This window comes from Bos indicus, chromosome 3, assembly GCF_029378745.1.
Source record: "Bos indicus isolate NIAB-ARS_2022 breed Sahiwal x Tharparkar chromosome 3, NIAB-ARS_B.indTharparkar_mat_pri_1.0, whole genome shotgun sequence".
In the NCBI taxonomy this organism is placed as follows: Eukaryota; Metazoa; Chordata; class Mammalia; order Artiodactyla; family Bovidae; genus Bos; species Bos indicus.
In genome coordinates, this window is record NC_091762.1 from 99,946,391 (window position 1) to 100,054,997 (window position 108,607).

A 108,607-nucleotide genomic window follows, 5' to 3' on the forward strand; every position below is an offset into this window, starting at 1 on the left:
TAAGGGAAATTTATCGGTCACTCTGGTGGTATAAATATGTTTATAGCAGACCAAGGGGAAATGAGGAAGCCCTAATAAATCACTGTAAAGCCACCAGCCATTAATAGGCGAGTGGCTGCAAGAACCCCTGTATTGGCGCTTGCAGACACCCCCTCTGGCTGCCCGCTAATGGGGTGGCGAGGCTGCAGACTCTTCAGGCAAGAAGCTGGCCCCCACCCCACTACCGTGGTGGGAACAAGACCCTAGGGGCCACCTCTGCCAGACCTGAGCTGACCTGTTCACCTTTCCATGGCCCCCTCAATAGACCTGGGCTCAGTCAGACTGGAAGGGCTGAAGGGACAGGATGGGGGTGGATGGGATGTTCCAAGTCTGGGAGGCCCTGGGGCATGGGGATGAAGGAGGATCTGGAGTCAGACCTGACTTCAAACCTTGACGCTGCCAGTTCCCAATCCCTGCCCTTCTTTGAATTTTCTTGTCTGCAAAGTGACTTCACAACCTCAGAAAGCTGTTGGGAAGAAGAGAAAGATAACTCACTCGTCACAGTGCTTGACACCCGCAAGCCTCAATAGGTGGCAGCTATTCTTAGTCTTACTTTAGGCAGGGTCTTCCCCTCTGAGGCAAAGTGCTATGCACACATGAGAACACCCGTGTAAAAGTGGATTGCACTGTCCCCATTTTATCAGGAAGGAACCTGAGGCTCAGAAGTTAAGAGGCTATCAGAAGCCACACAGCTAGAAAGAAGGGGCTCTGCTTGATTCCCAAGCCTAGACTTTACCCTCTGCCCTTTAAGCTCTACTCCTTCCTCCTTCCTGGGGGTTGCCTGTCCCTACCCACTGCAGAAGAAGGGGCCCTGAAACCCTAAAGGCAAAGCCCTGGGAGCCAGGGCAGCCACTTGCTGGTGCTGGTGATCCAGGCCTAAGCTCCTTGGCCTCCAACCCCTCCCCTCCGTGCACTGCTCCTGCCCTCACCCTTTGCAGAGCAAGTGCTAGACTCAGTAACTGTGAACTCAGCCCAGCACCAGGGTTGCTGGAAGCCTTTCAAGTGATCTGCACAGAGTGGTTTGTACTTGGCTTTTCCCATCCAAACTCTTGGTCTTGGTCACAGCCTCAGACCTGGCCAAGGGCCCCTCTAGCCCAGCTCACTCCTTCATCCATTCAGATGTATGTTGCTCCCTCCACAGGGCATAATACTCACCAAGGCCCTGCCCTTATGGTACTTGACTGAAACCTCATGGAAAAGTCACACCTGGATCATAGAACAGAATGGAGTCTGTGCTTAGGCTAAGGCAGGCAGAGCAGCTGGGGAGGCCCAGAGTCAAAGAATGAGCAGGAGCCCAGTAGGAAAAAACGTTTTCCGAGAGGGGAGCCTGGGAGGCAGACAAGACTTCCTGAGCCCCTGGGGCTGGCTGGTTTCACCTCTCCCCTTTCCGTGCTGAGGCTGCACAGAGACCTCCGCATCAGGCTCTGTCCTCACTTCGTCCCTGATCTTCACCGAGTGCTCCCGGTCACCTGAATGCAAGGCAACCTGCTCCCCAGTTTCCTGCCAGGACAGGCTCCTCTGCAAACTATGCTCCCCACCCTATCGGAGCCCCACATCTACCCCCAGGGCCCCAGCCAGCAGTCCAGCCTTCCTTAGCCCAGGAAGACCGGGTCTCCACCAGGACGTGGGGAGGAGGAGCTGCTCCACCTCTACTGCCCCCACTCTGCGGAGAAGGAATCAAGCCAGCTCTGCCTGTCCGCTTCTCGGCGCGTTTCTCCAGATCTCTGTCTCTCGGTCTCGCCCCCCTGTCTCTGCGGGTCTCTGGCTCTCTTCCTTCCAGCCTCTCTTCCCCGTCGTCGCTCTCTCCCTCCCGGACTCAGGCTGCGTCTCTCCCGCCTCTGCCTCCCGAGGCCGGGCGGGGGGAATCGCTCCGTAAATAGGCGGATGGCCCCGGGCGCTCCGGGCGCAGACACTCGTTTTTAGAGCCGGTAATTGACTCCTTTCAGTTGATAATTCATGGCTTGCATATGCGCTTTAATGCGGGCGCCCGGGGAGGGCGGCGGGCGGAGCGGCCCGTGCGCGGAGCTGCGAGCGGCGGAGCGGCTGGGGAGCCGGCCGGACTCAGGCGCTTGGCGTCCGGCCGTCTGTCCCGCCGTGCGAGGGCGGGGAAGGCCGCCTCCGCCGGGTCCGTCTGTCTGGCCCACGCGAGACCCAGCGCGGGGGGATGAAATCTGAGTGCGGGGAGTGGGGCGCAGAGGCCCAGACAGCGCCCTGGGCAGCGAAGCAAGGCGGACCGTCAGAGCCTTCGAGATGGATGGGGAGGAGAAGGACACCCCTTCCCCTTGCAGCCGAAGGGGAGACTGAGGCCCAGAAAGGATTTAGGTCTTATCTGCCTCCCACAGCGCAGAAACAGGACCGGAATCCCAGGTCCTGCTTCCTAAAGGGTCCTAGTCTGGGGCCTCAGTCCCAACCTCCGTAGAACCAACCACGCCCCTGGGGAGATTTCCTGTCTCTGAGCTCAACCCTTCTCCGTGAGCGAACCACGCTAAAGCTCTCAGAGTGGCCTCCCCAGGAGGAGCTGGGGATTCTGGACACAGACTCGGAGACCTGAACCGACTTCTCGTCCCATAGTGACCCCCAGGATGAAGAGGGGCAGCCCTCGTCCTCTCCCACCTGGCCTTCACCTTCTGTGGAGGTCTTATCCTGAGGCCGTGACTGGGCTTCAGATGCGATCATTATTTCCATCTTACAGAAGAAACTGAGGCTTGAAGAAGCTGGGAGACTTGCCCAAGGCCTTGGAGGAAGCAGAGCCAAACCTGGACCTGTGGGCACCCAGATGAAGCTCCCCACGACTGGAAGTAATAGGAGTGGGAAGAGGAGGGGGAGGCGATGCCAGAGGTGTCTCTGGCACCTCGAAGAAGCCCCTAGGAAGAAAGCCTCTGAGAAAGCCAGTGACGTGCTAAGGTCAGGCAGACCGGGGGTGGGAGCGGGGGGAGTGGCTTCAGCTGAAGACGGTGCTGGCAAGAAGTGAGAGGCTGAAGTCAGCGCTGGAGCTGGAGCTGGGGCTGGGGAGGAAGGCAGTTGTTGACCCCAAACTTCAGCTCAGGAGAAATGAGAGCAGTCCAGCCTGTAGGGAAGTCTGGCTCAGGGCGAGGGTTCCCATTTAACTATGATCCTTGAGCTGGTATCTGCGACTCCCTTTCCCCAAGCTAATTTTAGCCAAAAATAGGATTCTTCCCCCATCTCCTAAAATCTGCAAATACACCTGGTTTATTCCTGGTCCTCCTATCTCACTACATCTCCACCCACTAGTTTTCTTGGCAATGGAGCTAAGACTGGAAAAGACCTGATGACAAGAGAGAAGGCCAGGTAACGTATGGACTATGTGAAGCTCAATGCTGCCCCCTGGTGCCCAGACTTGTGCGGCCAGCGGGGTGTAGGGAAAGGGAAGCAGGAGGCATTTGAGATAGAAAACCTCTCTGCTCCTCCACTTCTCTGAGCCTCTTGACAAGGTGTGTGTGTTGGTGGACAATCGTGTGGTACTCTTTTATGACCCCATGGACTGTAGCCAGCCAGGCTTCTCTGTCCATGGGATTTCCCAGGCAGGAATACTGGAGTGGGTTGCCATCTCCTTCTCCAAGGGATCTTGCCAACCCAGGGATTGAACCTGTGTCTCCTGCATCTCCGGTATTGGCAGATGGGTTCTTTACCAGCTGAGCCACCATGGAAGCCAAAGACTTGAGTGCTTGCTATGCGTGCATCCTCAGCTGCTCAGTCGTGTCCAACTCTTTGCCACCCTTTGGGCTGCAGCCCACCAGGCTCCTCTGTCCATGGGTTTCTTTCAGGCAAGAATACTTGAGTGGGTTGCCATTTCCTTCTCCAGGGGATTTTCCTGACCCAAGCATCAAACCGAGTCTCCTGCTTTGCAGGCAGGTTCCTTACCTGCTGAGCCATCTGGGAAGGCCTGAGCCTCTTAGACCTCCCTCTTATGGGAGAGGAAGGACAGAGAAGGAGCCATACTAACCCTGACTGAGAAGGTACAATGAGGATTCTTCTCCTCCAGAGAACTCAGACTCTGTGCTAGGGCCTGAAGAGAGGTGGAGGCCAAGGTGAGGTCAGCAGTAGCCCTGTCCAGTCTGCACCTGGACACCCCAGATGGTTGTTTCTATTGTAAGTAGAGTCAGGGCAGCCTTTTTGGTATGATTCCTGGGGTCTCCATCTTAGTTCAACTTGGGCCTTTTTCTGCCTAAAATTCCATCATATTTGTTCCTGAGGAGGTACTCAACAAATGTAGAATGAATGAATGGATGGATGAATTCCATTTATTTGCACTGGGATATTATCTCCAGGAGGTCTGGGCTATCAAGCACAGGGAGGAATGAGTTCATAAGTTTGCCTAGTTGATTGGAAGTAGGGCTACAAAGAAGAATGGGATACAGGAAGGGGAAGTTTTGTTGGGGGAGAACCTCAAGAGAGTTTAGGTGCACGTAAAATCATGGAGGAGACTGAGGGCTCAAAGAAGGCTTCCTGGAGGAAGTAACATTTGACATAGGACTTGAAGGGCAGTGAAGACAGTGATGGCGTTTAGTTGAAGAGAACAGTATGAACAGAGGCACAGACACACCTTGTACTGGCAAGAAGGCTCCAGTTTGAGAGAATGGAGGCAGGTTACGCTGTGGTGGAGCCACACCAAAAGAGGCTGTACAGGTCCTCAGGAGGTGCTGGGTGTCAGGTCAAAAAATTTAGCAGCTTGTGGGCAAAGCACTGGACGGTGAGTGGGGGATTAACTCCCAACACAGGCTCTGTTCTGACTTGGTTTCACTCCCATGGCCTTGCTCTATGGAACTTTAGAAAGTGGGAGCCATGGCAAGTTCTCGATCAGAAAAGTGCCTAGGAATCACCTCTCCCATAATAGTCGAGTACTGGCAGGTAGGACAGACTACATCAAATCTAACCCCCTCAATGTGTGGATGATAAGACTGAGGTCCAGAGAGGGGAAATAACTTGCCTAGACCAAACCAGTGGCAGAGCCAGGATTTGGACCAGCTCTCCAAGCTCTCAGTTTGGGGCCCTCTCCCCTCTGCTGCAGTCTAGGATAGCATCTCAGAGACTGAACTGGAGGACAGCAGCTGGAAGTAGAAGGCCATGGGAAGTCTACAGCCCTACCTCCCCATCTAGACCAGAGATCCCGAAGCCAGCCAGTCAAAATGTTTATTGAACACATCACCCTGCTCCCCATGCTGGGATAATCTGGGAAGTCTGTGTACTGAGCAGCCACACAGAGAGACAACAAAGAAAACTTGTGGTGGGCTTCCAGGAGGAGGAGAAATAAGGCGGATCTGGTATTCATGAGAAGGAAGGAACATTGAGAGCAGACTTGGATGAAGATGTAGAAAGACCTCCAGGAGAAGGAGTGTCTTTTCACTTGGGTTCCATCTTGCTCTTGACCAAGGTCTCCACCTCCTTCATGAACCGGAGACACAGTTCCTCTTCCCATGGCAAAGCAATGCACTGCACAGCCACTGGAAGCCCCACAGATCCTCTCACCGCCTGCAGGGAGAGAGGGCCTATGGACTCAGAGCCTGCTTCCTGCTCACAGGCCCCTTGCCCATCCATCCTCACCACCCATAGGTGTGTATTAATCCAAATATCTCACTCCCAGTCTATATTAAAGTAGACATGTCCTGGATCTCAGAGTTCCAGGCTTCCTCAGCTCTCAGCAAAACCTGGAAAAACTGTTCTGCTTTGGCTACAATTCTCCAGGGTTAGGATGGAAAACTTGCTCCCTGTGTAGACAGCTGACTCTAAGGATGAAATATAACACTGAGTATTCACCCCGTGTTCTCAGCAAAGGAAAAGAGAATGTCCAAATCCCTGACCCAGGGCCTGATTGCACTTCTGCAAGGAAAGGGGTGCCTTGACTCCAAAACACAGCTCCAGGAACATGGGAGTTGAGCCTGAGTCCCTGCCATGAAAATCAAACATACTTGTAGGCATTCAAACATGTTTTCATTGCTTCAAGATGATACCATATACGCCCTTACTTGCCTTTGTCTCTGGAGCCAGGTCCCATGGCTTCGAGTCCTGGCTCCTTCAGTTCAGCTGGCTATATGGCTTTGGTCAAGTCCCTTAACCTATCTGTTCTTTCATTTCCTCATTTGGAAAACCTCATGGGACAGTTATGGGATTTAATGATTTAATATATATACAGCACTTTTAAACAGCTCTTGGAACAGAGTAAGAGCTCAAGACACATTAGATAGTATCGTTATTGTTATTTTCACAGAATTCAGGTCAGCAGTTCCACTGGGTAACTCTAGCACTAAAATCAATTTCCAGGAAAAATAAGTTACTTAATGTCTGACTCAGACACATGCATACTTTTCAGAGCCAGTTTCTCTCTTTCCCTCTCTCTCTTCCCCTCTCTCACCCTAGTCAGGGCTGTTATTTTAGACCATGAATTCAATAGGTCCATAGAAATATTTCCTTTGTGAAGCCCTCTTTGAATTAGTAATAGCATTTATTCAACAGTTCCTACATACAGGGCATTATGCTAATTGCTTCACTTTTTTTCGATTTAACCTTTAACACAACCCCACAAAGTAAAAGTAGAATGAAAAGTGAAAGTGAAAGTCGCTCAGTCATGTCAGACTCTTTGCGACCCCATGGACTGTATATAGAGTCCATGGAATTCTCCAGGCCAGAATACTGGAGTGGGTAGTCTTTCCCTTCTTCAGGGGATCTTCCCAATCCAGGGATCGAACCCAGGTCTCCCACATTGCAGGCGGATTCTTTACCAACTGAGCCACCAGGGAAGCCCAAATTCTGTCTTCCTAGAGAAAAAAACTGTGTCCAGTTCAGTTACATAGTGACCTGCTAACAAGTACCTTCACCTTGTAACCTTCACAGTAACCTCCTAGCCTTCACCTTTCTTCACCACCCCTGTCTCTGGGATCGACCTTCCCTACAGAAGTGTCGAGGAAGCCACTGCTTTTGCACAGTGGTTCTCCCCTCACGAGGACAGAGGCTGACTTGGAGGTCAAAATAGTGTGTCTTCAGTGATGGGGTGAAACTGTAACTGAGGTGGTAAAGAGAAACACTAAGAGGGACCAGCCCCACCCTACCCCAACAGCAGGAGAGGCAGAGAGGGAAACTGACCTCCTGGAAACTTTTGTCGACGTGATCTCTGTAGTAGCCTCTGTAGAAGGCCAGTTCCTTCTCGTCCTGTGGCGTCACGGTGGTGACAGGCACCACGCCGGCAGGGAAGTTCAGGAGGTTGTAAAGGCCCAAGTAGAAACTGCTTGCTGTAGGAAGATCCAGGTAAGCTCAGGAAAATGATCAGCTCAGAAAAGACTCAGGGGACTTCCCTAATGGCCCAGTAGTTAAGAATCCTCCTTGCAATGCAGGGGATGTGGGTTCGATCCCTGGTCAGAGAACTAAGAGCCCCTATCCCTCGGAGCAACTGAGCCCAAGCACTACAACCAGAGAGGCTGTGTGCTGCAACGAAAGATCGCACATGACACATGAGAACTCGGAGTGCTGCAACCAAGACCGGAGGCAGCCAAATAAATAATTGATTAAGACAGGAGGGACAGAATGTGAGTGGGTCCCTCCTTGGGATCTTTCTTGGAACTGCAGCCTTCTGCTTGCAATAGCTGTTTCAATGCAGGGAGTCGGTCTAACAGTTGCCTACTGCTCCCCACAGTGGAGGGAAGGAGAGAGTCAGAATCTGCTCTGTGCAGATGGCCAAAAAGCACATGAAAAGATACTCGACATCACTAATTACTAGGGAAAGGCAAATCAAAACTACAATGAGGTATCACCACACACAGGTCAGAATGGCCATCACCAAAAACTCTACAAAAAATAAATGCTGGAGAGGATACGGAGAAAAGGGGACCCTCCTATCTACACTGTTGGTATGAATGTAAATCAGTGCAACCACAATGGAGAACAGTATGGAGGTTCCTTAAAAAGTTAAAATAGAGCTATTCTATGATCCAGCAATCCCACTCCTGGGCATATATGCAGAGAAATCCATAATTCAAAAAGATGCATGCACCTCAGTGTTCATCACAGCACTATTTAGAGTAGCCAAGATATGGACAAGTCTAAATGTCTATTGACGGAGGAATGGATAAAGAAGATGTGATATGTACATACAATGGAATATTATGCAGCCATAAAAGAACAAAATTATGTCATTTGCTACATGGATGGACCTAGAGATTGTCATACTGAGTGAAGTAAGTCAGACACAGAAGGACAAATACCATATGATATCGCTTATATGTGGATTCTAAAACAAATAATACAAAAGAACTTATTTGTGAAACAGAAATGGAGTCCTGAATATAGAAAACAAACTTATGGTCATCAAAAGGGTGGGGAAGGGATAAATTGGGAGATTTGGATTGACTTATACAGTGGAAGTGACAAATAGATTCACAGGATTAGATCTGAGGAGTGCCTGAAGAACTACGGATGGAGGTTTGTGACACTGTACAGGAGGCAGTGATCAAACCAGCCCCAAGAAAAAGAAATGCAAAAAGGCAAAATGGTTGTCGGAGGAGGCCTTACAAATAGCTGAGAAAAGAGGAAAAGCAAAAGGCAAAGGAGAGAAGGATATATCCATGTGAATGCAGAGTTCCAAAGAATAGCAAAGAGAGATAAGAAAGCCTTCCTCAGAGATCAATGCAAAGAAATAGAGGAAAACAATAGAATGGGAAAGACTAGAGATTTCTTCAAGCAAATTAGATACCAAGGGAACATTTCATGCAAAGATGGGCTCAATAAAGGATAGAAAAGGTATGGACCTAACAGAAGCAGAAGATATTAAGAAGAAGTGGCAAGAATACACAGAAGAACTATACAAAAAAGATCTTAATGATCCAGATAACCACAATGGTGTGATCACTCACCTAGAGCCAAACATCCTGGAATGTGAAGTCAAGTGGGCCTTAGAAAGCATCACTACAAACAAAGCTAGTGGAGGTGATGGAATTTCAGCTGAGCTATTTCAAATCCTGAAAGATGATGCTGTGAAAGTGCTGCACTCAATATGCCAGCAAATTTGGAAAACTCAGCAGTGGCCACAGGCCTGGAAAAGGTCAGTTTTCATCCCAATCCCAAAGAAAGGCAATGCCAAAGAATGCTCAAACTACCACATAATTACACTCATCTCACATGCTAGCAAAGTAATGCTCAAAATTCTCTAAACAAGGCTTCAGCAGTATGTGAACTGAGAACCTCCAGATGTTCACGCTGGATTTAGAAAAGGCAGAAAAGCCAGAGATTAAACTGCAAATATCTGTTGGATCACAGAAAAAGCAAGATAATTCCAAAAAAACTTCTACTTCTGCTTCATTGACTACACCAAAGCCTTTGACTGTGTGGATCACAACAAACTGGACAATTCTTAAAGAGACAGGAATACCAGACCACCTTACCTGCCTCCTGAGAAATCTATGCAGGTCAAAAAGCAATAGTTAGAAACAGTCATGGAACAAAGATATTGTTCCAAATCGGGAAAGGGCTGTATATTGTCACCCTGCTTATTTAACTTATATACAGAGTACATCATGTGAAATACTGGGCTGGATGAAGCACAAGCTGGAATTAAGACTGCCGGGAGAAATATCAATAACTTCACATATGCAGATGACACCACCTTTATGGCAGAGAGCGAAGAGGAACTAAAAAGCTTCTTGATGAACGTGAAAGAGGAGAGTGAAAAAGATGCCTTAAAACTCAACACTCATAAAACTAAGATCATGGCATCTGTTCCCATCACTTCATGGGAAATAGATGGGGAAACAATGGAAACAGTGACAGACTTTATTTTTGGGGCTCCAAAATCACTGCAGATGGTGATTGCAGCCATGAATTAAAAGACGCTTGCTCCTTAGAAGAAAAGCTATGACAAACCTAGACAGCATATTAAAAAGCAGAGGCATTATTTTGCCAACAAAGGTCCATCTAGTCAAAGCTATGGTTTTTCCAGTACTCATGTATGGATGTGAGAATTGGACTATGAAGAAAGCTGAGTGCCAAAGAATTGATGCTTTTAAACTGTGGTGTTGGAGAAGACTCTTGAGAGTCCCTTGGACTGCGAGGAGATCTAACCAGTCAATACAAAGGAAATCAGGCCTGAATATTCATTGGAAGGACTGATGCTGAAGCTGAAGTTCCAATAATTTGGCCACCTGATGTGAAGAACTGGCTCACTGGAAAAGACCCTGATGCTAGGAAAGATTGAAGGCAAGAGAAGGGGATGACAGAGGAAAAGAAGGTTGGGTGGCTTCACCGACTCTGTAGACGTGAGTTTGAGCAAGCTCCGGGAGTTGATGATGGACAGGGAAGCCTGACATGCTGCAGTCCATGGGTCGCAAAGAGTCAGACATGACTTAACCGATGCACACTACTGTATGTAAAATATATAACAAATAAGAACCGGCTGCATAGCACAGGGAACTCTACTCAGTACTCTGTAATGGCCTATGTGGGAAAAGAATCTAAAAAAACAGAGTGGGTATATGTATGTGTGTTAGTTGTTCAGTCGTGTCCATATCTTTGAGACCCCATGGACTGTAGCCGGCTAGGCTCCTCAGTCCATGGGTTTCTCCAGGCAAGAGAACTGGAGTGGGTTGCCACTCTTCTCCAGGGGTCAAACCTGGGTCTCTTGCATTGAAGGCAGATTCTTTACCATCTGTGCCACCAGGGAAGCCCCCCGGCCTCATTACATTGTTTTGGTTTTTTTTTAATTTTTTAAAAATTTGAGTCAGTTGTGGCTCACAGGGTATACATATATATTTACTTTGCTATACACCTGAAACTAAGGCAGCTTTGTAAATCACTATATGCCAATAATTTTTTTTTAATAAAAAGAATCCACACTGCAAAGCCTTACTCAGTGCCAGGCACTGCACTCCCCTCTCTACACTGCTGAGTCCTTGACTCCTCCCCTCCTCTGTGAGATGAGGATTACTAGTCCCCGTGTACAAATGGGAAACCAAGGAGGCAGACAGATACACAGCTAGTGGCTGGCAGAGGATGCAGCCATGCCCTCCAGTACTCAGGGCTCCAAGAGGGCTGGAGTGCAATCCTGAGTTGAAAAGGTAGCTCCTCCCAGCAGCCACCTGTGTGCAGGGAGTGAGAATCAGAGTGTCAGGGAGGTAGACAGAAGACGCTAGAGCAGAGCCAAGTGTGGGTTATGCCTTGGGCAACCACTGTAGGGGGACCCAGAGGAGAGGAGCCCAGGCTTGACGGGGGTTTGCATTCTGCGTGGCATCGCCTCTGAGACCTGCACCTGCGCTACACATGGGTGGCTGCCCTGTGTTGAGGCTTGCTGGCATCTGCAGGTGGGCTGCTGGGCTGAGGGCACCTCTGGAAGTGAGGCTGCAGAAAGCATGTTAAGAGTGAATGGATATGCTAAGAGAAAGAAGTCAGACCCCTGCGCCTCATACCTTTTGATTTTACTTATGTGAAATCCTAGATGAGGCAAAACTATAGTGACAGAAAGCAGACGAGTGGTGGCATGAAACGCAACAAAATATGAGGGAAATTTGGCTAATGATGGAAATAGTCTCTATTGTGATTAGGTGGTGGAGGAGAAAGGGAAGACAGAGGATGAGATTCTTGGATGGCATTACCAACTTGATGGACATGAATTTGAACAAGCTCTGGGAGTTTGATGGACAGGGAAGCCTGGCGTGCTGCAGTCCATGGGGTTGCAGAGTTGGACATGATTGAGCGACTGAACTGATACATGTATACATACATATGTTAAAATTCACCAAGTTACTTAAAACTAGTGAATTTTATCTCATGTAAATTATACTTCAATAAAGTTCATTTAAAATGTGAATGGAGGGACTTCCCTGGTGATCCAGTGGCTAAGACTCTGTGCTCCCAGGGCAAAAGGCCCAGGTTCGATCCCCGGTCAGGAAACTAGGTCCTGCATGATGCGACTAAGATCCAGTGCAGTGAAATAAATTAAAAAAAAATTTTTTTTAAGTGAATGGAGGAAATCCCCTGGTGGTCCAGTGGTTAGGACTCCATGCTTCCACTGCAGGGGGCACAGGTGCGGTCCCTGGTCAGAGATCAGGGATCTCTGATAAGATCCCAGAAACTTCACAATAAAGCCAAAACAAACGTACAAACAAACAAAGGGAATGAAAATTGGTAGGGACTGGTAACAGGTACGGGGTTTCTTTTCAGGATGATTAAAATGTTCTGGAACCAGACAGTGGTGGTGGTTGCATGACATTCTGAATATACTAGAAACCACTGAGTTGTACGCTTTAAATGGCGAATTTATGTTATCTGAATTTTATCTCCATTTAAGACAAAATTTTTAAATAGTAACTAACATCAGAGGTAAAGGCCAGAGGCTGTGGGAGGGCTCAGAAGTCCTGGACATCACAGCCCCACCCCCACCCTGCTCCCTGCCAGGGACCCGGTGTTCGCTCACCTTGCACCTTGGCAGGATAGCCAACATAGAAGGCGGGGTCCAGAGCTGGAGACAGCAGCACATCCAGGTCCAGGGACCTCCACTTGGCTATGAACTCTTGCTGATATTCCTGCAGGAATAGTGGCAGGCGGGAAAGGTGAGACTGGCAGAGGTCACTGTTTGCAGGACAAAATCAGATGCTGCCAGGCTGAGTCAGGTCAAACACCAGAAAGAATTCCCAGGCTGTGAGGTGCAGACTGAGATGGGGGTGGGGCGGGGGGAAGTCAGGGTTTTCCCAGGGGCCAAGGAGGAGGGATGAGAAGGACAGTCTCAAGCCACAGTGATCTGGGGACAATGTATCATCCTGGCCCCAAGGAGACAGACTACATTAACCTCCTGGTCATCACCCGGGTGCAGCTGAGCCTCCCCTGAAGGCCAACACAGAGATCTACCATCTACTGGGCTACTCCTGTTGCCACCCAGGGGTCTGCTGCCCCAGTTCTGGCAGTACCTCAAGGTCTCCCCAGGCATGTATTACCTCCACTGCTGTGTGCTGCTCCCACAGTTTCTTGGGTGTCCTGGGGAATGAGGAAGAAGGAGAAGTCCAAAGGTCAGCATGGGAGGACTGCTTTTTATACAAACGGGGACATGATACCCAGGAGGCAAGTTCTGGACTCTATGCAGGCTGCAAATCAGCTGGTGGACTGGGAATCACCCTGTATCTTGTCCCCTGGCCAATATCCATTACCTGTCCAATGTTCCTAAGAGGACCCATCCCCTGGTCAAAGCCCCAACACCTGTGACAGGGACCCACAGGCTCCCTCGAAACCCCAGGTCCTTTCCCCTAAACTGTGAGGCCCCAAGTCAACCCTCAGGCTGCTCCAGCCCCAGTTCTAACCAGCCCCTTAATTCCAAGCCCACCAGGCCAAGTCCAACAGCAAACCCAAACCAGACTCCTCTCCCAATCATATCCCCACCCCAACTCCAATCTTAACCCCAACCCTGACCCAAAGCTAACTTCAACTCAGGCCCAACTTTTGTCCCAATCTAACTCAGTTCTAGTGTGTACTCAGAGTTCAAGTCCAACTAAAACCCCAGTCCCACCCAAAAGTCTAAATTTAACCCCATGTCGGGCATGATTCTAAAGCCCTAATTAGATTCCAAAACCTTAAACAGCCCTGCTCACAGTGGACAAGGCCCCCAGCCACATGACCCTCACCCAGCTCCCAAGGAAACCCCTTGTGAATTGGACCTGAGGAGGCTTGATCACTTACCCTACTCCACACAACCTTTCTAAACTCTGGCTAGCCCGGGGCTCCTGGAGGTGGGGACAGAGGGGGAGGGCACTTTCAGAAACCATAGGGCAATGCTACCTGCCCGGGACAGAGGTCTGGGAAGAGAAACTCTGCCCCGCTCCCCGCCGAGCCCCTGACCACAGCACCAAACCCTGATCCCCCTCTCTAAATCCCCTTCCCTCTCGCTGAAGCTCCATCTCTTTGAGCTTCTCTGAAGCCCCCCTCCCTCTCTGACAGCATTGCTCTTTTGGCCCCCATCTCCCGTCTTTCAGTTCCTCTCCCATTGAGCCTTTCTCTGAACCACCACATTCTCTGGGCCTCATCTTCCTCTCTGACCTGACCCCCACCCCCACCCCACCCTTCACCCCCAAGGGAGCCCCCTCCCCTTTCTGAGCCCCATGTCCTCTCTGGGCCCCTCCCCCCTCCAGCCCCTCCCACTCTGAACACACACTCACGAAATACTTCCAGATCCAGGCCAAGAAACGTTTGAGTGAGTTTGGCAACCTGAGAGAGGTGACTGTGTTCTTCATGGAGGGGTCCACAATGTCCCCCTTACTGAGGAACCACAGACACACAGCTGGTCAGTTATGGCCTTCAGCTGGCCATCACCCAGCCATCAGCTTCCCCTCCCTAGATAAGCTACAGAGAGAGGTTTGACCCAAAGAAATACTCTGTTCCCAGCAGCACCACCCCAGAACATGTGCATCCTGAAGGCAGGGCTTGGTTGGGTGACTTGCTGCTTACCGTCACACAAGGAGCCAGAGGCACCAAAGGAGCCCAGGCCTGCAGCTCCCCACCTAGGGCTCAGGCTGCCACAGCCCCTTCCTCAACCCCATTTCCATCACACCCCACATCTGAGTCCCAGCAGACATACAGTTTCTCCAGAAGGCTGGCCCCTCCATCAGCCAACAGACTCCCTGTGTACAGGTGAAAGAAGGCATACTCTGTTCGGGGGACAGAGAAGGGGATGACCTGGGGAGAGAGAGGCCGAGTCAGGGCCTGGAGCTCCTCCTGCTCTGCCCCATGTTCTCTCTGCATCTCTCAGGATTTAAAGAGAGAATACCACATTGGGAAGCCTTTGTGCTCTGCCCACTCTCTCACCCCCACACAGTGATGAGGCAGAATTTGAGCTGCTTGCTTAACTGTGATCCAGCCCCTTGCCAAGTGCTTTATTGGGAGCTCATTCAATCATCATGGCCACCCAGTGCGGTAGCAACCTGAGGCTCATAGAGATGAAGAGACTGGCTCAGCAACTCTCAAAGGGGTGGCGGGGCAGGGACAAGCCACTGGGGCATGGGAAGTAGGGGAAGAAGAGGGGCACTCTGAGGACAAGAGGCTCCTTACAGCCATTTGATGGAGACAACAGAAACCCAAGCTCTAGGAATTATAGGAGTGAGTCTCAGAGTTCCCGCTACTGAAGGGGGATGCCTTCCTCACAGGATGGGACCCACCCTGCCCCAACCTCCACTCCATCAGTCTCCAGGAAGCCTAGGGGAAACACAGTGATCTCACTAGCACAAACTCAGATGTAACCTTCCTCTCCAAGAATGGACCAACCCAGCATTCTCACTGATCTGGTCTCCCTCCCAAGGGCCAAGTAAGCCTACCTGGTGTCCTGCATCCCGGAGCAGCCTGGATGTGAGCTTCACAGCCCTGGCCATACTAGGTGATGGCTGGGTGAAGCCATCTGATTCGTAGTAGCCAATTCGAAGGGGACGGTTACTGGAGTACACCTTGGGGAAAGAGGGGCTGGGTTAGGGGAGATTGGCCAGAAGACAAGGTGGCCTCATTCCAAGGGCCCCTTGAAGCCTCCCTATATACTCTCCAGGGTTTAGGTCCTCTGAAGAACTCTCCAGAAGAGGAAGAAATGGATGGGGACATGACTGATTGGGTAGCTGAAGTGGATAGTTAAACAGATTCACGAATGAATGGGTGGGTGTATGAGATAGTGAATGGGTGAGTGGGCAAGGGTTAAACAGATAAATGGGTGGGTGGATAAATGAATGGATGGAGGTGAGTGGGCAGGCAGGCAAGTAAGTACATGAATAGACACAAATATCTTAAAGCCAAAGAAGGGTCAGGAGAAGAGGATGAAGAGACCAATAGAGGCGAATAACAAATAACAGACAGTGACCACAGGCTGATTGTACTATAATATGTGTAGGGAATCAGATGAATAGATACTGGCTGATCAGTAGACAGAGGCTCTCCCTATGCAGCAGATCCTGGAGTCAGATAGGGCTGGGTTCCAAGCCACTATGTGATCATCAGAAAGTCATTTCATTTCCCTTCAGCTTCCTCACTTGTAAATGGGAGGAGTGATGCTCATTCTATAGAGTGAGTGTTAGGATGAACTACAAACAGCCACCACATAGTAGGTACCAATAAATTTTCCTGAGTGAGTTAATGCAAAAATGAAGAGTCAGAGTTAGAAGGGTCTGCAGCAAAATTCTGTTTCTACATCTTCATTGTACCAATGTGGAGGCTGAGGCCTAGAGAAGAGATGTGACTTGGTCAGGGTTACCTAGAGGCCTAACAGCCCAGCTTCCCTTGATACCAGGCTCTCTACACCACACTTGCTGAGTTTACTGCCCCTGTGTGTTGGGCAAATGATGATGGAGTCCCTCTCTGGGGTAATATCATCTATGGCTCCAGGTGGCACAGAAGCCAAAGCAGCTGGCATCTGGTCGGGTTGGGGAATGAACTGACTGAGCATGTGGGCTTCCCGCTCAGTACACTTGGGCTGGAAAAGGAGGGCTTCACAGGGAATGGTCCTAGTGGCTGGCTGTTGAGGACTGAAGGGAGAGGAGAGGGAGCCCTCCAGGCCTGCTCCCTACCCAGCTCACCTCCTCCCTGAAGGGCAGGAAGGGCACGGTGGGGTCCAATCGGTGCATGTGTTCACTCAGCAGCGCTCGCAGGCACAGTGCCAGGCTCTCCACGTCCCAGGCCAAGGGGCCAGCCACTGTGACCACTGTACAGAGGGGGTGGAAAGAGGCAGACATGCTGCATCCTTTCTGCTTTGGGGACCCACACTGCCTGGCCTCAGAGGGTGGGACCCAGGGCCATGATCAGGGCAAAGTGAAGAGGCCCTGGGGCTGTCTTGGGTCAGGGGTTGAGAATGAGTGGAGTTGGCAGACTAGCTCAAACAAACTTCCAGCCTGAAGGGAGATTTTCCTCTGGGGCAGAACACTAGGAGACCAGCAAGTGAGGTGAAAGCTAAAGAACAGGAAGCACCTCTCCAAGGGGCAAGAGTCACTAGACTAGAAAGCCAAGCAGAACCTTCCCCCATATTCCTTGGTCACTGGTGGGGCTGGTCTGTCTGAGATACAGTGAAATGTCCTTGGGAGAAAGGCAAGCAGGTTGCCTTTGAATGGATATGGCCAACACAGACAAGAGCTTACCTGCTTTCCTGCCCTTGACAGCTGAGGCAACTCCGGAGTTGCTGCAAAACCCCACCCACCCAGAGCCCAGCTCAGCACCTGAAGGGAAGGACTTAGGTGCCAAAGAGGCTTGAACACCCAGCCAGTGCACTCCCCCAGGGCCCAGAACACAAGAATAAGAGCTGCCTCAACCCTCCCATGACTCTTTACTGAATAAATATGAGCCCTTTTACTGCCCTTCAAGGCTCTAAATTATCAACTCTTTCCATAATTTCCCTTTCTAGCCCTTCCACACATACTCACACATTGCTCCAGGCAAAATAGGCTGCTTATAGAATTACAGCCTTCTAGATGCTACTTGATGGACATGAGTTTGAGCAAGCTCCAGGAGTTGGTGATGGACAGGGAAGCCTGGCATGCTGCAGTCCATGGGGTAACAAAGAGTCGGACACAGCTGAGCAACTGAACTGAAGATGCTTCTCCAACTCTGCATGTCCATCCTTCAAAACCAAGCTCAAATGCTGCATCTTCCAGGAAGCCTTCCCTGCCTTTGACCTGCTTCTAAAAGTGTAAAATCTTGGCCTTTAATAAATTCTATTGAAGAAAATGTCAACTTCATCCCTCTCTTTGACCCTCTCTTAAGCCTGGATTCAGTTCAGTTCAGTCGCTCAGTCGTGTCCGACTCTGCGACCCCATGGACGGCAGCACACCAGGCCTCCCTGTCCATCAACAACTCCTGGAGTTTACCCAAACTCATGTCCATTGAGTCGGTGATGCCATCCAACCATCTCATCCTCTGTCATCCCCTTCTCTTCCTGCCTTCAATCTTGCCCAGCATCAGGGTCTTTTTAAATGAGTCAGCTCTTTGCACCAGGTATAAGCCAGTTGGATGTTAAAGAGCACAACAGGGCTTGGGGCTGGGTCTGAGAGTGTTCTGTGTCCCTGCATAGGGCCACACAGTGTAGGTAGTCGGAGTGGGGTTGAAATATGGGTGGATGGGTGGATAGATGTATGAGTGAGTGCAAAACAGATGAAAAAATTAATGGAAATATGGATGGATTGGTGGCTGGATGGATGAATGGAGGCAAACGTGGATTGATGGATGGCTAGTTGAGTAGGTGGATGGAGAGATAAATGTCCGACTGAATGAATAAATGAATGGAAGGCAGGATGTAAGTTCTTCAAAGGCTTGGATATTGTCCATTTTGTTCACTGATGCATCCCAAGTTCAGTGTCTGGCACAGAGTAAACACTCAATAAATATTTGTCAAATAAATTAAATGGCAGATGAATGGTGAAATTGTTTGATGGATAGAAACTGGGATGGCGACTGCATGGATGCATGAATGGATGAGAAATTGATATAGATGGATAAATGGATGGATTGATGTATGAGGAAGGAAAAGGGGGGTAGCTGAGCAGATGGATGGATGAATGAATTAGTGAAATAATGAATGAGTGGACAGTCTATCCCACTCCCTCTTGTACCAAACACGGTGTGTTTAGCTGCGGGGCTGAGGCAGGAGTTACTGGAAGCCCTCCTACCTTGTCCACTTCCCCTACTACTGAGCTACTGAGAATCATTATATGGACAAGACCCCTAGTTTCTCCAGGCTGGGCTGAGCCTACACAGGCCCCCCCCCCACCAAGTACCTGAGGCGGTATCCTGTGACCCGGATACCACAGGCACCACAAAAGCTGGCTGGAATACGGATACTGCCTCCGGTGTCGGTACCCATGCCCAGGATGGAACCCCCTTTTGCCAGGAGAGCTCCTTCACCCCCCGAGGAGCCCCCAGATGTCTTCTTTAAGTTCTGAGGGTTCAGAGTCTGTCCATAGATGGGGTTGCTGCAATCAAAGCTGAGGGAAGCAGAAGAAATGGGGCTGGGAGGGGAAGGTATAACTGGAGAAGACTGCTCTGCCCATAGAGAGGCCAACCTCCCTCAGAGTCAGCCCCAGGACTGGTGAGCTCCTGCCACGGGCCAGGAACCTCCTGGTGTCCCTTCAGTTGAGGCGAGAAGCTGCTGTTGCAGGGGAGACCAACCAGGACTCCTAAAAGGAGGATCAAGGAGCCAGCAGTTCTGCTGGATAGTGGGGAACAGGTTACAAGAACAGATAGAAATGGATACCCTACCGGCTGAGTGGGGTGGGAGGAGAATAGGTTATGAGAACAATTAAAGAGCTGGAGTAGAAACAAAGATGTAACTTTTCAGTACATCTGGGCCTGAGGGCCCTTAAAGACCATGGAGTCCACACACATGTTGTCAGATAAGGACACTGAGGCTCAGAGGGCAGAAGAGACTTGCCCAAGAGCCTCCGTCCCAAAGTCTACATGACCAGCCCCCACCTCACCCTCAGCCCTTCAGCGACAGCTTCATCCTGGGCCCAGCCTTGGACCCAACCCCAGTCCCAGCCCCGGCCCCTGCCCCAGCCCGGGTTGGCCTGCCTGTTGCAGAGACCTGAGCAGCGTCTGGGAGATGTTGGTCTTAACAAAGGGAATAGCTCCCTGAGCCTTTAACACTTTCACGATGACTCCATCCTTGGCTGCCGGCTTCTCCAGGAACTGGGCCAGGCCACACGTAGAGTCATGGCCCTGCAGGGAAGTGACACAAGCTCCAGCCCCTGGGGGTCAGAGTGGAACAAGCCACCAAACAGATTATCTCCGGCACTCCACTCCGCTCCCAAGCATTCTCTCTCCTGCTGAGTTGCAGGTGCTACACCCTTAGGATTCATGAGTGACAGGAGAGATCAATGGTGAAGAGATTGGGTTTGGGAGCCTGACTGCTGGTTTGGTTTCCAGCTGGCCACTTTCTAACCATGGGGCCTAGATTGGGCAAGTAACTTGCCCAATGTCACACACTCAGGTGCTCACATGTACACATGCACGTGTATCCCCAGGGCTCACCATGCAGTCATAGACGTCCTTGAGGCTGATGGGGACCCCATAGAGGAGTCCTCGCTCACTCTTCTTGAGTTTCTTCAATGCCTGCAATTGTTCCTCACATTCATCTAGGAAATCTGTCAGGCAATTCACCTCCTGGTGTACCTTCATTGCCTGAGCATCATTGAGGGAAACCAGAGAGGGGCTCAGGGCGTGACCAGGTGCAGGATACTGAGTCACCCCAGCCCCTCTGCCCATCCTGACTCAGAGCAGAAGTGACAGATGACTGTGGCACAAGCTCCCTCCCAAGCTGGCTGCAGTGCCACAGGGTCACACCTGTCCCCCAACTATTCCACCCAGAGCCCCAAGATTGGGCTCTGACCAGAACCGCACCTCCTCTAGGTAACTGCAGAGGACACTCTCCAAACTCAGCTCATCAGCAAGCAGCTTCTGGACCAGCTTCTCCAGCGGCAGCTCCAGAATGGGCTTGGGGTCCAGCTCTGGCTCCTGCAGAGATGGGGGATATCACACTGCTCCACCCAGGGCCCTCCCACCATGAACATCATGCCCAGGTGGGCACAGAGTACCCATCACATGTTCCTGGGCCCATCCTTAGCTTTAAAGACATCTCCCAATCAGTCTCCAGGTTGGCATAAGAGCCCTCCAGGGGCACAAGTGTCCTCCTCTGTGTCAGCCTCCCCAGAGTCCAACCCCAGGGCCCAGTGCAGAGAAGGCCAGCCCCCTCCTCATGCAGCTATCCAACAGGGCCCCCCATGGAGTGGGAGGGACTCTACATGCACATCTTGGGATGCAGGGCTTATGAAAAGTGAGGCTCAGTTCTGTGAGGTTTGCCTTTAGGAGTCACCCCCTCCCCCAGCATCCCACCTTTCCGTCTTCTCCAGTCCTCCCACACCTGCCAATCTGACCTTGTGGAAAGGTCAGGGTGGCAGGAGAGCTGGGAGCCAGCCCTGACCACCTGGTCAGCCTAGCCCTGGTCAGTGGGGTAACGCAGGTGAACCCCTCCCCCTCCCGTGGCCTAGGTCTCCTCAGAGAGGAAAGTATCAGAATACAGTCATGAGTCAGCCATGCAGCGGAGCACAGACAAGCCCCCCAGCTGCCCTGAGCCCAGAAGCCTGAATCACCCTGAGGACTCCTAATCAAGGACCCAGCACACAGTGGGCATTCAAGAAGATGAAGTTGCCTCTTTTTGTCCTCCATGGTCCCAGCTGAGCCCCCGATGCCTTCAAGTTGGAATGTGGGTTGGGTGGGCCTTTCTCAGTCCTGGAGGGGACATAGGGAGACAGAGGGATTTTCCTGGGAGGTTGGGGCTTCAAGGCTTCTTGGATTCTTCCAGTCCTCATCTTATTCTCCTCTGTAGCATCTGACTGTTAAGAAACTTCCCTCTGGAAGTGCTCCATGCCCTCGACTCTCCTGACTTCCCTCTCCCTTCCAGCAATTCCTGCTCCGTCTCTTCTGACCCTCTTCCTCCAGTAAATGTTGGCCACCTCTCTCCCTACCTGTCTATCTTCTCTGGTGAACTCAGTGGCCAGTTCTCCCCATTTCTCCAGTCCAGACCTACTTCCCATCAGGCCTCAGGCCCATTTACCCACCCATGGAACATCATTTTTCTGTCAAACCTGTTCCTCTTCATGAGATTCCCAACCGATGACACTTGTGTCATCAACACAGTGAATCTCAGATCCCCTCACCCAAGTTCTGATCATGGCTAGATAAATACCAACACAATTACACATAAAATGTGTTACAACATTTAAATATATGTCGGGCCACCTTCCAAGAATTTTACAGATAATAATTTATATTATTCCTTGCAACAACTCTAAGAGGTAAGCCATGTGATTTTCTCATTTTACAGCAGAAGAAGGTGCTGAGGCACAGAGAGCTGTTTACCCAAGGATCTGGGTTCACTGGGCAGTGCAGTCCCAGCCACCATTCTCTTATCCACACTCAGTGCTGACAGGTGGCTCTGCCTCCTTCAAATCTCTCACTTCTGACTTCTCAGACTCCTTCCTGCCTAGAACCTTCTCTCTCTCTCAGTCTTCTTACAGCCTCCTCACTGGCCTCCCTGCCTCTAGTCTTCCCTACCAACCCAGCCTCTTCACTACGGCCAGGGTGATACTTGTAGTTGTTGTATTCAGTCCTCAGTCATGTCTGACTCTTTGTTACCCTTTGTATTGCAGTCCACCAGGCTCCTCCATTCATGGAATTTTCCAGGCAAGAATATTGGAGTGAGTTGCCATTTCCTCCGTCAGGGATTTTCCCCACCCAGGAGTGGAACCTGAATCTCTTGCATTTCCCGCTCTGGCAGGTAGATTCTTTATCTGCTGAGCTATTGGGAAAGCTCAAGAATACTGTGTGGATAGCCATTTCTTTGTCCAAGAGATCTTCCTGACCCAGGGATCGAAACTGTGTTTCCTGCATTGCAGGCTAGTTCTTTACCGCCTGAGCCATAACTATTTACATAAAACCCACGACATGTTCCTAGTGCAGTAAGTACTGGGTAACTGAGAATATTGGTGTATCTATATGTGAACACATTAGATGTTTATGGTGACCCTTGTAGAAAGAGAATGTTGTTGCAACTTCATTCTGAGGGCTCCCCTGGTGGCACCATGTGAACAAGTGCCCACCATCCATATAGACCCCTGAAGCCATTGCTCCCTGGCAGTTGTCCTTATGTGGCCACTGGTGAAAATGACAGCCTGCCAGGAACTGGGTAGAGGTGGGGAGAGAAGGCCAGGGTGGTGAGAATGGTGGCCCTGCAGGCCTCTGCTGGTACTGCCCCTATGCCAGCACTCCAGTGACATGGGGTGTGAGGCTTTCAAGGGTCCAAGAAAGCTTTTTACCAACCCTGATGAATGGAACAAATCTACTAGAACAAATTCACTGAAACTCACTAGAAACCCACTCAGCAAGGACAACATTATTGCTGAAATGAGAATATCATTTAGAAAATGCATGCTGTGTACCCAGGCACCACTGTCAAAATTATTAACTTGTGTACTATAATTATAATGATCATTCCATCATAGAGGTGAGTAGGTGCAGGCACAGAGGAATCATTTAAAATGTGAGCGTTAGAGTCAGGATTCGAACACAGTCAGTCCAGCACTGTCTTAACCACCACACTCTTAGCCCACAGGTTACACAGCTTCTCCCAAGGCTTGTAAGATTAGGGTCAATGAAATTTATATGAGATTCTAATAACAATGTTTATTGTTGAAAACAGAGATCCCTGAAGACTATATAAAATCTCAAAAGGTATCAGAAGAGCCAGGAATTCTGAGTGTCACTGCTACTGGTTCAGCAGAAGCTGAACAAAACTCAGCCTAAGAAATGATACATTAGTGTTGAAAGTTTCTACTTAATGAGACTGCAGGTCACCTAATGACCCAGCTTATTGAGAGAGCTTAATAAAGCTTTTAATAAAGCTCGAAAGATAGGGACATCTTCAAAAGATGATCATCACATCAGAAAAGCCCCACAAATTCTCAAAAGATCAACAAATTATTTGGAAATTATTACAATAATTTGATGAAAGAATTGAACTTCAACTTATATCACTTTTAAGCCATTTTAGTATACAGTTTAGAACAAATCACCCCTCCAGCCAAGCCCCACAGCTCCCAGGACAGCCGGCCTTCTGCACACTCCACTAGGGCCGCCTCCATGTGTGGTTTGAAAATCAAAGAAAATATACTTCAAAGTTTTTAGTAAATTGGTTATTAATCTTTCCAAAGTGGTCATTACATATGTTTAATATCAAAAAATCCCTCAACCTTCAGGGTGGTAGTTTCCACCTGAAGTGACCAGAGCCTCCTAGCCAACAGCCGTCAATCAGTAGATCCTACAAATATTATTTTCTAAGTGTTCTATAGCAGCAGTCCCCAGACTTTTTGGCACCAGGGACTGGTTTCATGAAGACAATTTTCCCATGGGTTTGGGTGTTGCAAGCAATGGGCAGAAGCTGTGAATACAGATGAGGCTTCGCTCACTCAGCTGCCACTCACCTCCTGCGCTGAGGTTCCAGGGGTTGGGGACACTCCCCGCCTCCCCACCACTTTGTAGAAACAGTGCCTTACCTCAGGCTTTTCTCTCTCTGGTACTGCCTTTCTTGTTCCCTCCTCCTTTTGAAACAGCTCCTACATATCCTTCAAGGCTTATTTCCAAAACCACTTTCTTGTGAAACCTTCCCCACACAACCGTCTCCGGGTAGCAGATCACCTCTCCTGCCAAGTCCCACAGCTTTGAGGGCATCTGACCTTTGCCACCATCCGCTGGATCATCGAAAAACCAAGAGAGTTCCAGAAAAACATCTATTTCTGCTTTATTGACTATGCCAAAGCCTTTGACTGTGTGGATCACAATAAACTGTGGAAAATTCTGAAAGAGATGGGCATGCCAGACCACCTGACCTGCCTCTTGAGAAATCTGTATGCAGGTCAGGAAGCAACAGTTAGAACTGGACATGGAACAACAGACTGGTTCCAAATAGGAAAAGGAGTACGTCAAGGCTGTATATTGTCACCCTGCTTATTTAACTTATATGCAGAGTACATCATGAGAAGTGCTGGACTGGAAGAAGCACAAGCTGGAATCAAGATTGCCGGGAGAAATATCAATAACCTCAGATATGCAGATGACACCACCCTTATGGCAGAAAGTGAAAAGGAATTAAAAAGCCTCTTGATGAAAGTGAAAGTGGAGAGTGAAAAATTGGCTTAAAGCTCAATATTCAGAAAATGAAGATCATGGCATCCGGTCCCATCACTTCATGGGAAATAGATGGGGAAACAGTGGAAACAGTGTCAGACTTTATTTTGGGGGGCTCCAAAATTACTGCAGATGGTGATTGCAGCCATGCAATTAAAAGACGCTTAGTCCTTGAAAGGAAAGTTATGACCAACCTAGATAGCATATTCAAAAGCAGAGACATTACTTTGCCAGCAAAGGTCCATCTAGTCAAGGCTATGGTTTTTCCTGTGGTCATGTATGGATGTGAGAGTTGGACTGTGAAGAAAGCTGAGCACCGAAGAATTGATGCTTTTGAACTGTGGTGTTGGAGAAGACTCTTGAGAGTCCCTTGGACTGCAAGGAGATCCAACCAGTCCATTCTAAAGGAGATCAGCCCTGGGTGTTCTTTGGAAGGAATGATGCTAAAGCTGAAACTCCAGTACTTTGGCCACCTCATGCGAAGAGTTGACTCATTGGAAAAGACTGATGCTGGGAGGGATTGGGGGCAGGAGGAGAAGGGGACGACAGAGGATGAGATGGCTGGATGGCATCACTGACTCGATGGACGTGAGTCTGAGTGAACTCCGGGAGTTGGTGATGGACAGGGAGGCCTGGCGTGCTGCGATTCATGGGGTCGCAAAGAGTCGGACACGACTGAGCGACTGAAGTGAAGTGAAGTGACCTTTGCCACTCTCAGCTGAACTGCCTGCCTCCCTTCATGGTTCTCGCAGCTCTGCTTCCATCACACCCCACCCAGACTAGGAGCCTCTTTAAGGCAAGCTTGGGTCAGATGTCAAATGTCAGATTACCTGAATAATGAATCTGTCCTCAGGGTCCAGCAGAGAAAGACCCAGGAGAATCCTTTGTAAAATGTTCCTAAATGGAACTGAATTGGATTTGTTTGAATCCTGTGAGGGTTTGACCTATGTTTCAGCCTCCCATCTGCCTGGATCAGAAAGCTGGTCAACTGACCTTGAGGGTAACCCTGGCAGAGGAGTGATCTGATTGGAAAGGTGTCCAGGACAGATCTGTATAACTTTGTTGGGAAGAGAATAAGGTGCTGAGAGCCAAGAGACTTTGGTTGGAGGCACCATGGGTGATCTCACTCCAAACCCTTTACAGTCTTCCAGCCACCCAGATACCCCTTTCCAGGTACCCAGCCTAATAACTACTTATCCCAAATATCCACACGTACACCAACCAGATGCCCAGTGACAGTGAATTCACTCAGTCATGTCCGACTCTTTGCGACTCCATGGACTGTAGCCTACCACGCTCCTCCATCCATGGGATTTTCCAGGCAAGAATACTGGAATGCGTTGCCATTTCCTTCTCCAGAGGATCTTCCTGACCCAGGAATCGAACCTGGGTCTCCCGCATTGTAGGCAGACGCTTTACTGTCTAAGCCACCAGGGAAGTCCAAGACACACCCAAAACCAGACATCCTCAAACACCAGACACAATCACATGGATACATACTCAACCAAACATACAGACCCAAACCAGCTACACATATCCAGATGAATATACCCCAATGAATAACACATGTACACTCAACCAGGCCCACACCAAGGCAAATAACCAAACACAAACAGCTCACAGCCAGATACACACCCAGCCAGCACACAGGAGGGACACACAAGCAGACCCTGGTGTTTGCAGTGAAGGAACCTAAAGCCGCCACTTTGCACAGATGGGGCCTCCCCGCACACACAGGAATCCTCTCCATCACGCGGCATCGCTGCAGCAACCCCATTAGCCCAGATTTCCTCCTCATCAACCAGGGAGGGGCAGCTGCTCTCTGGGGGCAGATTGATTTATCCAACTAATTAGCCCCAATTAATATTAATACACAGTCTCAGAAACTGCAGCAGCTAGGGCAGAGGAACTGTCCACCGGGGCCATCAATCACCATCCGGGGAGATGGCAAAGGACACTCAGGAACTCTGGAGCATGGGGATAGCACCTCAGGCACTACCCCAACCCCCACTCCCAGAAGGAGTCCACCACAGTCACCCAAGATACCACGAGCCCACCTCTCCTTGGGCAGATGGGGAATACAAGGCCCAGGAAAAGGATGGTCACATTGTGCAGGCTACCCAACAAACCACAGTCGCCGTGTAGAGTTGTCTCCATGCCTCTCCCTCCCCACTCTCTGCCGCTCTCGACAGGCTCCGCTCTCGACAGACACACCCACATCTCAACTGCCAGCCACAGTGAGTGCCTCATTGTCTTGCACCATTGGCCGTCAAACTGTCCAAGCCCCTGGGTGAGAAACATAGCTTCCGGGCAGACTCACAGATTTAGAAAACAAACTTAAGGTTGCCAGGGGGAAGGATGCAGGGAAAGGATAGTTAGGGAGTTCGGGATCGACACGTATGCACTGCTATATTTTAAATGGATAACCAACAAGGATCTACTGTATAGCATGGGAAACTCAGCTCAATGTTATACGGCGGGCTGTATGGAAGGGGAGTTGAGCGGAGAATGGACACACGGAGACATGCGTATACATGGCTGAGTCACTCTGAAATCCACCTGAAACTACCATAGCTATACCCCAATGTAAAATTAGGTTTAAAGGACAAAAAAATTAGTAAACTCAGATTCACTTCAGAGCCTGTGCTCTTAACAATTAAAGGAAAGAAACAAAGCTTCCTGTGAAGACCCCACCTTCAGTGATCCCCAGTGTTTTGCATCTGTCGTGTGCTCAGCAAAAATTTGCAGAACCCCCATGTGGGGGATGAAGGGGATGAGAGGCAGAATTTGAAGACCAGGGTCCTGTCCCAGTGGGGTCTAAGGGTGCTCAGGGGCTGAAAGAAGCCTGGCCTCCTACCTCCAGTTGCCTCCATCAGTTTTAGTTCAACAAATAGCCCAGGTAAATACCCACCATGCAGCCGAGCCCTGTGACAGGCACTGGAAGAAAGAGAAAACACACTGCCCCTGACCTCAAGGGGCTCAAAGGACACAGATGAAGGAGGAACTGATGGGGACACAAGAAGCCAGCTTAGGGAGCTGGCGGGGGGTGGGGGGTTGCTGCTCCCTGTCTTCTGAAGGAGATGAGGTCATGGGAGGAGCTCTGTCCTGAGGTGGGACCCACTATTGGGATTGAGGGTCAATGTCCACTCACCTGCTGCCGGAGACGTTCTGCCAGGGCTGCCATCCGCCTCAGAGCCTCCTCCCTACGCTTCTGCGCCCTGGGGATCTTGCTCCATGCTGGAGCCTGCCACCAGAAGAGCATGGTGGCCCCCAGCAAGACAACCCCTAGCAGGGCCACCGGGAGTAACACCACCAGCGAGTGAGATAGCCAGATCACCCCAGGCATTGTGGGACCCGTGCAGATGCACCAGCTGCTTCCTCAGGAAGGCTGCCTTTTTATTTATCAGCTCCACCCTCCCACGCCTGTTTCCCAAAGAGGCGGAGCCCCAGGTGTTGGCAGAACCTAACCTCATCCCATCTAGCCCTTACAGCCATCTGGACATGTCCTTATGCAAATAAAGTCCTCCGTTCCTCGGGCCAGGCAGATGAAGGGGCTGTGGCAGAAACTAGCCTGAAGAGGAGACCAGGACACCAGGTGGGCAGGTGACTAGGCTCTGATCCCACTTTCTTTACATTCTCCTCCCTCATCCCACCCACCCCTCAGACACCCCACCAGCACCCCAACCTGACCCTCTCCAGTTCTCAGTGGGTTGCTCCTATGGTTTCCTGTGGTCTGCAGGATAATCACCAACCCCCTTAACATGACTCTCAGGCCACAGGGAGGTGGACTGAACAGCCCACCTGCCCAGAATTAGCAGCTCACTCTGGGGGTATCTGAGGCCCAGGCAGGGAAGAAAGGAAGGGACACCTGGGGATGCAGGCAAAGTTCAGAAGGCATCCGTCCCAGGAGACATGATGTCAGAAAGTGAGGACCAAGGCAGGCAGGCGTAGTCCTCGCCCCTTCCCCTGCCAGCCCAGATGAACTTCTGTTCCTGATTCCCCAGGCAAGGCCACTGCTGCCCCTGGGACTGCTTCACCCTAGTCGACTGCTTCACCCTTCCAGACCCATCTCCCATTTCCTCACTGGACTAGGGACTCCCTACCACCAAGGAAAGCAGGCATCTTCAGGGTGAGGTGGGATGGGGTAGGGTGAGGAGGTGGACGTGACTTCCTGCAGGAAAGACCAAGAGGATGTGCAGCAGCAGAACAGGAGGAACTTGATCTTGGAGTCCTTCTACGCCAGTCTGTTTGGGCCTGATCCTCTGTATCAGAGAGGGAGAAGGGAGCAGTCGGAAACATCTGAGGCTGCCAGTCACTGGCAACCTGGAAAATGGTGGCTCCATCCTCAATACTGGAAAGTCAGCAGCAGATTTGCCGGGAAAGAGATGAGTTTGTGGTTAGTAATGTTGAGTCTGAGCACCCAGAGTGGATTGGAGTCAGCAGTTGACCTACCTATCATGTCCTAAAGGGTAACCCCAAGGTCATCTCCCTCTACTACTCTTCACCATCTCCAAGAGGCCTCTGGAATTAGCCTTCCTTGACATTTGCAAACTCCCTGTGACTTCCTCCTGTTCTCCCACTGTTCCTTTCCCCACCTCCATGCACTGTCACTGAACCCTGACTTACCCTGACAGCTCAGGTCCCCCAGACATCAATTAGCAGAAATGCCCCTGCTGTGCCCTGGGGCTTGTTACATCACCCTTTACAGAAACACACCCCTCCATTTCATCACCTCATTTTATCTCCGCATCACACTTACCATTCACTGAAATCATTGTTACTTATTTCTTGCCTCCCTCCCTGAAAAATAAGTTTCTTAAAAGCAAGTACCTCATCAATCTTTTGCAAAGTTCCTGGCACATGGCAGTTGCTCAATGATACTTCTTAAATGGAGGAATAACAAATAGGTCGAGCCCTTTATTTCTGCCTTTATTACCTTTATGGCTCCTTTCTAGCAGCATTTAACACCTATGTCTCTCCCATCTTAAAAAAATAATAATAAAAACAAATTCTTGAAGACCTATTCAGATCTGCATCCTACATAGCTACCACATTGACATGTTTCTTCTACTCCCAGTTATCTTCTCCAGTTATCTTCTTCAGTTAAGCTTCTCCAGTTATCTGCACTTGCTGCCTTTATTTGCTCATCTTTCATTCACTCCTCCACCCAATCCAGTCTGATTTATGCCAAGTTATTCTGACAATCTTCCCAAAGTTAACTCAGCAGTATTGGAAGTTTTTCCTCCACCTTCTTCCTTTATTAATTTATTTGTGGTTGCGCTGGGTCTTCATTGCTACATGTGGGCTTTCTCTAGTTGCGGTGAGTAGGGCTACTTTTCCTTGTGATGCAGGGGCTTCTTATTTGGGTGGCTTCTCTTGTTGCAGAGCGTGGGCTCAGTAGTTGTGGCGCACAGGCTTAGTGGCTCTGCAGCATGTGGGATCCTTCTAGACCAAGGATTGAACTAGTGTCCCCTGCATTGGCAAGCAGATTCTTAACCACTGGAACACCAGGGTTATCACTCCATCCTTCTTTTTTTCAATTGTATTTGTTTATTAGCTACACCATGCAGCATGTGAGATGCTAGTTCCTTGACAAGGGATTGAAACTGTGCCCTCATGCCTTGGCAGGTGGAGTCTCAACCACTGGACCTCCAGGGAAGTCCCTCCACCCTTCTTAAAATACATTCATTTCCTGGCTTTTGTGAAGTGCTGTTCCTGGCTTAAATGTCCCTTCCTTCAGGAAATGTTCCCACACACACACACACACACCAGGATGAACCAGGTACCATTTAGTTTACTTTCATAACACACAATAGTGCTTCAGCTTTATGGCACTTCTAACAAGTGTATTTATGTGATAGTGCATTTGGGGTCTGTTTGCTAGAAGAGTGGGGAAAGCTTCCTTCAGGCAGGGACCATTTCTGATGGGTTACCCAGAGGTGATACCTGGGGGAGGAGTTCAATATATTTATTGGATGGATGGTGATGAAGGGGGTATCCTAGAGATGGGGAAGGGGATGGATGAGGACTTGCAGACTAGGAGAAAGTCACAGGTTGAATATAGACTGGGAGGTATTTGTCCTTATGGGCACAAGTCAAGGTCACAGCTGTAGTAGGATAAATGCAAAAAGGGCTGAGGGCCAGGGCTGACCAGGACACTCCTGTTTAGGATGAGAGAAGGAACAGGAGGTGCCGATGGGTTCACTAATAACAAGTCAACCACTCCTCCATTCAACAAGCCTTTTTTGGGTACCCACTGAGTACCAGGCACCTTGCTGGGTGCTGGACCTACAAGGGCAAACCCCACACAATCCTGACACCAGGTCATCTCGTTTGCCTCAGTACTTAGGGACACATGCCACCTGTGCCATCAGATGCCACATATAAAGAGTACCACCACTCCCAGTCTACGTGTGGGGAAACTGGCAGGACCCACCAAGACTGGATGGGATGTTCAGGACATGATGAGACCTGATTATGTGGCTGTCTCTTATGCCTAGGTTATCCAGGGTATAAAGGCTCTTTCTTTGGTTCTGATCTGATTGGTAACTTGAATGAGGTTGGAGAGGTTCAGTGTTCAGATTTGTAGATAGACAAAGCTGGGAGGCTGAACAGAAAGAGTGAGCAACAGAGCCAGGATCCCAAAGGCTCTCAGTGAGCTGGGGTTCTGGGATAACCCTACAAGATGGTGCCTCTTAGGGACAAGTGGCGGGTACAATACTGAAACCCTTCTGTAAACACCTGTAACCAGATACCAGCAGAGGAGCACAGTGCTTGGACACGGCTTCTGTCTCCAGGGTTGTGGGCCCTTAGCACAGAATTTGGCACTCAGAGAGGGTATACTGCCTGTTCTTGGGCTGATTGTTCAAACAAAGAAAGTACACTAAGTTCAGAGTTGGGTATGTAGCAAACTGGCTGATCTACCCAGTGTGTGGGATCTTAGCTCTGACCGGGGATTGAACTCACGCAGCCTGCATTGGAATCACTGGGTCTTAACCATTGGCTTGTCAGTGAAGTCCCTGTTAGTAACCCTTTCTGAACTTCAGTTTTCTCATATACAAAATGGAAGCAATAGTGTCCATTTTTTCCAATGAGATAATGGATTATCAACTCCACAGCCTAATTGATGTTGGATTCTATTATTAAGATGCAGACCCTGCTTTCATGCTTTCAGGCATGGACAGAAGCATCAAGAAGCCCTTTCAACACAGCCTGACTATTGTAAGAGGATGACCACTCTTACCTTGGATTGGTGGGACAGGGGGCTCCTTAGGTAGAAACATGAAGAATTCCAGGCAGAGCAAGTACAATGAGCAAAGGGCATGGAAATGGGAGCTATACAGTGTCCCAAGAATTCCCTCAGGCCCCAAGGAAGGGGAGGAATCCAGATTGGTCAGTTGCACAATCAGGTGAAGCATGGCCTTGTGGGTCAGAGCCAGGAGTCTGGACTGAGTACAAGCCCTTAGGCGTGATGAGATTTGCTTTTAGAGAGGTCACTTAACTGCCATACGAGTCCTGGCCACAGGACTGGAAAAGGTCAGTTTTCATTCCAACCCCAAAGAAGGGCAAATCCAAAGAATGTTCAAACTACCACACAATTGCACTCATTTCACATGCTAGCAAGGTAATGTTCAAAATATTTCAAGCTATACTTCAACAGTATGTGAACCAAGGACTTCCAGATGTACAAGCTGAATTCAGAAAAGGCAGAAGAACCAGAGATCAAATTGCCAACATCTATTGGATCATAGAAAAAGCAAGAGAATTCCAGAAAAACATCTACTTCTGCTTCACTGACTACACTAAGGCCTTTGACTGTGTGGATCACAACAAACTGTGGAAAATTCTGAAAGAGATGGGAATACCAGACCACCTTACCTGCATTCTGAGAAACCTGTATTCAGGTCAATAAGCAACAGTTAGAACCAGACATGAAACAACGGACTGGTTCAAAATTGGGAAAGGAGTATGTCAAGGCTTTATATTGTCACCTTGCTTATTTAACTTACATGCAGAGTACCTCATACAAAATGCTGGGCTGGATGAATCCCAAGCTGGAATCAAGATTGTTGAGAGAAATATCAACAACCTCAGATAGGCAGATGACACCACCCTTATGGCAGAAAGTGAAAAGGAACTGAAGAGCCTCTTGATGAAAATGAAAGAGGAGAGTGAAAAGGCTGGCTTGAAGCTCAACATTCAAAAAAACTAAGATCATGGCATGTGGTCCCATCACTTCATGGTAAATAGATAGGGAAAAAATGGAAACAATGGAAAAAATGGAAACTATTTTCTTGGGCTCCAAAATGACTGGACAGTGACTTCAGCCATGATATTAAAAGACATTTGCTCCTTGAAAGAAAAGCTATGACAAACCTAGACAGCATATTAAAAAGCAGAAACATCACTTTGCCAACAAAGGTCCATATAGTCAAAGCTATGGTTTTTCCTGTAGTCATATATGGATGTGAGAGTTGGACTATAAAGAAGGTTGAGCATTGAAGAACTGATGCCTTAGAAGTGTGGTGTTGCAGAAGACTCTTGAGGGTCCCTTGGACAGCAAGGAGGTCAAACCAGTCAATCTTAAAGTAAATCAACCCTGAATATTCATTGAAAGGACTGATGCTGAAGCTGAAGCTCCAGTCCTTTGGCCACCTGAAGGAAAGAGCCAACTCACTGGAAAAGACCCTGACGTGGGTAAGGATTGAGGGCAGGAGAAGGGAGCAACAGAAGAGGAGGTGGTTGGATGGCATCATCAACTCAATGAACATGAGTTTGAGCAATCTCCAGGAGATAGTGAAGGACGGTTTGACCTGCTGTAGTCCATGGGGTCACAGAGTCAGACACGATTGACCAACTGAACAACAACAACTCAAATGCCAAATGAAAGACAGTTGGAGATGACCAGTCTGGAGTGGGGAGGTCAGGCAAGAAGCTCTTGAAGTGGACTAGGGAGTAAAGGAAAGGCTGAGACCAGGCAGTAGCCACGTGACTTAGAGGGCCTTGAGGCCACAAGACTGGTGGTCAGACAGGAAGAGGCAGTGGCTGGATTATGTTATCACTCCTCTGGGCCTCTGCATCTGGGGACATCAGGCAGAGGTTCTGACATAGAATAAATCAGATCTTGATTCTAATTCCCCACCTCATTTCTATATGTGGAAAACTGGGAGGATCCACCAAGGCAGGCTGGGACATTCAGGACTTGATGAGACATGTATTATGTGGCCTCATCCAAGTCACCAGTAAGTACTCAGTCAGATCAGAGCCAAGGAAAGAGCCCTGGGGTTGTCGTGCCCAGAAAGCCTGGGCATGAGAGATAGCCACATAGTCAAGTCTCATCAAGTCCTGAATGTCCCAACCAGCTTTGGTGGGTCCTCCCAGCTTTTGCACATACAGAAATTATGTGCTTCTAGCTGTGGGGCCTTTCTGCAAAGTGAGAACACAAATACACATAACATGGTTAGTAGGATAAAATGACATGATGACTATGAAGGGCCTAAATATTAGTTGGCTCATATTCAGAATGTCCTTCTCACTTGCCCTGATTAAAAATAATCTTATCACTCCATGTATTAAGTATTAAATATGTGGAGGAGAGTACGGCAACCCACTCCAGAATTCTTGCCTGGAGAATCTCAATGGACAGAGGAGCTTGGCAGGCTACAGTCCATAGCGTCACAAAGAGTCAGATACGACTGAAGAGACTGAGCATGCACATTAAAGATGTAGGTCTTTAATAGCACACCTGCCTGCCTTTCATTCAAAAAATATACTCCAGAATGCAGATCTGAGAGGACAAAACCCTAGTCTGCCCCATATATCACTGCAGTCCCAGCATCAAATACAGCTCCTGGTCCCTAGTAGATGCTCACTTGGTGTTCACTGAATTAACTAAACACCCTATAGGAACCATTCCACATGCTGAGTTCTGTGATGAGCATGACAAAGTGCAGTTCTCAGGAAGCTTACTTGAGTGGAGACAAAAAAAAAAAAAAACAACCCATATGATCCTAGATAGTGACAATGGTATTAAGTCCAAGGGGTGACATGTTAGAAGACGTCAGAGGAAGCTGTTCTCCAAGTAGGTGATCAGGGAGGGTGACATTGGTGTCAAGAGTTCCGAGCAGAGGGACAGCTAACACAAAGGCTCTGGAGCAGGGACCAGCTTGAGATGAGCAAGAGACCATAAGGTGCTCGTGTGGCTGGAGCACAGGGAATGAGAGGAAGAGACATCCAAGATGAGGCAGGGGAGGTGGGCAAGGGCCATGTCACTTAGGACCTCAAAGGACTTGAAGAGACCAGATTTTCATCTCGGTTGATTGGGAAGCCATTGCAAGGTCTTAGGGAGAGAGGTGACTCAACCTGATATACACTTTCATGGGATCACTCTGGCTGCTGTACGGAAAATGGATTGATTGGACAGGTGGGGAAGGAAGCAGGGACCCCAGTTGGGTTATTGGTGTCCAGGTGAGAGGCAGGAGGCTTGGACCAGGGTGTAGCTGTAGGGGTGGAATGCAATGGGCACTTGCTTCCTCACTGACCACCTCCTCTGCCCTTGGCAGCACTTGGCCCCTTTGTCTAACCTTTCCCTCATCCCTGATTATGATCGAGCCAACATGTTTGTACCAAAATCTGCCACCCACACAGGCCCCAGAGCCTCTGAGAGATGACAGACAGGTTTGGAGGAGCTTCAGCACCACTAAAAACAGAGCTGGGCATGGGCATGCTGGGATTCAAGAGGGGAATCAGTAACCCAGTTATTGATTGGAATTATTGACTGGAAAGAATGGAAGTGAGGTCTGAAAGCACAAGGCTATCATTAACCAAAGACAGAAATGGTCAGGAAGCTGAGGCAGATGCTGAGTGATTTCATGGAAATATATGAGCCAAAATGACAGTAGCAGCAGATAAGAAACCAGGGCAAAGTGCAGCAGCTTCTTGGTCATCCCAACCTAGGTGTCTGTGCGGATTAGGCCCTCTAGTCAGCTCCCAGGGAGGCTCATGTCTGCCCTGAGACTTGCCCCAACTGAGGCTGGGTTACTATTGACAGAAAGTATAGGTGCCACTGGGCACGTGATGTGGAGGGGAAGACACCTCTGGAGAAGCAGGAAAATCTGGGCAGAGAAGGAAGCCTTGGGAAAGCAGTTGTCCTGGAAAGAATCTGATGTTAGTCAGGTGGGAGCCAGGGGCCCACCTGAGCTCGAGGGCTCAGGCCAGACACATCTTCAACAGCAAGCAGGAGAGTTAGGGCTGGAGCCAGGGAGGCATGAGGAAGCTCTGCTTGTGGGCCCAAGCAGCCCCCAGAACAGCCCAAATGAGCTACCTGCCGCCCACCAAGCAACACAGGCCCAGACAGCTCACCTGCACCCCAAACCACTGCCCTAGCTCAGGCCTCAGGCCCCCTTCCTCACACTAGGATCATGGAACAGCCTGGTTACGCTCTCCAGGCTCTGCCATTCTAGTCTACTCTCCTCAGCACACCTGGGTGATCTTTCAAGAGCACCCCACTGCCCTGGAGACTGGATTCAAGTACCTGAACTGGCCCCCCAAACCCCCTTGATCTGACCCCCACCTACCTCTCTGCTGCTCCTCCTGGAAGCACAATGCTTCCATCTACCAAACTCGTCCTAGTTTTCGGGCATATTTTTCCCTCTCCCTGGGATGTCCTCGTCCCCTCCCTCAGCCTCTGGGAAACTCAGTCTCTACGCAACACAGGTTCTCCTCCTTCAGGAGGCCTTCCCATAATATCCAGTCCTTGACTGGTCCTGCAAGCACTCTCTGCCAGATCGTCTTGTCTTGGGCTTGCCTCCCCAGGCCTGTGGGCTGCTCTCCCCAACAGCATCCCAGGCTCCCTGCTGCCCTGTACCCAGCCCTGTGCTGCCTGCTGAGGACAAAGATGTAAAAATAGTGCCCCTGCATCAAGGAGAGCCAGTGTGCTGAGGCAACCCACCTGCAGATGCCCACCACACAGGGCTGATTGGACAGAAACAGCCCCCCTACTCCAGGGTTCAGAGGGAGAAAGAGGGATCTGAGCTGGGCCTCAAAGGATTTAATGGTAGAGGAGCAGAAAGGGCCTCCTCAGCAGAGGGAAGGAGCAAAGGGAGAACAGAGAGAGAAGACAATGTCTAACTAAGTAGGGCTTAGTCTGAGGGTTGGGAGGCGGGGACGGGGAGACAGTGGGTGAGGGTGAAGAGCTGGGGCTGCAAGAGCCACCCTGAAAAACCTGTGTCCATGCTGTGAGTGATGGGAACTACAGGAGGTTTGGGAGCAGGAGATGGACATGGCTGAAGTCGGGTTCTAGAAGGGCAGGTGTCCAACCCCGGGGCCCTAACTGTGACCGTCAGAAAGCACACACACACCAGACACCAGTTCTTGACTGTTAGTCATCATGTCATGCCCGCTGGCTGCCACAGCAAGGCGGGTGGTCAGGACAGAGAGCGGACCTGGGGAGGAAGTGAGGTCCAGAGTCCATGGGTCTGGGCTTCTTGTAGGGGGTGACGGAGGGGGGACTCGGAAGCCTCAGCCCAGGCTGAACACTTCCTGGTGGGGCAGCAGCTGTGCCCTGACCAGGCTGGACGCAGCTCCAGGCGGGTCTCGGGTCCTCCAGGGCCGGGTGGGCCACAGTCAGGATAGCTGCTTGTCCGGGTTCATCAGCTGCTCCACCTCCCGCATGAACCGCAGACACAGCTCTTCCTGCCAGGGCAGAGCCACGCACTGCACAGCCACGGGCAGCCCCACGCTCTTCCTTACAACCTGAGGGCACACAAGCATCAGGACCCGAGGTCTCAAGGCAGGGCCCCACCCAGACCCGGGAAGCGCCCCAGCTGGGGAGGAGGGGCAGCACAGCAGGGCCTGCCCGCAGTCTCTAGCGGTCCTGCATTAAGAAAGGCCGACAAGGCCTGTGCCTGGTTATACTGTCCTCTCCACTAGAGGAAGGGGTCCCGGCGGGGAGGCAAGGGGAAGAGACTCGCCTTCTGCAGCGTCTTGTCCCAGATATCCCCAAAGTAGCCCTTGTAAAGCTGCAGCTGGGCCTCGTCCTCAGCGGTCACCATGGTGACGGGTACCACCCCCGCGGGGAAGTCCAGGCAGTTGTAGAGCAGAGTATAGCTGACAGCCCCTGAGACACAGCACAAGGGGCTGGAGCAGGTCAGCCAACCTTCCGTGATGACTGTCTGCTCCGAGCCCCCATCTTCCACCCTAAGAGATGGCACTGGCCTCCACCAGCAGGGAGGGTTCTCTCCTAGGGCTGAGACTTGAGTGGGAGTGACAAAGCCCGGGAACCTGGATTCAGGGCAGGCTGGAGGGCCTGCTAGTGCTTGCCCTGTGCCTCCCCCTCTGCAGCTTCATTGCTGTTTTCTTGGTTTATCTAAATCCCACCTGGACTTCAAACACCACCTCCCAAAACCATAGACTCTGTAACAAGACCTCCAACTTGAATATCGCTGAGGACGAGGAGCTCATTCCCTCCCAAGGCATACCACCTGACTCCCTTCTCTCCAGCCAACCAGACCGTGAGCCTATCAGGAGTGGAGTCCTCCCCCAGGGGTCCTCTCCTCCTACTTCCCAGCAACCTCACCAGGCACAGGGTGGAACTCAGAAGAGAAGAGACAGCTGAGAGGGATGTGATGGGGCTGCCAGCCTCACCTGTGGCCTTGCCTGGGCCGTTCAGGTCCAGAGCAGGGCCCATCATGGGGGTGAGCAGCACATCCAGCTCCAGGGCTCTCCACTGGGCCATCACGGAGTGCCGGTATACCTGTGGAGGACACCCGCACACCCAGTGAAGCTCTCAGACCCAACCCATTACATGGACTCTGCAGCACAGGCACTGAGGCGGGGTGACTGGCCCCATGCCTGCCCCAGATCTGAACTGAGCCACGATAGCATGGAGGACCTTGGGATATTCAGACAGGGATGCTTTCAGGGGGCATCAAATGCTCCACGGAACCACAGAGACCACTCTTCCTGCCAGGGTGGGGCCACGGAGTGTTGGTTACAGGCAGCACCAGAGTGGCAAAGAGGTGTCCAGGGCAGGAGTCCCACCCAGGCTGACCCAGGCCCCTACAATGGGCCTCCGGGCAAGTGAGGGTCACAGAGCAGGCCCCAAATGGTCCAATCCAGGGAGTGCGAGCAGGGGATGATGGGCCACTCCAGGGGACCAGAGGGACCAGTTTCCAAGAGACCCCAAGGCATATGCCCTGTCCGGCCCCACCCCCACCCGCCCTACTCTAGTCCAGGGGCTCTGGCCTCACCTCAGTCTCATGATGTAGTTCCCAGAGCTTTCTGGCTGACCTGGACAGAGGGAGTGGAGTCACCAACCATGATGATCACAGCCATGGGGATTAGCAACATCAGGCCCCTACTCTCAAAATCTCCCAGATTCCCTTCCTTCTCAGACCCTTCTCAATTCCAGGGCACTCTGAGAAGAAAGCAGTGCGGGGCAGAAGTTCTAATCCCTAAGTTCATACCCCATGGAGTCCCCAAGAGGGACTTAGGCCAGACCACCAGCTATTCTTAGGACACAGAGCCACCCAAGGTCCTCAATGCCTGGTAGTGAGAGAGGAATGGGCTTCCCCCATGGCTCAGCGGTAAAGAAGCCACCTGCAATGCAGGAGCCACAGGAGACATAGGTTCAATCACTGGGTGGGGAAGATCCCCTGGAGGAGGGCATGCAACCCACTCCAGTATTCTTGCCTGGAGAAGCCCCTGGACAGAGGAGCCTGGCGGGCTCCAGTCCATTGAGTCAAAAAGAGCTGGACACAACTGAAGCGACTTAGCACACACACATGAAAGAGAAGGCAAGTCCACAAGCTGTAAGGGCCTGAGAATCAGGCAATTTACTCCCATCTTTTCTGGCTTGAGGCCCCGAGGGGCAGGCAGGAGCAGGCGCAGTGCAGTTTGGTCTCTAAAACCAGCACCTCTCACGGGTCCCCAATATCCCCCGCTCCTTGCCACCCACTAGCTCCTTTCTGGGCCTTTCCACCCATGTCCAGGCAGGGCAATCTCCTCCTCTTCATTTTCTCCCAACCTTGCTCTCCTTCAGGACCTTACTCTCCAGCCTTTCCTGTATCTTGCTAAGACATATTCAAGACTGCCCCCCCGCCCAAGGCCACAGAGGTTGCCACCCTGCTTAGACCACTTCCAGCCTCAGAAGCTACTTTTCTCATCGTTTCCCATTGGAAAGCACTTGGACCCAGGTCAGGGGGACAGTTGTGCAGGCATCTAGGCGTGGGAAAAACTCTTACCGAGACTTCATATTGTTGAGAAAGGCTGATAACCTTGGGAACTGCAATAGAACAGACACTGTCAGTGACTAGACTTTAGGCCAGGTGTGGCAATAATCTTCAGGCCAAGCCACCTAGGCCTCCTCCTTCTGTCCCTCCCCGCAGGCCCCAGGTCAGCACTCCTCTCAGCAAGCAGGTTGGCTGAAGATTGAAGAGCATGAGCGGAGGAAAAGAGATAGGGTAGGGGCTGAGAAGAAAAGGAGGCTAAGGGAAGGGGGAAAGAGCCCAGTGGTGCCCACCCTTCCATTCCTTGTGCCCTCACCAGAGGCTTCATCATGAAAGCCAGCAGTCCTTTAAGCCATCCGGGCAGCCTCAGAATTGAGATCAAGTCCCCCAGGCAGGAATCCACGAAATCACCTTTGCTGGGAGACAAAGGGTCCAGTCCAGGCACATCTACCCAAGGCGTCCCTCCTGGCTCACCCCAACCTGCGGCATCCCCCAGCCTCCACTCAGTGACTCTACCTCCCTCCTCACCAGACTCCAGTAACCACAGCCTCCAGCCCCTTCATCCCAGCCTCTGCTTTCCAATATGCGACATGTGTCTGCAGACCCTTTGGGATGCTTAGGCTCTACCCATATCCACTGGAGCTCCCTAAGGCAGGGCTCCCTGTCTCCCTCCATTGCAAACTCAGCTCAGAGCAATAAGAACTGTGGGAAGCATCTCCCTGGCCCAAAGATACTGCCGAGGGCATCCCCCCACAGATGCTGATGCCAGCCTGGAGGCACAAGTGGTTTAATCCCGAGTGGGTACAGTAATCCTTGCCTCTGAGGCTATCTCTGCTCTCAATCTCAGGGAAAGGTCTCAGGCAGCTGATTCTGAAGTCTCACCCTGAGGGCCAAACTGAGGGGTGGCTCTTTCCACTGAAGTGAAAGTTGCTCAGTCGTGTCCAACTCTTTGCAACCCCATGGAATAGTCCATGGAATTCTCCAGGCCAGAATACTGGAGTGGGTAGCCGTTCCGTTCTCCAGGGGATCTTCTCAACCCAGGGATCGAACCCAGGTCTCCTGCATTGCAGGTGGATTCTTTACCAGTTGAGCCACCAGAGAAGCCCAAGAATACTGGAGTGGGTATCCCTTCTCCAGCCGATCTTCCCGACCCAGGAATCGAACCGGGGTCTCCTGCATTGCAGGCATATTCTTTACCAGCTGAGTTACCAGGGAAGCCTCCCAGATCATACTTGGCTACTGGCAGAAGTCCATTCAATCTGGGCATGTCCCCAGGAAGCATCTTCACAGACCTGCCCTGCCCCCATCAGCCTTTAGAACTGAAAACATCCCTGTGGGACCAGCTTCTCAAATATGAGCTCTGCAAGCCTCATAAAGTGGGTGTGGTCCAATCTTCTGACTTTTCAGACAAGAAAACAGATCCTGCTCAAAGGCGGAAGATGTGGCACAAATCCAAGGAGTGTGGAGTAATGGCAGGTCTACACCCTTGCCCTCCTGCTTGATTCCACCCTTATTTCTCAATCTTTCCCCAATAGATAAGCAACGTCCTGCACAACTCAGCCCGGGGCCAGGCCAGGGCTGCTCAATCCTGCCTCTCCCCACACTGGCACCTTTCCAAGGTCTCCCTGACAAGGCAGCTCTAGGCTCAGCTTGAAGCTGGAGGGATGGTAAGGTCCCTGCCCAGGAAGCTCCAGGCCTTCTTCAGGTTCTGCCAAGGCCTGTCCTCCATCTTCCCCAGTGGCCTGTCCCAGGGAGGAACACAGCACTCAGCTGCTCTCCCTGCATCTACCCATGTCCTGATCCCACCACCCACCCCCAAACCCAGTCACTCACAAGTTCTGTAGGAAGGTCGTGCCACCATCACTGAACAGCCCACCCGTGCCCAGGGTCTCCAGAGCATGAGGTATGTTGCTTGGCAGGAAGGGAACCAGCTGCAGAGATGGAGGCATGTAAGGTTCCCAGACCTAGAAACCCTTGGGTCCCACCCCCAAAAACACACTGTCAAGGCAGCCCTCAGCCCTCACGGTGCCCTCACTGGAGCCACAAAGGCACCCTTGTTGGCCTGTGATAACTCCCCATAAGATGTGTATCCTGAGAGGAGTCTGGAACCACACATAAGCCTGTCTCAGGTGAACGGCCCCAAGCCTGCCATCTCAGGGCGCTGAGAACCCCTGGACAGCTGTGCACCACTGTTTGTGGTTGACGAGGAAGGACCACTCCATGCAGCTCCCACATCCCAGCTCAGAGGTGAGGTCACCATCAAGCATGTACCCCAATACTTCTGATCAGCCCCTTTTTACTGGTCCCCCAGGGATCGAATTTGCGACCCCAATCTCAGAACAATCAGGGTGCAAGGGTGCCAGGGATGGGTGGCAGCCATGGGTACCTAGAAGGCTTCCCTGAAGGAGGGGCAATGCCAGAACCTTTGGGTTCCCTCCCCCCGCCCAGCATACCGTGTGGCCAGCAACCTCGAGTCTCTGCTTGGTCTCCAGCAGGGCCCGCTTCATGGCCGGCGTGGGCATGGTATAGTTGTCAGTCTCATAATACCCTACACGCAGGGGCTGAGAGCTCCTGTAGATCTGGGGGCAGCATGCACGAGTCAGAGTCAGGTCAGGAGACGGTGGCCCGAAGCAGGGCTCCCAGAGCTCAGAGCCATTACTCAGCCCCAGACACAGCTTTGAGGCTGCTGCCTAGATCCCCAGAAACTGACCTCCAGGGAGGCCAGCCCCTGTTGTATCTGACCCCTTCACAAAACACCTTCCCAGTGACTCTGCAGGTGGACAGAGCAAGAAGGAGGATTCCACAGGCTTCAGGTCTAGACAGGGAGACAGGCCCTGAGCAGGGCCGGGACTTGCCCCAGGCCACTCGTCAGGGTAGAGTAGCAACATCAGGGCAGAAACCCAGGCGTCCACAGCCTGTTTCAAGGATGTAAGTCCTGGCTCCCATAATAGATTGTTCCAGACCCTGGGACAGGGATCTCATTGCCTCTCCTCCCTCTGGGGAAGGGAGCCCTTGGGTAGAGTTAGAACATCTCCTCAGCTGAGGAGTGGGAGCTTGCCCTCCCTCACCCCAGCCCAGATCTCATGCTGCCCAGGGGCCCTCACCCCTTCCCAGGCAAGAGGTCTGTAGGGAGTAATGCCAGATCGCTGAGAAACGGCACTTACACCACACAGCTTACACAGTCTACATAAACATAGCTTTACTATACCTCCTGGAGGAGGGCATGGCAACTCACTCCAGTATTCTTGCCTGGAGAATTCCCATGGACGGAGGAGCCCCAAGAGCTACAATCCATGGGGTTGCAGAGTCGGACACGATTGAGTGACTAAGCACACACTATAGCACTGCTCACATCTCTAACTTGAGTACTCCTGAAATCTGTTGCTCGTAAAGTACAGATAACTTTATTAGTCATTCTTAAAAGACCCATCAGCTCTTCAATAGGATCACCAAATGACAGTTTATCCTCCAAGACTTCTTGAATTGCTCTCCTCAGAATCCTCACCTCGCTGTACCCACCAGTCCTAACCAATTACAGTATGACTCAATCCTAACCAACCCCCTACACTGACATGAAATGACTCTTTGCGACCCCATAGACTATACACTCCATGGAATTCTCCAGGCCAGAATACCGGAGTGGGTAGCTTTTCCCTTCTCCAGGGGATCGTCCCAACACAGGGATCGAACCCAAGTCTCCCACATTGCGGGCGGATTCTTTACCAACTGAGCTATCATTGACATATCCACCGACAAACTAACGTCAATATTCTAACTTTGTGCTCCTCCCCCATGCTACTAAGGCTCTGTGTGGGCAGCGCCCTCCCTCACCACAGACAGTTAATACACCCAGCCTTATCTGATCTACAGGCTGGTGATACTTGGAGGAAGCCAGTATCTGATAGATCCCTGCCCACAAATCCCAGCTTTCTCTGGGAGAGAGAACGCTCCGCTTTTAACTGTTCTTAACTCACTCAGCCTCCGTGCCAAGCATTCTGCCGGAGGCTGGGGATAGAGAAATGAATGCTGTAAGAAAGGCTCCTGTTTACTGGCTTGTCAAACACGGAAGAGGTTCAGGAGTTCTCCCTCAAGCTGTTCTTAGCCTCAAGTCCCTCCTGTTCCACAGCGACAGCTCCAAGGCTCTGGCTCCCAGCCAGCCAATTTGAAAGACTTGGGATTTCCAAATGCAGGAAAGGGCACCATCTGGTGGCTGTTTGCAGAGGTGCTGCTGTGCTCAGTCACTCAGTCATGTTTGACTCTTTGCAACCCCATGGACTGTAGCCCGCTCGACTCCTCTGTCCATGGGATTATCCTGGCAAGGATACTGGAGTGGGTTGCCATTTCGTTCTCCAGGGAATCTTCCCGACCCAGGGATTGAACCCATGCCTCCTGTATCTCCTGCATTGGCCGGCGGTTTCTTTACCACTGTGCCACCACCAGCAGAGGTGCTAGTGCTGGCCTTAGACCCCCGGGGGCTGGTTTTCAAGAGACAGGGCCTCCCAGGCCTGCCTGCAAGGGCTCAGGAGCACCAGTGAGCCCCGAATCCATCCCCATGCCCACCCCCACCACTGCTCACCTCCTCCCTGAAGGGCAAGGGGGGCACGGTGGGGTCCAAGCGGAACATGTCCTCACACAGCAGCGCTCGCATGCACAGTGCCAGGCTCTCCACGTCCCGGGCCATGGGGCCAACCGAGAGCTGTACTGTGGGGCAGGGAGGGGAGGAGAGAGAGATCACCCAGCCCCGGGGGGTTCCGGGGCTGGGTCCAAACAAGGGTTGGGCTGGAGCCCTGGAGTGTGAGCAGATAGGAGGTAGAAAGGCAGACCTAGAGTGGCCTTGGGGCCCAACACTGCCCCGAGGAGAGGCAGGGGCAAAGGGGCAGACCCCCCTCCTCCAGGGCACAGAGGGAACCACAGACCTCACCTGCTACCTGTCCATAGACACAGCCCTTCAGACCACTCTTGCTGGATAAGAAACACAAGATGTTGGAAATGGGAAATGGCCACCCGCTGCCCGGCCCCACATCCAGTCAGCAGCCCCCAACTCTCTCACCACTTTGGAAACGAGGAACCAGGGGCTGGTGGTACTGTGACATTACCTCCTAGCAAAACCCCAGTCAGGGAATCCCTGCCTGGAGCCCGGAGAGGTGGGAAGCTAGGCCAAGGTCACACAGCAGGACTCAGGGGCTCCCTCCACCCACCACCTACATCCTACCTGAGGCGGTTCCCTGTGGGTTTGAGGCCGCAGATGCCACAGAAGGCTGAGGGAAAGCGGATGCTGCCTCCAATGTCGGTGCCTAAGCCCAGTGGGGAGCCCCCAGCGGCAATGAGGGCCCCCTCGCCCCCTGAGGAGCCACCTGGGCTCTTGGAAGAATTCCATGGGTTCATGGTCGGGCCAAAGAGGGGGTTACTGCAGTCAAAGCTGGAGGAAGTGGGAAGGGGTCAGCCCCTGTCATGTTGGTACCGGTGCCCCTGCCCCCCACCCTGCACCCCTGGGACCCAACCTGAACATGGACTGGGGGACATTGGTGTGCACGAAGGGCAAAGCGCCCTGCAACTTCAGCACCTGCACCACCACACAGTCACCCTCCGCTGGCACCCCCTGGTTCAGGCTCAAGCCCAGTGTCGAGTCCTGGCCCTAGAAGGACGGATGGGTGAGAGGGACATGGTTGATGAGCCAGGGGGGCTTCAACACACAGGGTTTGCTCCCACCACCGCCCCACAGGCCAAGGCAGGACACACCTGCGGTGCCCTCTCAAGGCCTTTGGCCCTAGGACTTCCTCTGAGGGCCCAGGGTGACCCAGGACCCAGAGCTGGCTGGCAGGGACTGGGGCAGGGCGCACCTTATAGCTGAAGCACTCCTTGAGGCTCACGGGGACACCATAGAGCAGGCCCTGTCTTGGGACCTTGCACAGCTGAGTCTCACAGTCTGCCAGGTAGGTGGTCACACAGTTAGTCCCTTTGTTGACTTCCCAGGCCTGGGGTAGGGAGAAATGGACATACGACAGAGTGCGGTGAGGCTGGCTTCTTTTGTTTTTTCAACTGTGGCAAAATCAACATAGCGTAAGATTGGCCTTTTCAAATATACCACCCAGTGACAGGGTAACCATTAACCTGACCCAGGGCCAGGAGCACAGAGGGTAAGCAGGCCCAGCACTGGCCTCATTGCGGACATGCGGCCCAGCCTTACCCAGGCTGTCTCTGACCTTCAACTCCAAGACAGACAGAGGGAGTGCTCCGAGGACCAGGACACTCAAAGGAACAAGATACTGACCTCACGTGTCCTCCAGAGATGAATAGAGAGTATGTGTGTGCTCCGAGGACCATGACACTCAAAGGAACAAGATACTGACTGACCTCAGATGCCCTCCAGAGGCCGACCTAAGGGGAGGGTGACCCTTGGCCACCCCACTCACCTCCTCCTTCAAGCCACACCGGTGCCCAGTGAGGCTAGATCCCCATGTTGAGTCGCACCAGGAGTCAGTGCAGAGCAGGGCTAGACCCAGGCTTCTGCTTCCTGGCATGCAGCACTCTCCTCTGCCCCAGGCCCGGCCCACACCTGCCCAGGTGAAAGGAACACCTGAATCTGAGGAATGGCTGACTGATACCAGCTGTTAAGAACATGACTGTGGCCCTATTGCCAACTCAGGTATGTGAAATCTGTCTGCTGACCAGGGCAGGAAAAGAGGAGGCCAATCTGTAGCCAGAATGCTCTCTGTGGATGCTCCCTCTGAAGGGCTGGAGCTTTTTCAGGGACATGGATTTGAAATAAGCAACCCCATCTGTTCAGACTGTGTCCTTTCAATGCGCCCGACCCAGGGGTGTCCAGTCCTTTCTCCACAGTCCCTCTCTGCCCCTTCTCAGCTGCAGTCACTCACACCACTCTCACATGCCTGGCACTCATGTCCACCTGCTTAGGGGTCACAGTCACTGCCACGTACTCTCTTCCGAGAGATCATATCACATACAAGTCATTTTCATAAAGCACAATTTCTTCCTTCATTTCGTTTCAAACACATTTCTTGAGCACGCACTATCAACATATAAAGGACATCGTGGTAGGCCCTAAGGTACAAAGACAAATAAGACTCTGTCCACCAAAAGCCCACACATGTGCCTTGGGAAAGAGAAAGACAAGACAAGCCCCAAAATGTGATGAGAAATGTGCTGTTAGTAAGTGACCACTGAAGAGGAAACCCTAACCCAGACTGGGAGGGGAGGAGGGTTATGGGAGGCTTCCTGGAAGACGTGACTCCTCTCTGGGCCCTGAAGACTCAGGAGAGCCTGTTGCACTGAGCAGGGCAAGAGAAGGGAGAAGAGCCTTGCAGGTAAAAGCAACCCCAGAGCACAGCAGGCTATGGGGGCCAGGTAACTGCCAGCAGCTGAGCTGCCGATGCCCCAAGCCCCGGAATCCTTGACCAGAGAGGATGCTGGAATGCTGAGCGGGCAGCTGGCCAGGAGACTGGTGCTTGGTCCTGGACAGAGACTGGTGGAAGACCAGGGTAGCGGGGGAGACAAGGGGATGGTCTAGGGGGAGCTCTAAAAGGGAACAGACCAGACTCAGTGACTGATGGGGTGGGGGCGGAATGGGGTGGGAAGTCTGGGCTAAAAGCCAGGTTTCTAGGTAGGACAACATGCTCAGTGTCCCCAGCACATGCACACACACAGAGCCTTCTCTCTCTCTCTCTCTCATACACACACACAGCTCTGGCTCCCTCCCTCTCTCCCTGGCAGCCCTTGGCACTGTGGTCCCACCATGGCCCTCCAGCCAGGTTTTCCCACAGCCTTGTACAGAGAGGGGAGGAAGGAGTGGGGTCACTCCCTGGCCTTACCTTTCCTATGTAGGTGAAGAGCACAGCCTCGGGATACAGGTCCCCACTGTGTAACTTCTGTACCAGTTGAGGCAGGGGCAGGGCCAGCAGCGCCTCTGAGTCCAGGTCAGGGTTCTGGGGAGACACCTCAGATCAGTCCCCTACTCCCCCCAGGCCCCAGGTGCCTGCAGCAGACACCTATGGCCCATGCCCCCACATCCCAACATCTACCAAGCATGTGCTCACTGTCACATGCCAGGCCATAACAGACATGCCCACCCGCGTCTCTGACATCACAAATGTGCTCCAGCTGGGCAGGCCCTTGCCACCTGTGGACAGTACAGATCTATCTCTTCCAGAAGCTCACTTGAGGGGGGCCCAGGGAGAGGCCACGCCCAGGCTGAGTATTAGACCATTATGAAAAAACTTCCCAGGTGGCGCTAGTGGTAAAGAACCCACCTGCCAATGCAGGAGACGTATGAGACAAGGGTTCAGCCCCTGGGTGGGGAAGAGTCTCTGGAGAAGGGTATGGCAACCCACTTCAGTATTCTTGTCTGGGGAATCCCATGGACAGAGGAGCCTGGCGGGCTACAGTCCATAGCATTGCAGAGAGTTGGACAAGACTGAAGCAGCTTAGCACAGTGGTTGCTGAGTGTGGCCACACACCTTGTTGATATGCTCTGTGTTTGGATTAAATGTTACCACCATTCCCATTGCACAGCTTAAAGAAACTGACGTTCACAGAGGGAAAGTGCTTTGATTAGAACTTACAGATAAACTATAGTTCTCTGCCCATTCAGCACAAGCTGCCCACTGGCTGTCCACCTGCACTTAACTACTCAACCCTTTGGCAGGGGAGGGCAGAAAGAAGAAAACCCTGTCTTAGGTGGCTGGGGTTGAAGCTAGAGCCACATCAAAGAGAGAGGTTTTTTCCATTCATTCCATAAATACATATATTAGGCATCTACTCTGTACCAAGGACCATGCTAGACATGGGGATACAGCAGTGAACAAGAAAGTCGCCTCCAGGCTTTGGGGGAGCTTCAACAAGGTGTAGAGTTGGGAGTGAGGAGATAATTTGGTGGCTCGGTGATAAAGAATCTGCCTGTGATGCAGGAGACCCGAGTTTAATCCCTGGGTCAGGAAGATCCCCTGGAGAAGGAAATGGCAACCCACTACAGTACTCTTGCTTGGAGAATCCCATGGACAGAGCCTGGGGGGCTACAGTCCATAGAGTTACAAAGAGTTGGACACAACTGAGCAACTAACACACAGAGATCATTTATAAGTAAACAAATAAGAATTTTAGATAGCCAGAAATAAAGAAAATAACATGCATGTACTGAGTGGGCAGCACACAGGTAGAGGGTGGTCAGGGAAGAGCTCTCCAACGGAGGAGGGACGTTGGTCAGACACTCACTGCCAGGTCTCAGAGGCCTCCAGAGTCTCTGGGATCAGCCCTTGCCTGCATACCTCACTGGCTTCCCCCTCAAGGGCTTTGGGCTAATTAGGAGAGCATCTGAGTTCAGCCACCACATCTCATCTCTACCCTCCTCTGCTCTTGCCAAACTCACCAGGGACTTCCTCGTTGCCCAACACAACAAACACTCAACTCTTCATTCTGCTCCGAGTCTCATGGAGGCGTTCACAGGGCTGACTTCAGACTCCTCCTGGGCACAGGCATACCCCTTTCCCGGGGTTCCCTCCCTCCTCTACGCTGCTTCTGTCATCCACTCGTTCAGCCAGTCAACACACATGTTCTGAGCACCTACTCTGTGTCAAGCACTATGTTAGGGCTATGAATTTAGAGTTAGCCGAGACAGACAAGTCCCTGATCTTAGAGCTTACCTTCAAGAAAACAAAGTAATTGAGAAAAAGAATTTGAAAAAGAAAAGAAATTTTAATAACACAAGGGACATCCCCGGTCCAGTGGTTAAGAATCTGCCTTCCAGTGCAGGAGATGTAGGTTCGATCCCTAGTTGGGGAACTAAGATCCCACATGCGGCAGGGCAACTACTGAGCCTCCAGGCTCTGCAGTAGCAGTCCCCAGCCTATTTGGCACCAGGGACTGGTTTCAAGGAAGACAATTTTTCCACAGGAAGGAGGGGTGGGAAGGAGGTATGGGGGTGGGGGGATGTTCATCAATAATGCGAGCAATGGGGAGTGGCACATGAAGTTTCAGTCACCTGCCCTAGAGCTCACCTCCTGCTGTGCAGCTGGTTCCCAACCCGCCATGGACTGCTACCGGCTGGTAGGGGCTGGGGACCCCTCCTCTAGAACCTGTGCTCCACAACAAGATAAGCCCACACAAAGCAACTAGAGAAAGCTGGCGTGCTGCAACAGAGACCCAGCACAGCCAAAGTTTTTTAAAATAAAATAAATTTTTAAATAAAAAAAAGAAAGAAAGTTAATAAATGATGGCAGATCACGATAAGTGTGAGAAAGGAAGTAAACAGAATCTGTGACAGAAAGAACAGTGGATTGACTCAGATGCGCTGGGCAGGCGGAGACATTGTTTCAGCTATGACCTGAAGCACAAAAAGGAGCCAGACATAGGAAGAGTCAAAGGCTCCCGGAGGTTCCTCTGGGCACCTGCTCTTCCCTCTCTGATGCTAGAAGTCATGCCGCCTCTTGGCTTCCCTCCAGGCCCTACACCTATCACATGGCCTCTAGATGGTCCTTCCGCCTCCAAATCATCCTTCGCCTGACCCAACTGAGCTCAGACCCGCTCGCTGGGCTATTCCTTTTGTTCCCTCTGTTCCTGTGTCCTTCCCCTGAGCTCACTGCCTCCTATCTCCTTTCCACCGGCTCCTCTTCACGCAAGGAAGGACGCTGCCATCTGTCCTCAGCTCCCCCTTCTTCCACCCACATCTAATCGGTCACCACGCCCCTAAGTAGCTCTGGAAAATGGCCACCTCTCTGTCTCCTCTACTGAGACACTTGCCACTGCCGACCCTTTCTCTACTGGGTCACACAGAGGCCACCTAGCTGGCTTCTCTGCCAAAGCTTTGTCACCAGACCACACAGCACAACAACGACCTCACCTTGCCTGTCCCCTTCAGGTTGCCTCCCACCACAAGGTCCAGGAGATGTTTCTAGGCTGAGGTCCTGTCAGAGTCCCCTCTGCCCCCTCAATGTGACACAGCCCACTCACTCCCTCCTCACACCCAAAGCTGAACACCCATCGCACACACCCACCACACAGCCTTTGAAATCCAGCCTCAATATCAGGAATATTCTTCCCCAAATTTGTTAAAGGGATACAACATTTACTTGGGATTTTTTTCTTTTCTTTTTTCTTTTTTTAATGATACAAGGAGCTACAAGGAGAAAAAATGGATCCATGATCTACCCCCAACATACTAGATAACCCCTGTGTGCTAAATTGCTTCAGTCGTGTCTGACTGTGACCCCATGGACTGTAGCCCGCCAGGCTCCTCTGTCCTTGGGATTCTCCAGGCAAGAATACTGGACTGGGTAGTCATGCCCTTCTCTAGGGGATCTTCCCGACCCAGGGATTGAATCCAGGTATCTGCACTGCAGGCAGATTCTTTATAATCTGAGCCATCAGGGAAGCCCAGACAACCCCTGATGACTTTTTTTTTTTTTTTTTTTAAGATATGCGAAATGGAAAGGAAACACTCCCCCCACCTCTAGGACCCCCTTGACAAATTCCTCTTCTGAAAAGGAAACCATAGTTTACAGTTTCTGATGAAACCTCATAGGAGAAAAAAAAAATGTTTGTGAAGAATCCACAATGTATATAGTTGTTTATATATATTCTATTTTTGGACAGAGGGATCATACTATGCACACAGTTCTATGCCTTGCGTTTCTCCCCTCACAATGAAAATAGCAAGATTTTTTTCCAATTATATACATATGTGCTCATTGTAAAAAACGAAAAACTGCCTACCAGTTTGTGGAAGAAAGTAAATATCACCAGAGAGCCCACCACACTGGGGTAATGACCAGCAGGAGCCTGATCACCACCATTCCCCACCTCACCCAGGGTGTCCACAGAGGCCCTGTGCATCTCAGCTAGAAGCTGTCAGTGAGCTCCTCTCAATTCTCAGCACAAATGTTCATTCTTTCCTCTGCTCTTCTGTGTTGACAGTTGATGACACTGTTGTTAACAGCTATTTTTAAGTCTTCAACTAGTTATCAGGCAGCTGAGACATTTTCTCTTTCACAAGACACCAGAGTAAGTCTGCATGTCCAGGAGGCCAATCTAAGAACATGGAGGAAATTAAAATTTATATGGAGAATGCAGGGAAGTATACAAATAAGATCTCACCAAGCATGTGGCCATCTGTATGCCTTTTTTTCCAAGCATAGGATATTACAGCTGTCATTGAATCACTGCCCCTCCTTAACCTGTTTTTCTCCTGAACCACCTACTGTCCTAATTTCAGATACCCTAGATGGTCCTCCAAGTTGTTTTTTTTTTTTTTAATTTTATTCATGGTTTATTGTTGTTATTTTTTTAATCACATCTGTTCTATTTCAAGATATACATTCCATTCTATCATGTGACCATGGACATTGACTGAAACAAAAACCATACTGTTCTCCCATTCATTTACTGACTTGTTTTAAAATCAGCTTCAAGTTGGTCTTGGAGATGCCAGGAGATGGAACTACAGGTCAGATCCAGTTGAAGGGAGAGGCATTTGTAATCCAGTGGGATTTTGACAAAGGGGCTTGGAAGGTCTGTGCGGGAAGGGCATTCTGGTTAAAACCAGAGGTGCAGAGGCACCGAGGTGTGGGCAAGTGGGATGGCTCTCCCAGTCGTCATAGTCTATCAATGGCAGTCCCTCACTTCAGTCTAGAAAGGATATTAAAACTTACTTAGGGGGCTTCCCAGGTGGCTCAGTGGTAAAGAATCCACCTGCCAGTGCAGGAGATAAGTTCAATCCCTGGTCCGGGAAGATCCCACACGCCATGGAGCAACTAAGCCCATGTGCCACAACTACTGAGCCTGTGCTCTAGAGCCCAGGAACCATAACTATAGAAGTCCACGCACCCTAGAGCTTATGTTCGTCAACAAGAGGAGGCACAGCAATGAGAAGCCCGCATGCTGAAAGGAGAGAGTAGCCCCAGCTCACACAACTAAAGAAAAGCCCGCACAGCAATGACAACCCAGCACAGTCAAAAATAAAACAACTCATTCAGGCAGTAAGGTGGAAGCAAATGGGCACACGCATATTTCAAATTAAGCCTCACATGGTCAATAGAGTATATGAAAAGCATGCCTCACTCTAAAGTTGCTTGAGAGTCCCAAAAGAGATAAACCATTTTGTGATGTTCAGGAGGCGCTTGGGACCTCCCCTCCTCCAGCAGCACCTTGGGACACAGGACGTAGCTGGGTCCCAACTCACTTCTCTGCAATCTATCAGGCAGGAGCTGTACCATAGGCTGCTGTATTCACCCAGAGGCCCCCTGACCTCAAGGCCCCCTTCTCAGTGTGGGGCTGGGCTGAGAAAGACCCAGAAGAAAGACTATTGAAACAGCCTCAAAACCCCCAGCAGCTCCAGCACCAAGCAGAAAGAGCCTTAGGGGTGGGATAGAGGAGGGGCTTCTCCCTAAGGTTATGTGTGAGCTCAGCTAAACTGCCCACCTTCCCCAACGGCTCAGTGGGTTAAGAATCTGCCTGCAGTGCAGGAGACGCAGGGTTCGATCCCTGGGTTGGGAAGATGCCCTGGAGGAGGAAATGGTGACCCACTCCAGTGTTCTTGCCTGAAGAATCCACAGAGAGGGGATTCTGGTGGGTATACAGACCATGGGCCAAAAAAGAGTTGGACACGACTGAGCAACTAAGCACACAAACTGCCCACCTCTTACTGATCCCAGAGCTACTGTCTTCAAGACCTCAACCCCTGTGCTGACTGCTCAAAACAAGACTGCTGAACTAGTTATCCCTTTCTTCTGCCAGTCACCAGAAAACCAAAAGGGAATTTCCCTACTTACTCATCTGGAAGAGCCAAGTTTTGGTGTTCTGAGGCCAGGCTCTGACCCACAGAGGGTGTTTAAACACTTTTTGGTATTTCAAGGCCAAAACCTGCGCTGGAAGTTATTGTTGTATTGTTGTTCCATCACTAAGTCATGTCCTGCTCCTTGCAACCTCATAGACTGCAGCACGCCAGGTTCCTGTGTCCTTCACTATCTCCTGGAGTTTGCTTAAATTCATATCCATTGAGTCCATGATGCTGTCTAACCATCTCATCCTCTGATCCCCACCCCATTCTCCTTTTGCCTTCAATCTTTCCCAGCATCAAGGTCTTTTCCAATGAGTCAGCTCTTTGCATTAGGTGGCCAAAGTCCTGGAGCTTCAGCTTCAGCATCAGTCCTTCCAATGAACATTCAGGGTTGATTTCTTTTAGGAAATCTACCATGGAAGTTCAGTTCAGTTCAGTTCAGTCGCTTAGTCGTGTCTGACTCTTTGCAATCCCATGAACCACAGCACGCCAGGCCTCCCTGTCCATCACCAACTCCTGGAGTCCACCCAAACCCATGTCCATAGAGTCAGTGATGCCATCCAGCCATCTCATCCTCTGTCGTCCCCTTCTCCTCCTGCCCTCAATCTTTCCCAGCATCAGGGTCTTTTCAGATGGGTTAGCTCTTCTCATCAGGTGGCCAAAGTATTGGAGTTTCAGCTTCAACATCAGTCCTTCCAGTGAACACCCAGGACTGATCTCCTTTAGGATGGACTGGTTGGGTCTCCTTGCAGTTCAAGGGACTCTCAAGAGTCTTCTCCAACACCACACTTCAAAAGCATCAATTCTTTGGCGCTCAGCCTTCTTCACAGTCCAACTCTCACATCCATACATGACACTGGAAAAACCATAGCCTTGACTAGACAGACCTTTGTTGGCAAAGTAATGTCTCTGCTTTTGAATATGCTGCCTAGGTTGGTCATAACTTTCCTTCCAAGGAGTAAGCATCTTTTAATTTCATGGCTGCACTCACCATCTGCAGTGATTTTGAAGCCCAGAAAAAGAAAGTCAGCCACTGTTTCCACTGTTTCCCCATCTATTTCCCATGAAGTGATAGGACCAGATGCCATGATCTTAGTTTTCTGAATGTTGAGTTTTACACCAACTTTTTCACTCTCTTCTTTCACTTTCATCAAGAGGCTCTTTAGTTCTTCTTCCCTTTCTGCCATAAGGGTGGTGTCATCTGCATATCTGAGGTTATTGATATTTCTCCCAGCAATCTTGATTCCAGCTTGTGCTTCGTCCAGCCCAGCATTTCTCATGATGTACTCTGCATATAAGTTAAATAAGCAGGGTGACAATATACAGCCTTGAAGTACTCCTTTCCCCATTTGGAACCAGTCTGTTGTTCCATGTCCAGTTCTAACTGTTGCTTCCTGACCTGCATACAGGTTTCTCAAGAGGCAGGTCAGGTGGTCTGGCATGCCCATCTCTTTCAGAATTTTCCACAGTTTATTGTGATCCACACAGTAAAAGGCTTTGGCATAGTCAATAAAGCAGAAATAGATGTTTTTCTGGAACTCTCTTGCTTTTTCCATGATCCAGCAGATGTTGGCAATTTGATCTCTGGTTCCTCTGCCTTTTCTAAAACCAGCTTGAACATCTGGAAGTTCATGGTTCACGTATTGCTGAAGCCTGGCTTGGAGAATTTTGAGCATTACTTTACTAGCGTATGAGATGAGTGCAATTGTGCAGTAGTTTGAGCATTCTTTGGCATGGCCTTTCTTTGGGATTGGAATGAAAACTGACCTTTTCAGTCCTGTGGTCACTGCTAGGTTTTCCAAATTTGCTGGCATATTGAGTGCAGCACTTTCACAGCATCATCTTTCAGGATTTGAAATAGCTCAACTGGAATTCCATCACCTCCACTAGTTTTGTTCGTAGTGATGCTTTCTAAGGCCCACTTGACTTCACATTCCAGGATGTCTGGCTCTAGGTCAGTGATCACACCATCGTGATTACCTGGGTCATGAAGATCTTTTTTGTACAGTTCTTCTGTGTATTCTTGCCACCTCTTCTTAATATCTTCTGCTTCTGTTAGGTCCCTACCATTTCTGTCCTTTATCGAGCCCATCTTTGCATGAAATATTCCCTTGATATCTCTACTTTTCTTGAAGAGATCTCTAGTCTTTCCCATTCTGTTGTTTTCCTCTATTTCTTTGCACTGATTGCTGAGGAAGGCTTTCTTATCTCTCCTTGCTATTCTTAGGAACTTTGCATTCAGATGCTTATATCTTTCCTTTTCTCCTTTGCTTTTCGCTTCCCTTCTTTTCACAGCTATTTGTAAGGCCTCCTCAGACAGCCATTTTGTTGTTTTTTTTTTTTTTTTTTTCCGGTTCTTAAAAATAAGGAAAGGCTGTTGCTCCAGAAGGAAACTGGATGCTTGGATCCAGATGCTGATGCTTGGAGCTGAAGTGAGGGAAAACCCACCCTTCTACTACCCCACACCCCTGCCAGCTGGTGGGTTCCTTGCAACCAGGAGGAGAGTTATGTAGGCAGAAACTGTGGGCAGATTCCTGCAGCTGCCCCCACACATTCCTTGGAGCCAGGAGAACTCAGCTAGCTAGCTGCACAGGACTTGGAGTCTCCGGAGCAGCCGAGGGTCTCTAGGTTGGGCCTGGCATCACTGCAAGGATCCCTGAGCAGGGCACCAGGGAGCTCTGCCAGAGAAGAAGGATTAGACAGTGATGAAGCTTTGCTCAACTAGGTAGGGAAAGTGGCCAATTTGGATTGAATACCTAAAAATGAACTGATTGTGTACTTTCGCTGATTGTGTGCCATGTCAGTGAGTGAGGGCTAGAACCAGATATGTTATTATTTCACTAAACAAACAAATAAGACATTTTCCTGGTTCAGGAATGGTATGGTGTAAATTCATACTAGTACATCCAGCGAAAACCGCAAAGCAATCAAGGCCATACCCAGGGCCTGGCATCCAAGGCCTGGGTCTCCCTTCCTGATCTTTCTTCCTTGCTCCTCTCCATTGGAATGAGGCTGGATGGTTCCACCAGGCATCTAGGTTCTAGTTCTAGCTCCTGCCTCATCTTGTCCCATCATCTGGAATGCCTTCCTACCTGTCACATCCAAATTCCATCCAACACCCCTTGGGGCAAGTCTTCTGTCTCACAGCACATAGGAACTGAGCTTGGTATTTCGACTTGGAACTGAGTCCAGTGTGGCATACACCTAGAGGAAAGCCTCCTCTTCCAGGCCGCTTCCCTCACCTCCATACACACACTGAGCTGATCCAGAGGGAAAGAAGCTTGTTGACAGGTCACCCAGGGAAGGGCTGGAACTAAACCTATCCATGAAAGGAACTTATAACCCATCTGACTCCACAGCCAGGTGGCAAGAGTCCACCTCAGCCGGTAACTCCCTGTGGACTTGCTCAAGTCCCTCCCCAGCTTCCTCTGAGCATCCTCAATGAATTTGAACTATAAGCTCTCAGAAGGCCCTTGACCATCACTTTATGATTCCAAAGTCCTAAACCCAAGCATCCTATTGGTTCTCATCTTGCAGTTTAAGCGTCCTAGTAAGTCCATGATCTTGAGATTATCTGGCACACAGCAAAGCTCCTCTTTGACCCAGTGAGGCGACAGCCTTCGACGACCTGTCCTGTCCCTTTCGTTTCCATTCCTCCCCTAGGTCCCACTTGGTTCAGAAAAGAGTACAGAATGCATGATGGCGAGAGGGGTGTCAGAAAGTTACAAAACCTGCGCTGCCCACACACCTGAGCTGCCGGCCGCCCGTCCCTCCCATACACCTGAGCTGCCGGCCGCCCGTCCCTCCGAGCGCCCAGGCGGCTCAAAGCGCTGCTGCCACCCCGAACCCTCCCCTTCCACACCGATTCCAACCCCGGCTGTCACCTGGAGCCGGAAGCGCTGCGCCGCCTTGTCCATGGTGTCCAGGGCCGCTTTCTGCCTCCGTCGCGCCCGGACCGCCGAGGCCCGCGCTGTCCGGCGACTGGACCAGCGCAGGGCCAAGGCCGCCGCCACGAAGCAGCAGGCCAGGGCGGCCCCGGAGACGCCGGAGAGCGCGGCCCATGGTTCGTCCAGCACCATGATCTCCCGCCGCCGACCGCTGCCACGGGCAACCGATGAAGGAGGAAATCAGCGATCTCGGACTCCGCCGCAAAACCCGGCCTGGATCAGCCCGGGATCCAGCGCCCGCCTGCGCCGGAGTGGAGGCAGGGGCGGTAGAGCCGCTCGGCCAAGCGTTGTTGCCTGGCAGCCGGCTGAAGACAGGTGGAGCGCAACGGTCAAGGCGAAGAGCCGCGGTTCCGCTGGGACGGCTCCCCAAGTTCTAAGGCTCTGGGCGGTGCGGAGAGGGAGGAGCACCCGCTTCCCGTGGGCGCCCTCGGAAGCTCGAGCCTAGCAGCCGTTCGGCGCCCCCGTCTGGCCTGGCCTCAGCCCGGTGCACCCAAGACCCTCAACTCACGGAAGATGCTGTCCAGCCCGAGCCACTTCAGGAAAGAGGATGGAGAGCAGCGACAGACTGTGCTCGCGGACCTGATAAACCCTGCAAAGAGTTTACCAGTATCATTCCTGGAGAAGCTTGTCTTAGGCTGTGTACCGCAGGGCACTCACCTCTCCCCTGCGTGGGGCTTAGGGGTGCCAGCAGGAGAGGGAGGGGTACAGGATGTTTCTCAGGGAGCCCACCTGCTGCCCGCTCCCCTCCCTAGTCCTGGGACCCGGTGTCTTTAGGGAGGTGGGGGGAGGGGAGCGGATTATCTATATACACACAATACTTCTCCAATCTAGGCCTCTCTCACAGGTCTTTATGTGCTCAATTTCATTTGTCCTCCCAACAGAGAGATGAGGAAAGCATTTTTATCATCCTCGTTTACCAATAAGGTAACTGAGGACAAGAGGGATTAAATTACCCCCTCTGTGGGTCATGCAGGTGACTGAGTGGAGATTCAAACTCAGGTCTAATCCTAAACCATTGCTCTTAACCATCAAGCTGTACTACCATGACTGCCCCTGGAAGTGAGGATGTGTGGAATCAAATGGGATGTGGGGAAGAGTGCTTTGTGGCTAGAAAACGCTGTCTGCCAAAACACTGCTGTTCATCCAGTTCTATCTTTACCTCTGAATCCATGCTTTTTCCTTGAAAAGGAGGAATGCCTATAATGTAAGATTGTTAGGAGGAGTCTGTGAGATCCTGGCTGTGAACTGGGGAACTTGAGGACGTACCAGATCTTCAGTCCGGCCTCAGGGAGCTCAAGATCTGGTTGAGAAGGAAAAAAACATGCATAGAAACAACAAAAGCCATGCTTTAGTGGAAATGCAGAAATCATGTGACATGAATCCAAACAGCAGTAAATGCTGGGCCCTTGGACTGAATAGTCTTTGGGAAAGCCAGATAGCACAGTGATTTAAAGTTTGCCTCTGGAGCTGGAGTGTCTGGTAACCCATCCTTGTTGCATGACTATCCCCGTTTCCTTACCTGTAAAATGAGGATAATAGTACTCCCTCCACTGGCCAATTCTCTAGTACTATTGTAAGACTCAAATGAGCTAATACTTGAAATGCAGCCAGAACAAGGCCTAGCCTACAGTAAGCAATCCATGCATATTAATTATTACTGTTGTTGTTATTATTAGAATAGAGCCCAGTGCACTGGAGTCCATGGGGCCTGCAAAGAGTTGGACACTACTTAGCAAATGAACAACAACAAACAGAGACCTACAGAGAGGGTTTTTCTGGCCTGAGAAGCCCAAGTTCAGGAACCAGACTATCTGAGTTTAAATCCTAACTTTGACACTGTGGAACTTTCAGTAAGTCACTCTAACCTCTTGTGCCTCAGTTTCCTTATCTGCAAAATGGGAGCTAATAATAGTGACTCCTTCATAGAATTGTGAAGATTAAATGAGTTAATTCAAGAGAAGAGCTTAGAACACTACCTGGCCCGTTGTAAGGGCTCAATAAATGTTGATTCATTGTTATTTTAAGCAGAGTCATGATGCAAGTGTTTTGGAAAGGCAATATGGAGGAGGACTGGGAGAGGCAAGCTGGAGGCAGAGATGTGGAATGGGAGAGCGGGGAGACTTGAGAACACAGCAGGGAAAGGTTTCCAGGGCTCCACCTGTATTATTAGAAAAGCATCTGTAACTCAACACCACACCATTCCAGGAGCCAAAACAGCATGTCCCTGCACTCAGATGTGTGTTCATATTTGCAGTCACTCAAGCAGGCCCTGATGGGTTTCCTGAGCAGGATCTGGGTCTTCACCCACTAACTGGTGACCTTGAGCAAGTCATCCTTCTGTATCCTCAGTTGTTGAGTGGGAAGACAGGTGAGTATCCTGCCAAGTGCAGTTGGAGGTGGGGGCAGGGCAGAAAGGATGAGGGGGAGAGCTTGCTGAAGGCAAGGAAGCTTCTCAGATTCCAGAGGGTTTGAAGCCTGTCTTTGTTCTAGGGTGAGAAGAGGGAGTGTGGTCTGGTTCTCAGCAACTGCTCCGCTTTGTTTCCCTTCATTTCTGTGAGGCTTTCCTCAATACAGAAGGGGCAGACAGGAGTAGGGCACGGCTTGCTCTCAGGAGCTCACAGGCCCACAGGTGACACAAGATTACCACACTCAGAAGCACTACCTGTGGAGCATTTTATAATTTTTAAAGCACGGCCAGGTCTTTGGCCTCAGTTGCCTGAGCCCCTCACCACCTCAGAGGTGGTTCTATTATACTATTATACTCTCCTCAGAGGTAGGGGAGAGTTTGTCTTCTCTGGTAAATTCCTTCAATCCCACACCTTTCTGTATCTCTGCTCTGTGCAAAGGGCTCCTCCGTCCCTTCAGAAGGGAGCTATTTCCCCACCCCTGCAAATCTGAGCTGAACTTTGTGACTTGTTTTAACGAACAGAATGCAGTGCACAGGATGTTGTGCTAGTTCTGAGCCTAGGCTATGTCAGCTACAAATTGGCACTTGCCTTTGGCACTTGCCATCTGTCTCTACAAAGATTAAATTGTGAGCCACTGCAGCTGCAGACTTTCAACACCCCTTGAAAGGAATTCAGAGGGGAGAGCAGAACTGAGGTGCTCCGGGGAAAACTGGCAGAACAGGTCTTCAGATAGTTATTTTCAGGAGCCAACTTTATGAGCCCAATTCTTGTATTTCCTCACATCTGTTCTTTTTCAATCACTAAGTCATGTCCAACTCTTTGCGACCCCATGGATTAACAGCATGCCAAGCTTGAGTCGATGATGTCATCCAACCATCTCAACCTCTGTCACTCCCTTCATCTCCTGCCCTCAATCTTTCCCAGCATCAGTCTTTTCCAGTGAGTTGACTCTCCGCATCAGGTGGCCAAAGGATTGGAGCTAGTTTCAGCATCAGTCCTTCCAATGAACATTCAGGCCTGATTTCCTTTATGATTGACTGGTTTGATCTCCTTGCTGTCCAAGGGACTCTCAAGAGTCTTCTCCATCACCTCAAAAGTATCAATCCTTTGGCACTCAGTTGTCTTTATGATCCAACTTTCAAATCTGTACATGACTACTAGAAAAACCATAGCTGTGACCATATGGACCTTTGTTGGCAAAGTGATATCTCTGTTTTTTGATATGCTGTCTAGGTTTGTCATAGCTTTCCTTCCAAGGAGCAAGCGTCTTCTAATTTCATGGCTGCAGTCACTGTCTGCAGTGATTTTGGAGCACAAGAAAATAAAAGATGTCACTGCTTCCACTTTTCCCCCTTCTATTTGCCAAGAAGTGATGGGACCAGATGCCATGATCTTAGATTCTTTAATGTTGTTCCAAGCCAGCTTTTTCACTCTCCTCTTTCACCTTCATCAAAAAGCTCTTTAGTTCCTCTTCAGTTTCTTCTCATATCTAGAAAAGCACTAAAATTCTTCACGGTGACTGCTCCCTGTGACTAGCAGAAACTTTATGCAAAAATAATATGTACCTGATTGCATATACTCCCCCTTCACTAAAATCACATATATACTGACCTTCCCCCTCTGCCTCTTTGGAGCAGTTTTTCAGAGCTATCTGAAATGCTGTTTCCTGGGCTATAATCTTCATTTTGCCCCAAAGAAAACTTAGCTCACAAAAATCTCCCACTGTGCTATTTTTCAGGCCAGCCGCTGCAAGAGAACTGTTACCTTTCTCTCTCCTGGAACCCTACCACTGCCATAAGCAGCAGCCCAAGCTTGCCTTCCAGAAGATAAAGCCATGTAGCATAGAGCTTGCTCAGCCCAGTGTTCCTGCTCAGGCCCTTACACAGGTTCCAAGCATAAGAACAGCCAGCCACTTGAATGCAGATACGTAAGTGAGCCTAGCCAACCAACAGACTCAGAATCATAAATAGTTGCTTAACTTGCCAGTTTGGGGATTGGTTTATTACAAAGCAATAGCTAACTAATCTACCTTCCAATCTCCTTTGCCCAGATGAGTAACTGAGCCCCACAGACAAGCAGGGACTTGCTCAATACTCCATAGTAAATGGGAGCCCACTGAAAAGTCAAAACTGGATCTTTGAGACTCACTGCTGCCTCTGTAATAGGGATACAGACACCTAGACTCCAAAACTGTTATCAGACTTCCCTGGTAGTCCAGTGGTTAAGAAAACACCTTTCAGTGCAGGGGACAAGAGTTCAATCCCTGGTCAGGGAACTAAGATCCCACATGCCACAGGCAACTAAGCCCATGTGCCACAACTAGAGAAACCTACGAACTTCAATGAAGAGCCGATGCAGCCAAAACAAAAACAAAAATCTGTTATCAAAAGTTCCTAGTCGTTAACCTAGAAACACACCAACCATGTCTTACCCTTCATCTGTTTTCCTCAACCTGTTTTAACCCATGCCATCCTTCAAATATACACAAAATGCTTTCTCCCTCCTAAATTTATTTGAAACTGGGAGGTAAGTTTCTTTGCCATTCTGCCCCTGAGTTTCTTCATCTGTAAAATGGAGGTACTGTACTACCTCATTGGTTATTGAGAATTAAATGAGTTCATTTTAGTAAAGTGTTTAGAACAGTGCCCAAAGTATAGCAAGGGCTAAAAAATAAAATAGAGTAAAATAATGTGACTAAACATGAGCTATAGCAATAGCAATTTTATTAGAGAAATGTTTTATTTTGATCCTGAGAGCTACATATTTTTCACTTGGCTCTGGGGACATCAGTATGAGTATTGAGTCAGCTTGTATGCCCTAAGTTTGTATCCAAGACAGTGTGGAAGAAAACATCTCATGGGTGGCAAACCAATTTTTGAAAACCAGACATGGAGAAAAGCACATGCCTCCCTTCTTGAGAAGCATCAGTAGGACATAATATATTTACCTCATATTTCACAGAGGGCTTATTCTTGATAGGTTGTATATAAATCAAATCTTAACACATAAATCTATCTTAAAGAACTTACCTGGGGAATCATTCTACAAAGTGAGGATGACTTTTTATAAAATCAGTATACCTTTGAGGGACATTCAGAATTTTGACCAGAGATGGGCAGAATTTTTGCCTAAAACAAACCTGCGCACCCAAGGTTCCCCCAAGTGACTCCGGTCTTTCTCTCTAGGGCTGCCTGTTACTAAACCCTGGTACAACCCAAAGAGGGCTCTTGCCCTTGGTTCTCTTGGGCTGGAATCTTGGCAATTCCTGGCTCTACCAAGGTGAATCCCTTTGAAACCAGAAGGTGTGGGGCTGTTGTCCTCAGTGACTCTGATGTCACTGTAGTGAAAGTCTGGATATTCAGCTACCAAGCTCTTTGGCTTCTGCTCAAGCTGGCGACAACCTGCTTACAACTTCCGTCACAAATGGGGTCCCCTAAGAGAGACAGAGCCCACAGTTCCAGCTGGTGCCCTCATCTGCTTCTGTGAGTTGGGTAAACATACTGGTAGAGTTAAAACTCGGTATCCAATGACTGGCAGGCTGTCAGGATGGTAACAGGTACAAAGAACTGTACTCATTTCTCAGCCTTCCTCAAACACTTTAGGAAGTGTTTTTCTCCTTTGAATACCCTTCCTTTGATCTCTAATGACCGATGTTGCCCCATAATTTTCACCCCCATCCTGCAGCACACACTGCCTGGCAAACTTCTATTCATTCTTTAAGACCCAATTTAGGGGCCTTTAGGTTCCAGATGGCAGATGAAGTACATGCATTTACCTTCTTCATTAAAATAACAGAAAAGCATATTTTTAAAATAATAACAGAAGTATTACTGGTAAGCAAACAAAAAGAAGTAAAATTTTTAAAAGATAGAAAGCAAGCAGGTGATATCAAACTGAAGGAAAAGGAAACAGTCTAAGACACCAGAGGGAGCCAGGGTCATCCCCCCAAGAAAGACCTGGGGAAGGTCCAAGCAGGAACGGACCATGAGGACAGTCTTGGAATATACAGAGTACTGTTTGGGACTGCTGTGACTTTGGGGATGTTCCCTGCCCCCTTCAATAAATAAACAATCCAGGTTCAAGTCTGAAGAAATACTCTCTAAACGAAGTGCCCCTGTCTGAGAAGAGCAGCCACTAAGGGCATCAGGGCTTGTGAGGAACAAAACAAAGAGGAACTAAGTGACTCTGTCCCCTAGAACAGACAAAGCAGGGAAAAAGGGAAAGGGACAGTGATTTTGTAGGAGTCTCAGTCAACCTGCCCACTTCTTGGTCACATTCCCTCTCCTGATCAGTCAGCCCTCTGGGTCAGGGAAAAAGCCTCCTGGGAGGTAAGAATGAAACAACTCAGGAAGAAAGGCATACAACCAGTCACTTTCCTAATAGTTCATTCATCCATTCATCTCATCAGGTGCAGAGGGCTGAGTTCATTTCTGTTCACAGGACAATATCATCATTGATGCATCCAAGTCCCTCTTATATCTTATCTATTTACTCTTTTTGTTCCCCAATCTTATCTTCCCTCCACCCATAAAGCAACTCTTATAATTTAATGCCTATTTTTTGATTGTATATGATATTTTAAAATTTTGTTTTGGGTGCATATATTTAATAGCTTTATTGAGATATAATTGGTGTACAATAAACTGCACATATTTAAAGTATACAGTTTTATGACTTTTTTACATATGTATAGACTTGTATACATTACTACTGGCCACTCCTTCAGAGTTAGCCAGCATTCATGCCTTGGAGGTGTACTATCTTTTGTTTACCAAATAAAATTCTGAGCCATAACTGATATCTTTACACTATAAAGATAGCCATCACCCCCAAGTTTCCTCATGATCCTGTGTAATCTAGCTTTCTCCAGGCAACCACTGTCTGTTGTCACTATAGATTGGCTTGTGTCTGATATTTTCTATTCTTTTGTTAAAAATATACATAAAATAGATAAGTAACAAAGATTTACTGTATACTATAGGAAACTATATTCAATATTTCAGTATCTTGTAATAACCTATAATGGAAAATAATTTTTTCAAGTATCATATATATGTGTATATATGTTTCTGAATCATTTTTTGCTGCACACCTGAATCTAACATGATATCGTAAATCAACTATACTTCGATTTTTAAAATATCAGTGAGAAAATAAGGAGCTGGTCCATGCCTGCTCTATCAGTGAAAAAAGACCACGTTAGGGGCTTCCCTGGTGGTCCAGTGGTTAGGACTCCATGCTTTCACTGTTAAAGGCCCAGGTTCAATCCTAAGTCAGGGAACTAAGATCTTGCAAGCTACACAGCCAGAAGAAGAAAAAAGGAGACCAAGTTATACTTCAGTAACCACACAAACTCTCAGAGGCTGAACACAGCATTTCTCACTCTCACTACATGTCTAATGCAGGTCCACAGGGGGTTCTGCTCAACAGTCACTTAAGTACTCAAGTTGATGTAGGTTCCATCGTAACATATGTTTCCATGATCACTGTGGTGGGAATGACAAGGCAAACCCAAGGTTCACTCCCAACGCTTCCATCCAGAAATATAGAAGACAATGCTTCCACTAATACTTCATAAACCAAGTCACATAGCTAACCACAGAGGTAGAGGAGAGGCAACCCTTCTGAGGAAGAGGAGTAACCTTTCCTTCAGGAAGAGGAGTAACTATTTATGAAAAGTCCTCGTGCCTCCCATACCCACAAAATTAACTCCAAGACCACAAATAAATCATGGTTGTGAACCACAGTTCAGAAAGCACTAGCTTAAAGGGAGACTGGTGGCTCAGCTGGTAAAGCATCTGCTTGCAATGCAGGAGACCCAGGTTCGATCCCTGGGTCGGGAAGATCCCCTGGAGAAGGAAATGGCAACCCACTCCAGTATTCTTGCCTGAAAAATTCCATGGACAGAGGAGCCGGGGGCGGGGGGGCTACACCCCATGGGGTCACAGAGTCGGGAAGGACTGAGCAATTTTACTTAACTTTCACTTTCTTCCCCCCAGTGGCAGAGACATCCTTGACTCAACGGATAGAGGGAGTTTACACGCCTCAAGCAAGATCCTGGAGCAATACTCCACCACGGTCGTCCAGGACTTGACTGCAGTCTTTGCTGCCAGGGGTGTGTGCTCAGCCGCTCAGTCATGTCTCACTCTTTGCGACCGCATGGAGCCAGGCTCCTCTGTCCATGGGATTTTCCAGGCAAGAATACTAGAGTGGGTTGCTATTTCAAGGAGAATCGAAGTGAGTCTGGCTCACTGATTACAGGGAAACTAGCAGAAGGGCAGGCTCCTCAGCACCCCTTTGATAAGCTGTCACAGGGTCTAAAGTTAGAATATGGCCTGGGGCAAGTATGTAGGAAGGTCAGGTGAGTAGGGTGCAGGTGAAGCAGGTACGGGTCAAGCAGGGGAGGTACAAAGAGCAAGAGAACAGCCATCTCCTGGCTTAATGCTCCAGCTGTTCTTTCCAGGATGACACCTTCAGTTGCCTCTCCGTCCTGGTCACCCTTCTGGGTACATCTGACTTTGCCAGCGTGCCTCCTGGTGTGGCACCTCAAACTTCAGTATGAGCAGCAGGGAGTTCCACAGCTCTGTTTACTCACAGAGGGGAGGGCTAAGGAAGCTTAAGTACTGGACTGACCTTCAGAAACATTTTCTGTTATGTCATTATTTAACTTCCTCATTCAGCAACTACTATTGATAATTATATTCCCAGTGGGAGGCCCTTGGAAATCTGATCAGGTCACTTCCCAGCTTAAAACTCCTACAATGGCTTTCAATTACTCCAAGTATTCACTGCTTCAGAGCCCACTGGCTTCTGCCTGTTCTCTAACCTCATATTTCACAAGCATCCCCTTCTCTCCATGTTGCAACACACTAGACCTTTCAGGTTCCAGAATGTAGTCTCCTGTTTCAGAAGCTTCAGTCACATGGCCCCTTATCTCTGCTGGAAGGTACCTCTCATATACACACATCCCTCTCCTCCTCACCCCCAGGTCTGTCTGAACACATCTTCCTCCCGGCCACCCAGGTGGCTCAGTGGTAAAAGAATCCATCTGCCACCCTCCCTCCTGTGAGGGAGACACAGGAGACGTGCGTTTGATCCCTGGGTCGGGAAGATCCCCTGGAGTAGCAAATGGCAACCCGCTCCAGTATTCTTGCCTGGAAAATTCTATGGACAGAGAAGCCTGGTGGGCTACAATCCATGAGGTCACAGAGTTGGATACGACTGAGCACGCACGCACTCCACCACACTACATTAGGTCTCCCAGGTAATAAGCACTCTATACTTCTCTCAATACTTTGCTCCCTTGTAATTTACTTGTAATTCACTTGCAATTTCTTTTCCATCTTGCCCACTAGGTTGTACATCCCTTGAGAAAAACGACTTGTCTGTTCTGTTCACCCCTCTCTCTAGTATCTAGGATTAGGTCTACCACATGATAGTCTGTACTTATACCTTATATGTACCAAACATATTGGTGTTGGGCGATTAGAGATACAAAAATGAATACACGCTTCCTGCCCTGAATAACTCTCAGTTCAGGGTTGTGGTGAGGAGAGAAACCACACAAGGGAAGCGTTATATTCATAACATATACAAAGGGCAGGGGAAGCACAGAAAAAGAACAACTTAGTCTTCTTTAAAGGAATCAGAGAAGGCTTCCTGGAGGAGATGGAAATCTGGGCTAGCAAGAACAGAGAAAAGGGCATTTAGACAGAAAAGACAATGTATCATGACACAGAGGTCATAGGGGATAGGTTACACTTGGGATACACAAATGACTAGTGAGAGAAGGGTGCATTGGGGGATAGGGAGATGCAACACCATCAACAACCAGGGGCCAGGGCAGAGTTTGAACTTGCCCCTGCAGGCAATGCAGAAAGAACAAAGAATTAGAAGCAGGTAAGTAAACGACAGATCTGGGTTTTCCACGTGTCAATCTTTGCTGCTGTGTAACAAATCATCCCCAAACTCAGTGGTTTACAAACAACCATTTTGTTTGCTAATGATTCTAAGCATCAGCAAGTTATATTGGTCTTGACTGGGTTCACTCATGCGGTTTGGGTTATTTAACCACTTAGCTGAGGTTAGAAGGTCTTAGCTTAGTGTCCATCACGTGTCACCTGCCGCTGGCCTGGGCTTCTTCACATAGCAGTAAAAAAGAGCCAAGGTAACAGTGAAAGCTGCAAGGTCTCTTGAGGCCTAAACTTAGAACTTACACAGCATTCATTCCACCAAGCTTAACTGGTCCAAGCAAATCATACAGTTAGCCCAGATTAAAGGGGTGAGGAAACAGACTGTGTCTTAGGGAAGGAAATGGCAAAGTCATATTGCATTGGGATAGTATGTGACATTTAAAACTTAAAATACCAAGTATTAGCAAGGCTGTGAAGCAAAGTACTCTGTATTTGGATTGAATCACCATGATCTATGTGAAGAATCTCGGCTGTGAGAGAGCTCAAAACAGTTCTTAGCAGTTCTTAACAAGTTCCAGTCATGTAGTCAAGTCACATGTATATAACCAGTTATACCAGTTGTAAACAGTCAGTAAATAAAATAACCCTAGGAGTCACCAGGGGAAGTTCAGATTTAAATAGCACAACAGAAATACCAATGCCTTTATCTGGGCCAACAGTGAAAAACCAGACATCCAGATAGATAGACAGAGCTTTTCCAATCCAGCTGTAAATCAACTCTTTTCCATAATGTGAAATTCTAAAATAGGCAAAACTACAGTGACAAAAAGCAGATCAGTGATTACCTGGAACCAGGGATTAGGGAAAGGAATTAAGTGCAAAGGAGCACAAGAAAACATTTTAGGAGATGGAATTGTTTTCTATATTTTTATGGTGATGATGGTTATACTATTATAAGGAATTATCAAACACATTTAAATGGTACATTTAGTACTGATAAATTATACTCTGTGTAAATAATAACAAAAAAAGAAATTTTTTTTAAGTATCATGCTACATTTAATCTTTGGGACTAAACATTTAATATTTTATTGCTAAGAATCATTCATATTGTTATGTGTCACTGTAGTTCACTTGTTTCGAAACCAGTATAATATTCCACTGTGTGAACATTCCAGTTTATTTGTCCACTCTCTTGCTCATGGTATTTGGGTTTGCTTTTGTGACCAGGGCTGCTATGAAAACATTCTTGTATGTATCTCCTGATGTACATGTAAGAGTTTCTCTTGGATTTATCCCTAATATTGGAATAAGTGAGTTGTAGGTAAACGTTCAATTATAGGAGATAAACTATTTTCCAAAGCAGATCTCTGCTTTTCTTATCTGCGTCTCTCTGTCCCCAAATAGACTTCGACCCCAAGTGCAGGAGATGCTATCCCCTTGAATTATCACTGCTTAGCATTTAATTAGCACCAGACTGGCTACCCAGGAGGCCAAGGGAAGAAACCCAGGCACTTAAGGCCTCCAAGCCTCAGCAAGTACTGAATGTTGAGTAAACAGCAGGCAGGAACCAAACAGCACACATGGAAGCTAATTAGAGTCCTACTTCCTGGAGCTCCATCTTCCTAGCTTTACTTGATTCTGAGTCTGAAAGATCTTTCAGGGCCCTCAGTTACGATGCAAATTCCAAGAAGGGAGAAGGCTTAACCTCATCTAAAATCCTTCTCAGCTGACACCTCTAATACCCAAACAAGGATTAGCAGGAAAGGCTTAAAGAACAAAAGGAGAGACAGAAAGAGGAAGAGAAGGGTTAAGGAAAGTAGGAAGAATCCTCTTCCATGCAAGAATCAGTTTTTCAGAAAAAAAATTTAATAAAAAAAGTAGTATCTGCAAGTGACCATAAGCAATTTTTAATATCCCTACCTTTAAAGAACTGCCTTCTTTTGCTAAAGTTACAAAAACAACACAACTAACAGTCAGGCATTACATGATGTAATATTGCTCCAAACACACACTGTGTGAGGTGAGAGCCTGTGATGCTGGGAGAATAGCTCTGAGGGATTTGGGGTTAGCCAGAGAACTAGCACCAGAGCTCAGTCGTGGACCAGGAACAACAACAGCAAAAAAAACCTGAAGATAACAAAATAAGACATTAGGCAATTCCTAGGTGCTCAGAGAGCTGCCATTCTGAAGAATGAAGGGGCCTCATTTTCTCCCACAGTCCCAAGCATACATCCCCAGCAGTTCCCTGGCCACCTGTCATACAGGAGCTCAAGGAATACTTACTAGAGGAGTGAACAAGGGAAGAAACACACAAGAGAGTATCACAGCCTGAGGCAGAAGCAGCTTCCCAGCCAGATTTGGGCAACAGTGCTGTTGATAGTAGGAGGATGCCTGAATTATTCGGCTCTGGAGAGCCTTCTTGATGTTAAGTAAGCAGATTATAATGCACTGGCTTAACATTTTCAGTTACTTGTTCCTGAAATCAGATCATGGGCCATATGGAGAAACTTGGCAGGCTTGTGTAGGTACTTCAACTGCTCAAGACTTATCATGCAAAACTCATCTCAAGTGTGAGAGGGGTTCTGTAACCAGAGGCCTATAACCAGGCTGAGGTCCTGGACTCTGGGTACCTGAGAGCTAGTGCTCAGTAGCAGCACCTGGTACAAGAGGTACTAACAAAACTTGGACTGACATGAGACCCCCCCAACTTTAGCCCCAGCTCGATGGAGCTTCAACAATTTTATTGGCTAAATGCTTCTTCCCAAGTTTACAACATACTGGTTCCTCCTCCAAAACCCCTAATGGGGCAGGAACCTTTAGTACAGGCTCAAAGATGGGGCGTAGGGATTGGAAGTGGGTTGTAATAAGTGAGTTAGAAACCTGCTGATGCTCCACAATTGGACAGCAGGACAGAAAAACTCCTACTTCCTACTGCTGAAAACCATCTATAGAAAGACTTGAATGGGATGGAGATTTACCACTGGTCTCCACAAGAGTACACCCAGTCTTCCTACACCAGGACTTCAGGAACAGGGCGATGCTAAGTCATTCTACACATTTTGCAAAAGTACATAGGCCCAAAATTGGCCATGAGGTTTGGGATTACCAGCTCCCCAACCTGGCAGGATGGGAAGAAAGAAAACGTGTTCATGAAAAGCTTTCGGAAGTGAGTCAAGTCTTCCACCTGAACCTTGATGCTGTATTGATTGTCCAGGAGCTCGATGGCGCCTTGCACCACATACTCATTCTGTAAATGTGAAAGTGAGCAGGTAGAATAGACAATGTGGCCTCCTGGTTTGGTGGCAAGGAGTCCAGCCCTGTAAAAAGAGAGAGAGAGAGTGGCAGTGACTAATGAGCTTTCCAGAAGCAGAAGGGCAACAGAAGATGGAAGGATGGGGAGCCAGCTGTGGGATGGGTGACTGTGTTAGCCTCTGTGTGCCTTCCACAATGACATTATCTGAAAAGCTGTTCTCAAAGCAGAGAGTAACCTAACCTTACTCCATGGGCTCTCCTCCAAAAGCTGTCTTCAAACAGTCACCTGATCTTTGACTCCACTTATAGACCAAACTCTGATACTGGCTATGAACCAAGTTCTTATCCCAGCTGTACAGAGCCTTGACCTCAGTACATATTTCAAAATTGTGTTAATCATTGACATGGGGTTAGGGGTTAGCCTGGAGGTAAAAGTCAATCTGTGCAGTCCATCCTGCTATGTATTTCTACCACATAGAGTTTTTATGTCCCAGAGGAAGACCATCCTGTGATGCTTGTCTCCTTCAGGCAGATTCCCAAACAGAAAACCCTTCTATGGGTGATGGTCTTGGCAACAGCTTCCAGCACCCCAGACTCCCAGATCACTCTTTCCCAAAGCTCCGGGTTTTTGTAAATCTGTTACTCACGCAAGAAGCTGCACCTGCAACACAGGCAACATCTGCCGCTCCTTCTTCCTCGAACGCTGGAAGATGCTGTTTTCCTCCTCATGAAGGGAGTGGCGATCTGTGGTACAGGGCACATCCACTAGCACCTGCCCAGGAGTGTAAAAGGGCGAGAATTAGAGCTCCTTACAGGCTCCTCTTCCTTAGGTCAGGGCTAGTTTAGTCCCTTGACCTGGAGGATTCAGCAGAGTGCTCCCCTGGCCCATCCCCCAACTGCAGAGTATCTGACAAAGCTTCTCACTTTAACCTGGTGGACAACTCTGAAATAAAGAGTGGGGAAATAGTACATCTAGGTATACTTATGGCTGGTCAAAAAACCAAAACCAACATATAAATAATTGTAATTAAATAATTGATATCAACCTAAAAAGAAGTCTTCCGTGTTTCAGAGCTCTGTCCTTAACTCTGTCCCTAGCTATTTGAATAAAAACATCCAACTTACAGATGATATAATGCCCAAAGGGTACCTAATACACTGAGTAACAGGATCAGGATTCAAAATTATCTTATTCTAAAACAATGTCATATTCAACATGGAAAAGTTTTAAAGTGAGAGATGCAAAGTCATTCACTTATTGGGGAATTCTCCAGCGGTCCAGTGGTTAGGACTCCCCACTTTCTCTGCTCAGGGCCTGGGTTTGATCCCCAGTCAGGGAACCAAGACCCCACAAGTCACACAGCACAGCCAAAAATAAACAAAGTCATGCATTTATTTATTAAAAGCCTACTCTGATGGGCAGCAAAACAAAACAAAAAGAGCCCCTGACCTCCCCCCAAAAACTAGTCCTATATTTACATTTCAAAAAAGTAAAAATCATCTATGGAAAAGATCTGTAAATTTTCAGTTAAGCAGAAATTCCATGTAAATTAGTAATGACCCAGAGTTCAATATTCTGATGCATTCTTTGGCTACATGAATTGATATAGCACACACAGAGTAAGATAAATGATTACCTTGTACTCTGGTCAGGTCATATCTCAAGAAATGTGATGGGACTAGCGTTTAGAAAAAGAGATGTTAATTAAATAAGAATGCTCAGAGAAGGGATAGGAAAGCTCAGAGAAGGGTCACTGGGATGTTTAGAAACCACATGACAATACCCTCTGTTTCCTGAAACCCTTGTAATACAAAATACCTAAAAAGGATAGATAAAATAATTTTAAAAAGTCAATATTTTTAAATGCATAGCTCAAAGAAAATTAGAGAAATCCGTAGAAGCCAAAGAAAAACCAGGAGTACAAATCCAAGGAGGCATTCCAGAGCTGAAGCTGATGGCTTCTTTTTTTTTTTTCCAATTTGAAGTATAGTTGACCTATGACGTTGTGTTAGTTTCCGGTATACAGCAAAGAGATTCAGTAAAAAAACCAAACAAACACATATATATTATTTTTCAGATTCTTTTCTATTATAAGATATTGAATATAGTTCCCTGTGCTATGCAGTAGGACCTTGTTCCTTTTTCTTTTGGCTGTGCTGTGTGGCTTGTGGGCACTCAGTTCCCTGACCAGGGATTCAACCCAGGCCACAGCAGTGAAAGCCCGGAATTCTAACTGTTAGGCCACCAGGGAACTCCCAGGACCCTGTTTATCTATTCCACATACAGTAGTTTGCATCCACTAATCCAAAACCCCTAACTTATCCCATCCCTCTTTCTCCTTTGGTAACCATAACTTTGTTTTCTATTCCTGTGAATCTGTTTCCATCTTGTAAATAAGCTCATTTGTATCTTTTTTTTAAGATTCTACTTACAAGTGATTTGTGTTTCTCTGAGTTACTTCACTTAGTATGATAATCTCTAGATTCATCCATGTTGCTGCAAATGGCACTATTTCATTCTTTTTTATGGCTGAGGCATATTCCATTTAATATATGTATCACATCATCTTTATCCACTCATCTGTCAATAGACATTTAGGTTGCTTCCAAGTCTTCGCTCTTGTAAATAATGCTGCTAATTATAGTTTTGTCTGGACATATGTCCAGGAGTGGGATAGCTGGATCCCATGGCAACTCTACTTTTAGTTTTTTAAGGAACCTCCATACTGTTTTCTATAATGGCTGCACCAATTTATATTCCCACCAACCATGTAAGAAGGTTCTCTTCTCCACAACCTCTCCAGCATTTATTATTTGTAGACAATTTTTTTTTTTTAATCTTTTTGGCCATGCCACACAGCATGTGGGATCTTAGTTCCCTGATCAGGGATCAAATCTGCACTCCGTGCATTGGCAGCATGGAGTCTTAACCACTGGACCACCAGGAAAGTCTCAATTATTTGTAGACTTTTTGATAATGGCCATTCTGACCAGTGTGAAGTCACACTGTATTTTTGATTTGCATTTTCTAAAAATTAGCAATGTTGAGCATTTTTTCACATGCCCGTTGGCAGGATTAAAAAGACTGTGTGGATCATAATAAACTGTGGAAAATTCTGAAAGAGATGGGAATACCAGACCACCTGACCTGCCTCTTGAGAAATCTGTATGCAGGTCAGGAAGCAACAGTTAGAACTGGACAGGGAACAACAGACTGGTTCCAAATAGGAAAAGGAGTACGTCAAGGCTGTATATTGTCACCCTGCTAATTTAACTTATATGCAGCGTACATCATGAGAAACGCTGGACTGGATGAAGCACAAGCTGGAATCAAGATTGCTGGGAGAAATATCAATAACCTCAGATATGCAGATGACACCACCCTTATGGCAGAAAGTGAAAAGGAACTAAAAAGCCTCTTGATGAAAGTGAAAGTGGAGAGTAAAAAAGTTGGCTTAAAGCTCAACATTCAGAAAACGAAGATCATGGCATCCGGTCCTATCACTTCATGGGAAATAGATGGGGAAACAGTAGAAACAGTGTCAGACTTAATTTTTTGGGCTCCAAAATCACTGCAGATGGTGACTGCAGCCATGAAATTAAAAGACGCTTACTCCTGGGAAGGAAAGTTATGACCAACCTAGATAGCATATTCAAAAGCAGAGACATTACTTTGCCAACAAAGGTCTGTCTAGTCAAGGCTATGGTTTTTCCTGTGGTCATGTATGGATGTGAGAGTTGGACTGTGAAGAAGACTGAGCACTGATGAATCGATGTTTTTGAAGTGTGGTGTTGGAGAAGACTCTTGAGAGTCCCTTGGACTGCAAGGAGATCCAACCAGTCCATTCTGAAGGAGATCAGCCCTGGGATTTCTTTGGAAGGAATGATGCTAAAGCTGAAACTCCAGTACTTTGGCCACCTCATGCAAAGAGTTGACTCATTGGAAAAGACTCTGATGCTGGGAGGGATTGGGGGCAGGAGGAGAAGGGGACGACAGAGGATGAGATGGCTGGATGGCATCACTGACTCAATGGATGTGAGTCTGAGTGAACTCCAGGAGTTGGTGATGGACAGGGAAGCCTGGCGTGCTGCGATTCATGGGGTCACAAAGAGTCGGACACGACTGAGCAACTGAACTGAACTGAACTGAACTGAACTGAATGTAGAATTAAAATATAAACCTTCCTAAATAAAAAAAAAATTTAAGAGATTACACAGTGAAAGAAACAGTAAGTAAAACAAACTCAGTAAATACTTTGACAGAGCCAAAACCAAATATATCAGGGACATTAATTGTTTTGAAAGAGAAAAATTTTCAGATTGGTTCAAAAAGCAAAACCCAATTCTAGGGAGTATATGAGAGACATATCTAAAGGGTAGTTATTTAATAAGGCTAAATATAAAGAGATTGGAAAAGGTATAAATGCGGCATATATAAAAGGGAAGCTGTTAAGTGGGAAGACAGGTAGATCTATCTTGCCATGAAAATAAGGAGCTCTGGCACTCCAGCTGATGGCCAGGTAGAGCTGGGGTAGAAACGAAATTACCAAGAGTGTATGGAGTCCTGAGATAGTATTCTTCTTTGAATCTGAAGTGCTTAACACTTGCCTAACACAGTATGTGGTACACAACTATTTGTTCAATGAATAAATTAACAAAGACATCTTCAGGACATTAAAGCTGTTTTCAAACATCTGAAATGCTTCAGACAAACATCTGAAATGTTTGTCTGAAATGTTCCATTTCACATGAAATGGGAGGCAGCGCATTGTTACAGAAGGCATAGCTAGAATTAATGAATGGAAATAATAAAAATAAAAGGGACTGTGATGATGACAATATTATTAAATGCTTTCTATATGCCAGGAGCATTCTACATGCATTCTATTTAATCTCCACCTATGGGATAGGCATTAATATTATCCTTACTTTACAGAGGAAGAAACTGAAGTTTAAACTGAAAGGTTAACTTCTCTGGCTGGTAAGTGATGGAGCCAGGATTCCAAACCAAGCAGTCTGACTCTAGAATCCTTGAACTCAGCCATATACCATAAAATCTAGAGATTTTAATTCAGTAAGAGAAAGAATTTTTCTAATAGCAGAGGTGTTCAACACAAAACCTGAGTGAGCCCCTGTCACCAAAAGTATGCAAACACAAGCTGAATAATGATGATGGCTACTACCTGTTTAATCTTCATAGCCAGTTGATGTACTGAGCACTTTCCCTGGATATGCTCATTATTAATCCTCATAATAATCATTTTCTATTTTATAAACAAAGAGGCTGAAGTTCACGGAGATCAAGCAGCTGTCTCAAAGTCAATAAGTGGCACCTCTGTGATACAAAAACAAGTTAGGTCGACAGCAGAGGTCATGCTCCCTCTACTCTGCTGCCTGTATGCCAAAAAGGTTGAATAGGGGATTCCTACACAGATGGGAAGCAGGTCTCTCAAGCTATCCAAGATTCTATAAGCCTTGGTCTTTCTTTCCATGTCTTAGAGTGGCTGAGGCAAGATGGTAAGAACTGAACAGAAGGGAAAAATGCGTCAGATGACAACACAGAGGCAATAGCTGTATACATATATTTTATATTTTTAGAAGTATATATTTTAAATAAATAATTTTAGAATGTGCCGATTAGAAAATACAGGGAACTCTCCTCCACTGTTAGTGGGAATGTAAATTGGTGCAGCCACTATGGAGGATAGTATAGAGGTTCATCAAAAAACTAAAAACAGAACTACTCTGTGTGTGTGTGTGTGTACTCAGTCGCATCCGACTCTTTGTGACCCCATGGATTGTAGCCTGCCAGGCTCCACTATCCATGAGATTTTCCAGGCTAGAATACTGGAGTGGGTTGCCATTTCCTTCTCCAGGGGAACTTCCCGACCCAGGGATTGAACCCACCTCTCCTGTATCTCCGACACTGGCAGGCAGATTATTTACCACTGAGCCACCTGGGAAGCAGAACTACCATATGACCCAGCAATCCCATTCCTGGGCATATAACCAGAGAAAACCATAATTCAAAAGACACATGCATCCCAATATTCATTTAGCACTATTTACAATAGGCAAGACACTGAAGCAACCTAAATGTCTATCAACGAAGGAATAAAGATGTTGTACATATATACTGTTATTGTTGTTTAATTGCTAAGTCATGTCAGATTCTCTTGCAACCCCATGGACTATGGCCTGCCAGGCTCCTCTGTCCATGGGATTTCCCAGACAACACTACTGGAGTGGGTTGCCATTTCCTTCTCCAGGGGATCTTCCCTACCCAGGGATCAAACCCTCCTCTCCTGCAGTGGCAGGCAGATTCTTTACTACTGAGCCACCTGGGAAGCCTACAGGAAAACTAGAGTGGGTTGCCATGCCCTTCTCCAGGGGAATCTTCCCATATATATATTCATACAATGGAACATCATTCAGCCATAAAAAGGAACAAAACTGTGCCATTTGCAGAGGCAAGGATAGACCTAGAGACTGTCATATAGAGTGTAGTAAGTCAGAAAGAGAAAAACAAATAAAATATCACTTACATGTAGAATCTAGAAAAATTATATGGATGAACTTACCTGCAAAGCAGAGAGACACAGGTGCAGAGAATAAACTTACGGATACCAAGGAGGGAAGGGAAAGTGAAAGTGAAAGTTGCTCAGTCATGTCTGACTCTTTGCAACCCCATATACAGTCCATGGAATTCTCTAGGCTAGAATACTGGAGTGGGTAGCCTTTCCCTTCTCCAGGAGGTCTTCCCAACCCAAGAAAAGAACTGAGGTCTCCCGCATTGCAGGCAGACTCTTTACCAGCTGAGCCACAAGGGATGCCCAAGAATACTGAAGTGGGTAGCCTATCCTTTCTCCAGTGGATCTTCCCGACCCAGGATTCGAACTGGGGTCTCCTGCATTGCAGGCAGATTCTTTACCAACTGACTATCAGGGAGGCCCAGGAGGGAAGAGGGGGTGGGATAAACTGGGAGACTGGGATTGACATATATATACTACTATGTATAAAACACATAACTAATAAGAACCTGCTGTAGAGCACATGAAACTCTACTTAATGGTATGTGGTGACCTAAATGGGAAGGAAATCTAAAAAAAGAGGGGATACATACAACTGATTCACCATGCTATAATTGATTCACCATGCTATAAAGCAGAAGCTAACACAATACTGTAAAGCAACTATACTCTAATAAAAATAAGAATTTAAAAAATAATAAATAAAAGAAAATATAAATAACTTAAAGATGTAAAATGACTTTCCGCAAAAACCAAAAAGTTGGATAACTCCAATGGTGGCAGGATATGAGGAAATAGTGCCCTTATTCATTACCAGTAGAAGTGAAACTGATTTAGCCTTCACAGGGAGTGATTCAGTAACCTCTGTCAATATCCTAAGTACATATAAACTGTTATCCAGCAATCATACTCCAAAAACAAAACCAAAAGTTTGACTTCAGGGCATATTATTAACTAAAAAAAAATACAAAGTTCAGAATAGTAAGCATGATACACTACCATTCCTATTATTTTTTATATACACATTTATATTTGTATATACACAAAGAAAATATTTTAAGGGGATACAGAAGAAAATACAGACAATATGTAGGGAGAGGAAATAGACAGCTGTGAGACAGGATTAAGAAGAAAACACACTTTTCTCCAGATACCATATTGAGCCTTCTGCATTTTACATCATGTACTGTATAAATATTCAAAACTAAATAAAATGAGCTTAATCATACTTACTTTAATGAGGGTTACTGTGCAGCCAAGTGAGTAGTGAAATAAAATAAGCCTAATTAATTTTTTTCCAGCCAGACAGGTTCAAACTCTTTTTGTTCCCTCTAATCAAGATAGCAGGCAGTCATCTAAGCTGAACTGACAGTTCTGCAGATGGCTGTTTTCATCACATCACCTAAGGAGAGAGTTGGCCAGGTCCACAATCAGCCCTACATCTTCCAATACATATGGCTAGATCCTACCCGATCAGGGCCTAGCACCAGGAGGGAATGCCAGGTTTGGCTAGCTGGATGTCCCAGGTAAGGAATCACTCACCCGGTCATAGGTGTCCCCCTCCAATTCTCCCCATTTCCTGCCATCCCATGATGTGACTCGAACTCGATTCTTATCCCTGACATCTTGAGGCACATAGCTGTGAAGGACCCTCTGTAGCCTGCTCGTTCGTGACGTGGAGAGATCATTGGCAGCGAGATTGCCTGTGGGAGTATAAATTTTAGGATTGTTTTTTTCTACCTCTGTAAAAAAACGCCCTTGGACTCTTAACAGGAATTGCACTGCATCTATAAACATTCTGGGTAGTAGGAACATCTTATGCCTGCAGGTATAAAGAAACTTCAGAGGCCATTGCACAACAAAGCATCCCACCAGCAACGGTGCCGATGGAGAGTCAGACAAATTCTCAGGCACAGCCAATCAACGCAGACCCCCAAGGCAGGGGCAAGTGGAGGAGAAACATTTATTATATGCAAAGCACAGTACTAGACACTCTGGAGTGGGGGCTGCAAAGGCAAACACCAACTTAGTCCAGAAAGGTTATATAAATAAACAAAGCAGACTAGGCTAAAACATTTATTTCTTTAAAAAATATGCTCTCTCACCTTTCTTGAAATATACATTTCTCTTCATCTTTGGTAGATACTACATATTATTTACCCGCAATTTAAATTCTACTCTTATTCCTTAGTATGGGCTTCCCCAGCGGCTCAGCTGTAAAGAATCCACCTGCAATCCAGGACACGTAGAGACATGGGTTCAATCCTTGGGTCAGGAAGATCCCTTGGAGAAAAAAATGGCAACCTACTTCAGTATTCTGGCCTCGAAAATTCCATGGACAGAGGAGCCTGAAGGGCTATAGTCCATGAGGAAAAAAAGAGTCAGACATGACTGAGCAACTAAACAACAATTCCTTAGTTTCAGAACTCCAATTTTATTTGAGAGAGAGGGGAGCAATATCCCCCAAAAGACTACATTTCCCAGCCTCCTTTTACAACTAAGTAAAACTATAAGACTAAGTTCTGGTCAGTGAGTTGTAGGCAGAATTACTGTGTGGGACTTCTGGTAAGATGTTTAAAAGAAGCTGATACAGGGCTTCCCTTGTGGCTCAGTGGTAAAGAATCCACCTGCCATGCAGGAGACATGGGTTTAATCCCTGGTCCAGGAAGATCCCACATGCCATGGAGAAGCTAAGCCCCAGCTCCACAACTACTGAACCTATGCTCTAGAGTCCAGAAGCCGCAACTACTAATACCACAGGTTGCACCTACTGACGCTTGTGTGCCCTAGAGCCCGTGCTGTGCAACAGGAGAAGCCACCGCAATGAGAAGCCCACGTACCACAACTGGACAGTAGCCCCTGCTCATTGCAATTAGAGAAAAGCCCACGCAGCAACAAAGACCCAGCACAGCCAAAAATAAATAAAAATTATATATAAAAAACACAAGCTGATACAGGGACTTTCCTGGTGATCCAGTAGTTAGGATTCTACCCGCCAATGCAGGGGACACGGGTTTGATCCCTCATCTGAGAGGATTCCACATGCCAAGGGGCAACTAAGCCCATGTGCCACAATTACCGAAGCTCATACGCCCCAGAGCCTGTGCTCAACGAGAGAAGCCACTGCAGTAAGAAGCCCGTGCACCACAACTAGGGAGTAGCCCCCTGCTTGTGGCAATGAGAGAAAACCCACCAAGCAACAAAGACCCAGTACAGTCAAAATTAAATTTAAAAAATTAAAAATAAATAAATAAAAAGAAGCTGATACAATCAGGAGATGTGCCCCTTTTGTCCAGACTTTTCTTCCTGCCTGGAATTTGAATGTAATAATTGGAATTCCAGTAGTCAAGCAGTCATGTTGGAGGCATGAGGCAATCCTGAGGATGGAAGACAGCAATAAAATAGGTTGCAAAAAGAAAGAAGAAACCCTGATAACTGTGGAGCCTCCATGCCAGTCCTGGACTGCCTATATTCCAGCTCTCATACGTAAGAGAAGAATAAACATTTCTTCTTTAAGTCAGTTAGTTGAGTTTTCTATTGTATACAACCAAGCCTAAACCTGAATGATTCACCATCTACCTTTCACTTTCCCTTTTGTGATAGACACGAGTTTGAGAAATATTTCACTTCACTCTTGGCTCTAAGAAAAATATTACTGTGAGCTTAATAATAAATGGCAATTGATACCTGGCCTCGGAGTCAAGGAATGAAAGAGAGCAGTGGGTACTGTGGTGAAGAACTAGAGAGTACATACTTTTATCTAGTGAGTGAACCACTTTAGTCTCCCCACAAAGAAATATGTCCTAATTTTTGAGGGCACTCAAAGAAGTCAAAATTGGATTCTCTGCTCAAGAAGAATTTGCAGCAGGATATCAATTGAGAAGAGAAAATCTGGGTTCCAGTTCTGGGCCTATCTCTAACTCCTTTAGAAAAGCAACTCTAAATTACTTCTTTGGCCCTTCTTCCTCTTCTGAGTTCTAGTTCCTCCTCATCCAAGAAACTCCACCTTATCCATTCCCCCTTCTGATGAATTTTCACAGCAGTCAGTCAGATCAGCATAGCCCAGCCTAGGGTGATTGGACCCATTAAGCCATATCAACATTTCTTCATTCCCTCTGGACTTCCAGAATGTGGAAATCAAATGTAGTACCTCTCTGAATCACCTGTAGGGCCTACCTTGAGGCTGGAAGCTAATTCAAACTGTGCAAGTTGGCTGATAAGAACTGGAAAAGAAGGGTCCAGGCCCAATAAAAAAGGCTATGGCAAGAGAAGCCTGGCTGAGCTCCAGGATCAGTGTCACAGCCATCTCCTCCCTTCTGGCTTCCCTGGTGGTCCAGTGGTTAAGAATGTGCCTGCCAACGCAGGGGTCATGGGGTGAAGATTCCAATGCCACGGGGCAACTATGCCCGTGTACCATAACTACTGAGCCCATGAACCCAAGAGCCTATGCTCTGTGACCAGAAAAGTCACGGCAACGAAAATCTTGAGCACAGCAGCTAGACAGTAGACCCCAACTGCCACAACTGGAAAAAGTCCATGCACAGCAACAAAGACCCAGCACAGCCAAGAAATGAATGAATGAATAAATAAAAATCACAGCCTCCTTGTGAATCTTTCTCAAGATAAAAGTACTGTTTATATTAAGGCAGGATGTCAGCAAATGGATGGCTGAAATGAACATTTACAATGAACAAGGCCCAGGCTGAGCTATACTACTGAGTAAGTCTTAGACCTGTCCTCAAGGAACTCCTTATCTTGGGGAGAAAGAACATGTACACCCATTATCCTCTGATGCAAGGCTAATGTACTGTTTCAAGGGTGATGCCCAGAGTGTGAGAGCACAGGAGACAGAGGACACACTTCGCAGCTGGCCAGCAGAGATCATGAGAGAAGACTTCCTGGAGATGGCACACTTGAGCTGAGGCTTGAGAGTTAAGAGGGTGATAGGATGGGGCTATTCCACAGAGAATCTGTAACATGAGCAAAGGTAGAGCCTTATTCAGGCAACAAAGAGTAGCAGGATATGGCTGAAGCACATAAAGCCTGGGGAATAATGACATATTAAAGCTCTAAAGGACTGCTGTGGCCAGATCTTATCATTTTAGCTGTCAGGCTAAGAAAATGGAACTTATAGACAAAGGGAAAAGATGCAGAGGGGTGAAAAGTGTCATGTGGTAGATTAATCAGGGCTTTGCTTTAATCTGCTTTCAAAGACCTTGCTCTGCTTGGCAGTCTTCCTTGGCCACCTGACAGAGAAAGAGAGGAAGTCACTGCAAACAGAAAAAACAAACCAGCTTAGCAAGTACTCCCCTACCTCTGACCTGGACCAGAGAGCTCATCATATTCAATGAGCCCCTGACTGGGGGAGGGAGGGGAGGGGAGCCCTCCCTGCTCAAGACACAGCCCTCTAACTTACGGCAACAGCCAGTCTGAAGCAATGCTAGTGTCTTCCCCCCAGGGGCTGCACACAGGTCAAGCACGGTGTCACCAGGTTGCAGGCCAAGGGCTAGGACAGGCAGCAAGGATGCAGCATCCATCAGGTAGTAGTCCATGAGACCCAGGCTGCCAAGCCTAGAAGAGAAGAGACCACCTTAGAGTGAAAGGCCAAGTCAGGAGACCCACTGGAAGTCAAGGTCTCAAGTCCATACCCTCAGGGATTACTGAGCTCTATGCAGCAAAAACTCATTTCTCCAACCCACCCTCAGTTGTGTACTCACTCACTCATTCATCTACATAGCAGCCAGCCTTTTAAAACAGAAATCAACTCACCCAATTCCAGCCACACTACTCATCTTGCTATTCCTTAATTAAGCTACGCATACTCCTGTTTTGTAGTTGTTCTGCTTTCTGCACGCAGCATATTTCCTCCAAACATACCTCATTTGCTTCCTCACTTCTTTCAGGTCCTCCGCGAAAGTTACCTCACCAAAAAAGCACTGGTATGCCCTAACCACTCTATCTGAAAATAGCAGCCCCTAATAGTTGGGGAAACAGTGTCAGACTTTATTTTTGGGGGCTCCAAAATCACTGCAGATGATGACTGCAGCCATGAAATTAAAAGACGCTTACTCCTTGGAAGGAAAGTTATGACCAACCTAGACAGCATATTCAAAAGCAGAGATATTACTTTGCCAACAAAGGTCTGTCTAGTCAAGGCTATGGTTTTTCCTGTGGTCATGTATGGATGTGAGAGTTGGACTGTGAAGAAAGCTGAGTGCTGAAGAACTGATGCTTTTGAACTGTGGTGTTGGAAAAGACTCTTGAGAGTCCCTTGGACTGCAAGGAGATCCAACCAGTCCATCCTAAAGGAGATCAGCCCTGGGTGTTCTTTGGAAGGAATGATGCTAAAGCTGAAACTCCAATACTTTGGCCACCTCATGCAAAGAGTTGACTCACTGGAAAAGACCCTGATCCTGGGAGGGATTGGGGGCAGGGGGAAAAGGGGACAACAGAGGATGAGATGGCTGGATGGCATCACCGACTCGATGGATGTGAGTTTGAGTGAACTCCGGGAGTTGGTGTTGGACAGAGAGGCCTGGCATGCTGTGATTCATGGGGTCGCAGAGTCGGACACGACTGAGCGACTGAACTGAACTCCCATCTATCTTTAAAGTATTTATTATTCACTTTGTAAGTATAGGGGGGTGTGTGTGTGTGTGTGTGTGTGTGTGTGTGTGTGTGTATTTTTCTCCTTCTCTCTCTCCGTATTAGAGTGAAGGTAGAGACTTCGTCTTGTTTTGTTCATTATAACATCTCCAACACCTGAAACAGTGAATGGCGTGTGGTAGGAACTCAGTTTTATTAGGTTACATATTGAGATACAAAGTTCTTTCTGGGTTCAGAAAAGAATGCCATCCATTGTGCCTGTCAGAGTTAAAATTATCTGACTTAAGTTTGGACGAAGCAATGGACTTTCATTAGGTTAAAAAAAGGGAGTCGGGTGGGGAAGAGGTGCATTCTAAGCAGAAGAAAACAAAAAAACCAAAGGCACAGAACCAAACTCATAGCTTCTTTCAGACACGGTGAGAAATGTGGTGTGTAGATATACAAGGAGATCCAACTGGTCCATCCTAAAGGAGATCAGTCCTGGGTGTTCATTGGAAGGACTGGGGTTGAAGCTGAAACTCCAATACTTCGGCCACCTGATGCGAAGAGCTGACTCACTGGAAAAGACCCTGATGCTGGGAAAGATTGAGGGCAGGAGGAGAAGAGGACGACAGAGGATGAGATGGTTAGATGGCATCACCAACTCAATGGACATGAACTTGGGTAAACTCCGGGAGTTGGTGATGGACAGGGAGGCCTGGCGTGCTGCGGTTCACGGGGTCGCAAAGAATTGGACACGACTGAGCGACTGAACTGAACTGAGAAATACAAGGTACATGAGATTGAAGTTGGAAAGCAAATAGAGGCCAAGGTTGTAACAGATATTAAGTTTGGACTATAACCTGTAGGCAGTTACCAAAGTTTTTTAAAGAAAATCACACGATCGGCTAGTGAGAGTTTTAGAAAGCTAGGTAGGCTAGAAAGAACAAATTAGAAACAGAGACACCAGTGAGAAGGCTGTTAGGAGAGTCCAAGTGAGAGCTAATGACACACAGATAGAGGCAGCAATCATTAGGGTAGAGGGGATGACAACAACATGATAGTCACAGAAGGACTCCTCACCCACAGTTGTCATAAGGGCAACTGCGGTGCAGTCATTCAGCCTGAGACACAGTTCAGCATGGACAGCCTTTGGGGACAGTCTCAAGGAGACAGAAAACTTGGTCCTTGCTGCCCTGACAGGAAAGCTCTGGGAGAAAGATGTGACAACACACGAGACAGTACCACTAAGGATCAGCTACAAGAGCTACAATCCTTTCACACTTGAATTGTCTGTGAAACTGTGTGTCTTGTACCTCACAAAGGAGAAAGACAAGAAATCAGAGAAAAATATAGAATTGCTATCATAGCTGTACTGGCTCACAAAACCCATTCTTATCAAGTTCCTTCCTTTTATTAATTTATTTTAATTCCTTTCTTTAAGAAGCATTACTCAACCTTTTTTTTGGGGGGGGGGTGGTTCATAGTTTTAAGACTCGGTTAAAAGCTACAATATCTGTTTTCAAAAAAAAGGCACAGTATACTTATGGCTGATTCACATTGTTGTATGACAGCAACCAACACAACATCGTAAAGCGATTATCCTGCAATTAAAATTTTAAAAAGAAAAGCAAAAAAACTTTTCAATTTCAGGAGGTTCCTGGACTCCATGAATACATTTTTGAACTTCCCAGAAGTTAAGATCCCCTTGATTTACAGGGAATCCATCAAGACAAGAAGGAAAAAATTCAAATACAGAGATCTGCTTTCCCCCTGTTCTCAGAGTGTCCTCAGGCAACTTAGAAAACAACATGGTCTTACTCCATGGATCTGCCTAAAGCCAGGGCCTTCAAATCGGCCTCTAACCCTGCTCCAATCTATGCCCTCCTCACTGTGACTAAAACAATTTCCTGAAACACAACTTTGATGGCAATAACATCAATAGTAAGAGATACTATGTATAAGTGTTATATTGCAGGGACTATACTTGGTTTTTAATACACATCATTTGATTTAATTCTTACCACAACCCTATGAGGCAGGAGAACTCAGATTCTAGAGCCAGACTACCTGGATCTCAAATGCAGCCCACCTGCTCATCAGTTGTGTGACCTTCAGCAAATCAGTCAACTTCTCTGTACCTCAGTTTCCTCATCTGTAATGAGTATGTACCAGATAGGATTAGTGTGAGGATGAAATAATTAACAGAAGTCAAATGCTTATTACAGTATCTGGCACATAGTGAGCTATACTTGTCAGCTATTACTATCATTACTTTCCAAGTTATCTTCCTGATAAGGAAACCAAGGCTCAGGTATCCAATGCCACATGTCTTATTTTTTTTTTTGGTTGCACTTCGTGGCATGAGAAACTTCTCCAACCAGGGATCCAAGGATCAACATGGTGGCCCCTGCAATGCAAGCTTGGAGCCTTAACAATTGGACCAACAGCGAAGCCCTGTATATCTAATATCAGTAAGTGGTGAAGACAGGATTCAAACCTAGGTTTTCTTAACTCCAAAGCCCATGCTTATAATCACTCTATGTTATTCCTTTCCTCTGCTCTGAACCCCTCTTTAGTGGTTCTCTAGAACACATATTGGCCATTTACAGCAATAAATAATAAAAGGCACACGGTATAAAGCTACCCAGCTCTGGTAGCTGGGTCATTTATAAGCAACCAGTCATTTATAAGCAACCACCAAGAAACTCCCCTTTCCCCAACCTGCAAGCTCCTGGAATTCAAGATTCCCATACATGGCTTCCCATGTACTTTTCCAGCCTCATCTCTTACTTCTCTTAAGCATACAGCCTTCCTTCAAACCAGCCGCTAAGACTACTGCAAAGACTCCTAATTTACAATCCCATTTCTGCCTTGCCTCTCTCCAACCTATTTTCCACACAGCAGCCAGAATGATATTTTTAAAATTCAAAGCTGATTACATCATTCTCCAGCTTAAAACCTTTATGGCTGGGACTTCCCTGGTGGCCAGTGGTTAAGACTCTGTACTTCCACTGCAGGGGGCACGAGTTCAATCTCTGGTCAAGGAACTAAGATCCCAGATGCCAAATAAAAACAACAACAAAACAAACAAACAAAAAACCCTTTCATGCCTCTCTCTTCCTTTTAGAGAAAAAGTCCATAATCCCATATAGCCTGTAAAACCTTCCTTATTTGGTTCAGATGGTAAAGAACCTGCCTGCAAGGTGGGAGACCTGGCTTTGATCCCTGGGTTGGCAAGATCCCACTCCAGTATTCTTGCTTGGAGACTCCCCATGGATAGAGGAACCTGGCAACCTACAGTCACTGGGGTCGCAAAGAGCCGGACATGACTGAACGACTAAGCAGAGCACAGACTTCTTCTGTAGCCTCACACTCCCATCCCCAACCCCATGCCACCTATTAATTCCTATTCATTTTCAGGTCTTAGCTTAAATTTCACTTCCTCAGCACTAGATCTTCTAACTATAAGACTTCATGGAAAAAAAAAAAAGACTTCATGGCATCTTGTACTTTTCTTCTGTAGCACTTATCACAACCATAAATAGTCAACAGTTATCTCCCTCACTACACTGCAAGTTCCATGGTGACTTGTGCAATTTAGCGTGCCTGGCATTTGGTAGACAATATTTGCTGAATGAAAGAAACACTCCTTCAAATATCAACTCCCACATCCTACAACTACCACTGAGCTCTCCTTTTCTCAATTTCTAAAACACAATTTAGCATTACAGAATCTTTTTTCATTCAAATTCATATACATCTGAGCATTGGATAAGATGTCTGGAAGGTCTCCTTTCTTTTCCCCAGTCTAGTACTAACTTTGTGTTCCTAAGCAAGCCCTATTTCCTAGACAAGGCCCACTTCTTTGGTATCATGAGGTTACCTGTCCTACTCTCTCTGATGGGGGCAAAATAAGAAAGCAATTGTAAATAACACATTTTAACTAGAGAGGGTGCAGTAAGTGCTCATATAAGAAGTGTAAGTTTTTTTCCTTTCTTAGGCAGTAGCACAGACCAGGCTCAAAGTGAAGGTACTTTGACCCCTCAAAGTGCAGGGGTCAGACTGCCTCGGTCTAAATACTAGCTATACCACTTACTACCTAAAGGACCTACAGAAGTAAGAACCTTAACTTCTCTGCACCTCAGTTTCCTCAAAGATGAAAGAAAAACAGTAATATTACCCACCTCAGAGGACTGCTGACAGAACAAAAGGAGGTAAGGCCCAACATGTATAAGCACTTAGTAAATATTAGCAATATTAGGATTCCTATTAAACAGGACAAGAGCTGCATCTCTTCCTGTATACTTCTGGCAGACACTCAGCACAGCCCCAGCCTCGATCCAGATCCTACCTGGCAGGAGGGAAACGGCTGACATCCCCTCTGGTGAAAGTAAAACAACGAAGATTTGGACTGCAAGCCCAGGACGCAGGGGATGGAGCAGCAGTTTGGCTATTCTCAGGCTCTGGTTCCCTGTGGAAGACAGCTTCATTCACAAAGTCCCTGGCCTTCAGCTGCTCCAGCTCAGCACTCACACGATCCCCAGCAGCGAAGTTATTCACCAGTGCACCATACTTCTGCTCTGAGAGGAGACTGACCCGGATTGATGGCCAGAGATCTCCAAATTGCACACTGTAGGTCATGTCAAAATTCTGCAGAGCCAGTCGAGTAGCAGGAAATTTGGGCTCTGTGGAAGCCTGGAAGAAAGAGAACAGGCCTGTAAGTCTTCTAGGCCTCACTATCCCATTACTGCCTGAGCCCACCACCACCTTAGAGTGCTGGGGCAAACATGGGTCCAGCTAAGTGCCCACTCCTGCCTTTGCATCGTGCCTCTGCCTGCCAGAGCAAAAGCGTATGAGAAAAGTAGTGGGAAACCGGCCTTTCTAACTCCATGTTGTGAAAGTAAACTTTAGCTCTCACAATAGCATGTGGGGTTCACCAAAAATGAGGGCATTCCTTGAGACCTAGGAGAGGACTCTTGAGTAGAGTCTATAGAACGTTGGTAGCAACTATAGAGGCCCTGGGCAAAGAACAGATTTAAAGATGGGAGACATTTTTTTTCTTTCTGAACAGTCCTTCCATTTTCTAAAGCACTTTCACATCTCCTAGATTAGATGAGCACCACAAGAGACAGTGCAGTGGGATACAAAAAATATCAACCTTCTACATTTGGTGGAGAGGTGAGGGTAACTTACCTAAAGGTCATGCAGTGACTGACACCACAATGTTCAGTATCACAGGGCTGAGGGTCATCTGGGGAAAGTCCCCAGATTCCAGGAAGGTGGGATGAGAAGAGCTCACAGAAACCTTGAAGTGTGAATCAAAGTGGGGACTTACAGAACGACTGCTACGGGGGCCGCAGAGAGGGGCGTGAGTCAGGCTTGAAGAGTACAGAAATAGGTCGAAAGAGGAAAAAGATCTCAGCTGAGGAGTCCACAAGTTGGCCCTGGATGCCACAGCTGGAATATACTTACTATGGCTGGCAGCCCTGTTACCGTCTATGAGTTTTGTGTTGGCTTAGATTTTTGGGCTGCTTGGAACTCCTTCTCTGCCCTCATTTCTTGTTACGGCGGGGGCTCTTGCTGCGACCCTGACCTCTGCTACGGTGGGGACTCTTGCTCCGCCCCGGACTTTTGCAACAGTGGGGACGAGTCTTGCTCCGGCTCCTGCTGTGGCCCTGCCTTCTGCTACGGTGAGGACTCTTGCTTGGGCTCCGACTTCTGTTACGAAGGGCACTCTTGATTGGGCCCTGACTTTTGCTAGGTCTGGTACTTTCACTCTGGCACTGATCTTCAAAACGTAGAGGACTCTCTCTCCGGTTTTTATTTGTGCTTTCTTGGGTACTATTGCTTCCACTCCGACTTCTGCTAAGATGGAAAGTCTTTCTTTGAGTCCAAGTTGTGCTAGGGCAATGGGCACTCTCACTCTGGCTCCCACTTGCGCTTTGGTGGATGTTCTTGCTGTCACTACTTTGGCATTCACTAATAACCAAAAGTGAACTACAGCTGGCACTAGTGCTACAGCTGGAACTCTTGGTTGAAGGCACAGGACAGCTGTAGGGAATCTGGGAGGACTCCTTGTGGGAGTCTCGAGAAGCCATGGAGTAGACGTGGAGGCCACATGGCATAGCATCAAGGTGACCCCGGGCTCTGGGGGCAATGGGTAAATTTTGGGGGTCAAAGGGTGTTCTCAAAGGGATAAAAGAATAGATGTGGGTAGAACAAGGAGGCACCACAGGCTGGCGATGAGGTTGGAGTGGGCCCCGGGGAGTGCCGTAAGTGCCACCAGGGGGCACCACAGGCTGGTTATGACACTGAAGGGGACCTGTGCATTGATTGAGGGGACCAGAGAGTAGGCCAGGATCGAGGGTGGGGGTAACCATGGAATATACATGGGTACTACAGGGGGGTCCTCGGGGGCTGGTCTGAGCATAACTACTGGGTAAGATAGGATCACAAGGAAGGCGAAGGGGAAGGGAAGCAGGGATAACTGTTTTGAGGGTTCTAGGAACCACAGCAGGTGCAGTAGTCCCTTGGGGAAGTTCTTTGGGGCAGGAATTTGAGCAAGTTGTGATGGTTGTCACCATACAAGAAGGACCAGAGACGCCAGAAGGGCGGGAGGGAGGTGGAGGAGAGGAGCTGGGCTTGGGGGCGCTGAGCTGGTCAGGAGTGTGCTCGGTGACCAGGGAGTGACATCTGTGGGGAGAATGTGGTTGTTTTACCTCTGAGGATTTGGGAGACTTTGCTTGGGGACAAATGGGCACAGGGAGAGGGGATTCCTTACAGCTTCTGCAGGGGGGTGACTGGGGTGGATTCATAAACTGGTTGCCTGGAGGTGAAGGGAAGAAGGCAGAACAAGGACAGTGGGAGGACAGGGGAAGAGGTGGTTCCTGGGGACAGGTGGGACCAGAAATCATAGCACCTGGGGTTATTCGGAGATAAGAGCTCCCACCAGTCTCCCAGGAATAAATGGACTCAAAGCAAGACTTACTGGAATCCTGTAACTGGGGGTTGCCAGTACTCCCAGGGGATAGGTGGATGGCATAGTAAGGGTTCCCAGGGGCAGGTATGTGGGCCTCTGGGGGAAGATGGGAATAGTGATAAGAGCCCTCCTGAGGTGAGCTGGGACAACTAGATGTGCCTGGTTGGGAGGAAAGTGGGGAGCCACAATAATTTTTCCCAAAAGTCGGGTCAAGCTGTGGTTTAGGTTCATGAGAGTCTGGACGCTTAACATGGCCATGGTAAAAGTTGTCAGTGGGTGGGGAAGATGCTGAGGAAAGAGGAGGATCATTGTAACTTCTCCCTGAGGACCAGGAAGAAAGCAGAGTAGAGGTCATGGGCCCAGTATCCAAAATCCTCTGAGGAGGTGGAGAAATTATAGGTCTAGTTTCCATGTGCCGATGGGCAAGGGGAGGTGAAATTACAAGCCCAGTTCCCAAGGACCTGTGAGTAAGAGGCGGTGAAATCACGGGGCCAGTTTCCAAAGGCACATGAGTAAGGGGTGGGGAGGTCACCGGGTTGGTTACCAGGGCTGGAGGGTATCCACCATAGTAATAGAGGTAACTGTGCTGGTCTATGTAAGGGCCTCGGGGACAGGGACGTGGTGTTCTCGGAGGGCTGATCCAGCTGCAATGAGGGCTCCGCTGACGGGCAGGAGGTGATCCCACAAGGCGGAACCGCTCAACACAAGGACTTGGAGGGGACGAACCCGACAGGATAGGCTCCCGGCAGGAGGGCCTTCCTAGGTGTGGAGAACTGGGTTCAAAACATCCCCCTGGGCGCGGAAGAGCCTGCGGGGTTGGGGAGGAGGGCGGTGGCGGCCGGGAAAGAATCGGTCGGGGCAGGGAGGAGGGCTGGCCGGTTAGGGAAGAAATTTCAGGGCTACAAGTGAGGCCAGAGAAAGGGGCTCTGGACAAGTGGGGAGAGCCCATAAGGTGGGAGGAGTCGCTGAACCTTTTGCCTGGTTTGGGGGAAAGGTCTGGAGGTGGTCGCTATAACCTTTCCTGGGAGCCAGAGGCAGCTCGAGGGTGAGGAATGGGGTTGAATCCTCTCCCGGAGGGCAGCAGAAACCCGGGAGGGAAAGGTAAGTCACTACGTCACTTTCCTAGCGGAGAGGACGGCGGGGCAGGAAGGTCTAGGAGGAAAGGAAGAGAAGAAGTCATGGGGGGAGGGGGAAGGGGAGGTAGGGTGGGAAAAAAGGGGAGGGAGGGGGAAAGGGAGGAAGGGAAGTGGAAAGAGGTTAGTGGGGGTCCAGGGGAAGGTAACCAAGTGCCGGAAACAAGAGGCGTGACAGAACTGAAAAAATGAGGGCGGAGGTGATGACGTAACTTAGAGGGGCGGAGTCTGGAGTCCGCAGACCTAACTAGAGGGGCAGCCGAAGACTTGTGACGAAATAAAAAGGCGGCGAGAGGCGAAGACTACAGAGGTGAGAAGGCACCTAGTCACGCCGCCTGAAGGGTGGGGGAAAGGTGACCCAAAGCGTTCCAGCGGCGCTGGAGTAGCGAACGAACTGAGGGTGCGAGATGTGACAGGGCTGGCTAAGTTTCCCGAGGGGCGGCGGTAAAAGGCTGCCGTCACTGGACCTTACCCATTTCTTCTTATGTCGTTGTCTCCGCGGGACCGTCGCGAAGTCCGCACGCTTCAGCATGTCCCGAACACCTCTCACTACCAGCGCAGCCATGTCGTCGTGCGCCGCTTTGTAATTCCGACCGGAACCTCAAAAGCAGACGCTCAGGTTCCGGAGAGGTGGTGTGCCCCACTGTGGACGAAAAGGGGAGAGCGTTACGGCTGACTCTCTTGGGGCTCCGCCCTCCGATACGACGCGAGTGCAAACCCCGCCCAGCTAGGGATCTTTTGTTGTTCTTGCTGTTGTTGTTTTTAGTCGCTCAGTCATGTCCGACTCTTTGCGACCCTCTAAACTGTAGCCCTTGACGTACTCCTTTTCCTATTTGAACCAGTCTGTTGTTCCATGTCCAGTTCTAACTGTTGCTTCCTGACCTGCATACAGGTTTCTCAAGAGGCAGGTCAGGTGGTCTGGCATGCCCATCTCTTTCAGAATTTTCCACAGTTTATTGTGATCCACACAGTAAAAGGCTTTGGCATGGTCAATAAAGCAGAAATAGATGTTTTTCTGGAACTCTCTTGCTTTTTCCATAATCCAGCAGATGTTGGCAATTTGATCTCTGGTTCCTCTGCCTTTTCTAAAACCAGCTTGAACATCTGGAAGTTCACGGTTCACGTATTGCTGAAGCCTGGCTTGAGAATTTTGAGCATTACTCTACTAGCGTGTGAGATGAGTACAATTAAGACTCCGAGCTGCCAATGCAGGGGATATGTGTTTGATGCCTGGTTTCGGAACTAACATTCCCAACATGCTGCACTCAGTTCAGTTCAGTTGCTCAGTCGTGTCCAACTCTTTGCGACCCCATGAATCGCAGCACGCCAGGCCTCCCTGTCCATCACCAACTCCTGGAGTTCACTCAGACTCATGTCCATCGAGTCAGTGATGCCATCCAGCCATCTCATCCTCTGTCGTCCCCTTCCCCTCCTGCCCCCAATCCCTCCCAGCATCATTCTTTTCCAATGAGTCAACTCTTCGCATGAAGTGGCCAAAGTACTGGAGTTTCAGCTTTAGCATCATTCCTTCCAAACAACACCCAGGGCTGATCTCCTTTAGAATGGACTGGTTGGATCTCCTTGCAGTCCAAGGGACTCTCAAGAGTCTTTTCCAACACCACAGTTCAAAAGCATCAATTCTTCGGTGCTCAGCCTTCTTCACAGTCGAACTCTCACATCCATACATGACCACAGGAACACCCATAGCCCTGACTAGACGGACCTTTGTTGGCAAAGTAATGTCTCTGCATGGCCAAAAAAGAAAAAAAAAAAAAAAAAAAATGTAACAATGTATACTTAAAAGAGACTGCTCAAACCCTGAGATGCAGAGAACAAAGGTAGAGATATTGAAATAAATTATAAATTTTTAATTAATTACCTTAACCGAAATATCTAGCCTGCCATAATTCATCTGAGCGTCCCCCATTTAAAGCCTGCCTGCATGTGTATCGGAAAGCATCCTTGGATTGAGTCCAAACTAGATAGATCCCCCACCATTTATCATAAAATTTGAGTCCTCCCTCTAGCATTTCCTGCTCTGATCCATATATACACGTATGACTATGAAACTTTTCTAAATTGGAGAATGGCCATATGAACTCCCACAAAAAACTCTCCAGTGACTTCCTTTTCCCTGTGGAAAAGCCACAGTCTTTACTTTGGCATATGTATGAGTTCCCTTGGGCTTCCATAACAAAGTTCCATAAACTTAGTGGCTTAAACAACAGAAGTTTACAGTCTCACATATGGGGAGTCTAGAAACCCTTAATCAAGGTTGGTTCCATCTGACAGCTCTGAGGGAAAACCTGTTCTGTGCCCCCTCCTAACTTCTGGTAGCTTGAGCATCCTTAGCTTGTGAATGGGAGAAGGCAATGGCAACCCACTCCAGTACTCGTGCCTGGAATATCCCATGGACGGAGGTGCCTGGTAGGCTACAGTCCCTGGGATCCCGAAGAGTCAAATGCAACTGAGCAACTTCACTTTCACTTTTCACTTTCATGCACTGGAGAAGGAAATGGCAACCCACTCCAGTATTCTTGCCTGGAGAATCCCAGGGATGGAGGAGCCTGGTGGGCTGCCATCTATGGGGTCGCACAGAGTCAGAAACGACTGACACAACTTAGCAGCAGTTAGCGGCAGTAGTGCTAAGTGCTAAGTAGTTTGTTTGAGCATTCTTCGGCATTGCCTTTCTTTGGGATTGGAATGAAAACTGACCTTTTCCAGTCCTGTGGCCACTGCTGAGTTTTCCAAATTTGCTGGCATATTTAGTGCAGCAGTTTCACAGCATCATCTTTCAGGATTTGAAATAGCTCAACTGGAATTCCATCACCTCCACTAGTTTTGTTCGTAGTGATGCTTCCTAAGGCCCACTTGACTTCACATTCCAGGATGTCTGGCTCTAGGTCAGTGATCACACCATCGTGATTAGCTGGGTCATGAAGCTCTCTTTTGTACAGTTCTTCTGTGTATTCTTGCCACCTCTTCTTAGTATCTTCTGCTTCTGTTAGGTCCCTACCATTTCTGTCCTTTATCGAGCCCATCTTTGCATGAAATGTTCCCTTGGTATCTCTACTTTTCTTGAAGAGATCCCTAGTCTTTCCCATTCTGTTGTTTTCCTCTATTTCTTTGCACTGATTGCTGAGGAAGGCTTTCTTATCTCTCCTTGCTATTCTTAGGAACTCTGCATTCAGATGCTTATATCTTTCCTTTGCTTTTCACTTCTCTTCTTTTCACAGCCATTTGTAAGGCCTCCTCAGACAGCCATTTTGCTTTTTTGCATTTCTTTTCCATGGGGATGGTCTTGATCCCTGTCTCCTGTACAATGTCACAAACCTCTGTCCATAGTTCATCAGGTACTCACTCTATCAGATCTAGTCCCTTAAATCTATTTCTCACTTCCACTGTATAATCATAAGGGAGTTGATTTAGGTCATATCTGAATGGTCTAGTGGTTTTCCCTACTTTCATCAATTTAAGTCTGAATTTGGCAATAAGGAGTTCAGGATCTGAGCCACAGTCAGCTCCCGGTCTTGTTTTTGCTGACTATATAGAGCTACAAGGCTGTATATTGTCACCCTGCTTATTTAACTTATATGCAGAGTACATCTTCCAGATGGGCTGGAAGAAGCACAAGCTGGAATCAAGATTGCCGGGAGAAATATCAATAACCTCAGATATGCAGATGACACCACCCTTATGGCAGAAAGTGAAGAGGAACTAAAAAGCCTCTTGATGAAAGTGAAAGAGGAGAGTGGGGAAGTTGACGTAAAGCTCAGCATTCTGAAAACTAAGATCATGGCATCTGTTCCCATCACTTCATGGGAAATAGATGGGGAAACAGTGGAAACAGTGTCAGACTTAATTTTTTGGGCTCCAAAATCACTGCAGATGGTGATTGCAGCCATGACATTAAAAGACGCTTACTTCTTGGAAGGAAAGTTATGACCAACCTAGATAGCATATTCAAAAGCAGAGACATTACTTTGCCAACAAAGGTCTGTCTAGTCAAGGCTATGGTTTTTCCAGTGGTCATGTATGGATGTGAGAGTTGGACTGTGAAGAAAGCTGAGCACCGAAGAATCGATGCTTTTGAACTGTGGTGTTGGAGAAGACTCTTGAGAGTCCCTTGGACTGCAAGGAGATCCAACCAGTCCATTGTAAAGGAGATCAGTCCTGGGTGTTCATTGGAAGGACTGATACTGAAGCTGAAACTCCAATACTTTGGCCACCTCATGCGAAGAGTTGACTCATTGGAAAAGACCCTGATGCTGGGAGGGATTGGGGGCAGGAGGAGAAGGGGACGACAGAGGATGAGATGGCTGGATGGCATCACCGACTCGATGGACATGGGTTTGGGTGAACTCTGGGAGTTGGTGATGGACAGGGAGGCCTGGCGTGCTGCAATTCATGGGGTCACAAAGAGTCGTACATGACTGAGCTACTGTACTGAAACTGTAGCTCACCAGGCACCTCAGTCCACAGGAATCTCCAGGCCAAAATACTGGAGTTGGTTGCCATTTCCTTCTCCAGGGATCTTTTGAGAGTCTGAAAAAAGAGCAATCATTTGTGGAGAATGGTGGCTCCGTCTGAATGCTTGTAGCTTTAGGAGAGACTCTGTAAATTCCCCTAACCCAGTTGAGGGATAAAGGAGGACTACAAACTGATTGTTGAGTACAGAAAGAGTTAGGTAGGCAAAATGAAGCAAGAAGAGCCTTCTAGGAAGAACTTGTATGGAGAGAGATCCAGAGGTAGTGAAAAACGAGGCTACTGAGGTTTTGCAATGAAGCTGAAGCTTCAGGACATGTCATTTGTACTCCCCCGTTCAAGGCACATACCTAATTTTTGTATTTTTTTAAAAGACGGTCTCCTGAATTTTGTAAGCTTCAGGCCACGTTACTTTTCCAACAAAGGTCCGTCTAGTCAAGGCTATGGTTTTTCCAGTAGTCATGTATGGATGTGAGAGTTGGACTATAAAGAAAGCTGAGCGCCTAAAAATTGATGCTTTTGAACTGTGGTGCTGGAGAAGACTCTGAGAGTCCCTTGGACTGCAAGGAGATCCAACCAATCCATCCTAAAAGAAATCAGTCCTGAATATTCATTGGAAGGGCTGATGCTGAAGCTAAAACTTCAATACTTTGGCCACCTGATGCAAAGAACTGACTCCTTGGAAAAGACCCTGATGCTGGGAAAGATGGAAGGCAGGAGGAGAAGGGGACAACAGAGGATGAGATGGTTGGATGGCATCACCAATTTGATGGACATAAGTTTGAGCAAGCTCTGGGAGTTGGTGATGGACAGGGAAGCCTGGCGTGCTGCAGTCCATGGGGTCGCAAAGAGTCCGACATGACTGAGCCACTGAACTGAGACCCCACAGAACTTGACTCCACCATAGGAGCCAGTGAAAAGGAGGGACATGATCAGATAATTGTTTTTAAAAATGATTATCTGATAGCCAATGTTCAGAGTAGATGGGAGGAAGGTAGAGAGATCAGATGAGAGAAGACCATGGTCTGGATTGTGTGGTGGCTGTGAAGATAGAGAGAAGAGGATGAATTCCACTTACAGTGGAGAGAGAAGTACAGAACTTATTGACTGATTGGCCGTATCTAAAATAGTACAGATGACACCACCAGTTAATAGCCTTCCTCTTACCCTGGTTTTATTCTTATGACTTGTCATCTGATATATATTTATTTTCTTACAGTCTGCTAAATAATTTTCAAAAGGTTAAAAACATAACTTATAAAAATATAAAATGAACACATGCCAAAGATTTTATTCATCATCATAAACTGCTTAACCATTATTATCTTAAATAATGAGGGAACCAGTGAGATGGTAAGACTTGTTCAAATGAGAATTTGAGTTTCAGAGATTTGTATTATCAGCCAGAGGAATACTGAAATGAATTTGCTAATAGTTGCAGAAACACTAATATTCCTATTAAGCAATAAACTATAATGTTAGAGATTATCTCTTTTACCAGAGGGAATTAAATTCCATCTCTACTGGACAAAAATTCATTTCCATTTCTACATATAGGAATTATTTGCATTGCTTGCAGACAAGATTTGCATTGCCATCAGTTTTTTACAAGTTAACCTCTATTAGTACAAAGTTGTAAGATTACTTAGTAATGTGAAATCAATCAAGGTATGCATGCATGCTAAGTTGCTTCAGTCGTGTCCAACTCTTTGCGATCCTATGGACCTGTAGCCTGCCAGGTTCCTCTGTCCGTGGGATTCTCCAGGCAAGAATATTGGAGTGGTTTGCCATGCCCTTCTCCAGATCTCAAGCCAGGGATTGAACCCACATCTCTTATGTCTCCTGCATTGGCAGGTGGGTTCTTTTCCACTAGCGCCACCTGGAAAGTCCCTTAATCAAAGGTAAACCACAGCACTACAATAAAATATCACCCAGTAATCTTCTTCTGGGATTTACAAGCCCATTTACAAGCTCTGGACAATTTTTATGGATGTCTCCCATCAATAGGATGTATATTTTTAAAAGCAAGGATTTTGTTTAATTCATTGTTGAATTATCAGCCCCCAGTACTGTATATGGTACATAGTTAGCTCTCAAATATTTATTGAATGAGTGAGTGAAAAATGAGAAACAGGGATGTGAGAGTAAACAATTTCCCCAAGAAGTCTGTTACAGGGACCTAGCAATCATAAAGTAGAGGGAGGTATGTGTATAGAGAAAGACCTTTTTTTAAAAGCTCATAGTAATACCCTATATGGGAAAAGAATCTGCAAAATAATGGATATATGTATATCTGTAACTGAATCACTTTGCTATATACCTTAAACCAAATATGGAGTGTCAGGACCACAGCCACAATCTCCCTGGGAAGGGACCCTTCCCACTCCAAACTGGGGGAGGGTCTTCCTTCCTGTCTAGAAACTGGGGGAACAAGGGGAGAGGGTTGGACTAGATCAGTGATTCTCAAACATTTTGGTCTCGGGACCCCTTTAAAATGTTAATGAGTATTGAGCATTATTGAGATTTTGTTTACTTTGTCTATCAATATTTGCCAGCTTAGAAATTAAAACAAATTTTTGAAAATATTCATTAAAAAAATAATAAGCCCATTACATGTTAACATAAATATTTATATGAAAAATAACTATATTTTCCTAAAAGAAATTTAGTCAAAATATTGGCATTGTTTTAAAAATCTCTTGCAAAGGGACTTCTCTGGTGGTCCAGTGGCTAAAACTCTGCATTTGCAGTCCAAGGGGCCCAGGTTTGATCCTTGGTCAGGAAACTAGATCCCACATGCTACAACTAAGACCCAGTGCAGCCAAATAAATTTTTTAAATATATTAAAAAACAAATCTCTTGCAAATTAATGTCTGGCTTAGTAAAGCTGGATTCTTAGATATTCTTCCTCAGTTCAGTTCAGTTCAGTCACTCAGTCATGTCCGACTCTCTGCAACCCCATGGACTGCAGCATACCAGGCTTCCCTGTCCATCACCAACTCCCGGAGTTTATTCAAACTCACTGCCCACTGAGTCAGTGATGCCATCCAACCATCTCATCCTCTGTCGTCCCCTTCTTCTCCCACCTTCAGTCTTTCCCAGCATCAGGGTCTTTTCAAATGAGTCAGCTCTTCACATCAGGTGGCCAAAATTCTTCCTTGGTGTGTTGTAATATGTTGTTTTAGTTGAAGTATACATTAAAAAATCCAGTCTCACACAAATATGTAGTTAGAAAAGAGAGGTACATTTTTATAGCCTTTCAAGATAACTATGAATATTCTTTGATACTATACCAAAATTTGACAAGTGGTAGTTTTCTTTAAGGTCAGTAGCAATGTGAAATCTGAAACCATATCAACGAACTTTTCATAGTCAGTTACATTAAAATTTGTTTAGTTCAGTCGCTCAGTCGTGTCTTACTCTTTGTGACCCCATGAACCACAGCACGCCACGCCTCCCTGTCCATCACCAACTCCCAGAGTTCACCCAAACCCATGTCCAGGTAGGTGATGCCATCCAACCATCTCATCCTCTGTCATCCCCTTCTCCTCCTGCCCTCAATCTTTCCCAGCATCAGGGTCTTTTCCAATGAGCCAGCACTTCGCATCAAGTAGCCAAAGTATTGGAGTTTCAGCTTCAACATCAGTCCTTCCAATGAACACCCAAGACTGATCTCCTTTAGGATGGACTGGTTGGATCTCCTTGCAGTCTAAGGGACTCTCAAGAGTCTTCTCCAACACCACAGTTCAAAAGCATCAATTCTTCAGTGCTCAGCATTCTTCACAGTCCAACTCACATCCATACATGACCACTGGAAAAACCGTAGCCTTGACTAGACAGACCTTTGTTGGCAAAGTAATATCTCTGCTTTTCAATATGCTATCTAGGTTGGTCATAACTTTCCTTCCAAGGAGTAAGCATCTTTTAATTTCATGGCTGCAATCACCATCTGCAGTGATTTTGGAGCCCAAAAAATAAAGTCTGACACTGTTTCCACTGTTGCCCCATCTATTTCCCATGAAGTGATGGGAACAGATGCCATGATCTTAGTGTTCTGAATGTTGAGCTTTACGCCAACTTTCCCACTCTCCTCTTTCACTTTCATCAAGAGGCTTTTTAGTTCTTCACTTTCTGCCATACGGGTGGTGTCATCTGCATATCTGAGGTTATTGATATTTCTCCCGGCAATCTTGATGTTGCTGCAAATGGCATTATTTCATTCTTTGTTTTGTGGCTGAGTAATATTGTGTTGTGTATACATACCACATCTTTATCCATTTATCTGTAGATGGACATTTAGGTTGCTCCCATGTTTTGGGTATTGAAAATAGTGCTGCAATGGGCATCGAGGTATATGTATCTTTTTGAATTATAGTTTTCTCCAGATACATGCTCAAGAATCTGTTTACTATTTTTCTCCTGGTCACATTTACCTGCTTCTTTGTATGTCTGTCTGGCAGTTTTTAATTTTTTTTACTGAGCACTTGGTATTGTGAAATTTACATTGCTGAAGGCTGGATTTAGCTGTCTTCTTTAAAATGTCTTAGAATTTGTTCTGGCAGGCACTCAGGGTTTTTGTGTGTTTGTGAATCAGCTTGATCCTTTCAAGGTTCCTTTTTTAAAGATTTGTTATAGCCTATCTTGTGTAGCTTCTCTCTATGGCTAGTTTTAGCCCTGGAGAGGTATCCCTTTCTGGAGTTCAAGTTGAATGGGAATTCTCCACAATAGCTGGTCAAAACTCAAACATCTCCTAGCCCTCTGCATACAGCTTTGGGAATTACTTAGTTTACAGTTACCCAGTAGTTCTTTGTCTGGGTATGTGAAGTTTCATTCTACTCTTTTGCAGCTTAGTATTCAGCAACACACTTAAGCATCCTCAGAGGCAGAGGAACTAGAGATCAAATTGCCAACATCTGCTGGATTATGGAAAAAGCAAGAGAGTTCCAGAAAAACATCTATTTCTGCTTTATTGACTATGCCAAAGCCTTTGACTGTGTGGATCACAATAAACTGTGGAAAATTCTGAAAGAGATGGGAATACCAGACCACCTGATCTGCCTCTTGAGAAACCTATATGCAGGTTCAGGAAGCAACAGTTAGAACTGGACATGGAACAACAGACTGGTTCCAAATAGGAAACGGAGTACGTCAAGGCTGTATATTGTCACCCTGTTTATTTAACTTATATGCAGAGTACATCATGAGAAACGCTGGACTGGAAGAAACACAAGCTGGAATCAAGATTGCCGGGAGAAATATCAATAACCTCAGATATGCAGATGACACCACCCTTATGGCAGAAAGTGAAGAAGAACTAAAAATCGTCTTGATGAAAGTGAAAGAGGAGAGTGGGAAAGTTGGTGTAAAGCTCAACATTCAGAACACTAAGATCATGGCATCTGTTCCCATCACTTCATGGGAAATAGATGGGGAAACAGTGGAAACAGTGTCAGACTTTATTTTTGGGGCTCCAAAATCACTGCAGATGGTGACTGCAGCCATGAAATTAAAAGACGCTTACTCCTTGGAAGGAAAGTTATGACCAACCTAGATAGCATATTGAAAAGCAGAGACATTACTTTGCCAACAAAGGTTTGTCTAGTCAAGGCTATGGTTTTTCCAGTGGTCATGTATGTATGTGAGAGTTGGACTGTGAAGAAGGCTGAGCGCCAAAGAATTGATGCTTTTGAACTGTGGTGTTGGAGAAGACTCTTGAGAGTCCCTTGGACTGCAAGGAGATTCAACCAGTCCATTCTAAAGGAGATCAGCCCTGGGATTTCTTTGGAAGGAATGATGCTAAAGCTGAAACTCCAGTACTTTGGCCACCTCATGCAAAGAGTTGACTCATTGGAAAAGACTCTGATGCTGGGAGGGATTGGGGGTAAGAGGAGAAGGGGACGACAGAGGATGAGATGGCTGGATGGCATCACTGACTCGATGGACATGAGTCTGAGTGAACTCCGGGAGTTGGTGATGGACAGGGAGGCCTGGCGTGCTGCGATTCATGGGGTCGCAAAGAGTCGGACACAACTGAGCGACTGATCTGATCTGAAGCTGAATTCAGAGCTCTCTCTCTCTGGTTAACTCCTTCCTTTTTATGATAAAACAAGTATAGTAACACTGCTAAATATTCACTAAAATCTGAGTAATGAGTTTAGGGCTGTTCACTGTAAAATTTCAGCTTTGTTGTTTGTTTGAAAACTTAATAAATGTTTGAAAATGATTGGATTACATACAAAAAATATAATACTACCATGTACAGTAAGTCCCCTACATATGAACAAGTTCTGTTCCATGAGCACATGCAAAAGTCCAATTTGTAAGTTCAACAAAGTTAGCCTAGGCAACCAACTAACACAATCGGCTATATAGTACTATACTAATAGGGTTAGAATAGTTTATATACAAATAATATATTAAAAAACAAAAAATAAAACAGTTTTAATCTTACAGTATAGTATCTTGAAAAGTATAGTAGTACAGTACATATATACAGGGGCATACATGGGCTGGCATCAAGTGAACAGACAAAAAGTTACTGACTGGACGAGGGAGAGGAGATAGCAGAGCTGAAGGACCATCAGCAACAGGAGGAAATGAAATGGAGGGCAAGCTGCAATTTCATTCACGCATGATGTTGATGGCACAAGTTCTGGTTCTTTGCTGGATTCAATTCTATCTGCCGTCTTGAAAAAATGATCCAGTGATGTCTGGGTAGTAGCTCTTTTTTCTTATCATAGATGACACCGTGGCACTAGACTGCATTCTGAACAGCTATTGTAGGCTTCATGTACTGTTCTATGTTTGGGCCAAAAATTCACCTCAAAAACTAACAGTGCCTCAAAGAAAATCCCCCCCCCCCCATTTCCTGTGTCATAATTCTCTTCAGTTCTTCACTTAGTTCTTTTAACTCTTTCCTGTCTTTGTCCATTCTCTGGGCCTCCAATTCTATCAGATTTCCTTCTTGTGTTGCACAAGAGCTTAATGAAATCATCCCCTTACAGATCTAGCTCCAGCTTCTCACTCAGGGTCACTGAGTTGCTGAAGACCTCTTTGGACTCTTCATCCACCTTCTCAAATCCATGAAAATCATGAACAAACTGTGGGCAAAGGTTCTTCCAAACCCCATTCATGGTGACAGCAGTAACTTCATACCAAGCCAAGTCAGTTTTTTTTTTTTTTTTTAATGTCCTTGTAGATGTTATAGTCCTTTAAAAATTAACACAAGTTTGTTCCTGATTCATCATTCACCTTTATATCTGATGAAAAATGTGATGGAAAGTCACTCTAACTCCCTTGTCCATGGGTTGGATGAGCAATGTAGTATTTGGTGGCAGGTGCACTGCTTTGACGTTGGGATGAGAGCCATCCATGAATGGGGTGACCCAGGGTATTGTCAAGCAGCAGAAGACTATTGAATGGGACATACCTTCCAAGCAAGATTTCTCTACCTCTGGGATAAAGTGGTGGAAAAATCAGTTCTGAAAAATGGTCTGTGAAACCCAGGCTTTGGAGTTACTATTTCACACAAGGAGAGTCTTTGGCCATGTTTTTAAGGGCTTTTGGGTTCTCTGAATGATAAACGAGGAGAAGCTTCAGCTTCAAATCACTGGAAACATTGCCACTAAACAACGGAGTTAGCCTGTCCTTTGCTGCTTTATAGCCTGGCATCAACTTTTCCTCCTTACTGATGTAACTTTGATCTGGAATCCTCTTCCAGTACAGTCCTCTCTCATCCACATTAAAAACCTCCTCAGGTAAATAAGTGACTTCACCAGTAATTTCTTGAAGCATTTCAGTAAATTCCCAGGCAGCTACCATATCTGCACTTGCTGCCTCACCACGTACGTTTACATTGTAAAGACTGGTTCTAGCCTTGGACCGATGAAACCTGCCACATATAGTATTAAAAGATGTGCCTTCTGATTCTTCGCTGTGTTTCTTCTTCAAGTCTTTATAAAGGCTTTTAGCTTTCTCTTAAATCAGCATTAAGCTAAGCAGAACTTGACAGTGTTGTTGATCCTGCATCCACACACCGAAAAGTTTCTTTATCACTTTTCTACATTTCTTTGATATTATTGTTGGCATCATTAAAACAGCAGGGAGAAGGCAATGGCACCCCACTCCAGTACTCTTGCCTGGAGAATCCCATGGATGGAGGAGCCTGGTGGGCTGCAGTCCATGGGGTCGATAGAGTCGGACACGACTGAGTGACTTCACTTTCACTTTTCACTTTCATGCATTGGAGAAGGAAATGGCAACCCACTCCAGTGTTCTTGCCTGGAGAATCCCAGGGACAGGGGAGTCTGGTGGGCTGCCATCTATGGTGTCACACAGAGTCGGACACGACTGAAGCGACTTAGCAGCAGCAGCACAGCAGACTTCACATGTTCCATGATCTTGTTCTTTCAGTTCAGTTCAGTCGTTCAGTTGTGTCCAGCTCTTTGCAACCCCATGAATTGCAGCACGCCAGGCCTCCTTGTCCATCACCAACTCCTGGAGTTCGCCCAAATTCATGTCCGTTGAGTCAGTGATACCATCCAGCCATCTCATCCTCTGTCGTCCCCTTCTCCTCCTGCCCCCAATCCCTCCCAGCATCAGAGTCTTTTCCAATGAGTCAACTCTTCACATGAGGGGGCCAAAGTATTGGAGTTTCAGCTTCAACATTAGTCCTTCCAAAGAACACCCAGGACTGATCTCCTTCAGAATGGACTGGTTGGATCTCCTTGCAGTCCAAGGGACTCTCAAGAGTCTTCTCCAACACCACAGTTCAAAAGCATCAATTCTTCGGCGCTCAGCCTTCTTCACAGTCCAACTCACATCCATACATGACCACTGGAAAAACCGTAGCCTTGACTAGACAGACCTTTGTTGGCAAAGTAGTATCTCTGCTTTTCAATATGCTATCTAGGTTGGACATAACTTTCCTTCCAAGGAGTAAGCGTCTTTTAATTTCATGGCTGCAGTCACCATCTGCAGTGATTTTGGAGCCCCAAAAATAAAGTCTGACACTGTTTCCACTGTTTCCCCATCTATTTCCCATGAAGTAATGGGACTGGATGCCATGATCTTAGTTTTCTGAATGTTGAGCTTTACGTCAACTTTCCCACTCTCCTCTTTCACTTTCATCAAGAGGCTTTTGAGTTCCTCTTCACTTTCTGCCATAAGGCTGGTGCCATCTGCATATTGGAGGTTATTGATATTTCTCCCAGCAATCTTGATTCCATCCTGTGCTTCTTACAGCCCAGTGTTTCTCATGATATACTCTGCATAAGTTAAATAAGCAGGGTGACAATATATAGCATTGACATACTTCTTTTCCTATTTGGAACCAGTCTGTTGTTCCATGTCCAGTTCTAACTGTTGCTTCCTGACCTGCATATAGGTTTCTCAAGAGGCAGATCAGATGGTCTGGTATTCCCATCGCTTTCAGAGTTTTCCACAGTTTATTGTGATCCACACAGTCAAAGGCTTTGGCATAGTCAATAAAGCAGAAATAGATGTTTTTCTGGAACTCTCTTGCTTTTTCGATGATCCAGCAGATGTTGGCAATTTGATCTCTGGTTCCTCTGCCTTTTCTAAAGCCAGCTTGAACATCTGGAAGTTCTTGGTTCACTTATTGCTGAAGCCTGGCTTGGAGAATTTTGAGCATTACTTTACTAGCGTGTGAGATGAGTGCAACTGTGTGGTAGTTTGAGCATTCTTTGGCATTGCCTTTCTTTGGGATTGGAATGAAAACTGACCTTTTCCAGTCCTGTGGCCACTGCTGAGTTTTCCACATTTCCTGGCATATTGAGTGCAGCACTTTCACAGCATTATCTTTCAGGATTTGAAATAGCTCAACTGGGATTCCATCACCTCCACTACTTTGTTCGTAGTGATGCTTCCTAAGGCCCACTTGACTTCACATTCCAGGATGTCTGGCTCTAGATGAGTGATCACACCATCGTGATTATCTTGGTCATGAAGATCTTTTTGTTCTGTGTTCTTTAGAAGGGAAGGCAATGGCACCCCACCCCAGTACTCTTGCCTGGAAAATCCCATGGAGGGAGGACCCTGGTGGGCCGCAGTCCATGGGGTCGCTAAGAGTCGGACACGACTGAGTGACTTCACTTTCACTTTTCACTTTTATACATTGAAGGAAATGGCAACCCACTCCAGTGTTCTTGCCTGGAGAATCCCAGGGACGGGGGAGCCCGGTAGGCTGCCGTCTATGGGGTCGCACAGAGTCAGACATGACTGAAGCGACTTAGCAGTAGCAGTAGCAGTAGCAGTTTTCTTTAGAATAGTGCAATTCATGTTATAAGAACAAGTGACATCTACCATCTTTTCATCTCACCCCACTCTCAATTATTTTCACTTTTGTTTCCATTGTTATTGTTTGGTGCTTCTTAGCAGTACCAGCTACATCACTGCTGCTTTTATACTTGCTTCTGGACATCCTGTGCTTGAAATAGATTCTGTACTGCTGTGCTCTATACAGTACTATACAGTACACAGAAACACCACCACTTGTAGAGGATGCATGCATGTGACAATGTGTGCCAGACATGTGAACTTACATACAAACACATGTTTACATCTTTGAAAGTTCAAAACTTGAAGGTTCATATGTACGGAACTTATTATATATGGGTATTTGGGAGGATTATACATAACTGTTGAAGTGGGTTCTAAGTCAGAAGTGGCTGGAAGATGCTGGCCATCCCTGTAGCTAGGATAATAGGCTCAAAGAGCTTCTAGATTAAAGTAGCCCTTTGCCCCATATTTCCAAACACAATCCTTCAGATTCTCAGAAGCTCCATTACCATGTATGCCTGTGAAGCCTGAGTCTTGCAGGCTATATTGAAGATCAGTCTGCTGATTATTTCTGAAGCACAAAGCACTGATTTCTGGCATGGCTCACTTTCTGTGTATGACTGTTTACTACTATATAGGTCTTTCTCATGTGCAAACTAAAGGTTGCAAACAAGTGAGCTAAAGCCCCAGCCCATAGGTGTGTTTTATTTAGCCTAATGCTTTGAAAAGTTAGTTGTTCACATTTAACAACAGAGAGATTTCACATAAAACAAGTGATCTGGCAACACTGCTTGTGCCTTTCTACAAAGCAACAGTTGACTGCAGTATAAAGGCAATTTCCCAGGACCTGGAGGGCCTGCTTCCCTCATTTATCACTCAGATGCAACTTCTAGTCCTCTGCTGTCTAACATAGTAACCACACAGGACTATTGAATATAAATTAATTCAAAGTTCAGTTTAGTTCAGTTCAATCACTCAGTCGTGTCCAACTCTTTGTGACCCCATGAATCGCAGCACACCAGGCCTCCCTGTCTATCACCATCTCCTGGAGTTCACTCAAACTCACATCCATTGAGTCGGTGATGCCATCCAGCCATCTCATCCTCTGTCGTCCCCTTCTCCTCCTGCCCCCAATCCCTCCCAGGATCAGAGTCTTTTCCAATGAGTCAGCTCTTCGCATGAGGTGGCCAAAGTACTGGAGTTTCAGCTTTAGCATCATTCCTTCCAAAGAACACCCAGGACTGATCCCCTTTAGAATGGACTGGTTGGATCTCCTTGCAGTCCAAGGGACTCTCGAGTCTTCAATTCTTCGGTGCTCAGCTTTCTTCACAGTCCAA

The 108,607-nt window shown here is 47.7% G+C and overlaps 3 protein-coding genes across 8 annotated transcripts; all 3 read right to left on the bottom strand.

Annotated features, from left to right (window-relative positions):
• Positions 1-5,176: 5,176 nt before the first annotated feature.
• Positions 5,177-28,343, bottom strand: LOC109556884 (vitamin D3 hydroxylase-associated protein-like). The gene is made up of 15 exons (XM_070786603.1): positions 27,872-28,343; positions 20,380-20,493; positions 20,011-20,160; positions 19,565-19,698; positions 18,759-18,965; positions 17,127-17,167; positions 16,572-16,696; positions 15,333-15,458; positions 14,600-14,697; positions 14,181-14,280; positions 13,705-13,748; positions 12,969-13,008; positions 12,452-12,560; positions 7,138-7,283; positions 5,177-5,529 (listed from the first exon to the last, which is right to left on the bottom strand). Exons 1-15 carry the CDS (start codon positions 28,064-28,066, stop codon positions 5,401-5,403), a joined length of 1,758 nt encoding a protein of 585 aa, XP_070642704.1. The 5' UTR covers positions 28,067-28,343; the 3' UTR covers positions 5,177-5,400.
• An 8,742-nt stretch (positions 28,344-37,085) lies between these two features.
• Positions 37,086-62,655, bottom strand: LOC109556335 (fatty-acid amide hydrolase 1). 3 transcript variants are annotated; one of them, XM_019957540.2, is made up of 15 exons: positions 58,840-62,655; positions 57,618-58,269; positions 47,777-47,890; positions 45,788-45,922; positions 45,449-45,582; positions 45,160-45,366; positions 44,869-44,909; positions 44,524-44,648; positions 42,401-42,526; positions 41,781-41,878; positions 40,264-40,363; positions 39,963-40,003; positions 38,970-39,009; positions 38,365-38,473; positions 37,086-37,473 (listed from the first exon to the last, which is right to left on the bottom strand). In XM_019957540.2, the coding sequence occupies exons 2-15, from the start codon at positions 57,810-57,812 to the stop codon at positions 37,112-37,114; spliced, it is 1,827 nt and encodes a 608-aa protein (XP_019813099.2). In that variant the 5' UTR covers positions 57,813-58,269; positions 58,840-62,655; the 3' UTR covers positions 37,086-37,111. The 3 variants fall into 3 exon arrangements, with proteins under 3 accessions (XP_019813099.2, XP_070642708.1, XP_070642709.1); XM_070786607.1 differs by adding an exon at positions 37,692-37,837 and having other exon boundaries at positions 57,618-62,655; XM_070786608.1 differs by lacking the exons at positions 57,618-58,269; positions 58,840-62,655 and adding an exon at positions 51,759-52,658.
• An 8,053-nt stretch (positions 62,656-70,708) lies between these two features.
• NSUN4 (NOP2/Sun RNA methyltransferase 4) lies at positions 70,709-93,143 on the bottom strand. 4 transcript variants are annotated; one of them, XM_070786610.1, is made up of 7 exons: positions 91,898-92,552; positions 89,847-90,236; positions 88,726-89,069; positions 83,203-83,357; positions 79,329-79,489; positions 71,904-72,028; positions 70,709-71,321 (listed from the first exon to the last, which is right to left on the bottom strand). In XM_070786610.1, the coding sequence occupies exons 3-7, from the start codon at positions 89,013-89,015 to the stop codon at positions 71,045-71,047; spliced, it is 1,008 nt and encodes a 335-aa protein (XP_070642711.1). In that variant the 5' UTR covers positions 89,016-89,069; positions 89,847-90,236; positions 91,898-92,552; the 3' UTR covers positions 70,709-71,044. The 4 variants fall into 4 exon arrangements, with proteins under 4 accessions (XP_070642711.1, XP_019813101.2, XP_070642710.1 ...); XM_019957542.2 differs by lacking the exons at positions 89,847-90,236; positions 91,898-92,552 and adding an exon at positions 92,959-93,143; XM_070786609.1 differs by having other exon boundaries at positions 89,847-92,552.
• Between the last annotated feature and the right edge of the window lie 15,464 nt (positions 93,144-108,607).

Excerpts from the sequence above, each read along its gene's own strand:
- LOC109556884 (XM_070786603.1), bottom strand. The coding sequence starts at position 28,066 with ATGCCTGGGGTGATCTGGCTATCTCACTCGCTGGTGGTGTTACTCCCG. Across the intron at positions 12,561-12,968 it reads AGCAGCACACAGCAGTGGAG|GAATATCAGCAAGAGTTCAT; the intron begins GTAATACATGCC and ends CTATTCCTGCAG. Across the intron at positions 5,530-7,137 it reads TCGACAAAAGTTTCCAGGAG|GCGGTGAGAGGATCTGTGGG; the intron begins GTCAGTTTCCCT and ends CTCTCCCTGCAG.
- LOC109556335 (XM_019957540.2), bottom strand. The coding sequence starts at position 57,812 with ATGGTGCTGGACGAACCATGGGCCGCGCTCTCCGGCGTCTCCGGGGCC. Across the intron at positions 45,583-45,787 it reads AGGAGTGCTTCAGCTATAAG|GGCCAGGACTCGACACTGGG; the intron begins GTGCGCCCTGCC and ends CCGTCCTTCTAG. Across the intron at positions 44,649-44,868 it reads TGTCTATGGACAGGTAGCAG|TACAGCTCTCGGTTGGCCCC; the intron begins GTGAGGTCTGTG and ends CCTGCCCCACAG.
- NSUN4 (XM_019957542.2), bottom strand. The coding sequence starts at position 93,051 with ATGGCTGCGCTGGTAGTGAGAGGTGTTCGGGACATGCTGAAGCGTGCG. Across the intron at positions 83,358-88,725 it reads AGCCGTTTCCCTCCTGCCAG|GCTTGGCAGCCTGGGTCTCA; the intron begins GTAGGATCTGGA and ends CTTCTCTTCTAG. Across the intron at positions 71,322-71,903 it reads TTGCAGGTGCAGCTTCTTGC|GGCTGGACTCCTTGCCACCA; the intron begins GTGAGTAACAGA and ends CTCTTTTTACAG.